This window comes from Tenrec ecaudatus, chromosome 1, assembly GCF_050624435.1.
Source record: "Tenrec ecaudatus isolate mTenEca1 chromosome 1, mTenEca1.hap1, whole genome shotgun sequence".
NCBI lineage: Eukaryota > Metazoa > Chordata > Mammalia > Afrosoricida > Tenrecidae > Tenrec > Tenrec ecaudatus.
This window is the reverse complement of record NC_134530.1, coordinates 213,272,729-213,416,907: the sequence shown is the minus strand read 5'-3', so window position 1 is coordinate 213,416,907 and position 144,179 is coordinate 213,272,729. Positions and strand designations below refer to the sequence as shown.

Below are 144,179 nucleotides of genomic sequence, written 5' to 3'. Positions count from 1 at the left end.
AATCCACTCGCATGCAGTGGGCTTGCTTTATCTTAATAAGGATCGTGTGAGTCTATACATTAAATAAAAACAGTATGCATTTTAATATATGTAAACCATTGAATTGTTGGTGTTGGTACGTGCCACTGAGTTGGTTGTGAACCATAGCAACGTTATGTGCAACTGGGCAAAACACTGCACAGTCCGGTGCCATTCTCACAATTGTTCCTATACTTCAGCCCGTTGCTGCAGCCACTGTGTGAATCCATCTGGTTTAGGGCTTTCCTCTCTTTTTCCACCCTTCCATTTTACCAAACATGATGTCCTTCTCCAGACTCTGGTCTCTCCTGATATGTCCAAATCATGTAAGAAGAAATCTTGCCATGTTTTCTCTAAAGAGCACATGGGTATTATTTCTTCTGAGACAGATCAGTTTGTGCTTTTAGCAGCTCTTGGCAGTTTCAATGTTCTTCTCCAGCACCACCATTCAAATGCCTCTATGCTTCTGTCTTCCTTATTCAGTGTCCAACTTCACATGCACACGATGCAATGGACAATACTCTGACTTGGATCAAGAACACCTCAGTCCACCAAACAACATCCTTGCCCTCCAAAATTATAATGTGGTCCCAACCAGAAGATTACCTAGTGTGATATGTCTTTCAACTTCTGGACTTCTGCTTCCATGAGCATTGGTTGTGGACAAAAGCAAGACAAAACCCTTGACAATTTCAACATTTTCTCCATTTATCATGATGTTACCTACAGTTAGAGTTGTGAGGATTTTCATCTTTCTTTCATTGAATTTAACTCATACTGAGGACCGCAATCCTTGACCTTCATCAGCAAGTGTTTAAACTCTGCCTCACTTTCAGCAAAGCAAGCTTGTGTCATCTGCATACCACAGGTGCTTAATAAGCTTTCTCCAGTCCTAATACCACACTCTTCATCATATGATATTGTATCTCAGACAATTTGTTTAGCATATACATTGTACAAGTCTGGTGAGAGGATACAACCTTGATGCACACCTTTCCATATGTTAAACCACGCAGTTGTCCTATGTTGTGGTCACATAACTGTCTCTTTTTCCACGTGCATGTTGCTCATGAGCACAATGAAGTGTTCTGGAATTCCCATTCTTCTCAAAGGTATCCACAGCTGATTATGGTCCAGAGTTTAATGTCTTTCAATAGTCCATGAAACATAAGTAAACATCTTTCTGGTAGTCTTTGCTTTGAGCCAAGATCCATCTGCCATCAGCAATGGCATCCCTTGTTTCATGTCCTCTTCTCAATCCTGCCTGAAATTCTGACAGTTCCCTGTCAGTGAACAGCTGTAACCAGTGTTGGATGATCTGAAGAAACTTTCATTTATGAGATGTTAGTGGTATCCAGTTTGAACATTGTGTTGTGTCTCCTTTTTTTTAGGAACTGGCAAAAAATAGTATGTCTTTCAGTCAGTTGGCCAAGTAGCTGTCTTCCAATTCCCTTCATAGACAAGCTGGTGCTCCTGAGCTTCTTGAGCTCTCTGAAACATTTCAAGGAGTCTTCCATCGGTTCCATCGGTGCCTTCAGCCTCATTTTTAGATAAAGCATTCAGTGCACTTTGAACTTACTCCTTCAGCACAATTGATTCTGGTCCATATGCTACCCGCTGAAATGGTGGAGTTTTGGCTAGTTCTTTTTGGTAGAGTGACTCTGCATATTCGTTCCATCCTCTCTTGATGTTCCCTCCAGCAGTCAATATTTTGTCTGTGGAAATTTTCAGAATTGCAACTTGAGGCTTGAATTTTTCCTTGAGTTCTTTCAGTGTCTGAGATGCTGAGCGTGCTCTTCCCCTTTGGTTTTCTCATTTTAGGTCCTAGCACATTTTGTTATAATACTTGGCTTTTCCTTCTCTCGCTGCTCTTTGGCATTATCTATTCAATTCCTTGACTTCATCCTTTCCTTTGTTTACTCTAGGATTGAGTGTAGGTTTCAGAGGTTCTTCAGACATCCGCTTTGATCGTTTGCTTTCTTCATGAATGATGGTTTTAATATCCTCCCATAGTTCATCAGATTTTCTGTCATTAATGTTCAAATTATCAATTGTTTTCTTCAGATATTCTCAAAATTCATAGCTCAAAGTCATATTTTTACTCTTGTATATTTCTTTCATTTTTTATCACTTTTATCCTAAACTTACATCTGATCATTTGATGGCCCTTAGTCTTGTTTTAGCTGCTGATATTGAACTTCTCCATTATTTCTTCCCATAAATATTGTCAGTTTGATTTCTATATATTCCGTATGGGGAAGTCCATATATACTGTAGCTTTGTGTATTGTTGAAAATAGGTATTTGCTATGAGCAAGTCATTTGTTTTGCAAAACAGTCAGTGAAGTTTCCACATCAGATCTCACTGGGGCAGTCTCTGGAATTAGTATCAAAGATTCGTGATTCAGTGTCCCAGGGGCCCTTGACACCGTGACTTGTCCCCAGGATTCACTCAGAAGCCTGCTCAAAGTTGTCCGTCTGGTGCATCCCACCAAAGGCACTCCCCACCTCAAGTGTCCCCAAGCATTTCAGTCATTCTTCCCAACTGGAATTCTGTCCTTGTTTTGCAACCAGCAGATATGCATCTTTCCCTCCAGACTTGCTTTCTTCCCTTTCCTCTCTCCAGCGTTGTTCTTCTTGTCAGTGTTCTTCCTCCATCCAACAGAGTTGTCACCTGGACAGGAGGACAGGCTCTCGAGAGGCATCTCCCTTCCTGTCCCCCCTTCCCCTTTACCATCTGATCCTGGCTGACATGAGATGCCCTCTGGCCTAGTGACTTTCAAAATGCCTACCTAAAGCAGATGTGGTATGGTTCATTGACACTGATTAGGCTCTCCACCAGGCTGAGTGCCCTCCCACCCCAGCCAATAAACTGGATGTCCGTCAACCTAAGCTTGTGGCCAGATTGCTGCTTTTTCTTGGAGGAGTGGACTCTATACAGTGTTTGTCCATTTGTACTTGACTAACTTCATTCGGCATAATAGCTATCTTCCAGTTTTTTGGGGGGAGGGGGCATTGTATTCCTTTATGTGTATGCACCAGTGTTTCTCCATCCAATAGTATACGGATGGGAATTTAGGTTGTTTCCAGGTGCTTGCTGTGCTGTGGTGAACATGGGGAGCAAACATCTATTCCTTATCTGCTTCCTTTTTTTTCCCAACAGAGGAACTAATTAGAGCTAGTAGACATCTGTGCATCCCATCATAGCTGCCCTCCATGACCAGAAAATGAAGACCGATGCTCACACTACCAACCAGTTACTTCCCCCCAGGAGTGCTGTCAAACTAGCATCCAAAGCAGCATGCACTCCCTCAGTGGTCGCAGAGCAAAGTTCTAGTTGTACCCATCAACATGTAATCAACAAGTAAGTACAAATTCAAATCATCTTAGAAACAACAGACGTCTTCAAATCAAGGAAAGAAATAGGACAAGGACAGAGAACAAACCACCAAAATAAATAAATAAATCATAAAATCACATTGATGAAGAATAATGCCAGCAAAGTAATTTTTAAAATTATGTATATTTCAAGAAAACAACAAACAAATTAAGGAAAAAAACAGACAACACCATGCATGAATTCAAGAAAACAATACAAGTGGAAAATGACAAAAATAAATAGACAATTGGAGACCATACACAAACAGCAAGTATAAATCCATGAGATTAATATTACAGTTTTTCACGGATCAAAGAGTAGTATTCAATCAATTATACAATCCAATTAATTATATGTTAATTGAGTGAATAAAAATAAAACCTAAATACTAATGTATATGAGGAAATTTTTTTCAATTAAGAAAGCCTAACAATTATGTGGGACCGGATCAAGAGAAACTATTTTCCTATGCTGAAATTCAGAATAGAAAGAGGCCACAAACAAACAAAAACAAAACCCCGCAGAGGGTAATGTTAGACCGTTGCTTTTTGAGAACTTTGCAAGTATCACAAAAGACAAAAAGGTATGCATTCAAGAAGCTCCAAAATTTAAGCTGGAATATCCACTTTAGAAAAATAAAATTCTGTATTTTTTCCTTTGATCTGTAAACAGGCTAATTTATTTTGCTAAATATTTATTAAGAAGGTTTTATAGATATAACATTTTATATGCATACACAACATAGGTAAAACAATACATCATGCCCATTGACTAACAAGACACATGCATTCTCCACGGTGAATGTACACCAGTGTTATGAAATTACAAACCATCTGAGATATTACTTACTGACACGAACGCATCTGGGAGAAGGGGACCAGTCCTGCTCCGTACATGTGATGGCGGTGTGTCCATTCGGGAGACTGTAGCCACGATTACACTGAATATTTACAGACTGACCTTGTAGATAATAACGCGGTGCATAATTAACATATCCATTTTCCACTTCATACAATTGACATCTTCCTAAGGACCACAATCATAATAGTAGTAACAAGTTAAAAGTGAAAATCAGGGCAGAAAGTGTATTGAAATTTATTTCTGCAGTGTTTAAATGAGCACATGTAAGATTCTAAAACTAATGAATTAGAGGACGAAAAGTCAGGTGACTTCAACATATTCTTTAGAAGAAAAATAAATATTCAAAGCTACTTACACTGTTTTTATAACTTAAATATTTACATTTATAACTCAGGAATATTTTTATCAATGTTCTCCTGCATTTCTCAGCGGAGTGTCATGGACACCCACTCACAGAAGAACACAACTATTTGGGTTTTGCTGCGACAACTCTTCTGGAGACTATATTTTGGTGTCAGATTCAATGGCAGTCGCTTCTCAGGGCTTCCCGCTGCGCTTAAAGGAGTCACCAGGTACAAATTTAAGGAAGTTCACTCACTGAGGCATGGGACCTTTGGCGTCCATCCTTCTCTCGTGCAGGTAATGTTATCCCCAGAATTCTGCGAAGGTGTCACAAACCCCGAATTACAGTAGTAGTAGTAATATTTCCCTGTTGCTACTGGAAAGTACGGTCGATATCTCTCTGCCTGATACAGCCAACCATGTTGTATTTCTGGAAAATGACAAGGCTGCCCTTGGAATAAAGAATAAAGAGAGTACAGATAATATTTTATCTTAGTATTTAAATTTTCACAGAACATAGAAGTTATTTAACTAGATACTGGAGAACATCTTTGCTGATGAGGATGAAGCTACATTTAATTGATCTGATGTTGTACACAATTATGTTTTATTCTCTAAAATTAAACCGTGAGATCGAGTGAGCTGGTTTCATTGAGGACACATCTTTCTAATAGTGAACCATTCTGTTAAAGGACTAAGGCTCTATATTTACCATCCAGCTATTTTCTGCTCTTCTTTCTTTTTATCCCCAGCAGAAACCAGAGTACTGTTTGCCGTTTCCCTCCATATCTACTCACATAGTACAGGGTAATGAGAAATTTTAGAGTAGGAATAATTGAAATATAAAAACACACAACGATTTACGATTACGCTAAAATTTTGATTATTTCTAATTTTAATTGAGGATAAGGTGTTTCTTTAATGCTCTATAAAATATTTACTTTTATTAAGTTAATATATTAAGAGTAATTTTGGCTTATGTCAATAAATGCTACTTTCTTTATCAACAGGGTAAGCCTATTTTTCAGATCTTGTGCCATATTTATGGGATAAAGTAAAGATATAATTCTATCACCAGACTAAATTAAATTTCTTTCATTTAATATGATTCTTCTATTTACAGAAAACAATGTTGTTAGTTGACATCATTCACTTATCAAGTAACAAGACCAATTGTGTCAGGAGAGATGCTATCACTTAAAAAAATTACTTTAAACAATAATGCCTGTCACTTCTGTGTAAATGGTCATATGTATTATTTTTCTTTAGGTTGGGGCATGGAACTAATTCTGTCCCATTAATTTTAATCAACTCTTAGATAAACACAAATATAAAATAAAGATAAAGCACACTGGGAATCAACAATGAATTATTGGAATTTAAAATTAAAGGTACATTATTATCATTAGATGCAGTTGAGTCTATTCTGATTCCCGGGACCAAATCCACACAGAGCCAAGCACTGCTTTCCCTGCACCATCTGCACTCGTTTGAGCCCCTCTGTGCAGCCCTGTGCCCGTCCATCTTGGTGCAGGTCTTCTTCTGTTTCGATGACTTGCTGCTTTACCAAGGAACGTCTCCTTCTCCAGGGACCAGTGCCTCCTCTTAAAAGATTTAAAGTATGACAGATGAAGGCTCACCAACCTTGCCTCCAAGGAGCTTTCTGAGTCTACTTCTTCTAAGTCAGCTTTGTTTGCGCTTTTGACAGTCCAAAATATCTGCGATATTTTTCATCAGCACCAAGTTCACATTCATTGCTTGTTCTCTGAGCTTCCATATTTGATGTCATTCGTTCTCAACCTTCCTAATTCCGCGACCCTTTAATATAGTTCCTCATGCTTTGCTGACCTCCAACCATAAAGTTATCTTCATTGCTACTTCATAACTGTGATTTTGCTGCTTTTATGAATGGGGCAACCCTTATGAAAGGGTCATTCGAACCCCCAAAGTGGTCACGACCCACAGGTTGAGAACCACTGTTCCATGTCAAATTTTCACATGCACATGAAACCACTGAAAGTATTATGGTTTTAGTCCTACAAACCTTTCTTCTCAAAAGTGACATCCTTGCTTTTCAACAATAAACAGAATTTGGGATGCAGATTTACTGAGTGACAATAGTCACTAACTTGTACAACTGAGATTTAAACCCTTGTCCTCAGATTTTCAATCCAAGGTTGCTTGTCCACCTCGTTATGATGCTTCCTAGGGTGAATAAATAAAATAGCCAGAAGAAATGCCTTTCCTAAAGTTACAAAATGAATACATGATCAAAAGAAATTTCATTATATCACACGTGTGAGCCCCTAGATAATTATTTCTCATTATTTATTTGGAATTCTGAATACTTGATTTCAGGGTCCCTATGGTATCCAGTAGAGCACCCTGATTTACCGGTGGGTTCTTCTTTGACTTCAAGCCACAAGTTCAGCAGTTCAAAAAAACTGGCTGCTCTCTGGAAGAAAGATGAGACTTTCTATCTCCATGAGGATTTATTAGCTCAGGAACCCCAGGGGCAGGTTTACTCTGTCCTGCAGGGTCTCTATTGTTGGAATCAACTTGATGGCAGGGAGTTTGTTTTGGGGAGGGTATGTTTGGATCTGAGTTTTGTGTCTTTTACAGGATCTGTCCCTGAAGTGAATGTAAAATTCCACATACAGTCTGGCCATCATTGAGATCCACAGAACTAAGAACAGATTTCTACACCTCTCTTCCCTGTAACCAAGTCTCTGAGCTCATTAAAGGCTCTTATTGCAGTGTAGGTTACAACACGGTGCTAACTCAAACTGATCTTTAAGAAAGATTAAAAAGATTATAATTTTATAACGATTGCTAAGAAGTCTAAGTGCAGTTGATTCTGTTCATCTAATCCCACATCATATAATTATCAATGCAGCATTTTCACATTATTGGAGTCATTCTAGCATTTAGAAACTTTCTGAATGGAGAGTCTCTCCTAATTCACATTCACTTTCATGAGTGATTTTTTTTTGTGAATTTCTCCTAAATTTCTAGACTATCTAATGGCACAAATTATTAATGGGATAATTATAGTAACAGAGTCCTGCACCTGATCTTCACGTAACATTTAAAGAAATAACCTGATGGACAAGTCAGTTTCTCTATTTTGTTCCCAAGAATTCTAGAAGGTCCTTTACAGGAGGCCCAATGCAATTTGGTCTGAGTTCACCCATAGAAGGTTGGGCTTCTCTCTCATTACTAAAAATCAAGCATAAAATTATTTAATATTTTCCATATAAATCCTATTCATTTTGAAATAAGTTTGAGTGATAATAACTTTCTTTGCTAGGTACTTAGACATTTGTTCATGTATCTTAGGATTGTGTCTGTTTTAATATTGAAGTAATGGGCCCCATTTTATCACTATTTATGTATTTTGTTTCCTAGAATATCCAGTGCAATGATGGTATATAGTGTACTTCAAGATAGAAACAAAGAAAAAAATTAAGTGTGAAAATCCAGAAATTAAAAACAAAACTTACAAAGGACAGAGAAAGCACCAGTATATTGAGTCACAATCTGCTTTATGTAATAATTACTTAAGATTGTAAAACTTTTTCAACACCTCTTTCAAATCATGGAGCCTAATTTCCCTCTTACTGAATGTGTGCTGGACTTAGTTTCTCACATCTAAGGTCCAGATACAGCTGAAGTTGGAATCACTATTAGTTGGAATCAACTTGATGGCAGTGAGTTTGTTTTGGGGAGAGCATATTTGAGTCTGTTTCTGTCTCTTTTATAATATCTGTATGTCTCTGGTCACTGTTGTTTTTGTTGATTGTTGTTCTTGTCATTATTATTGTTCATGTCAGGTGCTGTGGAGCCTGTTCCAACTCAGTAGGGACCGTATGTGCCAGAGAACAAAACAAATCCCTGCCTGGCACTGGCCCATCCTCCTAATCGTTCTTATGTGTAAACTCACTGTTGCAGCCACTGGTCAACCCCTCTTGTCAAAAGGCTTCCCCTTTTGGCTCCGCCACCACTTTCCCAAGCATGGTTTCCTACTAGTAACGCTTCCAAAGCAGCTGGGAGGAAAGTTGGCTGCAATCCAAGCAGTGTATGGAGGGGTCCACGTGTCCAGAAACTGACGGCTCCTCCTCAAAGCCAGGTGAGTGAGCCTCCTTGGAAGCAGATGCTCCTGCCCAGTCAAGCCATCAGGTGATTGCGGACACATTGCAACCATCTGGTCAGCTTACTGGAGAGAGTCTGGATCAGAAAAACAGCTAGCACTCTTCAGTCCTGACTGATAAAATCAGGAGAAGATGAAGGATTGTGTTTTAAGCCAATGCACTTTGAGGGGAATTTGTTGCACAGCGTTTGATCAGTAGCAAAGTATTAGGTGCTACCGCTCTCCCTCAAGCTTCAGTTCTGATGATGAGAGAGAGAAACGCATGTTCCTGTTCACACATACACATACACTATTTTGAGTGATTAAAAGGTTGTCAGCATTGAAAACATATCCAGGGTTTCAAAAACTTGGAACGCTTACTGTGATAAGCATAGAATTGTAAAGGGGTCCTAATTTACATACACAATCAGGAAAATGTTTGCTTTTTTGTGGTTATGGCTTTTCTGTGCAGTGGCAATTCATTTCACTATTTAAAAATCGATCCGGACATCATTGCAACTTACAACTGCATCTGGGCACAGGTTCCCAGCCGCGGCTCGTGCACAGTGCAGTATTTCCTCTGGTCGTCGGATAAAAGCCAGTTTTACAGCTGTATTTGATTTCATCCTCACTTCTGTGTGTGATCCTCTGAGGTTCGAAGAAACCGTTTGCAATATCAGGAGGATCACATGTGACTTCTGAAGAAAAAACCCATGAAAAGTATTTTAATGTGGGGGTTATTTATCCCAATCCAATAAAGCATGATGTAAAGATGATCACGGTGTAATGTTCTTCCTGTTATTTCTCTCCCACATCCTGACACTACATTTCCTCTCTGCTGTGTCGGTGCCCTCGGGACATGATCCTTCTACTGCTAAACGCGCTCATGATCTTCATGACATTCCATATCTGGCAGTGATCTCAAATACCCCTTCATTATCTTCACGCTCTCTCATGCATCTGTAGTTGTCTCTATAAGTATTTACAAGAATTGTGGTTTTAGTCCACCAGACACATTGTCGTACAACACAACCTTGGCATTTGGATGTAGACATGGCAAATTAATTTTCTGAGATCAATGAAATGAATGTGGAAGTGACATGTCACACAGAAGAGGGAGATGGGAACCATTTCACAGAGGAGGGAGTGATATAAACCATTGTGTGACTTGGCATGCATTCTTCCGCATGGCTGCAGTGAGCAGAGACGCACACAGAAGAATATGTCTCTCAACTGTGTCTAAAATTAACATAACGGATAGTGTCGCCCTCTAAACTACGATGGAAATGAAGCATACAGTGGAAATACTCTGTTATTGAACCACTAGAATTTGGGTGTATGTTTTTCTTAGTGCGATGTTTCTATATTGCAATGAAGCCGTATTAAGAAAAGCAGTCCCTGAATCCTGACCATGAAACAGAATGAAGTGTCCTCTGACCGAGCCCATCTCAATGGAGAAAACCCCTACTCATTCCTCTCCATCGACTCTGCCCAATCTCAGCAATGAAAAAAATGTGGGTCTTTTTTTCTAATTGAATATCATTCCTTTTAAATACTGTGGTACAAAACTTGCATAATTGTTTATCATGATAGTGTGTTTTAATTTTGACTAAACACCCGCATAGAAACAATATTTCCACAAACTCATTAAGATGCCCTTAATTTGCTTTCTTTTTATCCCAAAGGTATTGCTCCAGTGTCACCTTATTATCCCAAGTCACTGAACACACTTGTCATCTTTAACAGTTGAGAAAGTCTGAGATCACTTTTTCCCTTGGTGTCTTAGTTTTAGGCCCATGCCTGTAGTTGGAGAAATCATTCTGAAAGTTTCTTCGGTTAGAATGCATCAGCTCTAGTTTCTTAGAAAGGAAGTTCCACTTTATTTTCTGCTATTAATTTATATTAATTTATTAACATCACCTTAGTTTTAAACATGAGAAGAATCCAGACAACACATTACAGGATAAGACAAAAAAGTAATATGTGTTTAAAAACTAATTTGCTGAGGATTTCTAAAGGAAGCTGTATAGATAGGCACATAGTGGTTAGTTGTTTGCTCATTGAGCTGCCAATAAGATCAGTGGTTCAAACCCATCAGTCATTCTATAGCCTTTAAAATATTGAAAGGTTTGGAAAACCAAGGGTGCAGGAAGTTATTCTCTGTGCTATCAGGTCACTGTGAATTAGGATTTGTTACTTGACAAGACGTTATCTCTCTTGGTATGGGAGACTGTGCAATCTCCATAGAGACAGCTAATTCGGTACTGCAAAGCCAGGACACAGCTCGAGGAGAGTGGGGAGTATAATAGAAAAGTGAAAGACACATCAATGGAGGGTGTGAGGGCTATGGAGAGTTGTGACAATGTACGACTTCATAGTAATTTCATCAATATTTTGAACGTCCAATTTTTTTTTCTTCCTCCAGTTGTGCAGTAACATTTCATAATACCTTTTAATATAGAGAAATCTATAGATAATTTCTGTTAAATATCTCTGGGGTGAGGTTGACTCCAAGCTTCTGTATAAGAAATATTCTAGCTTTTAAGAGTTTCCATGCACAGGAATAGAAGTGTATTTTATTAAAACAAAATTAAAATATTGTCATTTGCATAAGGTAGTTTGAATTCTGATAGACCTTCTCTGTGTTTAAAAACATTTGTATTTATTTTAACAAACTCACCACTAGTCAGTTGATTATGATCCTTATAGAAACCCTATAGCAGAGAGTGGAACTCCTCCTGTGGGAGAAGCTTATGGGAGCAGAGAGGATCCTTTCTCCCTTGCAGAGTGACTGACGGTCTCACAGAGGTGGCCTTATAGTTAGTATTGATACTTAAGGAAAATCCCCAGTTCATGTAATTTTCACTCTTCAATATATCTTTGGATCAAAGAAAATCATGTGAAGTATAACTAGACCTTAACATTTAGCACAACACAAACTATTTTAAATAAAGTCATTGTGCACTTCTTTTATCTCAGGCTAGCCAACACTATATTAAAATATCGTGATTGTGTGTATGTGTGTGTGTGTGTGTGTGTGTGTGTGAAAGAGAGAGAGAGAGAGAGAGAAAGAGAGAGAAGTGTGCTATGCTCCATATGTTTTGTACCATGAAAACTAGCGTTAGTAAAGGAACGTGACTACCATTTTTTAATCAGCACGTGTAATAACCCAGATATAAGTGTAACATTTGGTCAGTCCTAGAGTTCACAGAAATCAGTTGAGCCTATTCAGTTTTATTATCCTTAATTGTTTACATAAAGTCCTTAAGTTTTAGTTGTATGTATTTCATATGTCAGCCTCAGATAATACATTTCGTGTTTTGTTTTCAAATGAAGGCTAGCTTCTCAACTCCAGATCGTTATTTTTCTCAGGAATCTGAAACTGCTGTTTATTCTTTTCCTCTCTGAAGTTGTTATCCATGCTCCCTCATACAGCCAAGAAAGATCCTCAAATTTTAAACTATCCATGCCAACCTTCTGATGTCTTATGCCCATTCATCGCTTCATGCACCAAATCATAAAAGAAAAAATAATACTGAAATCTCCATTTTTTTCTGCCCATTCTCCAAGCTATTGCTTTCTCAGATGCACCACTTTCTTCACACAGGCACCATTCTGACAAGAATCACAAGTGTTGTTCTCTTTCTCTTTAAATTCGCTGTTGTTGCCACTTTATCAATCCAGCTTGTCAAAGGCCTTCCTCTTTTTCGCTGCTCCACCACTTTACCAAGGGTGAGTTCCTTCTACTGAGACTGGTGGCTTCCTATTAAAGCCAGGTGAGTGAGCCACCTTGGAAGCAGATGCTCCTGCACAGTCAAGCCGTCAGGTGATTGCGGACACATTGCAACCATCTGGTCAGCTTACTGGAGAGAGTCTGGATCAGAAAAACAGCTAGCCCTCTTCAATCCTGACTGATAAAGATCAGGAGATGATAAAGGTTTGTTGTTTTAAGCCAATCCATTTTGAGGGGAATTTGTTGCACAGTATTTGATCAGTAGCAAAGTATTAGGTGTTGCTGCTATCCCTCATGCTTCAATTCAGATGTTGGGAGAGAGAAATACATATTCCTGTTCACATAGACACATACACACAATTTTGAGTGATTGACCAATTTAGAGCATATTGCTATGTTGACTACACACCTGCATAGAAAACAGTATTTCCACAAATTCCTTCAAATAGCCTTAATTTACTTTCCTTTTTGTCCCATGGTATTGTCCCAGAGTCATCTTACTTTCCTCAAGCCATTAATTCATCTCCCATCATTAACAGTTAACAAAGCTCAAGGACATTTTTCCTTCAGTCTTTGTAGATTTATTCCTGAGGTTACTGGGGAAGTGATTCACACAATTTCATTAGGTAGGCAGCATCATATCTAGTTTCTTAGATATAGTGTACCACTTTATTTTCTATCCACTGATTCTAATTTATTAACGTATCATCTTAGTTTTAAATATGAGAGGAATTCCATCCCACAAATTATAGATAAGAGATAAGACAAAAATGTAAGAAATATTTTTAAGTGAATTAGCTATTAATGGACTTCTTAGGGAAGGTAGGGAGTCGCTGCTAGCTTACAACTTGAGCTGCCAATCATATGGTCCGTGGTTCAAGCCTACCAATCGTTCTGCAGCCTTTAAGAGATTGAAAGGTTTTGAAACCCAAAGGGGAATTTTTCTCTGATTATTGTCCAGAAGGGAATTAAAACTTAAAGTGCAAATTTCTGAAAGCCTTGTGGCTAACTGAATGGGAGAGATCCATATTTGTGCCCATTGCAGTGAAAGCTGACTCCACAGAATGCAGAGACTACGGAACATTACCATTGATATCACAGACAAGTAAAATCTTGCTGAAGGTAATTGAACAGTGGTTGTAGTAGAACACCGACAGGTTGCTGACAGAAATTCAAAGGTAATCCTGAAGAAACCACGGCATGGCATATGCCATGACTGATGGCAGATGGATATTGGCTGAAATCAGACTATCAGAAAGATGTTTACTACTGTTACATTGACTGCACAAAGCATTTGACTGGGTGGACCACAGCAAATGATGAAAATATTGAGAAGAATAGGAATTCCAGAATACTTCCTTGGGCTCACGTGGAAACAGTCCTTGCACCAAAAGGCAAATGTTTGATGAAAACAAGGCAATATTTGTGGTTGAGAGTCAGGAAAGTCATGCATCAGGCCTGTATCACTATAATTAATCAATCTTCATGCTGAAAAAACAACTCAAAAAGTTGGATCAAATAAACAAAATGCTGCACTATTATTGAAGGGAGGCTTATTAGCCACCATTGCCATATGATGGCACCGTCTTCCTTATTGAAAGCAAGGAAGATTAGAAACATGTTCTCATGAAGATCATGGGTGCAGGCTTCAATGTAAAGAAAACAAAAACTCTCACATCTGCAGCAGCAGCATCATGACGAACAGAGAGAATATTGAAGTTGCCAAATATTTCATTTTGCTTGGTTTCACAATCAATGCTCTTGGAAACAGTAGGCAAGAAATCAATGTATTGCATTGGGCAAATCTGGTTTACAAGACTCCTTAAATTTGTTACAGAGCACATATGTTGTTTTCAAAAGAATAAGGTGCACCTGTTTCAATCCATGATATTTTCAGTAACCTCATATGCATGTGAAAATATGACAATGATTAAGGAAGAAATGAGAAAAAGTAATGTATTTGAATATTTAACTTGATGTTGACCAGTAATATATTGGAAGTATTATGGGCTGTCAGAAAAACAATTCAGTCTTGGAAGAAGTACATCTAGAGTACCCCTTAGAAATGCGGACGGTGAGATGTACCATGAACATTGGACGTGTTATCAGGAGACTCTTCTGGCTGGAAAGGACAACATGCATGGTAAATAGATGGTCTTGGACAAAAGGAGATGATTGTAAATAGGCACACTAGTTGTCACAAGGGATTCAAACATAACAAGAATTAAGAGGATGGCACAGGACCAACCTCTGTTGTGCTCTGTTTTGCATAGACTCACTTAAGTCAGAACCAATGAATTATAGCTCACAACAATAGCAAACTGGAAAGGAAGAAGCAAAATTAGGATCAGATCCTATACATGGAAAATCCCAGGACCTAACCAAGAAAATCCTGGAATTAATTAAAAAGTTAGGCAGAGTTGCAAGACAGAAGATCAACAATCAAAGCCCAGCTTTGTTCCTTTACACCAGAAAGCAAATCCTGAGATGAAGATTTAAAAAAATATTTCCATAAAAATTGCCAAAAAGCAAACCTGCGTGAGAATGAAACTAACCAGAGATACGGAAGATTTCTGTAAAGAAAACTACAAAGATGCCTCCATATATGGAGAAATGTAGAATGCCCGTGGATCGGAAAACTCGATAGTATGAAAATATCAGTGCTGCTCAACAATATGTAGCGACAGTGCCGTCCCATCCACTGCACCAAGCAGCCCTGGTGGCACAGGGTTGCATGTTGGGCTGCTGGAACAACGTCTTCGGTTTGAAGGGTTTCTGCAGAGTGCAGTTGGGGTGGGGTGTGGGGTGAAAGTGAGCAGATGCCAAGGGCGCAGGAAGAAAAAGAAGGTTTTGGAGCTGATTGAGGCTGCAATTGTACAGTACTGCTCGATGTGATTGAATGAAAAAAAAATGATGTGATGTCTGTATTAACGCCCAATAAAATGTTTTTTTGGGGGAAAAAAGTTTGTGAATGACCATCTAACATGCAGCTGTTAGTCTTTCCTGACCAGAGTAAAAGCAGTTAAGTAAAATGATGAACTTACATTAATGATTAATTCAAAGGACTAAAGAACCAAATGAAACTCAGCTTCCATCACCTGAGACGAGAATTTGATAGTGGATTGTTACCACTACTTCTCACACTAAGAAAAATTGCAATAGACGATCCTAGACAGAGTGGGAGAAAATTCAGGAATAAACTCAAAGACCATGCTTACTGGTGTACCAGAACCTCGGGAAGTCCCCGGAGGCTATGGCACTTGGCTGTTCTCCAGCAGGATCTGAATTGACCTCAATGGCTATACTTTCAATGAAACAATTTTCAGAATTATAAGGAGAACTACTATTCCAAGGTCACACACTTTCCTTAGAACAGTCCGAATAGAAGAGCAGAAGGGCAGCATCTGTCCTGGGAGAGAGCTCAGCTGGTAGGAGGTGATAGGAATGAAAATGTAATCAAAGCAAGGAAGTGAGAAGGGGGCTGTCACATCATGGGCACTGCAATCCATGTCACACACACACAATATGAATGAACTATTCTACTGAAAAACACTCTGCTTCGTTAACTCTCACTCAAGTCACAACTAACGCTTTCTTTATATCAATGAAGCCCATAAGGAGACCATGTCATTGCATCTTTTAGAGCAGTGGTGTGGAGGTAGGTTAAGTGGGATGTGGGGCAAGGTGACTCTCTCCTGTGTTTTAATCATCTCTGTCCTTACAGTAAGACTGGGATAATGGTCTTGAGAGCACACTGTCAAAATCATCGAGTACACCCCAGACCCGTGACTTTTAGTTTGTGTGGTTTATATCTCATTAAACTGAATTGAAGAATGACTTGTGAATAATTAGAGTTTAATATTAATTGCTTAGAGTTTTGTAATATGAATTACTTCCTAGAGGACCATATTCCGTGCAGCCTCCTTGATAAATGAAATGAAAATGCCAAAAAATGGCAAATTAATAAGAACATTCTAAAATTTCATATAATAGGAAGTCAAATAATACAATTGTTACACTGGAACAACAGAAAAAATAGTTTAAAAAGCTGCTCTGAAGAAATATAAATTCATGAAGTAAAAGCATACTCCTAAAATCTTAAGCAGGCTACATACAGATGATGCTAATCCACGCTGAAATCATCAAATCATTTAAATTTAAGTACATAATAAGCATGTGAAATATAAGAAACATAATTCGCAACAGTCCAACAACAAAAAATACTTTTCTTTACTGGGATTAATTGGAATGATGATTCAGAAAACTGCATTGGTCAGAAGAGGGGGTACCCCCCAAATGGAATTTTTTGTTCAAATCTAGGTATGTAAGTCTTTTTTGCAAAACACCCCATCACCTTCAATGTACTCTTCGTTACACTTGTCAAATCTGCTATTCCATTCTTAGAATCATTTTTCAAACTCATCTCTTTGGATGGCTGACAGCACCTCCCTCACTGTTTGCTTCACCCCTTACTTCGGGTCGATTTTTCCTGGCCAGTCAGCATTAGCAACATACATTTCTCAGTGGCCCTTCTCATTCTGAAATCTTCCATTAAAATCTTTGACCTGATCTCCAAGGTAGTCCAGCTATAACTTCCCCATCTCTTCAATGGTCTGTCCTCGGTCCTTGAGCACAAGTGCATGGATCTTGTTGACATTTTCAGTCATTTGGGAATTTGACGGATGTCCAGAAGATGTTTGTCATCATAGACATTTCACCTTATTTTGAAAGGAGAAAACCACTCTTACACTGAGTTTTTCCCATAGTGCTGATCTTATAACCCGAATTCAACATCACAACAGTTTCTGCAGCATTTTTCCCAACAAGGAAACAAAATTTCACAGCCGCATGCTGTTCTCTTAAATCAGCCAGCAAAAACGAGGTTTGAGCGATGATACTGCTTTAACAAAAAAAATTCACTGTGACCATAGAGAACCTTCCTGGGTGATGCCACTGGGTGCATTAACTCTTAGTGAGTAGCCTGATGCTCCCCTAGTATGAAAAATGCATACTACGACAGCTTGCTCAACCCAGCGCTATTCTGGTTTTTTGAGAGCATGCGCAGTATGCCAGCTCTACTTTCTTAGATATAGTGTTCCACTATAATTTCAGCTATTAATTTATACCAATTTATTAATATATGATTTTAGTATTAAAAAAGAGAATGATGCAGACCCACAAATTATAAGATAAGAAAAAGGTAAGATATAATTGAAAAAGTATTAGATATTTAGGGACTTCTGAGTGAAGTGTATATGGAACCTGGTGGCTAGTTGATTAGGCATTGAGCTGTCACTCATAAGGTCAGAAGTTCACACATGCCAGACCCTCTGAAGCCTTTAAAAGATTAAAGGAGTGGAATCCCAAAGGAGCAGTGTTTCTCAATTCTATAGGTTCACTAGGAGTTAGAACTATTTATATGGCAACAGGTTTTTTGTTGTTGTTGTATAGGATGCTAAACAATATATGATGACACAGCCTGAGAAAAGTGGAAAAAAACAAAGAAAATTGAAAAGGAACTTATATTGAAGATGCAAGGGCATAAGAGGGTCACAAATATAAGGCTTGATTTTCATTCATATTTTAACAATTTTTCTTCTTTAAATGATGCAGTGAGCATTTCAGAGCACATTTTAATATTGAGAAGCCAATGGGTAACTAATTTTATTTGTTTCAGTGGTGATGGTGACTCCAAGCTTCTTTATGAGAAAAATTGTAATTTATTCTTTTAAGAGTTTCTATGCACATACAGAGATGATGGTGCATCTTATAACAGGCTGGAACATTTTAATTTGAATAAAGGTGCTTGAACTCTGACAGACCCATTTTGAGTTTCGGAACATTTGAAGTCTATTTACTGCACCGAATGCACAACTAGTCTGTCACTATGACTGACAGTGTCCCTAATGGCATAGTGGAGCATATCCTATGGGTGTTTGAAGCTGTAAATCCTTGTGGGAGCAGAAAGTCTATCCTTTTGAGTCTCATTGTGTAGAGCGGCTCGTGGACGGGGTCAGAGGGGCTCGTGGTGAGCAAACACATAACCCGCTCTGCCAGTAGGGCCCCTTCTTTATTGCACAGTCGCTCTTGTCTATGGCTCCATGAGGAGATAACAACTCAGACCTGCTGCTATTCACTTCCTCGTAAAGTGAAGCGATGCTTGGGGAAATTCCAGGATGATGTGCTTGCAGTATTCAAATAAAGCTTTCGATCAAAGGGTTAAAGTAGAACTTGACCTAAATATTTAAGATAGCACAAAATTATTTTTTTTAATCATTGTGCATCCCTTTTATCTCACATTCGATAACAGTCCATGTAGAACCCTGACTTTTGGGGCTCAGTAGATTAAAGAGTGATGTATGGTATATGTTCTGTATCTCAAAAAATACATCTGATAGGTGGAAGCTGGTGCCATTTTTTGGAATTAGCAGGTCAAATATACCCACAAACAAATCTAACATCTGAGGCTCCAAATTGTGTGTTGGCCATTTTAATAGCTAGGGAATTCTCACAATCAAGATGAAACAGTCAACAACCTAAATATACACAAGACCTAAAGTAAATGTCAGCTATATAACTTCCATCCATGGAAGGGTCAATAGCATAACTATCATTGGTATAATAAATCTGGAGATGTACTAAATTTTACTATAAACCGATGTTAACTTTTAGAAGAAAGTTCATAAGCGAATTTAAAAAAATACACATAGTCCTTCCATATTTCTTTGCCCTCAAAGCAAAACAGTGGTCTGAGTGGCTTAAAGAAAAAGGAGGAAAGTGAAACTGAAATGGACTTGGAGTCTTGTGACAAACAGGTTCGCTTCAAACAATAACAATGCACCAAAAATAACCCCCTACATATTATCTATATTAAAGGAATATTTGCATGCCTCAAAATAAAACTGCATACTACTCATCAAAATATAAAATGGACCCAAAGTCAGGGAATAAATTAAGACAATAATGAACAAAAATATTAATGTAAAATTTTGTGGGAAAATGTCTAGATTTACTTATATTTACAGAAATTATATGGTATACTTGCAATGGATCAATGATTAGAACTGTATTCCTTTATGTCAGAGGCTAGAGAAATCAGAGTAACAACTTTTATGCAATCAATAATTGAAAGTAAAAATATGGTTACTGATGCAGAGAGACTGAGTTTTCATATTTTTTAAGAAAAAAATTGATTGTAATATCGTAAAAATCACTTCCAAATGGATTAAATCTATAAACAGGAAAGTGGAAAAGTTAAAACTTTTAAAATAAAATATGCAAAAATCTTTGTGTCCTTGATGAACAGCAATATGCCTTAACTAAGACACTTAAATCTTAAACTTAGTGCCATTGAGTCGGTTCCAGCATATAGTGACCCTACAGCACTTACTACCACCGAGTCATCACTGACTCACAGCAACACCCTGTGGATTTTCGAGTCTTTCTTCTGCTGAGTGTTGGTGGTTTTGAACTAGTAACCGTGAGGATCACAGTTCAACCACAATAGCACAAGGTCTCAATCAAGATCCTACAGGGTAGAGTAGAACAGCCCTAGTGGGTTTGAAGAGACTCAAACTGTTTATGGGAGCAGAAAGCCTTTTCTCTTCTCCCTCAAAGCAGCTGGTGGTTTCGAACTGGGGTCCTAGAGTTAGCAGCAAAATACATAACCCACAACACCACCAGTCTCCTGCTACATATCACAGACCGCATTAAACAGGTTGATTAGCATGACATGGAATACAATTTAAATAAGGAAAAATGGAAGCCATAGAAGTCTAACAATCACTTGTAATGTAACAGAAAAAATGTAGTATTCTCAATAATTTCAAGAAATACATTAAAACCCCTCAAAAGTAAACCAAGAAAACTACTGATGCAAGTCCTAAATTAGATACAGTATTTGCCAATAAACATGAGTATTTTATTGACTCAGTTGATGATAAGCTAAATGCATATTAACACTTTAATGCTGTAATATTTTATAACCAATTTGTAAATATAAAATGTAATACCAATCATTTGCGCACAGTTAGAGCAGCAAGTCCCTAAGAAACAGTTCTGAATCAATCACTTTCACTGGAACACAGCAAACATCAAAACCCACTCCAAGTCATATATTTTTAAACAACACAGACATAGCAGAAATATATTTTTTAATTAACTTGAGAGAAATAATTTAGTGATTTCAATGTCAATTTAAATGTAACTCACTTTCATAAACATGTAATATACTCAAAATAACTGTATTTTTTCTAAAATCTTATGTAGACTCATTTAGTGTGCTAAATATCAACCCCCATACACACTTGGATAGAACATCGAAAAGTGTCCAATGGCAAAACAATGCATTTTGTCAGGTTACATATGTGCCAGTCTTATCAAATTACAAACCTTCTGAGATCTCACTGAGATGAAGGCATCTTGGAGAGGGGGCCCAGCCTTGCTCTGTACATGTAATGGCAGTTTCTCCACTCTGGAGACCAAAACCGGGATTGCACTGAATAGTTACAGACTCACGCTCTATGTAATACTTTTGTGACTTATTAAAATATCCATTTTCCACTTGATACAAATCACATTTTCCTAAGGAAAACAATCATAATAAATTAAAAACACAAATTTAGTAAACATATTGATATAAAAATTACATTTGCAATATTTACATTCCAATGTGTCCTAGTAGACAATGAATAATGGACAGACGGTAATGTAACCATAAGATGCGTATTAATAATATAAATTCAATGTCCCCTTTCTTAAGGTTTTATAATCTAAATATGTACAAGTATAGTTTAGAGATATTTTTGCACACTTCCAATCTTTATTTCTCTTGTAACTTTTATAAAGAGTTAATCAGAAGAGAACAAATGTATTTTGGTCGTTTTACTAAAACCACACTTTTGAAAGCCCCACAGTACAATCATAATCACTTTTGTTATTTCTATCTCCACTTATTGAAAAAGACATACATTTATAATTTTAAAACTTTACTTACTGAGGCATGGGACTTCTGGTGTCCAACCTTTGCTTGTGCACATTATGTAATCCCCAGAAGAGTATGAAGGAGTCACAGAACTCGAGTCACAGTAGTAGAAGAAATATTTTCCTATTGAGGCTGGAAAATATGATCTATACCTAGCCTCATTATATAGAAATCCATGTTTTATTTCTGGAAAATCACAAGACTTCACTTGAAATGAAAAAATACAATAGTGTATAAATATTTTATCTCAGTAAATTATCAAATACAACAAAAATTTTCATTGATCAAGTATTTTGTCTGATTACTGTAATCACACCCATCGATTGCATTAGGATTCCAGAGCAACACAAGTCTTAGGAGTTAGAACATAGAAGCCCTGAGGAAGTCTTTGCTAAAGAGAATGAAATTACATTTTCTGCATCCTATGGAGTATCAATTCATACACAGGCTCTCTGAGAAGAAAACTGCAGAGATTCCTTTAAAGGGCTCTCCTTGACTACACATATTCCCACCTGTGTTAATTAAGTTATTACCCTTTTGCTAATTTTACCACTCAGCTCTGGGTCTTAGAGTATTTCTTCCCCACCTACCCTAAATCAGAGTATTGACTTTCCTTTCCTAATATAGCAGATGAAGAGAGAGACCTGTTTATTTAATGAGGAAAATTAGACAAGGGGTATTTCTTGATACTCAAATAGGATTGTTGGAAAATTTTAACTTTTTGTTCCTAATTGTCATTCTATAAGTAGTGTTTCCTTAATGTTCTAGAAATTACTTATTTAAAAGGAGGCACAAATAATCATATTTCATTGCATTATTGTTACTGTTCTAAAGATAATTTAGTAAATGTAACTCTACACTTCATTTGTTACATGAAATTTAATTCTCCCAATACCAAATAAGGAGATATAATATTTTTAAAAAACAATCAATCCTCAGTCTGGATCATCTTGCTCTTTCCTCATTTACTGACCTGCTTTCTTTTCCTTTGCTCAGATAATTTTAAAAGTAGTTTCATCACATGTGTTGTGCGATAAAAGTTTCATTATATTCATTTCCCAAATGTCTATTGATCAGAAGTTCTTGAATGACACCTTCTCCAAGTAAAAAATTTAGATTTATATTCAATTCACTCTGGAGTAATACATTTCTACATTTTTAATAGTATCCCATGATGCAGATTAAAATTCTCATGTTAGTGTTATTTTCAGAAATCTCCTAGTTTCTATTTTCTCTACCACCTTTTACAGTTATGTATTTTTCCTATTACCCTTTCATTTTTCATCACGATATGTTAAGACATATGTCATTGCTGGCATTGTTTAAGTCTTTCTATTTTAAGAAACGTCTGCTTAAAAAAAACAGTGAAATTGTTGATTAAATTATAGAGCAGAGATGTGATCTCCAGTGATCAGAACAAGCATGAGTGTCTACGTCCTTATCTGGATTAATAGGATGTGAATGGATAAAACTTCAGACTGCAATTTCAATTCAAAGGGTATAAAGAGGACTCATGTTTTAAAGTATTGCTATTATTATCACAGGCTTGCGTCCAACATAATTCCCTGTCATTTGGGTGCACTTCAGTCTTCTGCTGTTTTGTTTTTCACAGGTTTCCTTGAAGTGAATGCAGTATTTCGCTCTTGCTGATTGGCACCACTGATTTATGGTTGCTTGTTCCTTGTTGTGACATTGGAAGTGATCTCACTGGTATTTAAAGTAATACCAAGGTCACTCAAGGTGAACAGGTTCCAGCAGAGCTTCCCATCTCAGAACAGACAATGAAGAAGGACTAGGCTGTCCACCTCTGAGGAATTCACTCTTAAACACCTTATGAATAGCACAGCACCTTCAAGTAGAGTAGTGGAAGATGAGCCTCTCATGTTGGAGTCTTTCAAAATGACTGAGGAAGAACGCTCAAATGAAGCTGACCATAATTATTGGTGATTGGAATGCAAAATTTGAGAAGGAGGAAGGAGCCTTTAGAAATGGAATCTTGGAAAATATGGCATTGATGGTATTTGTGAGATAGAAATTGCATGACAGAGTTTTGAAAAATTTCTTCATTGCGAATACTTTTATCGAACCACACAATGGGGACTATGCTTGTGGCTTTCTCCAGGTGGAATGCACAGAAATAAAGTTGATTATGTCTGTGGCTGCAATCACGGAAAAGCTCAATGTGAGTGGGAAAGAAAGAAAAGGGTCAGAGCTGACAGGGGAGCAGACCATCAATGCTTCATATGGAAGTTCAGGGTTAAGTTAAACATAATTGAAACAAACCCACGAGAGCAAAAATATTGCACAGAGTATAAGCCACACAATTTTGGGCTGTATTTTCAAGAACAGATTTGAATACTTATGACAGAAGACCTGATGAGCTGCAGGTGGACATCAGGAACATCATTCATGAAGAATGCTCTAGGTCATTAAAAAGCAGGAGAAAAAAGATCTAGTGGATATCAGAAGAAACTCTGTAACCTGCACTTAAACAGCAAATATCAATAGGAGAAATGAAGTGAAAGAACTTAGTAGAACATTTTGAAGAGCAGATATAGAAAACACGTTGAAGTATTATAATGAAGTGTGCAAAGGCCTAGATTTAGAAAACAAAAGAAGTATAAGACATTCAGTGTATTTTAACTGAAGGAATTGAAGAACATATTCAAACTTCAAGTTGCAGCACTGAAAGATTCAATGAACAAAATATGAAAGGATTCCGAAAGCATCAACTGAAAAATGGAAGAAATAAGAGAATTAAGTACCCAAAGAACTGATTCACATTCAGCCATTTCAAGAGGTAGCTTATGATCAAGACCCAGAGGTCCTGAAGGAAGAAGTTCAAGCTGCACCAAAGACATCAGTGAGGAACAAAGCTCCAGGAATTGATGGGTTACCAATAGAAATGTTTCAACAAAATGATCAAGCATTAGAAGCTCTCACTCACCTATTCCAAGATATTTGGAAGACATTTTCCTGGCCAACCAAATGTAAATTCCATATTTTTACCCATTCAAAGTGCAAGTTATAGAATAACATAATTAATTTCACATGTAGGTAAGATTTTGTTGAAGATCATTCAACACTGCTTACAACATTACATTGACAGGGAGCTGCCAGAGGTTCATGCTAGGTTCATTAGAGGTCATGGAACTTGGGATATCATTGCTAAAGTCAAGAGAATCTTGGCTGGCAGAAGAGAATATTGGAATAGTTTACATTGGTGGTTTATTGACTATGTAAATTCATTAAGTAGTGTGCATCATAACCAACCTTGGATAGCATTGAAAACAAGAGAAGTCACAAAACTCCATCATGCTCATGCAGAATCTCTACCAAGAGGCAATTCTTCCAATACAAGGGTTACAGGGAGGAAAAAAGCCAGTCTAGGTGCCATATAGCTCCGATAAAACATATAACTTTCCTCTAGTTCTTGAATGCTAACCCCACCCCCACTATCATGCTCCCAATTCCACTTTACAAACCTGGTTAGACGAGAGCACGTACAAGGGTATAGATAAGAGCTGGAAGCATAGGGAATCCAGGAAAGAGAAATCCCTCAGGAATAATATTGTGAGTAGCATTAAAAGGAGGACATGGGGAAAGTGAGGGGGAAAGCGAACTTGATCACAATGATATACATATAACCCTCTCTCAGGGGAACAGATAACAGAAAAGTGGGTGAAGGGAGACATCGGGCAGTGTAAGACATGAAATACCAATAATAATTTATAAAATTTCAAGGGTTCATGAGGGGGGATGGGGGCAGAGGGAGAGGAAAAATGATAATCGGATACCAAGTGTTCAGAAAGAAATGTTTTTAAAATGATGATAGCAACAAATGTACAAATGTGCTTGACACAATGGATGGCTGGATGGATGGATGGATTGTGTTAATAGTTGTAGAAGGCCACAATGAAATGTTTTTTAAAAAAGAAAATAGAATAAGGGAATCATGCACGGTTACAATTATGAGAAATATTCATCAAGCCATGGAGTTTCACTTATGCACGCTCTATTATGAGCGACTAATGTGAAGAGCTAGAGTGCGTAAGGAAGAGCATGGCATCAGGATTAAAGTAATGCTCATTAGCAACCTTTAACATGCAGATGGTTCCATCTTGCTAGCTGAAAGCAAGAAAATTTGAAGCACTTAGTAATGAACGTCCAAGACTATAACCTTTCATATGGTTTACCACTCAATGTCACGAAAATAAAAGCCCTCACAATGTGCAAAATCCTGGTAAATGTAGAAAGATTGAAGTTTTCATGGATTTCACCTCGCTTGGAGCTCCCATCAGCCCTGAAGAAAATGTCACTCAAGAAGTCAAGTGATGTGTGCTGTTGAACTAATTTATTGCACAAGAATTCATTAAAGTGTTAAATGATGAAGAATGTCACTTGGCGGACCAAGGGAGACCTAATCTAAGCCATGGCATTTTCAATAGTATCAAAAACATGTGAAAGTTTGACAAAATTTGAGATAGGCAAGATAAGAAATTATGCGTTTGAATCATGGTGTTTGGAAGAATAGTGAAATTATCAGGGAGTTTTGGAAGAATGATAAAATCTGTCTTGCGAGAAGTACAGCTGTTATGCACCATAGAAGCTTGGACGATGAAACTTCATCTTGTGTACATTGGATATGCTATCCAGGTACACCAGTCCCAAGAAAAGGACATAACTCTTGGCAGAGTAGAAGGTCAGCCAACAAGAGGAAGAATCTAAAGAAGATGAGTTGGCACCGTGGCTTCTATGATGAGCTCAAAGTAGTAATTGTGAGGGATGCTCACAGGACTGAGTAGTGTTTCAGTCTCTGTGACTCAGGGCCCCTTCAATGGCACATGGCAGCCCAACAACCAATCTGTGCAAGTGCAGTGGATTGCTTACACCAAAGCCCAGGATCTGATAGCTCTCACTGCTAAATTCCATCTTCTTAGAGACAATGAAGTGGAGAGCAATATTTGAAAATGTGGAACCTGCCTATTTAGATTCTCTTTCGTGATCCTTGGTGTATTTCCGCTAGTGAATTCATTCTGCAGTTTCCTAAACAAACGCATTTGTAACAAAAATGAGTAACAGAGCAGGGATAAAACAAGGTCCTGAACCCAATTTTCACATAACATTTTTAAAAACCTAAAATGTAATCTTATAATCAAATTTTTATTGGTTTCACAAGGATTTCCTAAGCTACATTATTGAAATCAGATAAAATTTGTCCTCACTTGATCTATAATTGACTGAAATAAATTATAATTATTCTACATTTTCCTTTAAATTCTTTTGCATGTAGAAAATTGCTTCATAGCTTTCATTCTTGGGGGCTTTGCTTTGGAAAATTTGGTGATCAGGTCTGTTTTAATTGAGTTAATTGGCCTTTTTAATTTTATTTTTTCCCATCATATAACCAGTGTAATTCTAGTACATTTTTACAATGTACTCGGAGGTAAAGAGGAAAAACAAACAAGATATTAGAGGAATAAAATCCTTGAAAATTGTAAAGGAAGCATCCGCAAAAAAAAGAATCCTACATTGGGTATCAGTTAACTATTTGTAAAGGATTTTTCAAATGCCACAATTTTTCAACACCTCTATCATCCAGTTGGTGCAAATTTCCTTCAAACTTGAGTGTGTACATGGTTCTGTGTCTCACGTCTAATAGACATGCATGGCAGAGTGACAGTGTGCCATAAGAAACAACATGGCTTCCTCTGCTCTTTCTCAGGTTCTTATTAGGAGGACAGTCACTGCCATGCAAGCAATTAATGGAGGAGCGCAAGAGGCAAGGCATGATGTTTCTTCCAGAAAGCCACGTGAGTGAGCCACCTGGGAAGCAAACCCTCCAACCCAGTCAGGCCATTAGAAGACTGCAGCCCCGTTCAACACGCTACAGGGTCTGCATCAGCAGCACCAGCAAAGCCATCCTCAATTGCTTGATACAGGGCAATTTTGAGATCATGAAAATGAATTGCTTAGAGCCAATACTTCTAAAGAAAACTGTTGTACAGCAATGGATAACTAATAACTTAGGCTTCAGAACAATTAATATAGTAGAAAATATATTCCTATACACATATGTGTAGAATGTATGTTACATTGAAATATCTGCTTCTTGAATGCTCTTTGAGATCTAGGAACAAGCAGGTTTGTGGGAGGAACATTTAGGCTAAAGACGGGATGGGCTAAGGTTGCCCAATTACTAGGAACAGGCGCCTGGCTGCAGTGGAAAAAGCAATTCTTTAGCACAATTTTCCCATCTCATATGTCTGTAGTACCATTTTCAATTTTCCCCAAGCTTCTCAATAATAAGCTGCTGTGATCCTCTTGTGTCTTAAAGAAAATGTTATCCTTTGGGAATTTCCCAAACCAATTTCTGGAATCTTTAAAGCTGGCTTCTCTGTCTTGAGTGTGGCCCCCCCTCTTTAAAAAACCTTAATAAAAATAAGAAGAGTGGATTATTGATAGTTTATTGGTATAAATGCACTAATTGCAGAGACCTGTTTCCACATGCTTTCTTTGGAAGAAACCCATGAATGTATGAGCTGGAGCCTTAAAGCCACACTTTGTATTTCCCTCATATTATTTCTATGTAATCTACTGGACATAGAAATTATACAGTATGAAAGAATTTACTATATGAATCCATGACACCGTCATCATAATGAAGACAATGAAATTTGCATTACAAAATTTAAAAGTCCCCTGAACTTTTCCAAGTCAGAATCTAGCTTTTCATGTGCTATGGTTTCTACTTAAGATTTAAAGAACATACTCACATACCTCAAGAAAAGGAATTCACTGACTTCACATTGGAACACAAATAACAAATAATACGTAACAAAATGTATATTTTAACCTTTGAGATAAATGTCTTTTTTAACTATGAGATAAATTTCCCCTAAATATATATTTCATCACTAACTTGCAATTTGGAATATTCATAGCCACTGAACAATTCAAGTACACATACATGAAAGGGGATATATATAAAGTGAATTTAATACGGAAGCTGAGTATTTGAACTTACCTTGCTCCTCTGCCCAAGACACCCACAAGGTAAGAATGACAATGGTTGGAAACAGCATCTTAGAAGTTCTTAATGATCCATAAATATACATATTACAGTAGTGCTGGTTTGGCTTTGAAAGCAGCCTTATTAGCTGTGATCAAGGATGGCCCTAAATTAAAGTGAACTGCAATTCAACTAAACACATTGAGGTCACTAAGTAAATGTTAATGTTCAATCAGTTTTGCAGATTTTCTGAGTAATTTTTAACTAGGCTTTCACAACTATATCTGCAATTGAATTAGCTCCAAAGATCATATAAAATACAAATTTTAGTAAACTATCTCTTGATAATCGGACTGTGCTTAAGGCAGTAGAATAATATGTGACTGGCCCTTACAATCCAAGGCTTATTCCTGTTGCTTTCCTCGGACCTGCATTTCCTTTGACCCACCGCATCTCTTAGAAGGACACTGAAAATCAACCAGGGTATTTGCACGCAGCTGACCAACCTTTGTACATGAGGTTAGGGAAGCAAACTGATGGTTTTTAGCTGACAGTTGACCCCACTAGCTAGTGCCAGGCTTCCAGCACATTCTTAATATTTAAATAATACGTAATTAACATGCCTTGAGGAACCTTTTCATAAGGCACAATATATCCTGACACATGCAAGGCCTTCCCTCTGTTGAGGAACTACCGTACAAGCCTCACTCCCCTTTAACTCGACTGCCCTCTCACTCGACAGGGACAGAGCTGGGGCTTCTGCCTGCCTGCTGCGGGAATGAGGAAAAGACCGTCTGCAAAAAGGTCTGAACCCAACACTCTGAGAACTGGCTTGTAAAACTCCTTAACCTTGAAGCAAGGTCTTGGTGCAAGATTGTACTCGGAGGTCATGCTGACGCATGCTGAGAAATCCTAGTGCAGGACTGTGCTCAGAGACAAACCTGAGACATTTTGAGACCTACTGACACAGAGCAGCAGGTCTGAATGATACTGAAATGATACATGCGACCCCAGGATGGCCTGAGTAATTAATTAGAAAGTTGCTCAACCATCTGCAGAGTGAGAACCCTCTCCAATAAAACCCAGAATTTTTCCTCTGGCTAATGCTACCTACCACTCACTTCAAGAAGGAGCCCTCTTTTCCTCCAGAGTGGAGTGCATCTTATCTACACTTAAAGTGGTTCTTTCTCACCCGATAGAGGTACTCACTTCATTCTTTTTGAAGTGACTCTAGTCATCAATTCATGTGGCTTAACTCTTTGCTGCTGTGTGTATGTGTGTGAGTCTAGCTTATCTCTGGACACTCACAAATCACACACATTTGGACTTTGCTAGTTCTCTGATGGATGACAGCCCTGGACCTGAACTTCACATCACTGACTAATTAATTGATTTCATTTTTCATATGCAGGAACATATGTAATATTCTATTTCTCATGTTGTTATTGCTACATGTCTTTGGGTTGGTTTCAACTCATAGTAACCCTGTGTACAACAACATGAAGCACCCTGGTCCTGCTCCATTCCCACAATTGTTCTTATGTTTGGATCCATTGTGGAAGCCATTGTGTCAATTCACCTCATTGGAGGTCTTCTGTTTCATCTACCCTCTGCTTCACCAAGGGTGATGTTCTTCTCCCAGGACTGGTTCTTCCTTATGTCATATGCAAGGATGTAGATATAAGTCTACCTTCCTCTCTTCGAAGGAGACATTTGGCTATCTTTTTTCCCAAGGCAGATGTGTTCACTTTTTTCTCCAGTCTGTGGTATAGTTAATATTTTTTGCCAAGATATTAATTCAAGTATGTCAATTCTCTTTGATCTTCCTTATGCATTATCTAACTTCCATATGCATGTGGGTTAAGTCAAAATGCTTTAGCTCAGGTCAGTCACACCATAGTAATGAAAGTGACATCATTGATCTTTACATTTTAAAGAGATTTGAGAAATGCAACACACCGTTTGACTTCTCAACTGCTACTTCCAAGGGAATTGTAGATATATTTTCATATAAATATCTTTTCCCATGAATAATTGCTTTTGAATTATAGTTACAATTATATATATAATATTATTATAAAGGTGAAGGAAGGAATACAGTAATAAAAGTCAATTATAATTAAAAATTATTTATAAGCCAACTGATTTATTTATCTTAGCTATAATAAAATTAAAGAATTGATAAAGTTTGTATATAACCTACTTTAATACTAATAACATGTACATATTCAATATTAAATAAAAAACCCATCCGCTTGAATTATAAAAGGCAAGCAGAAACAAATTTGTGAATAAATTTAAAACCCTGTAAAATCCATTTTTCTTAGATTTTTCACTAAATGGACACCCAAGTCTTTGTGGGTGACATGGCCATTAGCATTTAAGCATGAATGAGTATTCTTTTTTTTATTTTTGAGGAGGTATGAACTTAGAGTTGTTAATCTGTTTGGAAAAAATGCGTGGCAATTGTGAATAAAATTACAGGAAAAAAGGAAGCCCCACTAAGGAACATTCTTCCCTTCTGCACTCAACCTCTTCTGAAATCATTTTTGACTACATTGACAATTGTAAACAACAGCGATGCAGTAGAAAGCAAGTGTGATCAAGCTATAACCATTTAAAATGAAGTCACTCCAATGTGGAGTGGAAAGAGTTTGTTTTTCAAGGCCAACTGACAAAAAATGAAATCCATTGTCATCAAGACAAATCTGACTCATAACAATCTAACAATATAGGCTTACAATGCTGTCACACTTTATGGGAGCAGAAAGCCTCATCTTTCTCAAATGTGAAAGTTGATGGACCTACAGAGCCTAGCACATTTTTCTTGAAACCTAGACTGAGATATGTCTTAGAATGCCATGTCTTAGGAATTAACTCAAAAGTATACACTTGGAGTAAGATAGACTCAAAATAGGCCCTCCTTAGCAAAGGCTAAAACCAGGACTTCACACGATAATAGTCAATATTATTCAGAGTATTCCCAGAGTCTGTGAAAACTTGTTAGATTTCTTGAACACTGTTGGCACGCACATGATGATAGATGCGTTAATTAATAGGGTAAAAGAACCCAGAAATATATGACATATATAAACCACTAGTTTCAATTTTGGATCAGCACTGGGTTCAGATGGTAAATAAGACTACTTAATCTTGGCTTTCTTCTCACAAAAAATAAGTCATCTGAAGTTGGTTGATAGTAATAAATGTGATGCTAAAAAGATAAAACACAAAAACCAATGAGTGGAAATATTCAGTTGTGGCTTCAGGGCCAATATTCGTGAAAATGCACTCAAAGACCACTGCTATAAAATGCAAAAGTGGACATAAGTAACAATTAAAAAGTCATGTCTATCAAAAGGCATTATAAAAACAAATTAAGCCAACCTGGAGGAGAAAACAAGAGGACCAATGGTTCAGGGGAACATGTGAAAGGGGAAGATGGGGGTAAGGAAGTACTATTAAAAACTCAGGACAAGACAGCAACAAGTGATCCAAAATCTGTGGCAAGAAGGGTGTAAGGAGCCAGGTAGGGCTTGATCAAGGGCAATGTAACCAAGAGGAATTATTGAAACCCAAATGAGGGCTGATAGTGGGACAAGAGGAAAGTAAGCGGAAATAGAGGAAAGAATAGGAGACAACGGCATTTATAGAGGTCCAAATACAGGCATGTAAATATATTTATATATGCTGATGGGGAAGTAGATCTATGTGCATATATTTATAGGTTTGGTATTAAGGTAGCAGATGAACAAGTACTTCCTCAATGCAAAAACACTTTTTTCTAGTAAACTGGCATTCCATGATGCACACCTTCCCAACAAGATTGCTGAATACAAATGTGTGCATAAGCAAATGTGGTGAAGAAAGCTGATGGTGCTCAGCTATCAAAAGTTATAGTTTCTGGGGTTTAAAAGACTTGAAGGTAAACGAGGGGCCATCTATCTCAGAAGTAACAAAATCCACATGGAAGAAGAACACCAGTGTGTGAAATAAGGCATCGAAGGGATCAGATATCATACATCAAAGATCAAAAAATCATATCATTGTGAATGAGGAGGAGTGAGGAGTGGGAACCCAATGCCCATCTGCAGGCAACAGGACATCCCCTGACAGAAGGGTCCTGGGAAGGAGACAGGCCAGTCAGGATACAGTGTAGCAAACGATGAAACACACAACTTTCCCCTAGTTCTCTAATGTTTCCTACCCCTCCCCCCAGTATCATGATCCCAATTCTTACTTACAAATCTGGCTGAAACAGGAGGGTGTACACTGATACAGATAGGAACTAGAAAAACAGGGAATCCAGGACTGATGATCCCTTCATGACCAGTGGTGAGAATGGTGATAATGGGAGGGTGGAGGGAATGTGGGGTAGAAAGGGGGAACCAATGACAAGAACCTTCACATAACCTCCTCCCTGGAGGATAAACAGCAGAGAATTGGGTGAGGGGAGATGCTGTACAGTGTAAGATATGACAAAATAATAATGATTTATAAATTATCAAGTGTTCATGAGGAAGAGGATGGGAGGGAGGGGGAAAATGATGAGCTGATACCAAGAGCTCAAGTGGTAAGCAAATGTTTTGAGAATGATGAGAGCAAAAATGTAAAAATATGCTTGACCGAATGGACTTCTGTATGGATTGTGATAAAAGGTGTATGGGCCCACAATCAGAAGATTTTTAAAATTAATTAATTAACCCATATAGGGAAGGATATTTCTAATAGAGCAGACAGAAGATTTATATGTATCATGCATAAATAGTTCAAGCAAAATGTCACAGCACCTATCTCACATACCTAAATACACAAATGTGCTCAACATCATTACAAAGCAGTGACACACAACATAGATACCCAATTAAACTATATACTCACAAAATGAATACTATTGAAAAGTCCGGCATTTAACTTTGGATGCAGATGAAAGTTAACGCTGGAGGAGGATTGAATGGTCCAATCGCTTTGAAATATGGGTTGGCAACTGGGTCATTCCTAGTTAAATTGTTCAGGGAAATGCGCGTGTGACCACCAAGAATTCAGCACTAGATTGTTCCCAGCATCTCTCTGCATGATGCTGCCAATTAAGGAAGTAGATGAATAAAATTATCTAGAGGAATACAATGCAATACTACCCCAACCACAGCCACGAAGTCAATTCTGAAGCATAGAAACTCTATATAGGGTTAAGTCTGTCTATGTTTACAAGGATCTATCAGCAGCAATCAACCTCTGTGTATCCCACAGAGAATGATGGATCTGACACTGCCGACCTCGTTACTGGAGTCCAGTGGTTAAAGCAAGTCTCCATACTCCTCATGAACAGAACAAACTATTGCTCAATACTGTTCCAACAGGCTGACAAAGTCTGGAAGCACTCACTCCTCTATTCCAGGAAATTTGGAAAACAGCTACTTGGTGAAGTGACAGGAAGGGATCCATATTTGTTCACACTTCAAAGAAAGGTGACCCAAAGGAATTCTCCAACTACACAGCAACATCACTGATCTCACATTCCAGCAAAACGTGGCTGAAGCCCTCCAACAGCGGTTGCAGCAGTACATTGTCAGGGGTGTGCCAGCGTTTCCGTTGGAATGAGAAGAGCATGAGCAACAAGGGAAAGCAGGGCCGGAGCCAACTGTGTCGTGGCTGAAATCAGGGAGCACCAGAAACGCATTTACTGTTTTACTCACAGGCCAAGGATTTGACTATGCGGATGTTAACTAAGGATAACTTGAGAAGAATGGGAATTCCAGAACATGTCTTGGTCTCGTTTGGAACTTGTACATGTATCAATAAAATGTAAAAAAAATTAGAAAATGATGAGGGAACGGAATGTACAGATGTGCTTTATACAATTGATGTATGTATATGTATGGATTGTGATAAGAGTTGTATGATCCCCTAATAAAATGTTGGGTTTTTTTAAAGGGGGCAGTTGTGGAATCAGGACAAGGCATGCTGGGCAGTTTGAAATCAGGCAAGGTGCAGGTCATAATTGTGTCTCTTCACCATATTTATTCAGCCGGGGTGCTGACAAAATCATCCCAAACCTGGATTATCTGAAGAAGACAGTTTCTCTAGGATTGAAGGAAACTTTAACAACCTTCCATATGCATATAGCATACCTTACTTGCTGAAATCAATGTGGACTTGAAGCTCTTGCTGATGAAGTCAAGATTTGCAGTTTTTAATCCTCATCAAGATATGGTGAAAAGAAAGCCACAATTTCATACCTGGACAAATAGGCAACATCATTATAAATGGAGAAATGTTTGAAGATGTCAAGGATTTTGTCTTGTTTGAATCCACAATGATTGCTCATGGAAGCAGCAGTAAAGATATCACAAAACAATTTTCATTAGATAAATTTTCTGCACGAGATTCTTCTGGAGTATTGCAAAGCAAAGGTTTGACTTTGACAACTAAGGATACCAAATACATGGTATTTGCTCCTTGGAGGTAAGGAGGGCAAGAATTCATCATACATATTTGGACATACTATAAGAAGAGCTGGTTCCCTGGAGAAGGACACAATGTTTGGTAACGTGGAGGGGCAGCAAGGGAGAGGAAGGCCCCAAGGAGAAGTGTGCACACTGTGACTGCAACAATGGGCTCCAGCATGAGGCCTACTGTGAGGATGCTGCAGGACGGGCAGAATTTCACTCTGTGATGCTTAAAGTCCTGTGCGACAGACCTGACTCAATGGCACCTAACAACAATGACATTGCCAAATTCAAAAGCCTGGATTGATCATCTCAATGCTTGGTTGAGATGATGCCCAGGTATCTGAAGGAATAGCATCTGTGGTTTTAAAGGCTTGTCTTCTAACAAGCAGCCGTCTAAGGGAGGTCTCCACTAAGTCCTCATGGAAGAAGCACATCAGCCTGTGGACTCCAAGGAGTGTAACTAATATAATCTAAATCTAAAGGAAAGAATGCTATTAGAGCTTAACTTGTAAACCGCCAGTTTCCAGAAGTGAAGGGGTGACAGTTGAAGTCTAAACCCACTTCCACGGTCCACACATGGATTAAGCCTCTGCTGAATTCCCTCTAATCATAGCTGAAGTGTGTGAATAACCCTGTTAGGAGACTGAGAACCTTGTAAAGTCTAATATAGCAGATGTAGTAAAGTTGACCTCTCTTTTGACACATTTTAAAGCTGTTTCAGTTTTAAAAAATGGGAAGGGGAAATCACATGGATTCAGCCTCTGGTGATTTCCCTCTGACCGTGGACCAGAATACCAAAAGCCTTGATATTATGCAGAATGCATTGGCAAGTGGATATTTGCTGGTTAGGTTAAAACAGGTTAATACTTCATATAATTTGATCTCCATTTGATCCATTTACAATTTGTTCCAGCTTTTCCTGTTTTCCTTTCTTTTTGATCGAGGGTTTTTTTGTTTTACTTTGTTAGTGTTAGTTTTAAAAAAACTCTTTATCACAGACTTCAGGGAAGATGAAACACTGTAGAATCACCAGTCTTGTGCTCCCATCGTGAGAACACAAAAATCAAGAGGTTAGGGGAACAACCTTGGAAAATCAAGTGCTACACCTAGAATCCCAGTGTCCTCGGTTTGTGGTTCACAACCCTCCTTCCAAGTTAGTGCTTCTAGAGCTCGCTGTGAAGCTATATCTTCACCACACCTGCTCCCAAACTCTCCCTGTCCCTTCTTAAGACCAGAGGGAATGTGTCTGCTACCAACACCCCCTGCACACACACATTTTCACTCTAGTGCCACGACCTACCCACATGGTGTATTGTCCCCAGACAGACTGCTTCCCAAGTGCAGGTCACGGTGCCACACTCCACAGAGCCCTAGGAGCTCACCTCTGCAATTCAGCCTCAGCACAGCCATTCAAAGCCTAACTTTACCCCTCCCTCTCCTGGACCAGAAGGATGGCATCTGCCACCCTTCACCGCTTCACCCTAGTTCTGTGACTCACCATGAAGGTACAAGATTCTAAATAGACTCTCTCTCAAGAGCAGGACGTATCCCCACACCCCACATAGATCCCTGAGACCACGCTGTGGTGTTTACCTCTGTTTGCTCATTCAGGGCTTTAACACTCCCCTAATAACGTAAGAGGAACAGCATCTCTCACACTCCTCCCGACAACCTGCCACCTTGCTATAATAGCCCCACACAGACTGTCTCCTAAGTCAGTTACAGTCCCACATCTCACAGAGAACACGGAGAGCTGCCAGCTGCTTCCCTCCCACAAGCAACAAAGCAACACAAGCTCAGATCTAAGCAAACTCTGACATTTGACCACAATGGGGCTGATTGGTCCCCCTGATGGTAGAAGGCAGGAGTCAGCACTGAATCAGCAGGGAGAGGGTGGATGTGGTTATGATATAGAACTAGGTTTCCAGAGTAATCACGGCAACCTGTTTCGTGTGGAATTATGGCCTTGACTACTTAGCCATGGTGTCCCTAGGAATGAAATAGATGGGAAAACTACTAAATATTTATGTGATTTATACAGGGGAAGAATGGTAGATCAGGTGAACAGCAGAACAGACAGTCAAGATCGCTCAACAAATTCCCAGACCTGAGCCAGTTTACAGATCCACAGCCCCTTGAATGAAGGGAGAGTTCGGGTCCCAATGAAGGAGGACTCTGGTACATCATCAAAGGTCTATACTGTTAGTCTTTCTTCTAGCCTTCCCCAAAGAGACCAGTGGCCTTTCACAAGAGTGACTGTTTATTGGGGGAAAGGAAATAATCATACTTGTTGGGGATTACTGGTCACTGGCTCGGAACTGACAGTAGTTCCATGAGACCCAATGTGTTTTGAAGGACCACCAGCAGTCAGAGTGGGGGTTTATGGAGTTCAAGTTATCAATTGAGTTTTAGCTCAGGTATGCCTCATTGTGGGTCCAGTGGGCCCCCGGACCCATCCTGTGGTTATTTCCCCAGTTCCAGAATGCATCATTGGAATAGACATACTTAATAACTGGCAGAACCCACATATTACTCCCTGAAATGTGGAATCAGGGCTATCATTGTGGGAAAGGCCAAGTGGACACCATTAGAACTGTCATTACCTAGGAAAATAGTAAACCAAAAGCAGTATCGCATTCCTGGAGGGATTGCAGAGATCAGTGCCACCATCAAAGACTTGAAAGATGCAGGGTGGTGATTCCTACTACATCCCATTTAGTTCACCTACTTGGCCTGTAAAGAAGACAGAGGGATCCTGGAGAATGACAGTGAATTATCATAAACTTAACCAGGTGGTGACTCCAATTACAACTGCCATTCCAGATGTGATTTCATTGCTTGAGCAAATGAATACTTCTCCTGGTACTTAGTATGCAGCTATTGTTCTGGCTTATGCCTTCTCAATATCAGTCTCAAAAGAACACCAGAAGCAGTTTGCCTCCACCTGGCAGGGGTAACAATATACTTCCGCAACTCTCCCCCAGAGGTACATGAACTCTTCTGTCCTGTGCCATAATTTAGTCTTAAGGGACCTTGATCACCAGTCTATTCCACAAAATGTCACTCTGGTCCATTATTTTGATGACATTATGCTGATTGGACCCACTAAGGAGGATGTGTCAAAGGCCCTAGATTCATTGGTACAATATCTGCGTACAAGTGGCTGGTAAATTAACCCAACATAGATTCAGGTACCCTCCACCTCAGTAAAATCTCTAGGAGTTCAGTGGTGTTACGAATGATGAGCTCTTCCTACTAAAGGGGGATAAGCTATTGTGCATTTAACACCCCTAACAACTAAAAAAGAGGCACAATGCCTATTGGGCCTCTTCAGATTTTTGAGGCAATATATCCCTCACTTGGGTTTTCTACTTTGACCTATTTATCAAGTGACACAAAAAGCCTACAATTTTGAGTTGGGCCCAGAACAAGAAAAAGCTCTTCAACAGGTCCAGGCTGCTGTGCAAGCTGCTTTGCCAATGGGACTATATGATCCAGCGGACCCAATGATGCCAAAGCTGTCAGTTGTAGATAAAGATGCAGTGTGGAGTCTTTGGCAGACCCCTATTGGTGAATCACAGCATAGACTACTATTCCCTCTTTGAAAAACAGCTGTTGGCCCGTAACTCGTTCTTGGTGGAGACTGAACGCCTCACTATGGGCCACCAAGTCACCATGAAGCCTGAACTACCTATCATGTAGTGGGTATTGAATGACACACGGAATTATAAAGTTGGACATGCGCAGCAACACTCCATTGTTAAATGCAAGTGGTATATATGAGAATGGGCCAAAGCAAGATTTGAAGGGACAAGTAAGTTGCAGAAGAAGTGGCCCAAATGACCACAATCTCCACTCCTGTCACATCACATTCTTTCTCCCAGTCTGCACCTATGGCCTCCAGGGAAGTTCCTTACCATACTTTAACAGAAGACCAAAAAAGTCATGCTTGGTTTACGGATGGCTCTGCACGATATGCAGGTGTCACCCGTAAGTGGACAGCAGCAGCACTACTGCCCCTTTCTGGGACCTCCCTACAGGACAGTGGTGAAGGGAAATCTTCACAATGGGCAGAATTCTTAGCAGTGCACTGGCCGTTCAGTTTGCATATAAGGAAAAATGGCCAAATGTGAGACTATATACTGATTCATGGGCTGAGGCTAATGGTTTGGTTGGATGGTAAGGGAATTGGAAGGACCATGATTGGAAAATTGGTGGCAAGGAGATGTGGGTAAGAGGTATGTGGATAGACCTCTCTGAATGGGCCAAGAAAGTAAAGGTAATTGTATCTCACACGAACGCTCACCAAATGACATGCACTGTGGAGACTGGTCCTCCTCTTTCCTGTGCCACTCCTGTTATCGCCCAATGGGCACAGGAACAAAGTGGACATGGTGGCAGGGATGGAGATTATGCATGGGCACAGTAACATGGACTTCCACTCACCATGGTTGACTTGCCCATACCTACTGCTGAGTGCCCTGCTTTCCAGCAGCAGAAACCAACATTAAGTCCAAGATATGGGACCATTCCTGGGGAGTTCAACCAGCAACCTGGCGGCAGGTTGATTACATAGGACCACTTCCATCATGGAGGGGACAGCGTTTGGTTCTTACTGGAAAAGAGGGCTACTCTGGATATGGATTTGCCTTCCCTGCACAAGATGCTTCTGCCAAAACTACTATTCGTGGACTTACAGACTGCCTCATTGACCAGTATGGCATCCCATATAGCATTGCTTCAGATCAAGGAACTCACTTCACAGCAAATGCAGTGAGGCAATGTGCCCATTCCTATGGAATCCACTGGTCGTATCATGTTCCTCATCATCCTGAAGTTGCCGGCTTTATAGAACAATGGAATGGGCTCCTAAAGACACAATTATAATGCCAACTAGGTGGCAACAACTTGTGCTGGTGAAATGTTTTTGGGGAAGCTGTATAAGCTCTAAACCAGCGGCCAATATATGGTGCTATGTCTACAATACCCAGAATTCATGAGTCTAGGAGCCAAGGGGTGGAAGCTGGAGTGGCATCCACTCACTGTTACTCCTAGTGATCCCCTTGCAGCATTTTTTATTCTTGTCCCAGCAACCCTGTGTTCCTCAGGCATGGAGGTCCTGGTCCCAAAGGAACTCTCTCTCTCACTGGGAAACAGCACGGATTCCACTGAACTGGCAGCTGAGGATGCCTCCTGGCCACTTAGGGCTTCTCATGCCTTTTGATCAACAGGTCAGGAAGGGTGTCACTGTGCTAAGATGTGTGATTGATCCTGATTGCCAAGGATAAAGTGGACTGGTGTTACAAAATGAAGGTTAATAAGAATATGCCTGGAAACCTGGAGAAACATTGGCCGACTCTTTGTGCTACCATGCCCTGTGATTAAAGTAAGTGGTAAATTACAGCAACCCAATCCTGACAGGACTTATAATGACCCAGACCCCTCAGGAATGAAGGTCTGGGTCACCCCACCAGGCAAAAAACCACCACCAGCTGAGGTGCTTGCTGAGGATAAAGGTAATACAGAATGGATAGTACAAGAAGGTAGTTCTCCCTATCAATTACAACCACGTGATCAATTGCAAAAGCTAGGTTTCTAATTGTCAATGTATTTTCTATTATATGTGCTTATTGCATATCTTTCCTTTGTTTAAGTATGATATATCAGATACAATTGCACTCAGTATGTTTTCATTTAAATGTATGATAGATGATTGATGATAGATATAAGTGTGATTTCATCAATGTCTGGACATTATATAAGTATATATGGCTAAAGAATTGTGTACAGGTGCCAGGTTGTCAAGGAGTGGATTGAGATGGTTTATTGTGCCAGCCTGACTGATAAACACATGTGGCATTAATTGAAGGGTGGAGAGATAAATGGTTAGATGAGCCTCGCCTTTCTTATCCCTCATTCCTTGATCATCAGATGAGTGTTTGGCTGCCTTGCTTGTTCTATGCCTCAATTTGCAAGCTACACTATCTGTGGGACGCCTATCCTGTGAACAGTGTAATTTGAGGTCCCCTTAAGACTTGCCTTGCCAGAGAATTGGAATGTACATCTCTGGAGCTGGGAACTGACATTTGGTGACCTGGATGACTATTGTTGACTTGTCTTGCAGTTTGCTGCCTGTTCTGGGGTAGCCTAGCTCTCTCTCTCTACAGAGGACTACCTGGTGGCCCTCAGACTTGAAGGACTGCCAGTGTCTCACAACTCTCTCATGGAGTGAGTTGCACTGAGCCATTTGTACTGCTTTATAATTTATCTGTTCTTTTCTTGTATTATATGTCTATCTGTCTGTAATTTAACAGTTCATTTCTTGTGTTATATAACTATATATAACTATATATATATATAATTATCAGCAATATGGTTCTATCTCTCTAGAAACCCTGTCTAACACAATATGAAAAACCAATAGCCAACTTGGTAGTCAATGGAGAAAAGACTAACACAATCCCTCTGAAAAAAGGGGGTGAGACAAGGAGGTCCCTTAACCCCACTCTGATTTAACATCACACTTGAAGTTTTAGCTAACAGCATAGGCAAAGAAAAGACACCAAAGGTATTCGTCTGGGGTAGGAAGAGGTGAAACTATCATTATTTGCAGATGATAAGATTTTATATATGGAAAATCATAAATGCTCCACAAGGGGAGTGCTGGAGGAAATAAAGGAGTTTCTCAGAGTAGCAGGATACAAGATTAACAAAGAGAAGCCCATCAGACTGCTATATACATCAGTTAAGTCCACACAAGAGGAGATCAAAAAGGTGGTGCCCTTCACAGTAGTCAAGCACAAATTGAAATATCTAGGGACATACCTGACTAAAAGAACAAAAAAATTGCTATGAGGAAAACTTTGAAAACTATTACAAGAAACCAAGAGTACCCTCAGCAACTGGAAGAATATCCCATGTTCATGGATTAGATGACTCAATATAGTAAAGATGTCAGTTCAGTCCAAAGCACTATATAAGTTTAATGCAATTTCAATACAATTACCCTGATCTTTCTTCAAAAAACCAGATAAACTGATTACCAACTTCATATGGGGAAGGAAAAAGCCAAGAATTAGCAGAGAACTCCTCAAGAAGAAGGACAGAGTGGGAAGGCTTACTTTACCTGACTTTGTCATATAGTATACAGCCACAGTTTTCAAAAACAATGACAGATACTCAGACCAATGGAAAAGAACGGAAAACCAGAATTAAATCATCAGTATACAAACAACCAATTTGTGATGAGGGCCCCCAAACTATCCAATGGGAAACAGATGTCCTCTTCAACAAGCGGTGCTGGAAAAAATGGATATCTACCTGCAGAAAAATTAAGCAAGACCCTTATCTCACTCCATGCACAGGGATAAACTTAAAGTGGATCACAGACCTTAAAGGAAAACCCCAAACTATCAGGGCCATAAATGATGGAATTGTGACCCACTTGAGAACTTTGGCACAGGGAATACATAGGCTATCAGAAATAGGGAACGACACAAACAGAGAGGAGGCACACATTGACTAGTGGGAAATACTGAAGGTAAAACACCTGTGTACATAGAAAAAATTCACCAAAAGTGTAATAAGAGTGTGCACGGACTGGGAAAACACCTTCAGCAGTGACATAGCAGATAAAGGCCTTATTACTAAAAGCTACAATACTCTGTTAGCTTCCAAAAAGGAAAAGCCATATTGCCCACTGAGCAGGTTGGCAAAGGACCTGAACAGAACTTTCACAGGAGTAGGAATCAGAATGGCCAACAAACCTGAGAAAATGTTCCTCATCTTTAGCCATAAGAGAAATGCCAATTAAAACAATTAGATACCACCTAACACCCTCAAAGATAGCCCAATTCAAAAAATCAGAAAGCAACAAGTGTTGGAGGGGCTGTGGGGAGACAGGAACTCTCATCCACTGCTGTTGGACTTGTAGGGATGTACAGCCACTATGGAAATTTCTCTGGAGATGTCAAAAACAGGTGGCGATTGAGCTACCATAGGACCCAGCAATCCCCCTACTGGGCATATACCCAGAAGAGGCAAGAAACAAACCACGGCCAGACATGTGGGCATCAGTGTTCATTGCGGCACAGTTTACAATTGCAAGGAAATGCAAACAACCCAAATTTCCATCAATGACAAGTGAATTAAAAAACCGTGTTGTATACATACAATGGAGTATGTATAGCATCGCTATAAAGCAGTGATGAATTAGCACATCGCTGCATGGGAAGAACTGGAGGCACTCATGCTAAACGAAGTAAACCAAGCACAAAGGACAAGTACAACATGAGTCCACTGAGGAAAGCTTAAAAAAAAAAAAAGCTTAAGGGGCCCACCAAGCCGTGACATGGGAGAGACGGAGTCGGGGGAAAGGTCGTGGTGTTAACAAACCCAGGGACAAGGGAACAACAAGTGATCCAAATTGGTGGTGAGGAGGGTGTAGGAAGTCTGGTATGGTGTGATCAAGGATAATGTAATCAAGAGAAATTACTGAAACCCAAATGAAGATTGAGCATGATAGTGGGACAAGACAAAAGTCAAAGGAAAGAGAAGCAAGAGCTAAGAGGCAAAGGTCATTTAAAGAGGTCTAAATAAAGATATATACATATGTAAATACATTTATATATGATGATTGGGAAATAGATCTATGTGCATATATTTATAGGTTTCATATTAAGGTAGCAGATTGACATTAGGCTTCCACCCAGGTACTCCCTCAATGCAAGAATACTTTGATCTATTAAAGTGGCTTTCTATGATTCTCACCTTCCTGACACATTTGCTGAAGACAAATGTGAATAAACAAATATGGTGAATAGAGCTGATGGTGCCCATTATCAAAAGATATAGCATCTGGGGTCTTAAAGGTTTGAAGGTAAACAAGCAGCCATCTTGCTCAGAAGAAACAAAGCCCACATGGTGGAAGCACACCAGTATGTGTGGTTACAAGGTGTTGAAAAGAACAAGTATCAGACATCATCAGAACAAAAAAATCATATCATTGTGAATGAGGTGGGGAGTGCAGAGTGGCGACTCAAAGCCCATTCGAAGGCCACTGGACATCCCCTTACAGAAGGTTCTGGGGAAGGAGATGAGCCAGTCAGGGTGTGATATAGAAATGATAAAACATACAACTTTACTCTAGATCCTGAATGCTTCCTACCCAAGCCTCTCTATCATGATCTCATTTCTACCTCACAAATCTAGATAGACCAGAGTGGTACACTGGTACAGCTAAGAACTGGAAACACAGGGAATCCAGGAAAGATGATCCCTTCAGGACCAGTGGTGAGAGTTGCAATACTGGGAGGGGGAAGGTAGGGTGGAATGGAAAGGGGGAACTGATTACAAGGATCTACATATAGCATCCTCCCTGAAGGATGGAAAACAGAAAAGTGTGTGGAGGGAAATGTGGGACAGTGGAAGATATGACAAAATAATATTTTATAAATGATTAGGGTTCATGAGGGAGGGGGCAGTGGAGAGGGAGTGAAAAATGAGTTGATGCCAGGGGCTTATGTGGAAAGCAAAACTTTTGAGACTGATGAGGGGAATGAATGTACAAATGTGGTTTACACAATTGATGCATGTATGGATAGTGATAAGACTTGTATGAGCTCCTAATAAAAATTATTGGAAATAAATCTCTGTTCCTCCCCATGAAATTCTGTGTTTTTAGGGGGGCCCCCATGTATGCATTAAAATCTATTAATAATAAATAACCAGGATTGTAGGGAATACCCATTAAATGTTTCAGAAAGCTGGGGAATACTGGAAGCCCTCACTTGCCTATGCGAGGAAATTTGGAAGAGAACCATCTGGCCAATTCACTGGGAGACATCCATATTTTTCTTCTTCCAAACAAATGTGATACAACAGAATGCGCAGACTATAGAACCATATCATTGATAGTGCACACCGGTAAAATTATGCTTAAGATCATCCAACTGCAGTTTCAGCAGGACATTGGTAGGGTTCTGTTTGCAGTTCAGGAGGGATTCCGAAACAGATATGGAACAAGGGATATATTTCCTGATATCAGGCGGATCTTCATTCAAAACGAGAACAACAGAAAGATGTTTACTTGTGTTTTGTTGACTGACCAAGGCATTTCACTGTGTGACCCATATAAACTGGGGTTAAGCTTGGAAAGAATGGGAACTCCAGAACACTTCGTTGTGCTCATGAGGAACTTGTGCAGGGATCAAGAGGCAATTGTGTGAAAAGAAAAAGGGAATGATGCCAGGTTCTAAATCAAGAAAGATGTGGCAGGGTTGAATCTTCTCACCGTATTTGTTCAATTTATATGTAGAGCAAATCATCCCTGGAGCTGGATTATCAACAAGGTGGGCATCAGTTGTGAAGGCAGGGTTATTAGCAACCATCAACACACAGATGGCATAACCGTGCTTGCTGAAAATGAGAAGGAATCAAAGCACTTGCTGATGTAGATCAAGGATTAGAGCCTCCAGGATGGATTACAACTCCATGTAAGAAAGATTCAATTCCTCACAACTGGACCAATAGGTAACATCATGATAAGTGGAGGGAAGTTTGAAGTTGTTAAGGGTTTTGTCTTGCTTGGATCTAGAATAAATACTCAAAGCAGCAGAGCTCAAGAGATCAAAAGATGTATTACTCTATGCAAATGTGATGCACGAGATCCCATGATCCATTTAGAGTAATGAAATAAATAGGTTCCTTTGAGGACTAAGGTGCATGTGATAAAAGCTATACTACTTTTGGTTGTAGCATATGCATGTGAACGTTGGACATTGAATCAGGAAGACTGTAGCAGCATCGATGCATTTGAACCGTGGTACCAGAAAAGCGTGCTGGAAGTACCAGGGACTGCTAAAAAGACACACCAATATGTAAGGCCAGAGTATTCCTTAGAGAAAAGGATGGCGATACATAGCTCTAGATATTCTGGACATATTGTCAGGCGGAGCCAGTCCCTCAAGAAAGACATTACGTTTGGTCAAGTAAAGGGGTAGCGAACAGAGGAAGGTCTTCAAGTAGAAAGACTAACCCAGCGGCTGCATCCATGGGCTCAGGCACAGGGACCACTGTGAGGTTGTGAGGATGATGCAGGACTATGTGATGTTTCCTTCAGTGTCGCTGTGGGTCAGACTTTCTCAAAGGCACCTAACCCTGACAACATGTGATATGAAACGCTTTAACAACTTGTACTTAATTACACTCTAGCTACTTATTCTGCTGCTTTGTTTGTGTTTTGAAACTAATACAAACACAATCTCAGTTTCATTTTACAATTTAGCTTGTATTTCTAAGTGGAATCAATAATTTTATTTTTTTGAGCAGGTTTCATTCTCTGGTTGTCAGGGCCAAATTCAAACTTACCTTCAGTTATCAGTTTGAATTCATAATTGCCTCTGCCATCCACATGTAGATAGCACTCATGATGTTTCCAAAGAGACATCTGAGGCAACATATTCAAGAGGGTGATGCCAACCCTCTGACAATGACTATAAATGTAGCTGTCCACATCTGAGCTAGTTACATGATCTGGTATCAATTTGGGACTTGAGAGGACTAAAAGTAAAGGGGTGGAGGTCTAGTCTGTCAGGCAGGTCATAACCAATGAGGCCTCTTTTTGAGCATGGCCTTCTTAGAATTCTGGGATATCTGGTATTTCCTGCTTGGAGGCAGGAAACAGACTCTCTCTCAGCTCGCTCCCTGGGAGACAATGCAGCTGACAAGACACACTGAGCTACTCTAGAGCACTGAGCTGGAAAAGCCAGCTACCCTGATGCAACCAGACCTCTGGAGCCAGAGAAACAATGCAATGACCCCTGCCAGTGCTGAGATGCTTACAACACCACTGGATCCAAAGACTTTCTACACTGGCCTGTGATCCTTCTGCATTCTGGGTCAATGCGTGTGTTTCGTGAGTCGGAAGAAGACTTTATAGATTGGTATCAGATGTATGGGCTCATATCGGACTTGTGGGCTTGGTATGTACTGAGTTGGGGTGCGTTCTAAATGTACAATTGCTCTTTATATAAAACTCTCTCTTATACAAATATGAGATTCTATGGATTTGTTTCTCTAGTTCACCTGGACTAACAGCATACAAACTAGATTTGCTTGTACATTCATCCAAAACAAACGGGCTTATGATATAAGAATCTTGCCATCACCTATTTTTGTTTTTCTCCACCCCTGATCATGAATACTGTTCCAGCTTCCTCCACCTACCAGGATATGGCCCATTTGGATGTTTTACAAATAGTCCTTCAGTACCAGCTCAAAGATACACTTCCTTTACTGATCCTTTCTTCCATCTCTATGTGTCACTTAGACCCAAAGTCTTCCAGGTATCATATACTCTCTTTGAGAAGGATAAAATTTCATACTTCTCTCATATTTAGTTAAATGTCCTCAAAAGGAGGCTATAGTTCACCAGAATACAGAATAGTGAACAGCCATTAAGGCCACAAATTAGAATGTTGGCTCTAGATTGAACTTCAAAATTAAGACATTTTGCTAAAGAAATATGATCAAGCTTGATAATGTTATCTGCCTTAAAGATTTCTCCAAAATAAATTTTCAAGGGTATGAATAGGAGCCTTCAATACTTATTTTCTGCTTACAGAGCATGCTACATACATATTTTCCACGATTTAAATCCTTTAGGACTTGCACTCATTTTGTAATCTGCATAGAAAAATCAGCCAATGTGATCATTTCAAAAGCAACCAAAACTATTCACCTTAGAGCTCAAGACATTCATGAGAGCATTATTGCACTTTGATAGTCATGCTCTGGCAGTCCTAAATGGGTGTCCTGAGATGTGAAGGATATGCCCGGTGAGGAACAGATAGTTGGCAACCAGATAATCAGTTATAGTGGCAAAGCATTTGGCAATTTTGTTATCAAGAAAGCCCATGAGGAACCAGAACAAAATGAAATTATGCAGGGGCAGAAGACTCAGTGTATTGTCTGCTTATTTTCTTTTATTCTCAATGTAAAAGCATATTTCATCATTGTTTGTCAGGAGCCAGGAATTAATGTATCTATATTCTACTTCATACTTTTGTTTAGGTGTTGTCATCTTATCCATAGGTCTTCTAAATTGTGTTAGAAACAGCCCAGAGATAGCCATGTATAGTCATAATTGGTTGGCTCTGTGCTCCAATCATCATTGTCAATTTGACATATAAAACTATGTATAAAAATGGCCTACTAGGATTTGAATACAGATCAATTACACTGTTATACAACTTTTCTACATCTTGTGTGAGCAGCTGCTCTGGATTATCCATTGTGTTTTCCAGGTTTCATATTTTATAATATGTGAAAGCATGGAGATATTCCTCACATAAGTGCCAGTGAATCTTACTTGGAAGCACCGTTTGAGCTCATGAAACTCAAGAAATTGGGAAGACAGGTACCTGGCAACGAACTATATCCATTCCAAATAAGGCTGACAAAAAAGAATGTAAACTTTTTCTATGAATCTTATTAATATTACATGCAATTAACATTTATTTTATTGAAATTAATTGAAAACTGGTTGCAGAGATACTAGGAGAGCTAAGAGAAATTCAAGTGATGTGTGGCAGTTGCACAATCTACTGTCAACTTGTGCAAAGGGGTGTAGTCTAGCCTGTCAATCAAGTCATAGCCAATCATGCCTCTGTGTGGCCATGTCTTCCCCCCTGGAGGCAGGGCACATACTTTCCCTGTGGCACATTCCTGTTGATAAGCCACATTGCACTACAGTGAAGGAGACAGGGCCCTGGACCTGGAGGAGCCATGTGGAGAACCAAGCCAGTCCTGAGATGCTTCCACCATCATTGGATCCACATGATTTCCACCCAGGTCCCTGTGATATTCCTGTATTTGGCATCATTGCATGGCTGTGTGTCTGAATAGGAATTCATAGACTGGTATCAGATATATTGGCTAATATCGGATTTATGAACTTGATCTGAATTGGGGCTGGGAGCTTTTCTGAATATACAATTACTAGTTGATAGAAAGATCTTTCTTAAAGAAATATAAGCGTCTGTGATAGATAAGATTTATTGAGCCAATCTGGCAGATAAACATATATGGGCATACTTGAAGCGGGAGGAAGATTAATGACTCAGCAAGCCTCACCTCTCTGGTCTCTTCCTCTCTGATGGTCGGACCAGTGTGCAGCTCCCTTAGCTAGTTCTCTGTCTCAGCTGGCAAGGCTCACTTCCTGCCAGACATCCCTGAGGAGAAGCCACATGGACCTACCCTGATGCAACCCTAGTTACTGGAGGTGAAGTGGGACCCCTGCCAACACTGACATGCTTACACCCTCACTGATTGGCTTTACTCCTGCATTCAATGTAATTGTGTGTATTTTGTGAGTTTGTACATTGGTGTCACACATATGGGCTAATGTCAGACTTATGGGCCTGGACTGGACTATGTTGGGATACTTAAATGTACAGTTACCCTTTATATAAAACTGTTATACCATGTGAGTGTTTATGAATTTTGTTTCTCTGGTCTACCTAGACTACTACAGTGTCTCTGGATTTGTTTCTCTACTCAATCCAGACTAACACAGGATGTCATGATTGATGTCAGATTAATCTTGGCTGAAATCAGAGAATAACAGAAATATATTTACTTATGTTACATTGATTATTACTATGCACAGACATTTGACTCTGTGGACCATTAAAAACTAGGAAGGACATAGAGAGTAATGGGAATTCCAGAGCACTTCACTGTGTTCATTCAGAATCTGCTCTTTGACCAAAGGCAGAGGTTTGAAAAGAACCAGAAAATAATTTATGGTTTAAAATTACCAACGATGAGCATCCCGGCTATAGTCTTTTACTATATACTTATTTGATCTTTATGATGAGGAAACAATTTGAGAAGACGAACTATAGGAAGAAGAATACATCATCGGGATTAGCGGAAGGCTTATTAACAAACATGATATAATTTTCAACATGCAGATGACATATTTGCTTGATTAAAGTGAGGAGGTTTTCAAGCACTTGCTAAGGAAAATAAAGACTTCAGTCTTTGGTATGGGTCACAACTCAGTGGAAAAAAACAAGTACCAATAGACAACATTAAGATAAATATAGAAAAGTTTAAAGTTTTGAAAAATTGAAATTTTGAAGTATCTAAAAATATAAAAGATTGAAGTTTTTAATGTGTATACAGAGGCAACAGATCAAAGTGATGGCATTTTGTTGACTTCTGAATGACCTGTATCCTTCCCGATGCCCTTGTCGGAAATCCCCACTGGTGATTGATTTTAGAATGTATTCTTTGCTCCTGTGATCAGAACAGTGTAATTAATAACATTGTTCCTTTTGATATTGTAATAAGAATATTATTATTCTCATTTTATTAACTAGGATGGTATAATCAATCCTGTACTCTATAAAGCTCACTAAATCAAAAGAATATTAATTTTACTTTCTATTTTTGTCATATGCTTGCTTCAATACACAATGAATGAGTTTTGCCTTTAAAAACTCACTGAGATGTTCACTCTGGACTGCTTTTGATTCTCCCAGTCCAGTTATAACCAAATAAAAGGCTCTTCTACATTTCCAGACATTATAGTGGCTGTCATTTAATGGAGCCCCCATCAATGTAATCAACACTCACACACAGCAATTAAGAAAGGAAATGGCAGGGAGATGGAAGAAGATGGTGTCTAGTTGGGTTAACCTGCCTAGAGCTCCTGCTCCCAGACTAGAACATGGGGAGGTCGGTTGAAAGAGACTGGGAGGCAGAGTCTGCAAATCAGAATCAGGATTCTAAGGTATGTCCTGAACCCCACATTTAAAAAAATTTCCACTCACAATGTGAACCAGGAATGCACTAAATCGCACTCCGTTCAGTGTGCTGGGCTCCTGGGCCCTGGCTAAGCAGCTATCAGCGCCCTTGTTGGGCGGTGAGTAGGGAATTCCTCAGGCGTATGCCCCAAAGGGGATGAAATCCCAGACAGGAAAGTTAGCACTGGGCCCCACAGCAGAGCTCCCTGCACTGTGAACTGTCTTCTCTCATAGCCCGGGGACCGGCTCAGTGGATCGTCATAGATTTGGAGCAATTGAAAAGCTGTTGGGAAATTTACCAGAGTCAGGTCCCTGGGTGACAGAAATAGCAGATAGCCCTAGTCCAGCGGGCCAATTCAGTTCCAGTTGGCCAAGAAGAAGATAACCTCTCTGATAAGCTGGGTCTCCCAGTCTGGGGGTCAATGTGACAGCCCCCAAATGGGCCGCCCATAATCCAATATAAAAAAGAGAGAATAACATTTTCTCAGTAAAAATTACAAATCCTAGGCTCACTGCGTAACTCTAAGACAAGTGGTAGAAAGAGTCCTTCAACATACATTAATATAACAATGGAGCCCATGCTAAGGAAGGCCAGAAATTAGAGATCCCAGAGCCTGTGAACCTAAAAACGACCCCTTGGAGCAGGCCTCGCTTTCAGAATAACTTAGTTCAATTCCTGCTTGCCAGGAGACAAGGAAACCAACCAAACAAAAAACAAGAACTCTCAGGTATTAGGGCATCAGTGGTCCTGAAACACACTAGTAGGACAAGCCCAGTGGCAGTGGGCTACTGTCCAATCTGTGATCCTCCAAACATCTGGGGAAGTCTTACATGTCCTGGGGAACTCACCCCTCCCCTGCTGCATACAGCACAAGGGAGATCTAGCCGTGAATCCCAGTGCTCATCACTGTTGCAGAAACCGCTGCCTGTCTCGGCTGTGATCTTGCCTTTGAGGGTAATTCTGCCCAGCATCTGTGGGACCCTACCCCAAGCATACCACCCTGCTACCTTGAGGCAGGGTTGGGACTCCTGCATCCCCACAGTCAGGTGATCAAGCCTCAGTTATCTCCTTGCTTACTGCTCTTATTCTCCTCTCTTTATTCTCTCTCCCTGGTATCTTTCCCACTGCAATCAGTCTCAAGGAGTCGGAATGTTTTTGTTTTTATTTAACATTTTCTTTCTTTGTTCTTCTTTTTCTCTATTTCCTGTTCACTACCTCTCTTTCCTTTCAAATGCCACCACTGACTTCTGGGCTTCTACTCTGCTCGAGGCCCAACTCAACCAAAAGAGCAGGGGAACTCCAGCCTGCCCTCTGGGATCACTGTGCACCACACAAGGCAGCTATGACAGCCCTAGGCAATGCTACACAGTGCTGAGGAAACCTCAGTCTGCCCTCTATGGTGATCTTGCCAACTAGGACAAATCCACGGAGCACTGAAAGAGCACATGACCTTCCACCTTGGGGCAGGCTTTAAATCCCTGCAGCTCCATGTTCAGGTGATCAGGGATCAGTTCTTTGCTCTTTATTCTTTTCTTCTCTCTTCCATAAGTAAAGATACACAAGACCTTTTCTTAAACCACAGATTAATAGAAATTAAAATTTTTTTATTGATAAGCTAAATACTAATCCGGGTTATGAGAAACACGCTCCTCCATCCTTTCACACCAAGAGCTACTTTGCAGATTGGTGTTTTGTATTTCTTCCATTTTCTTTATTATGCTATAATTTGTGGATATGAGTTCTTATCGTTTTAAAAATCAGTTTGATAGTTTAAATAATTATTATAACTCCAAATATTAAAATGTAGACTGTTCCATACCTAAGAAAACAAAGCTGATTCAGTCTATCCAGTGATATATTCTGGTTCCCCGTGACAAATACACTCAGAATCAGGCCTACAATCCAACACACTAAGGAAAAAGTTTAGTTCTGCCCTTTTATTTCAAATTAAATTTGATATTAAGATGTTTCCTATTTTTTGGAAATGAAGAGGAATTTTCGACAAGAACTTTATTAATTTATGCTATTTGAAATATATAAATATAAACATTGCATTTCAGAATCATGTTGCTCAATAGTCACTAATTTCTTCATTAGAGAAAAAAATAATGCAAACATTGTGATTGTTGCTACTGCTGTTAGAAGATTTTGAGTTGTTTGCAACTCATAAACACAGAGCGATCATAATCAAAGCAGAAGGAAGGAAACATGACCACTTTGCCCCGTACAGGGCAATAGAAAAAATAACGTTTGTCATTGTCTCTGAACCACTGTCGTAGCCACTCTGTCAGCCCAGTCCTTGTGAGGCTCCCTCTTCTTCACCGACCTTCTACTTTTCCAAGCTGATTTCCTTTTCCCAGGACAGTTTTCTCCCAACAACATGTCCAAAGTACACTAGCTAAAGTCCTGTCTGTCCATGAGAATTCTAGGCTAGATTTTTTCCAGGGTTTGCTTATTCTTCTGGCAATCCATGGAACTTCCGCTATTGTTTTCCAAGGCATGAATTTAAATGCATCAATTCTCCTGCAGGCTTCCTTAATCATTGTGTATCTTTCACAAACTTATGAGCCAATTGAAAATGCCACGCATTAGGTCACAGATGCCTGATTCCTCCAAGGACATCGTGCTCTTGCACACTTTAAAGAGGCCTTCAGCAGCAGAGTTGTTTAATGCAATGTCTTCCCCCGACCCTTTTTGACTGATGATTCCAGGAGTGTTGGTTGTGACTCCAAGCAAGAGGCGATCAGTGACAACTTCAATCTTTTCTCCATTTAACACGGGGCTTACAGTTGTGAGGATTTTTGACTCTTTGAGCTGTAATCCCACTGAAGGCTGAAATCCTTGATGTTAAGCTCGTGCTTCGAGGGCTCTTGTCTTTCAGCAAGGAAGAGCGTGTCACCTGCTTCTCACACGTTAATAGCTTTCTTGCAATCCTGGTGTTGGGCTCTTCTTCACATAGGGCAGAGTTTTATATTTTTTGTTCAGAATGCGGATTCATATCATGGAATATCAATCTTGTTAAACCCTTTCCTGATTATAAAGCAGGCATTTTTTCCCTTGGTCTCCTAGAACCACGCCTTTTGGGGTTTTTATAAGGGTTCCACAGGAGCACAAAGAAGTGTTCAGGAATTATGATCCTTCCCAACACTATCCATTGTTTGTTATAAAGCACACAGTCGAATGCCTTTGCATAGTCCATGAGACACAGGTAAGCATCTTTCTAGTCTTCTCTGCTTTCCTCCAAGACCCAGCTTGCATTAGCAGGGAAGTCCCAGTGGTCTTAATCCCACCTGAATCCATCTGAAATCTCTGGCAACTCTTTGTGGATGTACAGCTACAGTCACTTTTGAATAATTTTCCATAAAATCTTAATTGCATGTGACACGAATGGTATTGATGGACAAATCCTGCTTTCTATTAGGTAGTCTTTCTCTGAAACAGGCACAAACATGGGTGTGTTCCAGTAGGTTGGCCTTGCACATGGCTTGGCATTAAGTGGGAAAGCTTCCATCAGCGTGTTGAAACAGATCAGTTGGTATTCTGTCGACTCCTGGGCCATTATCTGTGCTAATGACTTCCATCCAGCATCAACTTCCCCCGCCGCTGTCATTGTTTCCTGATCTTTTGTGAATTCTCGAAAGGCTTGGATGTTGACACATGCATTTAGATACAGAAAGTTTTATTAGGCCCAAAGATAATTTCAAAGTCCTGAAAACCATCAACAGTACCTTTTGTTAGCCTTCTTGTTTTAAAATATGAATGTTTGTTTCAAATATAGGTTAAAAATAAAGTAATTGAGACTACTAACACAAATACTCTTATGTGCTGTCTCCAATTCAAATGCCATCTTGTTCTGATGTGTTGTAAAGTCAGTGTGGATTCAGAGTGGTCTCAGGTGAGAGAGTCGACCTGCCCAACAGAATTCTCTTGGCTGTAATCTTTCTGGAGGCATTCAGTCAGGGCTTCCTCCCATGTAGCCTTTGGATGTGTTCGAACTCCCAACCATTTCAATTAGTGGCTTAGCCAGGACTCATTAACTGACCTACATTCCCTGGAACATATTATCAACTTTTCTGCCCATCTTGGTTTTAGAAGCATTGATCAAATCTCGTAGTACTGTGTACATGTATTTGTATGTGGGTGCTTAGATGAAATTGGACTTTCCTCAGAGTGTATGTCAATGTTACGATCGCTGTAAACTCAAATCAATTTTAATCTCTCCTGACAATTGGTTTGAATAATCAGTCGGGTGAGATATGTTATAGGAGACCACATATTTGAATTTTCCTGGCATATGTACCTATAGGGAGCTAAATGGCTTAATAGTGAGGACAGAAAAATAATTGGATATATTTTGTGACCATCAAAATTCTTTCCACGTAATATTTCTTTGAAGATGGAGACAACTAAAGCTCTTATTTTGTCTGACTAGGAGTCTCAGAAAGCCTCTGGCATTATGTTGAAAACCTTTCACTGTTGGGAAAGTGATGGAACACAGCTGGCACTGGACTGAGTGCCTATAACCTTTGACCAAGGATGTTTTATAAACAGAACACATTGCTTGTGGTTTGGCAACATTTAATAAGGTATGTGAGAAAGTCAAATATCTGTCTCTGATATTATAATTGTATGATTCTCTATACAACAAATTCTAATTTATGAGTAAAATTTACATAAGAGTTGAAAAACTTGAGAAATTACATTACCATATATAAAATTCAGGAAATGTATACAATTTGATTATAAGAATATACTTCAGTCACAGCTTTAGCCACAGCGGGGATAATCTATTTTCCCTTCACGACAAGTTGCTCGAAAACTGGCTCTTGGTGTCAATTCCCTGTAACCCCTTTTACATTTAAATTCAACAGTATCACGTGTTTCAGAATAAATTTTCTTATTTTGTGTCCATTTTAACTGTATATTATGTCTTTCCATGTCGCTTTCTGATACTATGCACGCATCTGAAAGTAGAACAAACAAATATAAAAACTCTTAGCCAGCAAAAAATATATTTTGTAGACTTTTAGGCTTACAAACAGTGGTGAATAATGATGTGGGCATGCTTTCCAAAAATCTTTCCTCTCTGTCAGGAATTATCTTGTGTGTTTTGATATGGTGACAATAATAAACCTAAATATCAACTCATTGCAGTTAAACAAATTCTGAATTGTTGAGTGGGATCTAACCCCATGTGTGTGTGTGCCTGGAACAAACTGCATTAATAGAGTTTCTTGTTTATAATTTTAATAGGAAGAGATTGCCAGGCTTTCTTCTGTAGTACAGCTCGCGGCCTCAAACTGCCTACCTTCAAGTTGGAAGATGACTGTAAAGCATTTGTGCTACCCAGGGGCCCGAAAATTGTTCGACGATGCAAAAATGGTGCATCATACTTAATAAGGAGTAACTTGAACATATATCAGGGAATCACAAGGTCATTTATTTTAATAAGTGGTTTGCGTTAAAGGAATATTTGTACCTTTTGATTCAGTAAGAATTTCTAAATCTTCATGTGTTTACATATTAACATTGAAAATCCCTAGAAAGCAATTCAATTCTGTGTGGCATGATGATAATTGGTTCTATGGCAAAAATTTTTGCTTTATTAATATGTAGAAGTGAGCTATTCAACACAAGGGTGTTTGCTAGTTTGTGATGTTATATCATGTCTAGCAAAACATAATGATTATTATTCTAACTTTTCCTGAATCAAAGGAAACACTGAGGTACTCACCTAAACATTTTGGTGGTTGTGACCACTGTCCATTCACACATGTGATTTTATGGTTGCCCTGAATTATATAGAGGGCTTGGCACTGGTACTGCACTGATGATCCTGGAGCATATTCTTTGTCTGGGAATGAAGTTGTGTCTCCATTTTCAATAGCAGGAGGAGGTCCACATTTTCCTTTAGGATCTAATATATGTATGCACACACACACACATATATATATACATATATATAGATTTATATATATACACACAGAGACACACACAACATAAATGTACTATATGACATAATGAGAAATTAACTCACCTTGCTGATTTACCTGTGGAAAATAAAAATTCAGCATAATGTGTTATATAAAGTTTTCTGTGACTACTGAGAAAAGAATTCTGTCATGGAAGAAACAAATCATATAAATTGAAGGCTACTCTAAAACACATAAAACATTGATAAATATATCTGTTTTGCACTATCAATGTTATCTTCATGAAAAATTAATGACTAAGATGATGAGTGTTTTTCTGTCTAATAAAATATACTGTCTATTGGATCACACATTTAAAAAAATGTGATTTCAAAGAAAACATCAACTCCTTGAACATGTTCAGGGATTAAAACGCATTTTAACTTTACAGAAAACACACTGCTTTTAAGTTGATTTTCAAAATCTTTTATCTTTGGTTCACACAGGGTGGTGTGCTTCTTCATGAGAACTTAGCTGACACTTCCCTTAGATCAGTGGTTCTCAACTCGTGGGTCGTGACCCCTTTGGTAGTCAAACTACCCTTTCACAAGGGTCACCCAATTCATAAAAGTAACAAAATTACAGTTATGAAGTAGGAATAAAAAGAATTTTACAGTTGGGGTTCACCCCAACATGAGGAACTATATTAAAGGGTCGTGGCATTAGAGATGTTGAGAACCACTGTCTTAGACAGTTGCTTGCTTGGGACAAGCTTTTAAGACCCCGCATGCTATTCGTCATGATAACCAAACACCACGCAGCTTCTTCACTACCTTTTGCTGTGGCACCCGTGCATTCAGCGATTTCACTGTGGCTATGAGGATTTGGCAGGGCCAAGCTATAACAACTAAGTTGTCATATATTAGGGCTGTCCTCAGGTGATAGTACCGTATCTATCCTTACAGCTGTTGTTTCTCTAAGTGCCTGGTTTTATTTCTGGTACAGATTTGTCATTTTATTGAATTAAATCCTAAATGATTCACTAAGGTTTAGAGCCATACTAAGCTAGGAATATTATTTTAGTCGATAATGATATTATCTTATTGATCAGAGAAGTTCACACGTGTGTAGTATTTATCAGGCTCAATTGCCTGAGCAGTCAGTTTGTATATCTCCAAGATGTAGGTTACTGGTTGCTAGTTTGTATGGTATGGGAATGGAAGCTAAACTAATACTTTTGTTAAGCCTCAATTGTGGGATTAGAGGTATATTTTAGCCTAAACCTCGTCACAAAGAGGTAGAAAGAACATGAAATAAACATATATATACAGGTCCTAGGTGGCCATCCACTGAGTGCATCAAGTAGATTTTGATCGTACAACCCTGCAGGCCAGGGCATGAGTGCCTGCGTCGGATTCTGAGACTGTAACTCTGTATGGGAAAAGAAAGTCTCATCTTTTTCTCTCTAACAGGATGGTGGTTTCAAAGAGCTAACTGTGTTGTTTTCAGTGCAATGTGCAAGTTACCATGGCACCGAGGATATACACCTCCTGAACCTGAGGACCTCTCCAGAACAGGTTTGCACACTGAGCCCTATTGGCATAAGTCCTGATGAACCATGGGTTGACATGACGGATATCTTTGGAGGGAAAAGCAAAAGTACATTGAGAAGAAAGATTAAAGTTGTGGTCATAAGAGACTCTGAAACTTGCTCATAATAACGGAGTAGTTAAGGCAAATGGAAAAATGATAAAATCAGATGCTTGACAAAAAAATTCAAATGTATCTCAAAAGGACTATGTAAAATATGATAATTTTATAGGTCTGAAAAGACATTGAGTTGGAAAAACAAAAAGGAATAAAATATTCACATTGTATAAACTGAAAGAACTAAATAAAAAGTCAAGCATCAAGTTGCAAATATTTAAAGATTCTGAATAAAATACTGAATCAAATGTGTAGGGAAAAAACACTCAGAAATATTGTACCAAAAATAACTGGTAGATATCCCCCATTTTAAGATGCATAATATGAGCAAGAATTAACAGTACTGAAGTAAGAATTCCAAGCTCTACTGAAAGCATTAGCCAAAAACAACTTTATAAGGATCGATGGCACACACGTTGAAATGTTTCAACACGTTAATGAAACACTGGAAGCACATACTCATTCATGTACGCTAGGAAATTTGGAAGACAGCTACTTGGTCAGCTGTTTGGAAGATTTATATCTGTACCCATTCCAAAGAAGGCGACCAAACAGAATGTTGAAATCATGGAACAATATCATTAATATCACATGGTGGTAAAATTTACTGATGATCATGCAACAAAGGTTGTCAGAAGTAAAAGCCAGATTCCAAAGTAGATGTGGGACAAAGGATAAGCTTGTTGTTGTCAGATGGCTCTTTGCTCAACGCAGCGAATACCAGAAAGATGTTCACTTGTGTTTTCTTGGCTATGCAAAGACATTTAACTTTGTGGATCATAATAAACTATGGATAGCCTGGAGAAGAAGTAGAATACCAAAGCATATCTTTGTCCATTGATCAAGAATGTGAATGGAACTCGGGAACACTGGATGGTTATAAATCAGGAAAGGCCTGCATCTTGATTGTATCGTCTCCCCAAATTTATTCAATCTCTAAGCTCAGCCAAACATGCCAGAGATGAAGAAGAATTTGACATCACATTTAGCGGAAGGCATATTAACAACCTGTGAAATGCAGATGACACACAATCTTGCTGGCTGTAACTGAGCAGTTGAAGTACTTTCAGATAGAGTTCAAGAATTGCTGCCTTCAGTAGGGATTACAGCTCAATATAAAGAAAACAAACTCTCCACAACTGGATTAATAGTAACATCAAGATAAGGGGGAATGACTGAAGTTGTCAAGATCTGCTCTTGGTTGGGTCCACAATTAATGCTCATGGAAGGAGGTGAAAATAGCTCAAATGGGCTGTTTGTATTGTGTGAAATGTTACACAAGCCCGCTTTAAAGTGTTCATAAGCAAAAGTGTTTCTTTGAGGACTAAGATGCTCCTTGCTCAAGCCACGGAGTTTCCAACTGTCTTGTATAAGCAAGTGGTTTGGTTTTAAGAGTTTTCATATCCATATAAAAGTTGGACTTTGAATAAGAAGAATCAATGCCTTTGCATGATGGTGCTGGAGAAGAATATTGAAAGTGGCCTGGAGGCCAAAAGGGCAAGCAGGTCTGTTTTGGGGAAGTGCGGCCAGAATTTTCCTTGAAGCCTAGGATGGCAAGACTTCCTCTCGCATATTTTGCATAGCCTGGGGCAGCTATCCAAAGCTCTTGTGAAATGCAATGAGGAGAGACTAGATCCTTGACAAGGACATCATGCTCGGTAAGGAGTCAGCAAAAAGAAAACCTTCAAGAAGGTTGATTGAAGCAGTGCCTGTAATAATGGAGTCCACAATAACAGCAAACATGAGAATCGTGCAGGACAGGGCAGTGTATTGTTCTATTGCACACAGAGTCACTCTGCACAGCAACATTCAACCTTTCCCAAGAATAACTTAACGTCCTGGACAGAGTATATGAAAGCAAAGGACCCTCTGGAATACAGAGATGTGTTGATTTTGAGATTCAAATCATAATATAAAACCAAAGAAACCCCACTGACATCAATTGTATTCTGACTCATAAAGACTTCAAATTCGGGGCCTGGGGCTGTACATCTTTACAGAAGCAGATAGCCCCAGTTTTCTCTGACTCACTCTTGGATATGAACCATTTAACTGGAGTCTAGAAGCTCAACGCTTACCTGACAGCACCCCCAAAGGACCACATGGCAGTGAGTTCTTTGGCTTTTCTTTGTATCTCCAGTTTAGAGAATATTGAAATGTTGAATTGAGGTCCTGTTCATACTAAATATTTTTGATGCAAACATTCCTTCTTTAACCAAAGTCTCTGGGAAGGAGCACTCTTGAAATAGAAACTTGGTCATGGCTCAAGCCCACTAAGTGTTCCATCAAAGGACAATGACACCGTTGATGTGTGCACACATTTATAGTCCCGGAAATTTGACAGGGGTTCCTATGACTTGAAGACAATTTAATGGCAGTGGGCTTGGTGAAGCATGAATTAATTGGTCCAAACCTAGAAGATCGCCATAGGAAGTTAAAACACATTTCCTTTTCTTCTCCCACGATTATCAGACCCCCCAAAGAATTTACACATCCAATCTCAAGTGGGGTAACAAGGCACCAATCCTTTTTCATTGGTGTCAGTAACACCAGGTGGGTAGCCTAGGTACTACCGCATTGTAGCTGTATAGGTCTTTTAAAATATCAGATTTAAATAATATTCATTTTGGGGGGAAATATAGTATCCAAAATCCTGGATACATTTGAAAATCATTCCTAGTATCAAGATTTGGGAAAATCTCAAAAGTGAAAACACAACCAACAGATCACCAATACTCAGATGACACAGACGTTGAAATTAGTTGACAACTTTTAAAATTTAAGGGGGAAGATGAACCTAAAAAATTAGAGCATGGTTAAATTTTAATTCATTGAAATTCATAAAATTGATACAAGGTCACAGGCCAGCAAATCTAACAGCTGATGATAAAATAATGTGTATTTTCTAATAAAAATTTAATATAAACAAATAAAGATATCAGAGCTTTAGGTTCTGTGGGAAGAAAAAAGATTTGGAGTTCCATAAAAAGGGGAGTGTGATGTTGAAAAAACGAATATAAATGTGATAGATACGATTTTTCCAATTAGCCCTAAAGCAAACAATTATATACTAGCTCAATGAACTACAGTCATATGAAACCCAGACAAATTTACATAACGCTCTCATAGAAAAGTAATGAAAAATAAAGGAAGAGAAAGAAACCTTGGAAGCAGCTAGAAAGAAAGGATGCAGAAGACTATCTGTTCCGTAAAAGATTTACAGTCTTTGCAAACCCTCTATAAGGTTGCAGTGAGTCAGAATGAAGTGACTGGCAGTGGGGAATGAGACACAAGGATTCAAATGAAAGTGGACTTGTCATCTGCAATCCATGGAGATCAGAGTGCAGTGAACAAACATTTTTCAAATTCAGAAAAAATAAATAAATGTCGACCACAAATGAGTATACAACGAACACCATCCTCCAGACCAGTGGAGGGGCACAGCCATTCTCAGAGGCCAAGTAAAGGAACTTGTCTCCAGCAAACCCATATTCTGTAAATAGTAAAATTAATTTCACAACATAACCCAGAGAGAATTGAAAATGAAAGAAAGGTAGAAAACAATGGGGGAATTAAAAACCATACGGGTAATTATGGTAGACAAATATTTAAGAAATAATATATTTTACCCTTGCACTTAGGTGGTTCCGTCCAGGTTCCATTCATGCACATCACTTCTACCTCTCCATAGAGTTTATAATGTTTGTCACATTCATAACGCACTTTCTCTTCCGGTGGATACTTCATCATCGGTTTTGAGATCATCTTACCATTTTCAACATTGGGAGGATGCCCACAGGAAACATCTAGTAAGAGAGAGAGAGAGAGAGAGAGAGAGAGAGAGAAGACTGTCCATTTTCAGTAGGAAATCAATAAACAAGATTCCAAATATATTTCAAAAGAAGTTTAAAATCAGTAGACAATTTATAATGATGTTTGCTAATGTTACAAAATGTACATGGAAGATTTAGGAAAATTAAATATAAATGCTGCAACATATAAAGTTTCAAAGCCTTAAATATATTCTCTATTTTTATTATAACACAGTGGTTTTTCTTTCACCTTGTAGCCTGTGAAAATGAGATTGGTCCTGAAAATTTATAGAATTACTAAAACAAATATTTACTATGAACCCAATATGAATTTAGAAAGTGTCAAATTTGCAAAAATTTAACTATGCAATGTGAGGTATTTATTTTAAATTATTTTGCTTATTATTAATGTTTTAACTCCTTAGAAACTTATTAGAATTAAGCATTTCTTTAAATTATATGTCAAAAGTTAAGAGCACACTTTAAAGTACATCACAGTATAATAAAGACTTTAATTAAGTGAAATAATTCAAATGGGAGGTGCAAAATAATGATGAGGAAAAGATAAAGAAACCGATTCCATTTGGAACCCATGGTTATAAGCTATTATGGCTTCACGTCCACCTGAAACTCTCCAAACAATTATGCACTCAGATCATTACATTGTTAATCGTTTTCAAATATCAAATTCTTTAAAGCAGTGGTTGTCAACCTTCCTAATTACGTGACACTTTAACACAGTTCCTCATGTTGTGGTGACCCTCCACAATAAAATTATTTTTGTTGCTTCTTCATAACTGTAATTTTGCTACAGTTATGAATTGGGTGACACCTGTGAAAGGGTCGTTCGACCTCCAAAAGGATCAAGACCCACAGTTGAGAACCGCTGCTTTAAAGAGTTCCAGGTCAATGCAAAAGCAAGAGTAGGTAAGACTTGATTCCCAAATGAAGTGTACTTGCAGCAGTCTGCAACCCTACCAGTTATTTCATGTGTCTAACATTGCTCTCCCCTCCTATCTGCCAACCACTTGGCTGATGTATTGTTTCTTTGTTTATCCTGAAATAATTTTCAATCGTACCTTTGTGTAGAAACATGTCACGAATTGCTGGCTACATGACAGGGAGTGTATACAAACCTGTATCAAGTAAAGCTCTGGGTCCCTGGACTGTGTTTTGCAGGGACCCTAACTCCTCAACTGCATCTACCCTTTCCTCTCATCTAGGTTTGCCCATGGCAGATCGTGCCCCCTCGAAGCTGTTCGATTTGCAGCATAAGAGCTGCACTGATTTGTCTTACAGTCTATAAGATTTACCAAATTTATATCAGGGTCCCTTATCCAAGTTTTTTTATTTAATAGGTCTAGGGTGGACCCTTAGATCTATTTGTCTTAGCAACTTTCCAGAAAACATTGATGCTGCTACATCAGTGGCCACTCTGTTAGAACCACTGGGCTAAGAGGCTAACTGTTGTCTATGTGTTGCACACCCCTTAAACTATGCCCATTTGTTCAAAGTGCCCAAAAAAGAGGGTTTTATTGTCTAATGTATCATCTTTTAGTAAATTTAAGGTTTAACCAAAGTACCTTTACATGTAGGAGTTCCTATCCATTTACTCTTGATACACTTTATGATATTTGACCCATCTAATTGGAAATTCTTTTCACATTCGTATTCGACTTGTTCTCCTGACTTATATGACTCCTTTACAGTGCTTTTGAGTACAGCATGAGGAAATGTGGGTACTTCAAAGCAATCTGTAACTGAAAGAAATGGAATAAGGAATTCAGCAAATCTTTAAAATCTATAATATTCAATATATATCATCTAAAATAACTAGCATTAGATTATACCATTAATCAATGTACAGTCTTTTTCTTTCAACTTGACAAAATAAATTCTATAGTGTCTTGATGTAATTACATTCCATTGTTGTACATGCATCAAAGCCATAGGTTGGGATGTTCATAGTGGAGACTCCCTGATACGTGTAGACACAATGATTGGGGGTCATTTTTCTTTTTACATTCAAATTTATTCTTGCCCTGTTGTAGTCACTTGTATCCTGTATTCATGTCTATGTTTTTCCTTTCTGCTTCTGTTAAAATGTAACTTATGGGAAATTAAAATAGTTTAGGAAATTGTATGTTTATAAGGAGATCATGGAAAAGCTGACAGCAGAGTGGGGAATGATTAGATAGACGAGGACGGGTCCCTTGCACATCAGAAGCAGAGTTAAGAAGTCTAAAAATAAAGACTTGGTTTCCAGAGAGCATAGAGAGGATGATTTTAAAAGGTCATAATTTGTCTCATGTTGCCAAGCGTTTCTTATTCCTAAGGTTAAAATTGTCCACCAGAATACAGAACAATTTCCCACAGGCAAATTGCTACATTCTAAAATTACTGCATATGTGCTTAGATGTACCACCTCTGCTTTGAATAAAATATATTTTTTCATTCATGGAAGAAAATTAAATTTATACTTTTGCAATCTGGTGGGGTAGGCCAGTTTCCTCCAAAGCATTTTATAGATTCAGGTCCATTAATCCCAAAGCCATCAGAACAGATGTAGGTAACTTCTTCCCCATGTTGGTAGCTGTCTAACTCAGGAGACAGAGAACTGTGAGGTCTCCCCGGTGGAGGACCACAAGGCAGTCCTGAAATAGCAAGAAAGGATGCATTCATTTTTCACTTCTGAAATTTAATTTTGTATATCATGTGTTCTATTTAATCATTTTATGTGTTTGAAAAGATATTAAAACACAGGAGTTAACTATTACATCATGAAGTACATAAAGAAAAAATAAATTAAAACACAGGAGTTAACTATTACATTATGAAGTACATACACACCACTCTGTGGTCTTTCAGAACAGGCCTAAAAGCTTGAGCTGGAATATTGGTGCACTTATGCACAATATAGTTAATGCTTCTCTGCCAGACATGAATGATTAAAGGAAATAAAGGAAACATGAACGATCTTTCAAAATAGACCATTAGGTTACAATAAATCAGAAGGAACATTGGAGGGAAAACATTTTTTTTTAAGAGAAACCACTGGTTGACAAATCAAACTCTAAAACTTCTCTAGACAAAGTGGCTGGAGTACACGAAGTTACATGTTTCAAGAAAAAATAAATGCCAGGGTTTAAAGTGATTCTATATTGAGATTAAATATGTTTATCTTGCATATGCAATAGGTCCTTTCCTAGTAAGGTATATGAAGAATTGTATTAATAAGTCTAAATTAAATTCCTTATGCCTTTGATCAGGATTGATTATTTATGATAAATTACTCCCAAAGCAGAATTTGACTTGTCCTGTGCCCTCACCTACACACTGCGGTGGAGAACTCCATTTTCCCATGTGGCATGTGATTCCCTTTTCTTCAGAGAGCTTGAAACCTTCTTCACAGCTATAACTTAACGTCGTGCCATGTGAGTACCTGGATTCAGGGGTTTCTGTCCTTTCTTCTGAAGAGCTAGATGAGTTAATTTTTCCATGTTCAATAGGAGAAGGTGGATTACATGGGGTTTTTTCTATATGAATAACAGAGATCAAAACAATAGAGTACAAATATAAAGTCTAAAATGAAGAATCAAATAAAATCTTTTTGAAATTTTAAGATAATTTATATTATGATTATTATTTTAAAAACTAAGAAATATCTGGACCTTGTGACATTCTAAATCATCACTATGTCTATGCTACTCTCATCTCATTAAATGTCCTTCTTTACTGGCCCTTTTATCAAGCAAAATAAATGATAACAAAAGCATTATGTGATATATTAAAAAACAATAATGTCTTCTTATTGCATTTACATCATATCTAAATGAATTAATGATTATTAATTTTGGCCCATCAGTGTTCTCTGCTTTGTTAAGTAAAGTGCAGTAGACATACAGAAAACTCTTCATGTTCTTCAATTATGCAAAGCACAGTAGACTGTTTATCCCACTTTGAAAGAATCTATGAAAACAAGTTAAGAACTACTAACCAACACAGCGTGGAATAGACTGCCAATTTCCATCTTTGCACACGATTTCATCTCCCTCCAGGATTAAGTAATTTTCTTGACAAGCAATAGATACTGTCTCTCCATTCTGATAATTCACTGTCGTTGTCATAGTTTGAGCATTGGGAATGAGAGGAGGAGGTGGGCATACCTGTGGTTTTTCTTCTAAAAATATTGAAATTGGATTATTTGATTAAAAAGTCATAATTTGAATAGAATGATAATTTTAACACTTAGAATATGAAATATGAGTGTATCATAAATAAGCACACAATAATTTTATGCTCTTTGCTAGTATGTGTATTATTTTGTGGCCTATTAACACTTTGAGATGATCACTTTTGGTTTATATTTGTATCGTTTTGCCTTTAGGTTCTTCCTTTTATCCTTTCTGTGACAGATGATCAGGCAGTCACATGTACAGATTTTGGATGAGTATAATAAAGTGTTCTGGAATTCCTTTTTCTTGGATGCTGTCCATACTCTGTTTACTTCACAAACAATGACTACCTTCCCATGGCCAATGGGACTCAAGCAACATCTTTCTGGGTTTTCTCTGTTTCCATGCAACACCCACCGGATATCAGAAAAGATACCCCTTATCCAGATTGTTTTCTGAATCTGGCTTGCAGCTCCGACAGCTCCCTATCAGCCTATCACTACAACAATGTTGAATGCTCGTCATCAACATTTTATCTCCATGTGATATTTTTAAACACTGTCTGCATTCTGTGGGGTCGCCTTTCTTAGGAGTGGCCATAAACATGGGTCTCTTCCAGTCCACTGCTCAAGTAGCTGCTTTCCACACAGTTGAGCTTAACAACCCAATGCCCAAGTGTTGCATCTGTTTCTTTAAGCAGTGAATTTGGTATTTAGTCAATTATGGGATTCTTGTTTTTTTTCTTAAGGAATCAAGTAATGATAACATGCAGTGAAGGCATGGGTTTGTCTGCATTCTCTTCTCAAAGCTTAATAGTTCCATCTTTTGTTTCTAAACCATCATCTAATATTGCTCTCTGATCAGAGTGGCCGGTAGGGATTGGTCTCTTTCAATATTAAAAAGCAGTTGTCTTAAAAATATGTGTAGAAAATACTTTGAAATGAAAAGCAATTGAGTATACTTGTTCTGGTTTGTTCTGTACTCTTTATTGTGCGTATCTTCTGGTGTAGTAGTTATGCACTGGGCTGCTAACTGCAAAGCCTGCAGTTCAAAACCAGCACCCACTGCGTGGGAGCCTGATGCGGCTTTACTCCATGGCAGAGTTGGTCTCCTGAAATCATGTTATTTGTTTTCCTCTTTTTCGGTATATGATACCCAGGATTGGAAATCCTATAAGGTCATCAAGTAGAAAAAGGTTTTATGGAGTTGTGGGGAGGGGGAAACAAAGGTGGGGGTGTGATGTGAAAGGGAGATGATGTTGAGGTTTTGAGGAAAAACAAGAATGTTTGGATACTTATTGTGGTAGCAATTGTGAAATTTTCCCTGACATGATTGAACTATGAAATAATATGATATATGTATTAACTCCCAATTATAAATAAAATTTTAAAATATGCAGCTTCACAATTTACTGTGAAGCTACGGTGATCAGTATAATTTGTGCATAAGAAGATATGAGGAAATAAGTTAACTGAAATAAGTCCAGAATTAAACCATTACTATTTTATTCAATTTATTTTCTTTTCAAAATTTTTCCCACAACTGACTAATCATACAAAAAAGAACATCCATCTCTACTTAGCAATTTCCTTAAAGAGTAGTACAAGACAGTATGCATAAATGCAAATGCCAAAACTGTAAAAATTCTTCGCCAAAATACAGGGTAACTTGTGCACTTGACTGCATATAAATATTGTTTCCTTAAAACAAACAAGCATAAACAGTTGAACTTTAGATAGAAGGTTTGCATTAGGATTGGTGTGAAACCACTATCTGTATATGCCGGATACCACACAAAAATGAATTTTTTTCCCAAAGCTTTGAATTCAAATTTTTTACAAACCAAGTTTATTACCTTCAAAGTACTCTCCATTAAACTTAATAATCCTAACCAACTGAGCTCTTTTCCCTTTTTGAAGAGGCCCCCCTTGTATGTGAGACTTAGAAATCCAGGAAAAAGTGTTGCGGACAGAGGGACAAGGGTTCCTGAATCTGGAGAAGAGAATCACAGATAAGCAAGGGGGTAAGATGGACTAATGCTTCCGTGCCGTTGGTGAAACACAGGAGCCTCAGGAGTACAACAGCAATGAGCGAACTTAGTGACCAGGTAGTAATGTAAAGCTTCCAGTTCTGTTGCATTTGTTTCATAGTCAACGAATGAACACCATGTGGTTATTACTTAGAAACGGGCTCTGATTAGTTTCTCAATTATCCTGCAAATTGAAACTCATTTGTTACAATATATGAATCAATAACTACTTTCATGTTATAAAGGTTGCAATTGCGTAAGTTAAGAGGAAAGAAAATCCACTTTTTAAAACATGATACCCAAGACCTTACCTGCACAAGTTACCTTGGGATCCCACACTCCATTTATGCATACTGATTTTTTGGATTTGCCTTTACATCTGTAACTTAAGGTTTCATTATGACTGAAGTCAGCCTGACTTGATGGGGTGTATTCCAATTTACGTTGGCGTGGGATGCTACACTTCTGGAGTTGTTCTGTTTCTGTAGAAACAAAATTTTTCCATGAAAAAACTGATTAAGAGGAAATAAGCAAGTATTATGTACTACAGCTATAGAAAAGTAAATGATCCATTCAGTCAAGCTAGTTATTCCTCATCATACTACATGAAGTGAGTTTTTATATATAAATGTAGTTCCTCATCCATCTTTAGAAATGTCTGAGCAAATATTTATCATCATTACATGTTTCAGCTAGGGAATTGTAAGGGACTGAAAAGTTCACTTTTTTGGACAGTGTATATATTGAACAATGCTGACATAAACTTTATTGTCCCGGTTCTTTTATCCATGTCTTTGTCGTTCCTAGGTATCCGAGTGCCTCAGTGGCTGAGCATGGGGCTGTGATCCTTGGGGTCGGCAGTTACAGACAAGCAGCCTGGCAGTAGGAGAAGGAGGGGCCTTTCTATAGTTCTACCCTCTCCTATGGGGTGGAGGTAAAATGCCATCAACTTGTTTACAGTGAGTTTTTTCCTGTTTTTTTTTTCTTTTTTGTAGTTCCCACCAAATGAGCAGGTGGAACCATGCAGCTATGGGGTGTGAAGCACTAACAGAGGGAATTAGTGAGTGTAAGACTGAGGAATCTTAGAAGCAGAAGGATAGCATTTCCAGAGCCTCAATGAAGGAGTTACAGAGCAGTACCTTTGCAATCACTGCCTAATGGGGTAGAGGCCACAGAGGTCATGTTAAGAACAGAGTGACCACAGTAGAGGAGTAAAGTGCCATTGAGACCATGGGTCGGGGGGACAGAGCAGTGGGAGGCAGGCTTCCTGGCCTGCCCAGGTCTATGCTTTATGGAAACTGGCCTTGTTCTGGTGGGGAGTTGGAATCGCCTTATCCACTGTATGACAAAAGGAGGTCACATGTAGCCCACACACTGATTTAGCAACTCGCCTGCAAGCTGATGCAGTCTCACTGCAATGTGAACAGAGAGGCACATATTTTTTCATAGTTTTCAAAATGCATTACCTTATTTTTCAATTACAAGCTTATATCATCAAAAAATGATTCCTAGGATGAAAGAAGTAGGCAGTTTAAAAGAAAATCTTTTCAGAAATGTAGAATATTGAAAAGTTAAGATGTACAGAATTTGAATATTTGAACAACTATTTTCGAGATGACTAGGAAAACAGAGATAGGCAAGTGGACTAAGAAATCACTAAGTGATGTAATAAAATATTAGGATTTGAGGGAGTTCTTCTATATTGTAGACAATTGTGTAATCCAATTGTAATTTAATGCCATTTTAATTCATCTTTCCCACCCAAATGTTTAATATATATACCTGTAGGTGTAGATATAGCTTTATATTTTAATAATTCTATGATTATGGCACTCTTTTTTGCATTTGATAAGATACCAATGTTAGTATTTGATAGCATATGTTATTAACGGTTAGAAAAAGCAGAGTTAGTAGAGACTAACCAGTAAAAAGAAAAGTTAAAAACTGGGCACAGACAGGTGGTGGTTTTGTAGTGCAACAAATGTGGGCCCAGCAGAGAAGACAAAGACGATGCTGGATCAGGAAGAATGGGCGGTGGCTTTAGTCGGAAAGTGTTTAGTAAAAATGTAACCATGAATCAGCCATGAAAAGAGCCTGATGGAAAATATATTAGGGACTTCAGTGAATGTCCACCCAGTCTGTGAAAGGAATGACCCATCACATGGTCGGAAGAGTTAGTACTGGAGACCCCCTTAGTACAAGGCGCTCTTGAGGGGGAGAAACTTCAGAGGTATCTGCAGTTAAGAGGAGCTCTTATAATTGATATGTGATTCTTAATAAACAAATCTGGAGGAGTGAAGATTCCAGACAGGAAAGAGGGTTCAAAGTCGACGCTGAGCAGGGACAACTGGTAGAGGAGGACTACAAAGGAGCCTTGGTGGCACAGCAGCTAAGCGCTGGGCTGCTAATGAAAGGGTTTTCCTCAAACCCGCAGCTGCTAGCCACTCCACGCAGAGAGAGGCAGTAACCTGGTTCTGCAAAGACGATCACCTCAGTGCCGTTTCCTCTCAAAGCAATCCACGCTTGGTGTTGTGTTTTTCTGGATGCTATGACAGCTGAAGGCCATTACACTAAGTGAACCTGTGTTGAGAAACATGCAGGACAGGACGGTAGCTCTGCGCTCAGAGGGAGTCGTCATTGAAGCTAAGTTTCAGTGTAGGTTGGAATGAAAAGCTGACCATTCTCATGCCTGATAGATACTATCTTGGGTGACTCTCCATGTGAATGGAGGCAAAATCATCTATGGACAAATCAAAGAGGACACATGAGGAGTTAGATCTGGAAGAACTGGCCCTGGCAGTAGTAAGAAAGCACTTAGAGAAAAGGTAATGTGAGCAATGCAGCAGTGAGCAAAGCAGGTGTGCGTTTCTGCTCGCCTGGAACCTGATCCTCAGCTCTGCATTGGACGGGAATTACCGGTCATTAACTTCTAGAAATCTGAGGATGACATAACCGTATGTATCTAGAAAACTCTGAATGGAAGAATCAAGTAAAGTTTTTATAAAACCCCGTTAATGGAAATATGAATCAGGGCCCTCATCCCCCCAGTGGTCTTGGCAGGTCAGGATGAATGACTTGCACAAAGAAACTCAGGGGGCACTTTGCTTCCTGGCATGCGTCCTCACTGAGTCATGCGTCTGCAGTCGTATTGTGACTGAGCGGGCCTGTGGCCGCCCACACTGCTGCGCATTCCCTGCCTTCTGCTGCTTTTGAAAGAGACTGAGAAATGCACGCTGTCAGACCTGTGAGAGAGGCAAGAGGAGTAAAATGGGTATTTTCTCAACTTGAGGTTTATTTTCCAGCAACTGATGGAATGAGATCAATGATAACAATACTGACAGTTATGCAAAATACTTCCATCTTAATTATTCCTTTGGCTGTTATTTTATATCATATGCCAGTTTATATGTAATTCTAGTTTCATGCTTAGAAAAAATTACCAAATTGTGCGGTATAAGAATAGTAACATATTGTTGCAAGTTTATATATTTTGCCCGGGAGATATGTCCTGTAGATTGTGATATAAGGATGAAATACTTTGATTTTTATAACATAAGACCTAGTATTTTTCAGCTGAGTCTGCCCATATAGGTTTACAGTAACTCTTTTAAACAATAATAAATAACAATTTGAAAAATATGTTCTTACCAATGCACTGAGGAAGCTGAGTCCACTTTCCACTGACACATGTGATTGCCTCATCTCCAATCATTGTAAATGATTCTGAGCAGTTGAATTTCACTGAATATCCATGGTGATAGGGAGGGACAGAGGGCAAGTCATAGCCATGCTCAAGTGTCGGTATGTTTTCACATGTGCGCTGCTCCTCTATAAAATGTGGCAAAATAACTTTAATTTAAAGCAGTATTTGTCTTATATGAATATCTATATAAACTTGGATATTCACATTTATAAGTTCATGTAGTATGTACATTACCAACACAAATAGGCAGAGTTGTCCAATCTCCGTCAACACATTGAATTTTCTTAGACCCCTTCATCGAGGATCGAGATGTGCAACCATATTCCACCACTTCACCATGCTCATATTCTTCTTTCTCTCTCTCCTTAACTTCCCCGTTGGGGAGGGGAGGCGGAGGGCCACAAGATTTTACTTCTCCTACAGTACAGATATTGTTGAAACAATGTTGAAATAGCTCATGTTACGATAAAAAGTTAAGCAAAGTGGAGAATATTTGCTTTACTACTTAGCTTACTGCTACATTCTCAGACAATGAAAAGGAAGAGTCTTTACCCCAACAGTATTTATTAATTGTTTCTTCTAAGGAAAGAAAAGTCCAGGTGGTTCAGAGGCTTAGTTCTGAGAACTTAAAGAAATGTCAGCAATTCTAACCCTCCGCTGCTCTGACATAGAATGACAGGCAATCTGCCTCCATACAGATCACAGCCTTAGAAAGCCTAAAGAAGAGTTCCCCTCTGCCTTGCAGGGCTGCTATGCGTCCGCAGCATCTGCTGGTGCTCAGCATTGCCATTGGGCTGAATGCCACTCATTGTGCCAGAAGTAGGAGGTTTTGTTGTTGCTGTTGTTTGCTTTTTTATACTGAAGTAGTTGGATATCGGTACAGTTAAGGCTTTAAATTAAATTATTATGAGCAATAAGCTGGATAGTTAGAGATGTGTACATATCAGCAAATACAGTTATATAAATTAGTCATATGCATACTGCATGGGAACTCTTTTTAATTTTTTTTTTAAATACAGTCATTTTTCAACCATTTGTAGATAACATGTTTTCTCTTTGATTAAGCTACGCGTGTGACTGGATGAACTTTAAGCTCTCTGAGTGTTGTTTATGCAGGAGTAATGGAAATGTAATTAACGACCATCAGTAGAATTCTTTCAGCATCACTGGCAGTCGAGCAGCACAGGTAAAGGAAAAGAGCCAAATAACCCCCCTCTCAGCTTCCGTAAACGCATCTCTGGGCACGCCAGCACACACTTCAAGGAACAACTGCACAGGGATCTCTCTGAGCTGTTTCCCACCCAACTCACAGCCTTCTGCTGTACAGTATCTCTGGTTAAGCTGCTAGATTAGGGATTATTTCAAAGGACACAAAATACCAAAAACAGAAAAGAGGTGATAACATCCAAATTTTAATCATTTTTGTATCAATGATAAGATAGTCACCTTTACATGTTGGTGGTTGAGGGGACCATCCAAAGTGATAACACTGAATAGAATCTGGTCCAATTATTCTGAATTTCTGTCTGCAGGTGAACTTCAGGACATCTCCAAATTTATACTTGTCTTTCTTAGGTGACGCTTCTAAGGATCGTGGTATATTAGGAACAATGCATTCTCTTTCTAAAAAATACAATGAGATATATTAATGAGGCCATACGATATTCCATTACCAATTAAGCTTCATTTATGTCATGAATTAATGAAACACTGCATGTAAACAGATGCAGAGGAGCATTATATAAACTCCTTTCTTTGAAAAAAAAAATCACTTCACTTTTGGAAACCCTAAAAATTAACATTGAACTCAGTGAGATAGTATGGTATTGAACAGAAATATATGTGTCCTGAAAATATAGATGTAAAGGCAAACTGCTCGGTTAGATCTCCTTTTATAACTAGCATTTAAAATAGTTAAAGTTTTTTTTAGTCTTAAACAATAGAATTACTTTCTCAAATTAAGGAAGGAATGTTAGTTTTGAATTGAACATTTAATATAAATTTGTAATTTTGTATAACCTAATTAAACCATTTCTGCCAAATCAATTCTGACAGATAGCAACTCCATAAACACAGTAGATTTTCCCCCTTGGATTTCATTAATCCGCCCCTGCCTCTTACTATCTTACTACTGCGAAACAGCTGGTGGTGTTTGAAGAGCTATCTCTAGTTCATGCCCAAGTTCTTAATCACTGCACGACTGGAGCTCCTTTTGATCTGACTGGAAATCATGTGCATGCAAGTAAGAGATGTTTAAGGTATATTTTCTGGCAAGGAACACTAAAAATCCAAATATATACATATCTACAAATTAAGAAAAAATACTCATCAATTAACATTTACACTACAATTTATGATAACATCTTCTGGAAAGTGATTTTAAGAATACTTTGAATGGTCCTAAGCTGTATAATACATAAGTGTTTTTGTCCCAAATTCAAAATACATCCAAGATGATAGTTATATATATATATATATATATATATATATCAATTTTAAATGCTAAATATACATTTTAACAATGTTGTAAAACATATTTTGAGTTTGGAGAGCAGAAGGAATACGCACAGGGCAAAATCCGGACTAGAAGGTGGATGTGGGCAGCTTTTCCTGCTCCATCCACATAAGACAGCCCTTCTTGCCCTTGAGAGTGTACAGGTGCATTGTCGTGAAGGAGCCGAATGCCCAGCAATGCAGTCTGTAATGGCCTCAAACATCTCCCCGTAAATCCTCATGATTGTCCTATGTCCTGGGACACATCACTCAGTGCACACTGCCAACTCCCCAGAACACATGTCTTTACCTTCAGCGCAGACATCTCTGTATTGAAAGCCAAGAGGTCCTCTCCAAAGCTATTGGTTTGATTAGACTTGTTAAGGAGTGATCCTAACGACCTTCAGAGAAGTGTATGCCTGAGAGAGCTTGCTAGCAACCATCCGCTGATCACAGAGATGTGTCCAAACATAACCCATTTGAACTAAACCTGTATCTGTATGACCTGTAACCTAGTAACACTAATTTATGATTTCTTCTTACATAACCAAATTTCTGGTTTATAGACCAACACTTGATGGTCATAGGTAGTTCAATCATAATGTATCTAAGATAAAAGTTTTGGCATTGCTCCCAAACTTGGCCTGTCCTGGCAATGCCTTTTTAATAAATGGCTGCAATACACTGCATTGGTTTAAAAAAATAGTTGTTCTCAATCTGATCATCTAAATAACACAAAGTGATGGACTGGGACAAAATTTTACCAATGAAGTCACTTATTCCATTAAGTGACTTGTGCTCTACCAAGTGGGCTTGGTCAGCTCATGGTCCATTGGAAAGACCATGCCTTGAAATGAATGAGTTTATTATATAAAGACCAGTCCAAGGGATCTCAGTACAACCTAAAAGAGTCTCAAGTGGAGCACGCTCTTTGGACATGGAGTTCCTGAGCAGACAACACCCCCTACACCAAGAAACAAGTTGTAACCCGAAAGAAAATGTCCAAGGTTTATAAAGAGTAGCCAACACAGCAAAACCGAGCAGCAGAGAAAGAACAGAAGCATTTTGAGCAGCAGAACTGTGAGCGCTGCCATGACCTTGCCAGCCTAGGCACAGAGAACTGAGTGCTATCAGTTATGATTATTTCTGAAAGAGGAGGGTTCCATCCAGGCATGGAGTTGAAAGAAGTAGAATTCTTTACATGCAGGACAGGGGCCTGCATGTGCCCCTGGCTAGAGCGCCCTAAGCCTCCTCCAAGTGGGTCCTCGGCAGCCTGGAGGGAGCCAGTGGAGAGGCAGCAAGAGTGACAAGGACAGACCCACAGGAGAACCTGGGCAGAGGGTTCCCTGAGGACAAGGGAGGCCCAGGGCACAGCAGAAGACTTGGGAAACATGCGGGCTCCCAGCAGAAGCAGAAGTGCAGCCAGAGGTAACAGGAGCATGTGCACAGTACCTGACTTTGACCACAATAGGCCTGCCCAGCAATGCACGAATAGACGTTGGTAATTGGAGGAAAGCCAACAATTCCCCTTCAGAGTCTGTTCGTATTGCTTGCTATTTGCTTGCTCTAAATAATAATAATGATTTTCACTTTGCCAACACTGTGTCAGTATCTCATGTGCCCAACTCATTGACACATGAGGGCAGCACCCATGGTAATTGCATGCACCTCATTCTTAGCCATTTTATCGCGGCCAATAGTAAGACCTGCAGCCTTTCTGCATGTGCAAGAAGACTGACAAGCAGGCATAAATGGCTGCCATTTACCAACGTGTCTCTGAAAACCAAAACAGAATGTGTGAGACGCTTGATCCAACACACAGTCACTCTGTGTTTCCTTTCCACTGCCCGATATGTCCAAATCCCACTCTCAGCTCCGCATATCTTAGTTCCTCATCTTACTTGAGTCCCACCATCTCTCAGTATAAGGGGCTCCTTGCTGCCTGTCACGACTACCACACACAGACAAAGAAAACAAACCCTTCCAAATGCAAGTCTATTTGCATCACTGTCTTTTTTAAACCCCTTCTCTGTCTTTTCATCAGTAATGAAATAGTCCAATGTTCTATGTCCTGAAATGTTATGGATCATCTTGCTTTTGACTCCTCTCCCGATTTAGCTAATAAAATCCTACACACCTGGAGCAGATTCCTCTCATGCTCAGATTTTTAATTTTATTTTTATGTTAGAGCATTGTCCAAACTATTTCCTTGGCTTAGAAAAATGTATAGCTATTCATTTTAAAGAAGAAAGCAAAAAGCAAGCACTCAAATAAATCATTGAAGGGATTATGATTAACCAGAATTTGATAATGAGTGTCAGCTTCAAATAATTTGCAATGTGGAAGTAGGATTTGTTAAAAATACATTTCAATGAGAAAGATCTAATTTCTGCTGCCTGTAGAAAACATTTATTATGTACTCTTTTAAACACAGAGTACTATTTTTGGTCTTAAAACACTATTTCTTCCCAGTTTACATAAAAGCAGAAGGAGACATTTTGATTTAAATGATCATTCCTGAACAATGTTCCTTGATCCTTAAAATTCCCCCCTCAATAGAAACGCATACAGATAGATTATATTATCTGAATATAATGAAGAGAGACAAAAAAAACCTAACAGGTACAGAACTCACCATAGCAGTTGGGTGTGTGCGACCAGCCATGCTCACCACATACTATAGAGCCTGTGGTGCTTCCAGCTGTGTTTTCATAGCCATCGCTGCATTCATAGTCTAGCTGGTCATGAAGTTTGAACCACGTGCCATTACGTTTGGGTCTGGCATTCTCAAATACCGGCATATCACAAGATTCTATTGCGTGGTAAAATTGGCGATTTCATTTCACGTTATTTAATGGGCAAAACAACTGAGTAAATATTTTCTCAGAAACAACATATCCTACCTAATTATGTATCTTGTATGGTCCCCTGAGAAAAATAAATAATTGATTGCTTAAAATCATGATTACATTAGAAGTGCATGTTTATGATTTCAGCATTCACTGCTTCACTTAAATCATTTGAAAATAACATTATTATAAGTACCTTTTTCTCAATTCCATTTGTTCTTGTGAGAATGTCCCATGCAGGTAAAATCAAACGTCAATGGAGTTTAATTCTTTTTTACGAAACCATAGTAACATTTTTTAAATTAAAAATATCAATCTTATGATCATTTGAGTTATACATGCTAGAGTAAATTGATAAATGGAATATGAAGATGCCGTATGATATTTTCACTCTCATAAAGGAGTCTTATAATATATATTAATCACAATGTAGGATAAACAAGTTGCTATGAGGTTAACTTTTGTCTTTCCCTTCCCCAAATCCATAATAAAACCACTCCCCAAAAAATTTTAATTAAAAATAATTGCCCACTCATGCAGATATACTTCTGAAACACTGCCAGTCACTGTGCAGGGGCGAGAGGATATATGTCACTTCAATGAGCCCAGTACTCTGACCTGTGGTCACTAAGTCCTTCCCACTCTCCCCACACTCCACAGGCTTCAAAGGCTCTGTAAATCTCTAAGGGAGCAGACAGACTCAGCTTCTCCCCTAGAGAGGTGGGTTGGGTCACAGCTCTTTGGGTTAGCGGTTTTACACTGAGCCAAATCTCCTCCCAGAGTTTCAACTCCATCGTAGAGAACCTTTATAAGTATCTAGCCATTGCAGTAGACACAATTTTGATCATGATGAAACTTAATACTGTAAGAATGCTCCTCCCTTACATTACTCAACAAATAATGAAGATTTTTCAAAAGGGCCATACAGACTTTCGTAGGTTGGCATCCACTTAAATTAATTGCTTGCATTATAAAGGCCACATTATTCTGGGATTCTGTACCATGAATGTTCCCTTTATATTTAAAAACATAATGTCTATGGCTAGGAAAAAGGACTCCTTTATAGAACACTAGTCACCTAAACACAGGCATCAAGGAAACAATTTAATGGAAACCAACCAACCAACCTGTGTTTACGGGTTCAAAAAAAAGAGACATATTTACTCCTGAATAGACATAAAACTCACTAACTAGCTTCCAAATCTGAGGATTGTTTGGAATTGGGAAACACTTGAAAAAAAATTTTAAAAAAAAACTTGAGCTTCAAAGATGGAATGATCTTTTATCCTAAAAGTAATCTTGTAAAAGAGTCTAACATGCTTAATTATAAAGATACATATATACACGATTACATATATGATTTTATATTAAATACATTTTACAAATGTTATCTATAAATCTGCCTTATATATAATTTTTACATTATACGTGGTTTTTATATTTTATATGTATGCTGTGTATTTTCTATAGGGTTGTTACCTTATTAATATAATTTCTATGTGTTACATATAATTTTGACATTGTATACGATTTCTAAATGTACATTATTCCTATGTTTCGAACTTCCATATAATATTATAATATATAACATATAATTTTCATATCATGTATATGATATTGCTGATCATTTCTATATTATTTATAATTTCTGTATATCTCTTTAGTTCATCATTATAAGTGGAACTATGTCAGCCACACCCTCTTCCTACCACTCCCTAAAATCAGAGCATTAAGGTGAGGAAATACTTGGAATCTATCATAAAAAATAAACTTAGTAAATTCCTTACTAATGCATGTCGGTTGAATTGACCATCCACTTTCCAAGCACGTAATGAATCCCGATGCTTTACCATCTGCTGTCACATATCCTGGTTTACACGAATATTGTGCGCGTTTATTGACAGGATATGTAAACTCAGATTCAGAAAGAAATCCATTCTCAATGTTTATGTCTGATCTTGAACATGTTTCTAAAGGAAACAAAGGACAACCAAGTGATGAGCATATGTCCAATAACATTTTTTATTCAGAGTCAAATAATAAGACAATAGAATAAAATACGTCATTAATAAATGAAACTCTGAAATAATTCCAATTACCCAAGATATTTGAGTGAGAAAAGATGCTGCTTCATAAGCTATCACAATAAAAAGCTTTACTAAATAATTTTGAGAAAAGGGAGATTGAAAACAAGCATGAAAAAGGCACCATGGTAGGTATAGCGCTAGCATGTTGTAGGTTTCCAGATTCATAGACAACTCAATTTCAAATCCTTTCTTAGGAGGAATTATGGGCGTTGGATCACAGATTGATAGTTGCCATAGCGTCAACTCTGGCAGAACAAAATGTTGCCAGTCCTTCATCATTTTCATGATCAGCAGAATCAAGGCTTTGCTTGTAGCTTCATACCAGTCTTCTCCCAAAACTCTCCCTCACCTCACTGGACCTCTTATCACCGTGATGTCTTCCAGTACTGAATGACCGATCCCTCTTGAACTTGTGTCCAAAGCAAGTGATTCAGACAATGTTTTGCTGTGATCATATGGGTTGCAGCTAACTTTTGATAATGCGTGTCCAGGTCATTATCCTCGTCCGTCTTAGTCGGGAAGAACTGCTAAAACCTGTCCACACGGGGTGACCCTGCTGGTAGTTCATATATTGGTGCCAGAGTTTATAGTAATGAGTAAACGTCCATAGTTAGTGATATTCGGGAAGGACTTTGTCACACTAAACACCTGTATCAGAAAAGAAAAGGTTTTCCACATCAATGACTTCAGAATCATTAGAAAAACTACAATAAATTAAACTCAAATGAACCAAAAGCAAAAACATCAGAGCAAAAACTGACCAAGAGAAAATCATTGGGAAAATGAATAAACTGAGTATTAGGTGAGGAGAACAGCACAACTCCCAGACAAGTTTCGGATTATTGGTAAATCACGATGGCGTCTTTCTAGAGATAGAGCGTTCTTACTTCCTTTGATAAGCCGTTTGGACATAAGATATTAAGTTTTTATAAGATTGTGAATTCAATTGATAAAATCCAGTTGATCCACAGTATTTTTTAACACACTAGGATAAAAAACAAATTTAATTATGAGTTTCAACAATGAGATCAATTGCTTGACTACATTAAGGAAATTAAAAAGCATAATAAGGGGATGTCAGCAATTATGAGCAATGCCAATAAAATATACAAATAAATAACCAATAAACTAAAACACTTAAGAAATTGTTAAATTTCTTGGCAGCCCCAACCAACTAAACTCAATCAAGGTAGACTAGATAACATGGGGATGCTTAATTTTAATAGATAAATTTGACTCAGACTTAAAAATCAAAATATTCCCAAAAAGAAAATTCCAAGAACGGATTAATAGAGTCACTGGTGAAGTCTAGTCAATATTTAACGAGGAAAAGATCATAGTTCTACATAGACATGTTCACAGAATTGAAGTGCGTATAAAATATCTGACTTTTCACTTTCCCCTCCCTTGATAATTTATAAATTATTATTATTTTGTCATGTCTTACACTGTCTGATATCTCTCTTCATCCACTTTTCTGTTGTACGTCTCACAGGGAGGAGGTTATATGTACAACCTTTTCATCATTTCCCCATTGTACCCCACCTTCCATCCACCCTACTGGCATCACAACTCTCAGCACTGGTCCTGAGCAGTTCATCTCTCCTGGATTCCCTGTGTTTCCAGTTCCCATCTCAACCAGTGTACATTCTGTGGCTTAGCTGGATTTTTAAGGTAGATTTGGGATTATGATAGTGGGGCGGGGGGAGCATATAGGAACTAGAGGAAAATTGTATGTTTCCTCATTGCTACACTGCACCCAAATTGCCTCATCTCCTCCATGTGACCCTTCCATAAGGGCATGTCCAGTTGCCTACAGATGGGCTTTAGGTTCCCACTCATTGACAGTGATACGATTTTTTGTTCTTTGATACATGATACCTGATACCTTGAACCCCTTATAGCCACATAGGCTGGTGTGCTTCTTAAGGAGCTGATACAAAGGGCTGAAGTAGAAAGCAAATGTTTTGAGAATAATGATGGCAACAAATGTACAAATATGTTGGACACAATGGATATGTTTAAAGATTGTCATGAGTTGTATGACCCCCAAAAAATGATTTAAAAAAAAAAGAAAAAATCTGACTTCTCATTCTTAGACTTTGCATTACACTATAATGCAAACCACACTAGAACCTTACAAATTCTTTAAAAAATGCTGTAGATCAGGCGAATGTTAATGATTGAATCCAAAGTCCTCTAAAAGGTAATATGCTATGATTAAATGCTTTATCAAATGACACAAGAATGTTTCATGATTAGAAACATGCCAATATATTTCTCCATAAGGACAAGGGAATAGAGAACAACAGACACCTCCATGGAGAAGGGAAGCCAGTGTTTGCCTTCGTATAGGAAACAACACATCGCTGTTTATTCCCACCACTTCTGTTCAGCACGTACAGCTGGCCAGCGCGTCTGTACTTTCAGAGGGGCTGCAGTGAATCCCAGATCTTTGGGACTGCACGGTGCTGCAAAGCCCAGTGCTGCAGCGCTCTGGAAACCTACAGAATGATGAGCAGGTACCAGAGCCTGTGCTGAGCTGCTCAGCACTCTTCATGTGCTCCAGCTGCTCCACAGCATGAACCTGCCTTCCTAGTGCCTGGTTTTGTTCCTTGCAGGAAACAGGCTGCTGGTGGCCAGGTCCCAACAGCAGGGTGACCATGAGAAGAGGCAGAGTTAATGCTAGCAGCCCTCTGATCTCTGAGCCTGTCAGCAGGGAGAGTTGGGAAGGGCCTTTGGTCCAGGGTTCATATGTGATGAAAAGAGCACACCTTGTTCCATAGCCTATTTGGCTTCTAACTCAAACTAGGACTTTCTGCGTGTCCACCACCCCAGCCCACCGGACAGGGCACAAGCTTAAGTGATTTGAATAACATTAAGAGAATGTGGGTAAAGGGCTTACTTTCCTCCATCTCTTCTTCCCCTTTAATAAAATTAAATATGATATTTAAAATATGGATAATCTGTGATCATATTGGAAAGGTAAGCATCTTGGGATGCCCATTTAATAGAAAAAAGTACCCTTGCATTAAGGGAGTACGTGAGTGGAGGCCCATACGCAAATATGATGAAGAAAGCTGATGGTGCCCGGTTATCAAAAGATATTGTGCCTGGGGTCTTAAAGGCTTGAAGGTAAACAAGTGGCCACCTAGCTCGGAAGCAACAAAGCCCACATAGAAGAAGCACACCAGCTTGCATCCTCATGAGGTGCTGAATGGATCAGTTATCAGGCACCAAAGAACAAAAAAAATCATATCATTGTGTGCTCACCTCCCTGATATGATCACTGAAGACAATGTGTGCATAAGCAAATATGGTGAAGAAATCTGATGGTGCCTGGGTATAAAGAGATAGCATCTAGGGTCGTCAAGGCTTGAATGTGAACAAGCAGCCATCTAGATCAGAAGCAACAAAGCCCACATGGATGAAGCACTCCAGTGTGTGAGATCACAAGATGTCGAAGCTATCAGGCATCATCAGAACAAAAATCATAGCATTGTGAATGAGGAAGAGTGTGGAGTGGACACCCAAAGCCCCCTGTAGGCCATTGGATATCCCTTTATAGAAGAGTCGTCGGGAAGAGACAAGCTAGTTAGGGTACAGTGTAGCAACGATGAAACATACAAATTTCCTCTAGTTCCTAAATGCTTCCTCTCTGCCCCGCCCTACTATCATAATCCAAATTCTACTTTACAAATCTGGCTAGACTAGAGGATGTACACTGGTGTAGATGGGAATTGAAAACACAGGAAATCCAGGACAGATGATCCCTTCAGGATAAGTGGTGTGAGTGATGATACGGGGAGGATAGAGGGGGGCTGGGCTGGAAAGGGGGAACCGATTACAAGGATCTACACATACCCTCCTCCCTGTAGGGTGGACAACAGAAAAGTTGGTGAAGGGAGATGTTGGACAGTGCAAGATATGACAAAATAATAATTTATAAATTAGCCAGAGTTCATGAGAGAGAGGGGAGTGGGGCGGGGAGGGGAAAAGGTGAGGAACTGATGCCAGGGGCTTAAGTGGAGAGCAACCATATTGAGAATAATGAGGACAATGAATGTTCAAATATATTTTACACAAATGATGTATGTATAGATTGTGGTAAGAGTTGTATGAGCTCCTAATAAAATGATTTTTTAAAATATGTATATTCATGTAAAGGAGATCAGAATTACTGGTCAGATAGACCCCTTAGATCTAGAACTAAACATATCTCTGCATAGGAATAATCAACCGTTTAGGATCAAAAGGGCACCATTTACACAAGGACACAGTTCAGAGAGTTAAGGAAGAAGGGTTATGGAACATGGGGTGGAAATGGAATACGCAATGGCACATTGGAAGGACTTTGAATGGATGATTTGATTCAGAATGTGTTTCAATGATTAATTGTATGGCCGTGATCTGCTCTGTAAATTTTCATGTAATTGGCAATGAGGAGTGAAGTTAAATATATAAATATACTTATAATGATAGATGCTAAAAGGTGCCATGTATCATAAAAGAGCCTCCAATAGCTTTGGAAAGAAAGAAGTAAAGTTGGAAGCTAGCACTACCTAGGATGGCTGTGAGTAGGAACCGACTCAAGGCACCGAGATTGGATTTTGAATAATGTCAAGACATTGAAGCTTCAGTAGTCAACCCAGTGCAGGCCTGGTTTCAACAGGGAAAAGAACATCCGAACAGAATCATATGTCCCCAATTAGACCTCAAACATATCTGACAAAGCACTCATATCCGGGATATATTATGAACTCTCACTTTTTCAATAATAATTTTTCAAAAAGCGGAATAAAATATTTGACAAGTTTTCAGCAATGAAGACACATGGCTGGTAAATACGGTCAGAAAAAAGTGTTCAGCAGCACTAGGCAGTGGGGATAGGGATACTATGTCATATATGTTAGAATAGCCACACAGGAATGGAAAACTAATACAAAATAAGATGGAAACATCACTATATGAAGCTATGGGCCATCCATTAGGGGGAAGGCAGGTGTGAATAACAAAGGACCCCCTGCATACGTTTTTGTCATGAGTAAGCTGTTACACATAATACTATTCTCATGCCTCACGTTGTGTTGGACATGACAGAAATGCGCACCAAGATATTAAAAGTTTCCTATAAGTGATTTAACAAATACCTCGGTATCATAATGATATTTTGACTATAACTAAGTATATTAGAATCAGGTGCATGAATATTTACAATTTCATTGACTACTAGTCCGCTATAGCAACTAGTCCGCTATAGCAACTAAGAAATATTGAAGAATCTTGGAGAGTAGCTGTAGACGCAAAAGAACGGAGAGAAAGCGTGCTTCCAGAAGCAACAAGCTGAAGGAAAGACTTTGAGCTGAAAGAGGAGAGTTTTCTCATGGACCTTCAGAAGGTCCTTTTGTGAAGGTTTCACTTAGCTAAAAAGCAGTTCTTCTTAACATTGACTTCATACTGCTTATGCAGAACTCTGAATTTCTAAGCCATATCTATAACATTTCTATGCAGACATTGACAATAAATTTATATGTGTATGTATATATATATACATGTGTAAGTGTATGTATATATGTGTGTGTATACATATACCATATTGAACGGAGGGGCAAGTGCAGAGTGGAGACCCAAGGCCCAAGTGTCGGCCAATGGAGATCCCCTCATAGAGGGGTTTAGGAGAGGAGACGGGTCAGTCAGGGTGCAAGGTAGTACCGATGAAGAACACAGCTTTCCCCCAGATCCTGGATGCTCCCTCCCCGCAACTACCATGATCCGAATTCTACCTTGCATAACTGAATAGGGCAGAGGTTGTACACTGGTGCATACGGAGGCTGGAGGCACAGGGAATCCAGGGTGGATGATACCTTCAGGACCAGGGGTGTGAGGGGCGATGCTGGGAGAGTGGAGGGTGAGTGGGTTGGAAAGGGAGAACTGATTGCAAGGATCCACATGTGACCTCCTCCCTGGGAGATGGACAGCAGAGAAGGGGGGGAAGGGAGACTCCGGATAGGGCAAGATATGACAAAATAACAATGTATGGATTACCGGGGGCACATGAGGGAGTGGGGAGCAGGGAGGGAAGAGAAAAAAAAAGAGGACCTGATGCAAAGGGCTTAAGTGGAGAGCAAATGCTTTAAGAATGATTGGGGCAGGGAATGTGCAGATGTGCTTTATACAGTTGATGTATGTATATGTATGGATTGTGATAAGAGTTGTATGAGCCCCTAATAAAATGTAAAAAAAGAAAAGAGGAGAAAAAAAAGAAAATGATTAGGGAAAAGAATGTACAGATGTGCTTTATACAATTGATGTATGTATATTATGGATTGAGATAAGAGTTGTATGAGGCCCTAATAAAATGTTTTAAAAAAATTTCAACTCAAGGAACGACATGTGGTCAAGAATAGAAGAACTGGGTTCCACCAGATACCCCACTTCCTTCCAAGGTGCCTCTCAAAACACACTTATTCGCTGTTTTGTGCCATTGCTGACTCACAGTGACCCAGTAGGACCAAGGGAGGACGTCCCCTTTACATTTCCTAGACCATACCTGCTTACAGGTGTAGAAAGCCCTGTTGTTTGCCTGCAGAGCAGCTGGTGGTTTCCCTGCAGACTTATGGGCTCACAGCCCAGCGAATAATGATTATGAACCCCGGGTTCTTCTTAGTTGCCCTCGGCTGGATAAATCATTCAAAGTTTAGGCAATAGCTGGGCAACAAGGTGAGGCAGAGGAGACCCAGAGACTTCGTTTGGTTGAAAACGGGATGACCTGTCCTCTCCCCTTTCCCTTCTCAGAAAGCCAAGGTAGGTGTTGTTTCCTGAATGTATTACTGCGTGCCCCGAATCTAGGCACTATAGTCTTGCTATTCTGTAATTTTGATGATATTATTAATCTACTAATTTTGTTGTTCCCGCTTCTGTCATACTTGCCTGCTTAAGTGAAAGGACCTTGACAGCTGAGCCAACTAGGAGGTGGAATTTGCCTTTGAAAGCTTGCTCATAACTGTTTTCAGTGCTGCAAATCAGGAGAGTGCTTTAGCTTGCTGCAGGGCAGCTAGCCGAATAAAGAGTCCTCTTCATTTCCAAGAAAATATAGTGGCCATTGCTTATTTGAACCCACAACATAGGGACTCAGAAGTACTATCAAGTGGAAAATCACCCAGTAAAACACAGCCCAGCAGTAAAACTCTTAGTCATAACATTGGTCATAGAGACTAGGAGCATCTCCACACAAGAGAAACTCTAAGAAATTTTTTTGTTTTATTTTAATTTTTTTAACCGAGCTACAAAATCAAAAAACACAAAACATGATTAGGTTATTTGATTTGTGAAGAGACTGCTTACTACACTAGGGAATGTTTTAAATCACTACTAAACAATCTAGCAGCATAAAATGAAGTGGTTCTATCCAACTCTGAGAATATCTTTGCACCTCCAGTCAAAGAGATTGGAGGCAGTCCACTGCAGGCACGTAGACTGAATTAGCTCCTTCCACACACTTACATGAAGATGATCATTGTTGTTTCCTAGAATGTATATGATTTATCGTGAATTTCATAGTACGTAACTCAAGTTTTTAACAGAGAATAATTGGAATTTGAATCTCCTGGTCAGGGTTCACATTTTACTTCTAATGCAATGCAGCCATAGGATAAGCACCATCCGGTACAGCGCACTGAATGTACATTCTGTATTCCTCACAATGCAGCAGAGTCCTTTGAGGTGATCCTGGTTGAGGGGTGGTGATAAAAGACTGAAGGCTCATTTGCATGACTAAAGGAATGTATGAAAATCGCTAATATGCATGGGGATGAAAGCAGATCATCTGTGGATAGACTGGTGAAGAATGGTGAGACTAGGGCAGATATAACACAGGAACTGAGCTTCACACTTCTTTCTGATTTCCCAGGAAGGATCAATTGTCAATGTAAACCACATTACAGTAACAACCCTAAGAAATACTGATGGAAATACTGAAAGATTATTTCTTCTTCTCATCAGTCTAACCTGAAATTCACGTCTCCCGTCTTCCTTGCGGGGTGGATAATACATTGACATATGTTTGATTTTATCCAGTTTCCTCGCATCTTTGAACAGGCACAAAGTGGAAACCACTGCACAGACTGGGATCAGTGGATCGCCATAATTGTGGAATCCACCGCTGGTGGTTCCATCTTTGCTCATGTTAAGTGAAAAATAAGGGAATGTTTGTATTCAGAAGAGAAGCAAAGTCAATAATGCTAATATTGCATTGGTAGCTTGTGAGCAGCCGAGAGAACAAGATTAGAATCATCTACATTTTATCATTGTTAATATCCATATTGATTAAGGTATTTTTTTGCAGAAATCCCCTTGTATGAAGTTGCAGGTGCAGCTCAGGTTCTGGAGACTACAAAACATTCACAACAGGCTCATGTGTACTCTATTGATTCTAATAAGATCTCGTTTGTTTGAGTAAACCCCTACTGGGGGTAAGTTGAGGGGAACCGTTGCCTCCGAAGGACCTTCTTCAACAACAGATCCCCTGACAACTGTCGATCTCCAACCTACATGGTTATGCATTGAACATCTCGGACATAAAGTGTTTTTGAATGTCTGATTTGTCATATGATCTAGAATTACAATGTCTTCACAAGTGGGAGTGCTAAAATCTACATTGAAAATAAGGTTCTGATGATACACAGTCACCCGTACTGCTTTACATAACTACTCGATGCTATCAAACAGCATTGAAGTCGCTGTTGCAGAAACCATATCATGCTGCTGTTAGGTGCCATCGAGTCCCTTCCAACACAGGGCAGCCTGAGGTTCACCAGAAAAACACCACCTAGTCCTGCACCAGCGTCACAATAGTTCCCATGTTTGAACCCGTCTATGCTGCCATTGTGTCGATTCATCCCATGAAAGGTCTGCCCTTATTTGCTGCCCCTCAACTTTACCAACAATGATATTCTTCCCCAGGAGCTCGTCACTGCTGACAACATGTCCAAAGTGCCTGAGACCCACTCTTGTCGTCCTTGCCTCTAAGGAGCATTCGGGCAGTGGTGGTTGTGAGTGTGTGTGTGTGTGTGTGTGTGTGTGTGTGTCCTGCACACTGTGCTTTTAAGAGTTGTACACTCTATGATATATAGGCTAAGGCCATTTGGTGTTACTGTGGGGCAGGCATGGATGTGTTCCTAATCTATGCCTGAGTCTGGAAGTTGGAAACCACAAACCACTGTGCAGAAAAGAGTAATTAGAGTCTGGAAACCCTTACAGAATTCACTCACATGCAGTGGGTTTGCTTTATCTTAATAAGTATTGTGTGAGTCTATACATTAAGTAAAAACAGTATGCATTTTAATATATTTAAACCATTGAATTGTTGGTGTTGGTACGTGTCACTGAGTTGGTTGTGAACCATAGCAACGTTATGCACAACTAGGCAAAACACTGCACAGTCCGGTGCCATTCTCACAATTGTTCCTATATTTCAGCCCGTTGCTGCAGCCACTGTGTGAATCCATCTGGTTTAGGGCTTTCCTCTCTTTTTCCACCCTTCCATTTTACCAAACATGATGTCCTTCTCCAGACTCTGGTCTCTCCTGATATGTCCAAATCATGTAAGAAGAAATCTTGCCATGTTTTCTCTAAGGAGCACATGGGTATTATTTCTTCTGAGACAGATCAGTTTGTGCTTTTAGCAGCTCTTGGCAGTTTCAATGTTCTTCTCCAGCACCACCATTCAAATGCCTCTATGCTTCTGTCTTCCTTATTCAGTGTCCAACTTCACATGCACACGATGCAATGGACAATACTCTGACTTGGATCAAGAACACCTCAGTCCACCAAACAACATCCTTGCCCTCCAAAATTATAATGTGGTCCCAACCAGAAGATTACCTAGTGTGATATGTCTTTCAACTTCTGGACTTCTGCTTCCATGAGCATTGGTTGTGGACAAAAGCAAGACAAAACCCTTGACAATTTCAACATTTTCTCCATTTATCATGATGTTACCTACAGTTGGAGTTGTGAGGATTTTCATCTTTCTTTCATTGAATTTAACTCATACTGAGGACCGCAATCCTTGACCTTCATCAGCAAGTGTTTAAACTCTGCCTTACTTTCAGCAAAGCAAGCTTGTTGTCATCTGCATACCACAGGTGCTTAATATGCTTTCTTCAGTCCTAATACCACACTCTATATCATATGATATTGTATCTCAGACAATTTGTTTAGCATATAAATTGTACAAGTCTGGTGAGAGGATACAACCTTGATGCACACCTTTCCATATGTTAAACCACGCAGTTGTCCTATGTTGTGGTCACATAACTGTCTCTTGTTCCACGTGCATGTTGCTCATGAGCACAATGAAGTGTTCTGGAATTCCCATTCTTCTCAAAGGTATCCACAGCTGATTATGGTCCAGAGTTTAATGTCTTTCAATAGTCCATGAAACATAAGTAAACATCTTTCTGGTAGTCTTTGCCTTGAGCCAAGATCCATCTGCAATCAGCAATGGCATCCCTTGTTTCATGTCCTCTTCTCAATCCTGCCTGAAATTCTGACAGTTCCCTGTCAGTGAACAGCTGTAACCAGTGTTGGATGATCTGAAGAAACTTTCATTTATGAGATGTTAGTGGTATCCAGTTTGAACATTGTGTTGTGTCTCCTTTTTTTTAGGAACTGGCAAAAAATAGTATGTCTTTCAGTCAGTTGGCCAAGTAGCTGTCTTCCAATTCCCTTCATAGACAAGCTGGTGCTCCTGAGCTTCTTGAGCTCTCTGAAACATTTCAAGGAGTCTTCCATCGGTTCCATCGGTGCCTTCAGCCTCATTTTTAGATAAAGCATTCAGTGCACTTTGAACTTACTCCTTCAGCACAATTGATTCTGGTCCATATGCTACCCGCTGAAATGGTGGAGTTTTGGCTAGTTCTTTTTGGTAGAGTGACTCTGCATATTCGTTCCATCCTCTCTTGATGTACCCTCCAGCAGTCAATATTTTGTCTGTGGAAATTTTCAGAATTGCAACTTGAGGCTTGAATTTTTCCTTGAGTTCTTTCAGTGTCTGAGATGCTGAGCGTGCTCTTCCCCTTTGGTTTTCTCATTTTAGGTCCTAGCACATTTTGTTATAATACTTGGCTTTTCCCTCTCTCGCTGCTCATTGGCATTATCTATTCAATTCCTTGACTACATCCTTTCCTTTGTTTACACTAGGATTGAGTGTAGGTTTCAGAGATTCTTCAGACACCCGCTTTGATCGTTTGCTTTCTTCATGAATGATGGTTTTAATATCCTCCCATAGGTCATCAGATTTTCTGTCATTAGTGTTCAAATCATCAATTGTTTTCTTCAGATATTCTCAAAATTCATACCTCAAGGTCATATTTTTACTCTTGTACATTTCTTTCATTTTTTTTCACTTTTATCCTAAACTTACATCTGATCATTTGATGGCCCTTAGTCTTGTTTTAGCTGCTGATATTGAACTTCTCCATTATTTCTTCCCATAAATATTGTCAGTTTGATTTCTATATATTCCGTATGGGGAAGTCCATATATACTGTAGCTTTGTGTATTGTTGAAAATAGTTATTTGCTATGAGCAAGTCATTTGTTTTGCAAAACAGCCAGTGAAGTTTCCACATCAGATCTCACTGGGGCAGTCTCTGGAATTAGTATCAAAGATTCGTGATTAAGTGTCCCAGGGGCCCTTGACACCGTGACTTGTCCCCAGGATTCACTCAGAAGCCTGTTCAAAGTTGTCCATCTGGTGCATCCCACCAAAGGCACTCCCCACTTCAAGTGTCCCCAAGCATTTCAGTCATTTTTCCCAACTGGAATTCTGTCCTTGTTTTGCAACCAGCAGATATGCATCTTTCCCTCCAGACTTGCTTTCTTCCCTTTCCTCTCTCCAGCGTTGTTCTTCTTGTCAGTATTCTTCCTCCATCCAACAGAGTTGTCACCTGGACAGGAGGACAGGCTCTCGAGAGGCATCTCCCTTCCTGTCCCCCCTTCCCCTTTACCATCTGATCCTGGCTGACATGAGGTGTCCTCTGGTCTAGTGACTTTCAAAATGCCTACCTAGAGCAGATGTGGTATGGTTCATTGACACTGATTAGGCTCTCCACCAGGCTGAGTGCCCTCCCACCCCAGCCAATAAACTGGATGTCCGTCAACCTAAGCTTGTGGCCAGATTGCTGCTTTTTCTTGGAGGAGTGGACTCTATACAGTGTTTGTCCATTTGTACTTGACTAACTTCATTCGGCATAATAGCTATCTTCCAGTTTTTTGGGGGGAGGGAGCATTGTATTCCTTTATGTGTATGCACCAGGGTTCTCCATCCAATAGTATACGGATGGGAATTTAGGTTGTTTCCAGGTGCTTGCTTGCTGTGGTGAACATGGAGAGCAAACATCTATTCCTTATCTGCTTCCTTTTTTTTCCCAACAGAGGAACTAATTAGAGCTAGTAGACATCTGCACATCCCATCATAGCTGCCCTCCATGACCAGAAAATGAAGACCGATGCTCACACTACCAACCAGTTACTTCCCCCCAGGAGTGCTGTCAAACTAGCATCCAAAGCAGCATGCACTCCCTCAGTTGTCGCAGAGCAAAGTTCTAGTTGTACCCATCAACATGTAATCAACAAGTAAGTACAAATTCAAATCATCTTAGAAACAACAGACGTCTTCAAATCAAGGAAAGAAATAGGACAAGGACAGAGAGCAAACCACCAAAATAAATAAATAAATCATAAAATCACATTGATGAAGAATAATGCCAGCAAAGTAATTTTTAAAAGTTATGTATATTTCAAGAAAACAACAAAGAAATTAAGGAAAAAAAACAGACAACACCATGCATGAATTCAAGAAAACAATACAAGTGGAAAATGACAAAAATAAATAGACAATTGGAGACCATACACAAACAGCAAATATAAATCCATGAGATTAATATTACAATTTTTCACGGATCAAAGAGTAGTATTCAATCAATTATACAATCCAATTAATTATATGTTAATTGAGTGAATAAAAATAAATCCTAAATACTAATGTATATGAGGAAATTTTTTTTAATTAAGAAAGCCTAACAATTATGTGGGACCGGATCAAGAGAAACTATTTTCCTATGCTGAAATTCAGAATAGAAGAGGCCACAAAAAAACAAAAACAAAACCCCGCAGAGGGTAATGTTGAACCGTTGCTTTTTGAAAACTTCTCAAGTATCACCAAAGACAAAAAGGTATGCATTCAAGAAGCTCCAAAATTTAAGCTGGAATATCCACGTAAGAAAAATAAAATTCTGTGTTTTTCCTTTGATCTGTAAACAGGCTAATTTATTTTGCTAAATATTTATTAAAAAGCTTTTATAAATATAAAATTTTATATGCATACACAACATAGGTAAAACAATACATCATGCCCATTGACTAACAAGACACATGCATTCTCCACGGTGAATGTAGACCAGTGTTATGAAATTACAAACCATCTGAGATATTACTTACTGACACGAACGCATCTGGGAGAAGGGGACCAGTCCTGCTCCGTACATGTGATGGCGGTGTGTCCATTCGGGAGACTGTAGCCACGATTACACTGAATATTTACAGACTGACCTTGTAGATAATAACGCGGTGCATAATTAACATATCCATTTTCCACTTCATACAATTGACATCTTCCTAAGGACCACAATCATAATAGTAGTAATAAGTTAAAAGTGAAAACCAGGTCAGAAAGTGTATTGAAATTTATTTCTGCAGTGTTTAAATGAGCACATGTAAGATTCTAAAACTAATGAATTAGAGGACGAAAAGTCAGGTGACTTCAACATATTCTTTAGAAGAAAAATAAATATTCAAAGCTACTTACACTGTTTTTATAATTTAAATATTTACATTTATAACTTAGGAATATTTTTATCAATGTTCTCCTGTGTTTCTCAGCAGAGTGTCATGGACACCCACTCACAGAAGAACACAACTATTTGGGTTTTGCTGTGACCACTCTTCTGAAGGCTCTATATTTTGGCGTAAGATTCAATGGCAGTTGCTTCTCAGGGCTTTTCACTGCTCTTGAAGGAGTCACCAGGTACAAATTTAAGGAAGTTCACTCACTGAGGCATGGGACCTTTGGCGTCCATCCTTCTCTCGTGCAGGTAATGTAATCCCCAGAATACTGCGAAGGTGTCACAAACCCCGAATTACAGTAGTAGTAGTAATATTTCCCTGTTGCTACTGGAAAGTACGGTCGATATCTCTCTGCCTGATACAGCCAACCATGTTGTATTTCTGGAAAATGACAAGGCTGCCCTTGGAATAAAAAATAAAGAGAGTACAGATAATATTTTATCTTAGTATTTAAATTTTCACAGAACATAGAAGTTATTTAACTAGATACTGGAGAACATCTTTGCTGATGAGGATGAAGCTACATTTAATTGATCTGATGTTGTACACAATTATGTTTTATTCTCTGAAATTAAACCGTGAGATCGAGTGAGCTGGTTTCATTGAGGACACATCTTTCTAATAGTGAACCATTCTGTTAAAGGACTAAGGCTCTATATTTACCATCCAGCTATTTTCTGCTCTTCTTTCTTTTTATCCCCAGCAGAAACCAGAGTACTGTTTGCTGTTTCCCTCCATATCTACTCACATAGTACAGGGTAATGAGAAATTTTAGAGTAGGAATAATTGAAATATAAAAACACACGATTTAAGATTAAGCTAAAATTTTGATTATTTCTAATTTTAATTGAGGATAAGGTGTTTCTTTAATGTTCTATAAAATATTTACTTTTATTAAGTTAATATATTAAGAGTAATTTTGGCTTATGTCAATAAATGCTACTTTCTTTATCAACAGGGTAAGCCTATTTTTCAGATCTTGTGCCATATTTATGGGATAAAGTAAAGATATAATTCTATCACCAGACTAAATTAAATTTCTTTCATTTAATATGATTCTTCTATTTACAGAAAACAATGTTGTTAGTTGACATCATTCACTTATCAAGTAACAAGACCAATTGTGTCAGGAGAGATGCTATCACTTAAAAAAATTACTTTAAACAATAATGCCTGTCACTTCTGTGTAAATGGTCATATGTATTATTTTTCTTTAGGTTGGGGCATGGAACTAATTCTGTCCCATTAATTTTAATCAACTCTTAGATAAACACAAATATAAAATAAAGATAAAGCACACTGGGAATCAACAATGAATTATTGGAATTTAAAACTAAAGGTACATTATTATCATTAGATGCAGTTGTGTCTATTCTGATTTCCGGGACCAAATCCACACAGAGCCAAGCACTGCTTTCCCTGCACCATCTGCACTCGTTTGAGCCCCTCTGTGCAGCCCTGTGCCCGTCCATCTTGGTGCAGGTCTTCTTCTGTTTCGATGACTTGCTGCTTTAACAAGGAACGTCTCCTTCTCCAGGGACCAGTGCCTCCTCTTAAAAGATTTAAAGTATGACAGATGAAGGCTCACCAACCTTGCCTCCAAGGAGCTTTCTGAGTCTACTTCTTCTAAGTCAGCTTTGTTTGCGCTTTTGACAGTCCAAAATATCTGCGATATTTTTCATCAGCACCAAGTTCACATTCATTGCTTGTTCTCTGAGCTTCCATATTTGATGTCATTCGTTCTCAACCTTCCTAATTCCGCGACCCTTTAATATAGTTCCTCATGCTTTGCTGACCTCCAACCATAAAGTTATCTTCATTGCTACTTCATAACTGTGATTTTGCTGCTTTTATGAATGGGGCAACCCTTATGAAAGGGTCATTCTAACCCCCAAAGTGGTCACGACCCACAGGTTGAGAACCACTGTTCCATGTCAAATTTTCACATGCACATGAAACCACTGAAAGTATTATGGTTTTAGTCCTACAAACCTTTCTTCTCAAAAGTGACATCCTTGCTTTTCAACAATAAACAGAATTTGGGATGCAGATTTACTGAGTGACAATAGTCATTAACTTGTACAACTGAGATTTAAACCCTTGTCCTCAGATTTTCAATCCAAGGTTGCTTGTCCACCTCGTTATGATGCTTCCTAGGGTGAATAAATAAAATAGCCAGAAGAAATGCCTTTCCTAAAGTTACAAAATGAATACATGATCAAAAGAAATTTCATTATATCACACGTGTGAGCCCCTAGATAATTATTTCTCATTATTTATTTGGAATTCTGAATACTTGATTTCAGGGTCCCTATGGTATCCAGTAGAGCACCCTGATTTACCGGTGGGTTCTTCTTTGACTTCAAGCCACAAGTTCAGCAGTTCAAAACCACTGGCTGCTCTCTGGAAGAAAGATGAGACTTTCTATCTCCATGAGGATTTATTAGCTCAGGAACCCCAGGGGCAGGTTTACTCTGTCCTGCAGGGTCTCTATTGTTGGAATCAACTTGATGGCAGGGAGTTTGTTTTGGGGAGGGTATGTTTGGATCTGAGTTTTGTGTCTTTTACAGGATCTGTCCCTGAAGTGAATGTAAAATTCCACATACAGTCTGACCATCATTGAGATCCACAGAACTAAGAACAGATTTCTACACCTCTCTTCCCTGTAACAAAGTCTCTGAGCTCATTAAAGGCTCTTATTGCAGTGTAGGTTACAACACAGTGCTAACTCAAACTGATCTTTAAGAAAGATTAAAAAGATTATAATTTTATAACGATTGCTAAGAAGTCTAAGTGCAGTTGATTCTGTTCATCTAATCCCACATCATATAATTATCAATGCAGCATTTTCACATTGTTGGAGTCATTCTAGCATTTAGAAACTTTCTGAATGGAGAGTCTCTCCTAATTCACATTCACTTTCATGAGTGATTTTTTTGTGAATTTCTCCTAAATTTCTAGACTATCTAATGGCACAAATTATTAATGGGATAATTATAGTAACAGAGTCCTGCACCTGATCTTCACGTAACATTTAAAGAAATAACCTGATGGACAAGTCAGTTTCTCTATTATGTTCCCAAGAATTCTAGAAGGTCCTTTACAGGAGGCCCAATGCAATTTGGTCTGAGTTCACCCATAGAAGGTTGGGCTTCACTCTCAATACTAAAAATCAAGCATAAAATTATTTAATATTTTCCATATAAATCCTATTCATTTTGAAATAAGTTTCAGAGTGATAATAACTTTCTTTGCTAGGTACTTAGACATTTGTTCATGTATCTTAGGATTGTGTCTGTTTTAATATTGAAGTAATGGGCCCCATTTTATCACTATTTATGTATTTTGTTTCCTAGAATATCCAGTGCAATGATGGTATATAGTGTACTGCAAGATAGAAACAAAGAAAAAAATTAAGTGTGAAAATCCAGAAATTAAAAACAAAACTTACAAAGGCCAGAGAAAGCACCAGTATATTGAGTCACAATCTGCTTTATGCAATAATTACTTAAGATTGTAAAACTTTTTCAACACCTCTTTCAAATCATGGAGCCTAATTTCCCTCTTACTGAATGTGTGCTGGACTTAGTTTCTCACATCTAAGGTCCAGATACAGCTGAAGTTGGAATCACTATTAGTTGGAATCAACTTGATGGCAGTGAGTTTGTTTTGGGGAGAGCATATTTGAGTCTGTTTCTGTCTCTTTTATAATATCTGTATGTCTCTGGTCACTGTTGTTTTTGTTGATTGTTGTTCTTGTCATTATTATTGTTCTTGTCAGGTGCTGTGGAGCCTGTTCCAACTCAGTAGGGACCGTATGTACCAGAGAACAAAACAAATCCCTGACTGGAACTGGCCCATCCTCCTAATCGTTCTTATGTGTAAACTCACTGTTGCAGCCACTGGTCAACCCCTCTTGTCAAAAGGCTTCCCCTTTTGGCTCCGCCACCACTTTCCCAAGCATGGTTTCCTACTAGTAACGCTTCCAAAGCAGCTGGGAGGAAAGTTGGCTGCAATCCAAGCAGTGTATGGAGGGGTCCACGTGTCCAGAAACTGACGGCTCCTCCTCAAAGCCAGGTGAGTGAGCCTCATTGGAAGCAGATGCTCCAGCCCAGTCAAGCCGTCAGGTGATTGCGGACACATTGCAACCATCTGGTCAGCTTACTGGAGAGAGTCTGGATCAGAAAAACAACTAGCCCTCTTCAATCCTGACTGAAAAAATCAGGAGGTAATGAAGGTTTGTTGTTTTAAACCAATCCATTTTGAGGGGAATTTGTTGCACAGTATTTGATCAGTAGCAAAATATTAGGTGTTACTTTTATCCCTCAAGCTTCAATTATGATATTGGGGAAGTGAAACACATATTCCTATTCACACATACACATACACTATTTTGAGTGATTAAATGGTTGTCAGCATTGAAAACATATCCAGGCTTCCAAAAACTTGGAACGCTTACTGTGATAAGCATAGAATTGTAAAGGGGTCCTAATTTACATACACAATCAGCAAAATGTTTGCTTTTATTGTGGTTATGGCTTTTCTGTGCAGTGGCAATTCATTTCACTATTTTAAAATCGATCCGGACATCATTGCAACTTACAACTGCATCTGGGCACAGGTTCCCAGCCGCGGCTAGTGCACAGTGCAGTATTTCCTCTGGTCGTCGGATAAAAGCCAGTTTTACAGCTGTATTTGATTTCATCCTCACTTCTGTGTGTGATCCTCTGAGGTTCAAAGAAACCATTTGCAATAGCAGGAGGATTACATATGACTTCTGAAAAAAACAACAACAGGGTGCCGTACATGAAAAACATTTTAAAATCAAAGTTATTTATCCTAAGTCCAATAAACACATCATCTAAAATGAGCACAGCCTAGTGTTCTTCCTGCTACATCTCTCCTACATCCCGCCACAATATTTATTATGTGCTGTAACTGTTCCCTTGGGATACGACCATTCTAGTTCTACAAAGTCTTCAAACTCTCCATACCATTCCGTCTCTGCCAATGATCTCTATATCCCTTTAAATACTCCCCTCATTCCCGTCACTCTCTTTAGTGAAGTTTTACTAGTCACAGTAAGTATTTACAAGAAGTCTGGGTTCAGTCCCTCCAGATATATGGTTGTATTCTGCAACCTTGACCTTTTGATGCAGACATGGGAAGTCACAGATGTCCCTAAGGAGGAAGCCTTAGGAACCGTGGTGTGACTTTGTATGGATCCTTCCCCGTGGCTCCAAGGATTAGGCATGCACACCGAGAGATATTCTAGCAAGTATGCATTAAATTATCATCAGGAATAGAGTTGCCTTCTAAACTATATTGGACATTAAACATGAACAGAAAATACTCTGATTTATTAGACTACTGAGTTTTAAAGATATGTTTTTGTTAGTGTAATTTTCTATAGCTATATTCTAATTAAATTGTGCTGAGTATAAGCAGACTCTGTTTTTCTAAACATTAATTATATTTAACTATCCTCTAACCTAGTCTATCTCAATTGAAAAAGCCACTATTTATTCCTCTACATCAAGTGCCAAATTTCAACAATGAAAAAAATTTCAAAGTTTTTCAAATTAATCATCTCTCCTTTTAAGTATTGCAGTACAAAAGTGTCATGATTGTTTAGATTGATGCCATGTTGTAATTTTGACTAAAAACCTGCATAGAAACTCAGTATTTCCATGAACTCATGCAAATGCCCCTAATTTACTTTTTTGTTGGTCCCAAATGTATTGTCCCAGAGTCACCTATTTCTTAAAGCCACTTCACTCATCTCTCACCATTAGCGTTAAGAAAGCCCAAGAACATCATTTTCCTTTGTGTCTTTATTTTCAGGTCTCTTCCTGGAGTTATTTGGGGAGCATATTCAGAAAATTTCATTGGATAGATTGCATTAACTCTAGTTTCTTAGATGTGGGGTTCCATTTTATTTCTATTGTTTTTCTAATGTATTAATTTATTATCTTAGTTTTAAATATGAGAAGAATTCAAACATACAAATTACAGGATAGGATAAAAAGATAAGAAATATTTGTAGATGAATTAGGTATTAAGGCACTTCTAAGGCAAGCTCTATATGTAGACCCATGGTAGCTAGTTCGTTAGATGTTGAGCTGCCAATCATAAGGTCAGTGGTTCAAACCCATCAGTCATTATGAAGCCCTAAAAACACTTAAATGTTTGGAAACCGAAAGAGGAAATTATTCTCTGTGCTATAAGTTCACTGTGTTTAGCAACAGGTTCTTCTGTGTGCTATGGGAGGCTGTGTGTTCTGGACCGAGGTTGCTAGTTGGCTATTGCAAAACCAGAAAACAGTTTAAGAAGAGTGGGAAATATTTTTTAAAAAATTCAAAAACACATATTTGAAAGCTGTTAGGGCTATTGAGAATTTTGAAAATGTAAGACGTCGTAATAATTTTCATCAGTATTTTGAAAATCTAAGTTTACTTCTTCAAATTGTACAGTAAACATTTCATAATATATTTTAATATAGAGAATTTAATGGATAATTTCTGTTGAATATCTCAGGGGTGAGATGGACTCCAAGCTTCTTTATAAGAAGAATTCTAGCTTTTAAGAGCTTCAGTGCACAGTAAAGGAAGTTGTGTTTTATTATAAGATTGAAATATTTTAATTTGAGTAAAGCAGTTTAAACTCTGACAAACCCTTATGTGTTTCAGCACATTTTAATTTATTGAAATAAACTCACTGCCAATCAGTAAATTAAATCTCATAGAAAACAAATAGGATGGAGTGGGACTTTTCCTGTGGGTTTCTAAGGCTGAACATCATTATGGGACAAAAAGTCTCATCTCTATCTTTCAGAGCGGTCAATGGTCTCAAATAGGTGGCCTTATGGTTAGCAGTGATACTTGAGAAAAACTCCCTAGGTCATGTAGTTTGCACTGTGCACTATAGGTTTGGATCAAAGGTTGTCATGTGAAGTATAACTTGACCAAAATATTTTGTACAATGTAAACTAATTTAAATAAAGCCATTGTGTTCTTCTATCTCAGGCTGGCCAACACTACATTGAAAGATCCTGGTTAATTTGTTTTATGGGTGAGCAGAGTAAAGAGTGGAAATCGTGTATGTGTTGTATCTCAAAAACTAGAGCTAGCAAAGGAAAATGAGCACCCTTTTTACAGCAGGTAGATATACCCAGACACAAGTGTCATATTCGAAGAACCAAAATGTATGTTGGCCAGTGAATTAGGCCTTTTGTTCGCAGAAATCAGTAGAGACTATTAATTGGGATTTGTCTTACATATTTACAAAAAGCCTTTTGATTTTTAATTGTATCTATTTCATTCGTAAGCCTTAGACATTAAGCTTTTTTGTGTGTTTGATTTGTTTTCAAATTAAGGATAGTTTCTCAACTCCAGGCTTTTATTTTCCCCAGGGATGTTAAGCTGCTGTTTATTCCTTCCTGCTCTTCGCTTGTCAGCTACTCCCCCTCTCAGGGACATGCAAGATTATCAAATTTTAAACTAGTTCTCTCAACCTTCTTATGTCTTATGCTTATCCATCCTTTCAACAAAATTTCATTTTTGCAATCTCCACTCTCTCTCTTCCTATTCTTCAACCCAATTCTATCTGATTCTTAACACGTCTGTCATAGGGGTGCCCTTCTGAAAAATTTTTAATTTTTTTAAATTTAAGTATTTGTTGTGTTCTAAACACTATATTTGTTGGTATAAAATTTGGACATTTTCATTGTTTTGTATAACTGGTCAGATAGATTCTCTGTAATATTTGATCCTATTGATCACTTATTTCTGAAATTTCTCAAATACTCATATTATTATGTTCTCTTGCTCCTCCTCATTCTTAAGTATTAATTTAATTTAATTTTATAATTCTTCCAGCTCTTCTTTCTCTATTCTACTTGTTTTCCAAGGCTCAGTCCATTTCACCTTTTGATAGGATGAAGGTAAAAAATCTAAACTCTTCAGTGTAAATTGTGCTGAAGAAGAAAATGAAAAGTCTTAAAACTGGACAAATAAGCTAGCATCTCAATAAATAGTGAAGAAATTACAATTGTCAATAATTTCAATCTTGTTCAGTCAAAAAGCAATTACTATAAGAGCAGTAATCAAGCAAACAAATGACATTACATTTGGCACACCTATTGCAAAAAGCCCCTTGAAAGTTTTTGGTTTTTTTTTTTTAATCAAGATGGCACTTTCAGGCGGGTGTGCCTGGCTCAAGCCATAGTATATATTTTTAATTAATAAATCTTTTTATTTGGGCTCATACAGCTCTTATCACAATCCGTACCTACATCAATTGAGCAAAGCACCCTTATACATTCGTTGCACTCGTCATTCTCTAGTCTCGAACGCATGGTAGTATTGACAATACAAATGGAAGATTAAAGGGAAATGTGTGTGTTCAAATGCCATGGTGAAGAATGTTGAACACACCAAGAATAAACACATCCATCCTGACTGAAGTAGAGTCACGTGCCCTTAGAAAGTGAGGATAGTGAAACTTCCTCCCACTGACTTTGGCCGCATCATCAAATTTGCCCAGGTACCAGACAATAATTCCATGGTTTTTAAGTTAGAGTGCGAGTAGAGAAGAGAAAAACATAAATAAGATGAACTGAACCAGTGACTGTAGCAATTGGCTCAAACCTGGCAACGAGGTCAGGATGGGCCCCGGCGGGCATGCTCCCTTCTGTTATATACATAGTTGTCATGAGTTGAAACCTACTCAGTGAAACTGTCATCCCCTCCTACATTTCCTTTTACTCTCCATCTTACTACCATAATGGCATTCCTTTTATTTAAAATTTTATTGACATATAATTAATGCACCATAAAAGCCAATGGCTTAAATATATTAAATAGAGTTGTACAATCATCACCAGAATCCATTTCAAACATTTTATTTATTCTTGTGTCATTATTATTATTAGCTTCCCGATTCCTCTTGAGCCTCCCTGCCATAACCCTCAACTCAAGAAAACAAAAACAAATCCAAACAACCAAAAACCTCACTATCATCAAGTTGATGCCACTCATAGTGATCTGACATGGCAGAATGGACTGTCGCTGCAGTAGAAAAGAAGCCCCTGTCTTTCTCCCCCAGAGAATCTGGGGTTTTCAACCTGCTGACCTTGCCTAAACATATGCACCAGGGCTCCCCATAATCTTAAAGAACTAGTAATCTATTTACTGTCTCTATCCTGGATTTCATATAAGGAAAATCATACAAAACAACAACAACAAAAGCTACGATACAGTAAAGCTTAAACTAAAAGAAAGCAGAAGGTAATAGAAACTAGAACAAATTAAAAATAGTTAAAAAGAAAAACAAATGATAACCTGCTAAATTTGAACCTAAATATATCAGTGGGAGAGAGACTGGGCTTTCTACTCCCATAAGCAAGTCTCAAGAAGCCCACAGGGGGTCACTATTAACCAACATTGACTCGATGGCAGCGCATTTGGTTTGGACAGCTTCAGTAATGCACTTTTCAATGTACTCTGTCTGTGGGCAAGATTATTTACACCCACAGCAAAGGAATGATGGAATACTGGTTTATGCTTCGGGCTGCTAACCACAAGGTAAGCTACTGGAAACCATCAACCACTCTGTGAGAAATATGAGGCTTTCTACTACCATAGAGTTACCCCCTTATTCTTTCCTTGTGACCCTTCTGTGAGGGAGTGTTCAATGGTCTACTGATGGGTTTTCGGTCTCCACTCGGACCCCCATCATTTGCATTGATCTATTTGTTTGTTTGGGGTCTTCTGTTGCCTGATACCTGATCCTGTTGACACTTCATGATCCCACAGGCTGCTGTGCTTCACCCAAGAATGAGATAGCCTGGGTGCAGCATAACACCAACAGAACACACAACATTCCTCTAGTTATTTAATGCTTCCACCCCACTATCATGACCCCAGTTCACCCTTTCAGATCTGGCTACACTGGAGCATGTACACGGGTACAGATAAGACCTCTCGACACACAGAATCCAGGAGAGAGAAACATCTCAGGGGCAGTAATGGGAGTAGCAATACCATGAGGGTAGGGGGAAGTGGGGACAAGGAGAAATGAGGAACTGACTACAGTGATTGACATATTAATGCCCCATCCCTGGGGGAGGAACTACAGAAATGTAGGCAAAGGGAGACCACAGATGGTGTAAAATATGAATATAATCATAACTTGTCATTTATCAGGGTCCCGTGAGGATGGGAGGGTGGGCGAGAGAGGGAATTGAAAGGAGCAGATTCCAAGGGCTCAAACAGAAAGAAAATGTTTTTAAAATGATGATGGCAACATATGTACAAATGTGTTTAATAAAATTGATGCATTGATTGTTATAAGAGCTCCCAATAAAACTATTTATTAATAAATAGTAATAATTTTAAAAGGAGTTACAGCCTCAGACACACACAAAGGCTGTTCTCTGCTACGGGATCGTGTGAGTGGGAACTGACTCAATGGCAGTGGATTTGGAGTGGAGTAGACTATAGGGCCCACATAGAATAAGCTGCCACCATGTCCTTCTGTTTCTCTTCTGATTCCAGGTTGGATAACACTGATGTTTGTTTCACTAACGATGGCTACCTTCAAAAAAGGCATACTCATTCTTTTCATAGATGCTTCCAAATATCTCGACTAGTATTTTCATGTGATAGCTTTTTCTTCTTTCTCGTCTTCTTACAGTGTGATTTTTTTTAACTTCAACTATCTATATTCATATGCTTTTGTTTGACTACGATAATTTAAAGCATCCTTTTAAAAACACATCATGCTTCTTACAACACAATATTCCATATATACATTTTTAAAGCACATAGAACAGTTGAGATTAACCTTTTGGCTGAACCTACTACCCTTAAGAAGTCCACCTGAGTTAGATTACTTTTGTAAGCACCTACATCATTGCTGATTCATATTATCCTTTTAGTTAATTAAAATGTCCTTTTACATCTTCATCTCCCAGGTAGACATCCACCCTCCTCTGATTCTTCCAATTATTTGATTTTTCCATCTGGTATTAATATAATTTGCTCTTTTAGCAGAAAGGGATATTCAAAGAAGACAGCAATTGTTTAGGAATAGATTATGTCTGGGAAGTAGGAAGGCTGCTCTAGGTCTGCCTGGAAATATGCTTCATGACAATGAACTAGCTACCTAATGAAGTATTAAAAGTTTCTGGCCTTGTTTATTTCTATTTTCAAAATGAGAGACTCGTATCAATTTATTTCAAAGTAGATCTCTCCAAGAAAAAAATCTGTTCTCTATTTTTCTTAGAGGACATCTTTATTCTAACAATACTGACTCCTATAAACTTAATATTACATGTGAGAGAAAATTAATTGTTCATTATAAAAAGATACAAGAATTAGAAATATTTGATAAAATTATTTAACACAAGGGGTAGAGCGAGTCTATACCATTACCTCTGCATCCCGGAGTTGGACTCCACCCGAATTTGGTGCACACAGCATCCCCTCTTTCACTGTACTCAAAGCCCTTGTTGCATTTATATTGAAATCTCTCATTCTCTTTATACATTTTGTCTGGCGATAGAGAATACCCATTTGTGATTTCTTGTATTTTGCAGGAAATTTCTAATTAGAAGAGAGCAAATGACATAATGTTAATTATAAATTTAAGGATAAGACCAAGATAAAATGATATAAGAACACAACTTTTTTATTGCATTATCCAGCCAAGGGAACCAAATAAAAATTCCATTTTGACTTGAATGTTTTCTGCCCAATTTATCAATTATTCTTATCATTCAGTTTTGATGGCACTAATATATTTTGCTATTTTATTTGGTGAGTGGATAAGTTGATCATTTTTAAATAAATGGTGACAGGTAACATTCTTCAAATATACACATAAAGTAAATTAAATAAATATTCACTGTGATAAGTATTTTCACTAAGCGAACAACAAAAGCTGCACATTTTTAGTTACCAGTGGACTGAACGCTTTATCAATAAAATTGATTCAGTTCCTTGTCATTACATTTCTGAGAAGTAGTTGACATTTTTCTTTCATGACGTCCTCATCCATCCAGTTTTATTGTCCTACCATCATATTTGACACTACCTCCCTTCAAACAAATCTTCCTGTCATTACTGCGATCATACCTAACTCCTTCAGCCTCTAGTACTTCCAAACCATTTTCTAAATGTATATTTAATAATATTTCCTCCAGCCACTCCATTGCTTAATACCTAAATCAGCTTGAATAAGAAGCAAATTCTTCAGTGTATTATATAAAGCACCGCAGAACCTTACACTGGCTTATCTCCAATCCATCCTTAACTTCTGTCTAATTTCATCGTACACTAGGGTCTCCATGAACAACAAGTAGGCATCAGTGAATGCCATGCTCCTTGAAGTCTCACTACATTTGAGGTGAGGAAACTACTTGGAATCTGTCATAAAAAATAAACTTAGTAAATTCCTTACTAATGCATGTCGGTTGAATTGACCATCCACTTTCCAAGCACGTAATGAATCCCGATGCTTTACCATCTGCTGTCACATATCCTGGTTTACACGAATATTGTGCGCGTTTATTGACAGGATATGTAAACTCAGATTCAGAAAGAAATCCATTCTCAATGTTTATGTCTGATCTTGAACATGTTTCTAAAGGAAACAAAGGACAACCAAGTGATAAGCATATGTCCAATAAACATTTTTTATTCAGTCAAATAATAAGACAATAGAATAAAATGTCATTTATACATGAAACTCTGAAATAATTACAATGATCCAAGATATTTGAATGAGGAAAGATGCTGTTTCATAAGCTATCACAACAAAAAGCTTTACTAAATAATTTTGAGAAAAGGCAGATTGAAAACAAGCATGAAAAAGGCACCATGGTAGGTATAGCTCTAACATGTTGTAGGCTTCCAGATTCATAGACAACTCAATTTCCAATCCATTCTTAGGAAGAATTATGGGCATTGGATCACAGATTGATAGTTGCCATAGCGTCAACTCTGGTAGAAAGAAATGTTGCCAGTCCTTCATCATTTTCATCATCAGCAGAAAGGCAAGGCCTTGCTTGTAGCTTCATACCAGTCTTCTCCCAAAACTCGCCCTCACCTCACTGGACCTCTTATCACCGTGATGTCTTCCGGTACTGAATGGCTGATCCCTCTTGAACTTGCATCCAAAGCAAGTGATTCAGACAATGTTTTGCTATGACCATATGGGTTGCAGCTAACTTTCAATAATGCGTGTCCAGGCCATTCTTCCTCGTCCGTCTTAGTCGGGAAGAACTGCTAAAACCTGTCCACACGGGGTGACCCTGCTGGTAGTTCATATATTGGTGCCAGAGTTTATAGTAATGAGTAAACGTCCATAGTTAGTGATATTCGGGAAGGACTTTGTCACACTAAACACCTGTACCAGAAAAGAAAAGGTTTTCCACATCAATGACTTCAGAATCATTAGAAAAACTACAATAAATTAAACTCAAATGAACCGAAAGCAAAAACATCAGAGCAAAAACTGACCAAGAGAAGATAATTGGGACAATGAATAAAGAGAGTATTAGGTGAAGGTAACAGCACATCTCCCAGACAAGTTTCGGATTATTGGTAAATCACGATGGCGTCTTTCTAGAGATAGTGTTTTTATTTCCGTTGATTAGCCATTTGGTCATAATATATTAAGTTTTTATAAGATTGTGAATTCAATTGATAAAATCTAATTGATCCACAGGATTTTTTAAACACACTAGGATAAAAGACAAAATTAATTATGAGTTTCAACAATGAGATCAATTATTTGACTGCATTAAAGATATTAAAAGCATATTAAGGGGATGTCAGCAATTATGAGCAATGCCAATAAAATATACAAATAAATAACCAATAAACTAAAACACTTAGGAGAATTGTTAAATTTCTTGGCAGACCCAACCAACTAAACTCAATCAAGGTAGACTAGATAATATGGGGATGTCTAACTTTAATAGATAAATTTGACTCAGACTTAAAAATCAAAATATTCCCAAAAAGAAAATTCCAAGAACAGACTAATAGAGTTACTGGTGAAGTCTAGTCAATATTTAAAGAGGAAAAGATCATAGTTCTACACAGACGTGTTCACAGAATTGGAGTACGTATAAAATATCTGAGTTTTCATTTTTCCCCTCACTTGATAATTGATAAATTATTATTATTTTGTCATGTCTTACACTGTCTGACATCTCCGTTCACCCACTTTTCTGTTGTATATTTTCCAGGAAAGGGGTTATATGTACAACCTTTTAATCATTTCCCAGTTGTACCCCACATTCCATTCACCCTCCTGTATCACAACTCTCAGCACTGGTCCTAAGGAGTTCATCTGTCCTGGATTCCCTGTGTTTCCGGTTACCATCATAACGAGTGTACATTCTGTGGTCTAGATGGATTTTTAAGGTATATTTTGGATTATGATAGTGGGGCAGGGGGGGCATTTAGGAACTAGAGGAAAATTGTATGTTTCCTCATTGCTACACTGCACCCTAATTGCCTAATCTCCTCCACGTAACCCTTCCATAAGGGGATGTCCAGTTGCCTACAGATGGGTTTTAGGTTCCCACTCCACATTCCCCCTCATTTACAGTGATAAGATATTTTGTTCTTTGATACATGATACCTGATACCTTGAACCCCTCATAGTCACATGGGCTGGTGTGCTTCTTAAGGAGCTGATAGCAAGGGCTGAAGTAGAAAGCAAATGTTTTGAGAATAATGATGGCAACAAATGTACAAATATGCTGGACACAATGGATATGTTTAAAGATTGTCATGAGTTGTACGAGCTCCCCAAAAAATGATTAAAAAAAAGAAAAAAAATCTGACTTCTCATTCTTAGACTTTGCATTACACTATAATGCAAACCACACTAGAACCTTACAAATTCTTTAAAAAATGCTGTAGATCAGGCGAATGTTAATGATTGAATCCAAAGTCCTCTAAAAGGTAATATGCTATGATTAAATTATCAAAAGACACAAGAATGTTTCATGATTAGAAACATGCCGATGTATTTCTCCACAAGGACAAGGGAATAGAGAACAACAGACACCTCCATGGAGAAGGGAAGCCAGTGTTTGCCTTCGTATAGGAAACAACACACCGCTGTTTATTCCCACAACTTCTGTTCAGCACATACAGCTGGCCAGCGCGTCTGTACTGTCAGAGGGGCTGCAGTGAATCCCAGATCTTTGGGGCTGCACGGTGCTGCAAAGCCCAGTGAGTGCTACAGCGCTCTGGAAACCTACAGAATGATGAGCAGGTACCAGAGGCTGTGCTGAGCGGCTCAGCACTCTTCATGTGCTCCAGCTGCTCCACAGCCTGAACCCGCCTTCCAAGTGCCTGGTTTTGTTCTTTGCAGGACACAGGCTGCTGGTGGCCAGGCCCCAACAGCAGGGTGACTATGCAAAGAGGCAGAGCCAGTGCTAGCAGCCCTCTGATCTCTGAGCCTGTCAGCAGGGAGAGTTGGGAAGGGCCTTTGGTACAGGATTCATATGTGATGAAAAGAGCACACCTTGTTCCATAGCCTATTTGGCTTCTAGCTCAAACTAGGACTTTCTGCGTGTCCACCACCCCAGTTCACCGGACAGGGCACAAGCTTAAGGGATTTGAACAACATTAAGGAGAATGAGAGTAAAGGGCTTACTTTCCTCCATCCCTTCTTCTCTTTTAATAAAGTTAAATATGATATTGAAAATATGGATATTCAGCGATTGTGTTGGGAAAGTAAGCATCATGGGATGCCTGTTTAATAGAAAAAAAAGTGTCCTTGTAATTAGGGAGTACTTGAGTGGAGGCCCATAAGCAAATATGTTGAAGAAAGCTTATGGTGCCTGGCTATCAAAAGATAGAGTGCCTGGGGTCTTAAAGGCTTGAAGGTAAACAAGTGGCCACCTAGCTCAGAACCAACAAAGCACACATGGAAGAAGCATACAAGCTTGCATTATCCCGAGGTGCTGAAGGGATAAGTTATCAGGCAACAAAAAACAAAAAATCATATCACTTTGTGCTCTCCTCACTGATATGATCGCTGAAGCCAATGGGTGCATAAGCAAATATGATGAAGAAAGCTGATTGTGCCCGGCTATCAAAAGATGTAGTATCTAGGGTCTTCAAGGCTTGAAGGTAAACAAGCAGCCATCTAGATCAGAAGCAACAAAGCCCACATGGATGAAGCACACCAGTCTGTGAGACCACCAGATGTCGAAAGTATCAGGTATCAGGCATCATAAGAACAAAATATCATATCATTGTGAATGAGGGGCAGTGTGGAGTGGAGACCCAAAGCCCACCTGTAGGTCATTGGACATCCCTTTACAGAAGGGTCGTGGGGAAGAGACTAGCTAGTCAGGGTGTAGTGTAGCAACAATGAAACCCAACTTTCCTCTAGTTCGTAAATGCTTCCTCTCTGCCCCTCCCCCCACTATCATAATCCCATTTCTACTTTACAAATGTGGTTAGACTAGAGGATGTACACTGGTGTAGATAGAAATTGAAAACAGGAAATCCAGGGCGGATGATCCCTTCAGGACCAGTGGTGTGAGTGATGATACTGAGAGGGTAGAGTTGGGCAGGGTTGGGAAGGGGGAAACTATTACAAGGATCTACATATAACCTCCTCCCTGGGAGGTGGACAACAGAACATTGGGTGAAGGGAGATGTTGGACAGTGCAAGATATGACAAAATAATAATTTATAAGTTATCAAGAGATCACGAGGGAGAGGGGAGTGGGGACGGAGGGGAAAAAGTGAGGAACTGATGCCAGGGGCTTACGTAGGGAGCAACTGTTTTGAGAATGATGAGGACAATGAATGTTCAAATGTGTTTTACACAATTGATGTATGTATGGATTGTGATAAGAGTTGTATGAGCTCCTAATAAAATGATTTTTTAAATATGGATATTCATATAAAGGAGATGAGGCTTACTGGTCAGATAGACCCTTTAGCTCTAAAACTAAACATAGCTCTGCATAGGAATAATCAACCGTTTAGAATCAAAAGGACACCATTTACACAAGGACACAGTTCAGAGAGTTAAGGAACATAGGGTGGAAATGGAACATGGGTTAGAAATTGAATACACAATGGCACATTGGAAGGACTTTGAATGGATGATTTGATTCAGAATGTGTTTGATTGTTTAATTGTATGGCTCTGATCTGCTCTGTAAATTCTCATGTAATTGGCAATGAGGAGTGAAGTTAAGTATATAACTATACCTATAATGATAGATGTTAAAAGGTGCCATGTATCATAAAAGAGCCTCCAATAGCTTTGGAAAGAAAGAAGTAAAGTTCGAAGCCAGCACTACCTAGGATGGCTGTGAGTAGGAACCGACTCAAGGCACCGAGATTGGATTTTGAATAATGTCAAGACATTGAAAAGCTTCAGTAGTCAACCCAGTGCAGGCCTGGTTTCAACAGGGAAAAGAACATCCGAACAGAATCCCATGTCCCCAATTAGACCACAAACACATATCTGACAAAGCGCTCATATCCGGAATATATTATGAACTCTCAATTTTTCAATAATCAATAATTTTTCAAAAATTAACAAAAAGTGGAATAAAATATTTGACAAGCTTTCAGCATTGAAGACACATGACTGGTAAATAAGGTCCGAAAAAAGTATTCAACAGCACTAGGGAGTGGGGACAGGGATACTATGTCATATATGTTAGAATAGCCACACAGGAATGGAAAACTAATACAAAATAAGATGGAAACATCACTATATGAAGCTATGGGCCATCCATTAGGGGGAAGGCAGGTGTGAATAACAAAGGGCCCCCTGCATACGTTTTTGTCATGAGTAAGCTGTTACACATAATACTATTCTCATGCCTCACGTTGTGTTGGACATGACAGAAATGCGCACCAAGATATTAAAAGTTTCCTATAAGTGATTTAACAAATACCTCGGTATCATAATGATATTTTGACTATAACTAAGTATATTAGAATCAGGTGCATGAATATTTACAATTTCATTGACTACTAGTCCGCTATAGCAACTAAGAAATATTGAAGAATCTTGGAGAGTAGCTGTAGATGCAAAAGAACGGAGAGAAAGCGTGCTTCCAGAAGCAACAAGCTGAAGGAAAGACTTTGAGCTGAAAGAGGAGAGTTTTCTCATGGACCTTCAGAAGGTCCTTTTGTGAAGGTTTCACTTAGCTAAAAAGCAGTTCTTCTTAACATTGACTTCATACTGCTTATGCAGAACTCTGAATTTCTAAGCCATTTCTATAACATTTCTAAGCAGACATTGACATAGAATGAATTTCAACTCAAGGAACGACATGTGGCCAAGAGTAGAAGAGCTGGGTTCCACCAGGTACCCCACTTCCTTCCAAGGTGCCGCTCAAAACACACTTATTCGCTGCTTTGAGCCATTGCTGACTCACAGTGACCCAGTAGGTCCAAGGCAGGACATCCCCGTATACGTTTCCTGGACCATACCTGCTTACAGGTGTAGAAGGCCCTGTCTTTCTCCTGTGGAGCAGCTGGTGGTTTCCCTGCGGACTTATGAGTTCACAGACCAGCAAATAACAATTATGAACCCGGATTCTTCTAAGTTGTCCCCACCTGGATAAATCATTCAAAGTTTAGGTAATAGCTGGACAACAAGGTGAGGCACGCGAGCCCCAGAGACTCCATTTGGTTGACAAATGGATGACCTGTCCTCTCTGCTCTCCCTTCTTAGAAAGCCAAGCTGGATATTGTTTCCTGAATGTATTACTGTGTACCCCAAATCTAGGCACTATAATTAGACTTGGTATTATTTAATTTTGATGATATTATTAATCTACTAATTTTGTTGTTCCTGCTTCTGTCACACTTGCCTGATTAACTGAAAGGACCTTGACAGCCGAGCCAACCAGGAGGTGGAATTTGCCGTTAAAAGCTTTCACATAACTGTTTTCAGTGCTGCAGATCAGGAGAGTGCTTTAGCTTGCTGCAGGGCAGCTAGCCGAATAAAGAGTCCTCTTCATTTCCAAGAAGATATAGAGGCTACTGCTTATTTCAACCCACAACATAGGGACTCAGAAGTAGTATCAAGTGGCTAATTCACCCAGTAAAATACAGCCCAGCAGTTAAAATCTTGGTCATAACATTGGTCATAGAGACTAGGAGCATTCTCCACACAAGAGTAACTCTAAGAAGTTTTTTTTTGTTTTATTTCAAATTTTTTAACCGAGCTACAAAATCAAAAAGTACAAAACATGATTGGGGTATTTGGCTTGTGAAGAGACTGCTTACTACACTATGGAATGTTTTAAACCACTACTGAACAATCTAGCAGCATAAAATTAAGTGGTTCTATCCGACTCTGAGAATATCTATGCACCTCCAGTCAAAGAGATTGGAGGCAGTCCATTACAGGCATGTAGATTGCATTAGCTCCTTCCTCACATTCCATGAAGATGATCATTGTCGTTGCCTAGAATGTATATGATTTATCTTGAATTTCATAGTACGTAACTCAAGTTTCTAACAGAGAATAATTGGAATTTGAATCTCCTGATCAGGGGTCACATTTTACTTCTAATGCAATGCAGCCATAGGATAAGCACCATCCGATACAGCGCACTGAATGTACATTCTGTATTCCTCATAATGCAGCAGTCATTTGAGGTGATCCTGGTTGAGGGGTGGTGATAAAAGACTGAAGGCTCATTTGCATGACTAAAGGAATGTATGAAAATCGCTAATATGCATGGGGATGAAAGCAGATCATCTGTGGATAGACTGTTGAAGAATGGTGAGACTAGGGCAGATATAACACAGGAACTGAGCTTCACACTTCTTTCTGATTTCCCAGGAAGGATCAATTGTCAATGTAAACCACATTACAGTAACAACCCTAAGAAATGCTGATTGAATTACTGAAAGATTATTTCTTCTTCTCATCAGTCTAACCTGAAATTCACGTCTCCCGTCTTCCTTGCGGTGTGGATAATACATTTACATATGTTTGATTTTATCCAGTTCTTCCTCGCATCTTTGAACAGGCACAAAGTGGAAACCACTGTGCAGACTGGGATCAGTGGATCGCCATAATTGTGGAATCCACCGCTGGTGGTTCCATCTTTGCTCAAGTTAAGTGAAAAATAAGGGAATGTTTGTATTCAGAAGAGAAGCAAAGTCAATAATGCTAATATTGCATTGGTAGCTTGTGAGCAGCCGAGAGAACAAGATTATAATCATCTACATTTTATCATTGTTAATATCCATATTGATTAAGGTATTTTTTTGCAGAAATCCCCTTGTATGAAGTTGCAGGTGCAGCTGAGGTCTGGAGACTACAAAAGCATGTACAACAGGCTCATGTGTACTCTATTGATTCTAATAAGATCTCGTTTGTTTGAGTAAACCCCTATTGGGGGTAAGTTGAGGGGAACCGTTGCCTCCGAAGGACCTTCTTCAACAACAGATCCCCTGACAACTGTCGATCTCCAACCTACATGGTTATGCATTGAACATCTCGGACATAAAGTGTTTTTGAATGTCTGATTTTTCATATGATCTAGAATTACAATGTCTTCACAAGTGGGAGTGCTAAAATCTACATTGAAAATAAGGTTCTGATGATACACAGGCACCCGTACTGCTTTACATAACTACTCGATGCTATCAAACAACATTGAAGTCGCTGTAGCAGAAACCATATCATGCTGCTGTTAGGTGCCATTGAGTCCCTTCCAACTCAGGGCAGCCCGAGGTTCACCAGAAAAACACCACCTAGTCCTGAACCAGCCTCACAATAGTTCCCACGTTTGAACCCGTCTATGCAGCCATTGTGTCGATTCATCCCATGAAAGGTCTGCCCCTTATTTGCTGCCCCTCAACTTTACCAGCAATGATGTTCTTCCCCAGGAGCTCGTCACTGCTGGCAACATGTCCAAAGTGCCTGAGACCAACTCTTGTCATCCTTGCCTCTAAGGAGCATTCGGGCAGTGGTGGTTGTGAGTGTGTGTGTTTCCTGCACCCTGTGCTTTTAAGAGTTGTACACTCTACCATATGTAGGCTAAGGCCCTTTGGTGTTACTGTGGGGCAGGCATGGATGTGTTCCTAATCTATGCCTGAGTCTGGAAGTTCTAAACCACCAGCCACTGTGCAGAAAAAAGTAATTAGAGTCTGGAGACCCTTACAGAATCCACTCACATGCAGTGGGCTTGCTTTATCTTAATAAGGATCGTGTGAGTCTATACATTAAATAAAAACAGTATGCATTTTAATATATGTAAACCATTGAATTGTTGGTGTTGGTACGTGCCACTGAGTTGGTTGTGAACCATAGCAACGTTATGTGCAACTGGGCAAAACACTGCACAGTCCGGTGCCATTCTCACAATTGTTCCTATACTTCAGCCCGTTGCTGCAGCCACTGTGTGAATCCATCTGGTTTAGGGCTTTACTCTCTTTTTCCACCCTTCCATTTTACCAAACATGATGTCCTTCTCCAGACTCTGGTCTCTCCTGATATGTCCAAATCATGTAAGAAGAAATCTTGCCATGTTTTCTCTAAAGAGCACATGGGTATTATTTCTTCTGAGACAGATCAGTTTGTGCTTTTAGCAGCTCTTGGCAGTTTCAATGTTCTTCTCCAGCACCACCATTCAAATGCCTCTATGCTTCTGTCTTCCTTATTCAGTGTCCAACTTCACATGCACACGATGCAATGGACAATACTCTGACTTGGATCAAGAACACCTCAGTCCACCAAACAACATCCTTGCCCTCCAAAATTATAATGTGGTCCCAACCAGAAGATTACCTAGTGTGATATGTCTTTCAACTTCTGGACTTCTGCTTCCATGAGCATTGGTTGTGGACAAAAGCAAGACAAAACCCTTGACAATTTCAACATTTTCTCCATTTATCATGATGTTACCTACAGTTGGAGTTGTGAGGATTTACATCTTTTTTCATTGAATTTAACTCATACTGAGGACCGCAATCCTTGACCTTCATCAGCAAGTGTTTAAACTCTGCCTCACTTTCAGCAAAGCAAGCTTGTGTCATCTGCATACCACAGGTGCTTAATAAGCTTTCTCCAGTCCTAATACCACACTCTTCATCATATGATATTGTATCTCAGAAAATTTGTTTAGCATATACATTGTACAAGTCTGGTGAGAGGATACAACCTTGATGCACACCTTTCCATATGTTAAACCACGCAGTTGTCCTATGTTGTGGTCACATAACTGTCTCTTTTTCCACGTGCATGTTGCTCATGAGCACAATGAAGTGTTCTGGAATTCCCATTCTTCTCAAAGGTATCCACAGCTGATTATGGTCCAGAGTTTAATGTCTTTCAATAGTCCATGAAACATAAGTAAACATCTTTCTGGTAGTCTTTGCTTTGAGCCAAGATCCATCTGCCATCAGCAATGGCATCCCTTGTTTCATGTCCTCTTCTCAATCCTGCCTGAAATTCTGACAGTTCCCTGTCAGTGAACAGCTGTAACCAGTGTTGGATGATCTGAAGAAACTTTCATTTATGAGATGTTAGTGGTATCCAGTTTGAACATTGTGTTGTGTCTCCTTTTTTTTAGGAACTGGCAAAAAATAGTATGTCTTTCAGTCAGTTGGCCAAGTAGCTGTCTTCCAATTCCCTTCATAGACAAGCTGGTGCTCCTGAGCTTCTTGAGCTCTCTGAAACATTTCAAGGAGTCTTCCATCGGTTCCATCGGTGCCTTCAGCCTCATTTTTAGATAAAGCATTCAGTGCACTTTGAACTTACTCCTTCAGCACAATTGATTCTGGTCCATATGCTACCCGCTGAAATGGTGGAGTTTTGGCTAGTTCTTTTTGGTAGAGTGACTCTGCATATTCGTTCCATCCTCTCTTGATGTACCCTCCAGCAGTCAATATTTTGTCTGTGGAAATTTTCAGAATTGCAACTTGAGGCTTGAATTTTTCCTTGAGTTCTTTCAGTGTCTGAGATGCTGAGCGTGCTCTTCCCCTTTGGTTTTCTCATTTTAGGTCCTAGCACATTTTGTTATAATACTTGGCTTTTCCTTCTCTCGCTGCTCTTTGGCATTATCTATTCAATTCCTTGACTTCATCCTTTCCTTTGTTTACTCTAGGATTGAGTGTAGGTTTCAGAGGTTCTTCAGACATCCGCTTTGATCGTTTGCTTTCTTCATGAATGATGGTTTTAATATCCTCCCATAGTTCATCAGATTTTCTGTCATTAATGTTCAAATTATCAATTGTTTTCTTCAGATATTCTCAAAATTCATAGCTCAAAGTCATATTTTTACTCTTGTATATTTCTTTCATTTTTTATCACTTTTATCCTAAACTTACATCTGATCATTTGATGGCCCTTAGTCTTGTTTTAGCTGCTGATATTGAACTTCTCCATTATTTCTTCCCATAAATATTGTCAGTTTGATTTCTATATATTCCGTATGGGGAAGTCCATATATATTGTAGCTTTGTGTATTGTTGAAAATAAGTATTTGCTATGAGCAAGTCATTTGTTTTGCAAAACAGCCAGTGAAGTTTCCACATCAGATCTCACTGGGGCAGTCTCTGGAATTAGTATCAAAGATTCGTGATTCAGTGTCCCAGGGGCCCTTGACACCGTGACTTGTCCCCAGGATTCACTCAGAAGCCTGCTCAAAGTTGTCCGTCTGGTGCATCCCACCAAAGGCACTCCCCACCTCAAGTGTCCCCAAGCATTTCAGTCATTCTTCCCAACTGGAATTCTGTCCTTGTTTTGCAACCAGCAGATATGCATCTTTCCCTCAAGACTTGCTTTCTTCCCTTTCCTCTCTCCAGCGTTGTTCTTCTTGTCAGTGTTCTTCCTCCATCCAACAGAGTTGTCACCTGGACAGGAGGACAGGCTCTCGAGAGGCATCTCCCTTCCTGTCCCCCCTTCCCCTTTACCATCTGATCCTGGCTGACATGAGATGCCCTCTGGCCTAGTTACTTTCAAAATGCCTACCTAAAGCAGATGTGGTATGGTTCATTGACACTGATTAGGCTCTCCACCAGGCTGAGTGCCCTCCCACCCCAGCCAATAAACTGGATGTCCGTCAACCTAAGCTTGTGGCCAGATTGCTGCTTTTTCTTGGAGGAGTGGACTCTATACAGTGTTTGTCCATTTGTACTTGACTAACTTCATTCGGCATAATAGCTATCTTCCAGGTTTTGGGGGGGAGGGGGCATTGTATTACTTTATGTGTATGCACCAGGGTTTCTCCATCCAATAGTATACGGATGGGAATTTAGGTTGTTTCCAGGTGCTTGCTGTGCTGTGGTGAACATGGGGAGCAAACATCTATTCCTTATCTGCTTCCTTTTTTTTCCCAACAGAGGAACTAATTAGAGCTAGTAGACATCTGTGCATCCCATCATAGCTGCCCTCCATGACCAGAAAATGAAGACCGATGCTCACACTTCCAACCAGTTACTTCCCCTCAGGAGTGCTGTCAAACTAGCATCCAAAGCAGCATGCACTCCCTCAGTGGTCGCAGAGCAAAGTTCTAGTTGTACCCATCAACATGTAATCAACAAGTAAGTACAAATTCAAATCATCTTAGAAACAACAGACGTCTTCAAATCAAGGAAAGAAATAGGACAAGGACAGAGAACAAACCACCAAAATAAATAAATAAATCATAAAATCACATTGATGAAGAATAATGCCAGCAAAGTAATTTTTAAAATTATGTATATTTCAAGAAAACAACAAACAAATTAAGGAAAAAAACAGACAACACCATGCATGAATTCAAGAAAACAATACAAGTGGAAAATGACAAAAATAAATAGACAATTGGAGACCATACACAAACAGCAAGTATAAATCCATGAGATTAATATTACAGTTTTTCACGGATCAAATAGTAGTATTCAATCAATTATACAATCCAATTAATTATATGTTAATTGAGTGAATAAAAATAAAACCTAAATACTAATGTATATGAGGAAATTTTTTTCAATTAAGAAAGCCTAACAATTATGTGGGACCGGATCAAGAGAAACTATTTTCCTATGCTGAAATTCAGAATAGAAAGAGGCCACAAACAAACAAAAACAAAACCCCGCAGAGGGTAATGTTAGACCGTTGCTTTTTGAGAACTTTGCAAGTATCACAAAAGACAAAAAGGTATGCATTCAAGAAGCTCCAAAATTTAAGCTGGAATATCCACTTTAGAAAAATAAAATTCTGTATTTTTTCCTTTGATCTGTAAACAGGCTAATTTATTTTGCTAAATATTTATTAAGAAGGTTTTATAGATATAACATTTTATATGCATACACAACATAGGTAAAACAATACATCATGCCCATTGACTAACAAGACACATGCATTCTCCACGGTGAATGTACACCAGTGTTATGAAATTACAAACCATCTGAGATATTACTTACTGACACGAACGCATCTGGGAGAAGGGGACCAGTCCTGCTCCGTACATGTGATGGCGGTGTGTCCATTCGGGAGACTGTAGCCACGATTACACTGAATATTTACAGACTGACCTTGTAGATAATAACGCGGTGCATAATTAACATATCCATTTTCCACTTCATACAATTGACATCTTCCTAAGGACCACAATCATAATAGTAGTAACAAGTTAAAAGTGAAAATCAGGGCAGAAAGTGTATTGAAATTTATTTCTGCAGTGTTTAAATGAGCACATGTAAGATTCTAAAACTAATGAATTAGAGGACGAAAAGTCAGGTGACTTCAACATATTCTTTAGAAGAAAAATAAATATTCAAAGCTACTTACACTGTTTTTATAACTTAAATATTTACATTTATAACTCAGGAATATTTTTATCAATGTTCTCCTGCATTTCTCAGCGGAGTGTCATGGACACCCACTCACAGAAGAACACAACTATTTGGGTTTTGCTGCGACAACTCTTCTGAAGACTATATTTTGGTGTCAGATTCAATGGCAGTCGCTTCTCAGGGCTTCCCGCTGCGCTTAAAGGAGTCACCAGGTACAAATTTAAGGAAGTTCACTCACTGAGGCATGGGACCTTTGGCGTCCATCCTTCTCTCGTGCAGGTAATGTTATCCCCAGAATTCTGCGAAGGTGTCACAAACCCCGAATTACAGTAGTAGTAGTAATATTTCCCTGTTGCTACTGGAAAGTACGGTCGATATCTCTCTGCCTGATACAGCCAACCATGTTGTATTTCTGGAAAATGACAAGGCTGCCCTTGGAATAAAGAATAAAGAGAGTACAGATAATATTTTATCTTAGTATTTAAATTTTCACAGAACATAGAAGTTATTTAACTAGATACTGGAGAACATCTTTGCTGATGAGGATGAAGCTACATTTAATTGATCTGATGTTGTACACAATTATGTTTTATTCTCTAAAATTAAACCGTGAGATCGAGTGAGCTGGTTTCATTGAGGACACATCTTTCTAATAGTGAACCATTCTGTTAAAGGACTAAGGCTCTATATTTACCATCCAGCTATTTTCTGCTCTTCTTTCTTTTTATCCCCAGCAGAAACCAGAGTACTGTTTGCCGTTTCCCTCCATATCTACTCACATAGAACAGGGTAATGAGAAATTTTTGAGTAGGAATAATTGAAATATAAAAACACACAACGATTTAAGATTAAGCTAAAATTTTGATTATTTCTAATTTTAATTGAGGATAAGGTGTTTCTTTAATGTTCTATAAAATATTTACTTTTATTAAGTTAATATATTAAGAGTAATTTTGGCTTATGTCAATAAATGCTACTTTCTTTATCAACAGGGTAAGCCTATTTTTCAGATCTTGAGCCATATTTATGGGATAAAGTAAAGATATAATTCTATCACCAGACTAAATTAAATTTCTTTCATTTAATATGATTCTTCTATTTACAGAAAACAATGTTGTTAGTTGACATCATTCACTTATCAAGTAACAAGACCAATTGTGTCAGGAGAGATGCTATCACTTAAAAAAATTACTTTAAACAATAATGCCTGTCACTTCTGTGTAAATGGTCATATGTATTATTTTTCTTTAGGTTGGGGCATGGAACTAATTCTGTCCCATTAATTTTAATCAACTCTTAGATAAACACAAATATAAAATAAAGATAAAGCACACTGGGAATCAACAATGAATTATTGGAATTTAAAACTAAAGGTACATTATTATCATTAGATGCAGTTGTGTCTATTCTGATTTCCGGGACCAAATCCACACAGAGCCAAGCACTGCTTTCCCTGCACCATCTGCACTCGTTTGAGCCCCTCTGTGCAGCCCTGTGCCCGTCCATCTTGGTGCAGGTCTTCTTCTGTTTCGATGACTTGCTGCTTTAACAAGGAACGTCTCCTTCTCCAGGGACCAGTGCCTCCTCTTAAAAGATTTAAAGTATGACAGATGAAGGCTCACCAACCTTGCCTCCAAGGAGCTTTCTGAGTCTACTTCTTCTAAGTCAGCTTTGTTTGCGCTTTTGACAGTCCAAAATATCTGCGATATTTTTCATCAGCACCAAGTTCACATTCATTGCTTGTTCTCTGAGCTTCCATATTTGATGTCATTCGTTCTCAACCTTCCTAATTCCGCGACCCTTTAATATAGTTCCTCATGCTTTGCTGACCTCCAACCATAAAGTTATCTTCATTGCTACTTCATAACTGTGATTTTGCTGCTTTTATGAATGGGGCAACCCTTATGAAAGGGTCATTCTAACCCCCAAAGTGGTCACGACCCACAGGTTGAGAACCACTGTTCCATGTCAAATTTTCACATGCACATGAAACCACTGAAAGTATTATGGTTTTAGTCCTACAAACCTTTCTTCTCAAAAGTGACATCCTTGCTTTTCAACAATAAACAGAATTTGGGATGCAGATTTACTGAGTGACAATAGTCATTAACTTGTACAACTGAGATTTAAACCCTTGTCCTCAGATTTTCAATCCAAGGTTGCTTGTCCACCTCGTTATGATGCTTCCTAGGGTGAATAAATAAAATAGCCAGAAGAAATGCCTTTCCTAAAGTTACAAAATGAATACATGATCAAAAGAAATTTCATTATATCACACGTGTGAGCCCCTAGATAATTATTTCTCATTATTTATTTGGAATTCTGAATACTTGATTTCAGGGTCCCTATGGTATCCAGTAGAGCACCCTGATTTACCGGTGGGTTCTTCTTTGACTTCAAGCCACAAGTTCAGCAGTTCAAAACCACTGGCTGCTCTCTGGAAGAAAGATGAGACTTTCTATCTCCATGAGGATTTATTAGCTCAGGAACCCCAGGGGCAGGTTTACTCTGTCCTGCAGGGTCTCTATTGTTGGAATCAACTTGATGGCAGGGAGTTTGTTTTGGGGAGGGTATGTTTGGATCTGAGTTTTGTGTCTTTTACAGGATCTGTCCCTGAAGTGAATGTAAAATTCCACATACAGTCTGACCATCATTGAGATCCACAGAACTAAGAACAGATTTCTACACCTCTCTTCCCTGTAACAAAGTCTCTGAGCTCATTAAAGGCTCTTATTGCAGTGTAGGTTACAACACAGTGCTAACTCAAACTGATCTTTAAGAAAGATTAAAAAGATTATAATTTTATAACGATTGCTAAGAAGTCTAAGTGCAGTTGATTCTGTTCATCTAATCCCACATCATATAATTATCAATGCAGCATTTTCACATTGTTGGAGTCATTCTAGCATTTAGAAACTTTCTGAATGGAGAGTCTCTCCTAATTCACATTCACTTTCATGAGTGATTTTTTTGTGAATTTCTCCTAAATTTCTAGACTATCTAATGGCACAAATTATTAATGGGATAATTATAGTAACAGAGTCCTGCACCTGATCTTCACGTAACATTTAAAGAAATAACCTGATGGACAAGTCAGTTTCTCTATTATGTTCCCAAGAATTCTAGAAGGTCCTTTACAGGAGGCCCAATGCAATTTGGTCTGAGTTCACCCATAGAAGGTTGGGCTTCACTCTCAATACTAAAAATCAAGCATAAAATTATTTAATATTTTCCATATAAATCCTATTCATTTTGAAATAAGTTTCAGAGTGATAATAACTTTCTTTGCTAGGTACTTAGACATTTGTTCATGTATCTTAGGATTGTGTCTGTTTTAATATTGAAGTAATGGGCCCCATTTTATCACTATTTATGTATTTTGTTTCCTAGAATATCCAGTGCAATGATGGTATATAGTGTACTGCAAGATAGAAACAAAGAAAAAAATTAAGTGTGAAAATCCAGAAATTAAAAACAAAACTTACAAAGGCCAGAGAAAGCACCAGTATATTGAGTCACAATCTGCTTTATGCAATAATTACTTAAGATTGTAAAACTTTTTCAACACCTCTTTCAAATCATGGAGCCTAATTTCCCTCTTACTGAATGTGTGCTGGACTTAGTTTCTCACATCTAAGGTCCAGATACAGCTGAAGTTGGAATCACTATTAGTTGGAATCAACTTGATGGCAGTGAGTTTGTTTTGGGGAGAGCATATTTGAGTCTGTTTCTGTCTCTTTTATAATATCTGTATGTCTCTGGTCACTGTTGTTTTTGTTGATTGTTGTTCTTGTCATTATTATTGTTCATGTCAGGTGCTGTGGAGCCTGTTCCAACTCAGTAGGGACCGTATGTGCCAGAGAACAAAACAAATCCCTGCCTGGCACTGGCCCATCCTCCTAATCGTTCTTATGTGTAAACTCACTGTTGCAGCCACTGGTCAACCCCTCTTGTCAAAAGGCTTCCCCTTTTGGCTCCGCCACCACTTTCCCAAGCATGGTTTCCTACTAGTAACGCTTCCAAAGCAGCTGGGAGGAAAGTTGGCTGCAATCCAAGCAGTGTATGGAGGGGTCCACGTGTCCAGAAACTGACGGCTCCTCCTCAAAGCCAGGTGAGTGAGCCTCCTTGGAAGCAGATGCTCCTGCCCAGTCAAGCCATCAGGTGATTGCGGACACATTGCAACCATCTGGTCAGCTTACTGGAGAGAGTCTGGATCAGAAAAACAGCTAGCACTCTTCAGTCCTGACTGATAAAATCAGGAGAAGATGAAGGATTGTGTTTTAAGCCAATGCACTTTGAGGGGAATTTGTTGCACAGCGTTTGATCAGTAGCAAAGTATTAGGTGCTACCGCTCTCCCTCAAGCTTCAGTTCTGATGATGGGAGAGAGAAACGCATGTTCCTGTTCACACATACACATACACTATTTTGAGTGATTAAAAGGTTGTCAGCATTGAAAACATATCCAGGGTTTCAAAAACTTGGAACGCTTACTGTGATAAGCATAGAATTGTAAAGGGGTCCTAATTTACATACACAATCAGGAAAATGTTTGCTTTTTTGTGGTTATGGCTTTTCTGTGCAGTGGCAATTCATTTCACTATTTAAAAATCGATCCGGACATCATTGCAACTTACAACTGCATCTGGGCACAGGTTCCCAGCCGCGGCTCGTGCACAGTGCAGTATTTCCTCTGGTCGTCGGATAAAAGCCAGTTTTACAGCTGTATTTGATTTCATCCTCACTTCTGTGTGTGATCCTCTGAGGTTCGAAGAAACCGTTTGCAATATCAGGAGGATCACATGTGACTTCTGAAGAAAAAACCCATGAAAAGTATTTTAATGTGGGGGTTATTTATCCCAATCCAATAAAGCATGATGTAAAGATGATCACGGTGTAATGTTCTTCCTGTTATTTCTCTCCCACATCCTGACACTACATTTCCTCTCTGCTGTGTCGGTGCCCTCGGGACATGATCCTTCTACTGCTAAACGCGCTCATGATCTTCATGACATTCCATATCTGGCAGTGATCTCAAATACCCCTTCATTATCTTCACGCTCTCTCGTGCATCTGTAGTTGTCTCTATAAGTATTTACAAGAATTGTGGTTTTAGTCCACCAGACACATTGTCGTACAACACAACCTTGGCATTTGGATGTAGACATGGCAAATTAATTTTCTGAGATCAATGAAATGAATGTGGAAGTGACATGTTACACAGAGGAGGGAGATGGGAACCATTTCACAGAGGAGGGAGTGATATAAACCATTGTGTGACTTGGCATGCATTCTTCCGCATGGCTGCAGTGAGCAGAGACGCACACAGAAGAATATGTCTCTCAACTGTGTCTAAAATTAACATAACGGATAGTGTCGCCCTCTAAACTACGATGGAAATGAAGCATACAGTGGAAATACTCTGTTATTGAACCACTAGAATTTGGGTGTATGTTTTTCTTAGTGCGATGTTTCTATATTGCAATGAAGCCGTATTAAGAAAAGCAGTCCCTGAATCCTGACCATGAAACAGAATGAAGTGTCCTCTGACCGAGCCCATCTCAATGGAGAAAACCCCTACTCATTCCTCTCCATCGACTCTGCCCAATCTCAGCAATGAAAAAAATGTGGGTCTTTTTTTCTAATTGAATATCATTCCTTTTAAATACTGTGGTACAAAACTTGCATAATTGTTTATCATGATAGTGTGTTTTAATTTTGACTAAACACCCGCATAGAAACAATATTTCCACAAACTCATTAAGATGCCCTTAATTTGCTTTCTTTTTATCCCAAAGGTATTGCTCCAGTGTCACCTTATTATCCCAAGTCACTGAACACACTTGTCATCTTTAACAGTTGAGAAAGTCTGAGATCACTTTTTCCCTTGGTGTCTTAGTTTTAGGCCCATGCCTATAGTTGGAGAAATCATTCTGAAAGTTTCTTCGGTTAGAATGCATCAGCTCTAGTTTCTTAGAAAGGAAGTTCCACTTTATTTTCTGCTATTAATTTATATTAATTTATTAACATCACCTTAGTTTTAAACATGAGAAGAATCCAGACAACACATTACAGGATAAGACAAAAAAGTAATATGTGTTTAAAAACTAATTTGCTGAGGATTTCTAAAGGAAGCTGTATAGATAGGCACATAGTGGTTAGTTGTTTGCTCATTGAGCTGCCAATAAGATCAGTGGTTCAAACCCATCAGTCATTCTATAGCCTTTAAAATATTGAAAGGTTTGGAAAACCAAGGGTGCAGGAAGTTATTCTCTGTGCTATCAGGTCACTGTGAATTAGGATTTGTTACTTGACAAGACGTTATCTCTCTTGGTATGGGAGACTGTGCAATCTCCATAGAGACAGCTAATTCGGTACTGCAAAGCCAGGACACAGCTCGAGGAGAGTGGGGAGTATAATAGAAAAGTGAAAGACACATCAATGGAGGGTGTGAGGGCTATGGAGAGTTGTGACAATGTACGACTTCATAGTAATTTCATCAATATTTTGAACGTCCAAATTTTTTTTCTTCCTCCAGTTGTGCAGTAAACATTTCATAATACCTTTTAATATAGAGAAATCTATAGATAATTTCTGTTAAATATCTCTGGGGTGAGGTTGACTCCAAGCTTCTGTATAAGAAATATTCTAGCTTTTAAGAGTTTCCATGCACAGGAATAGAAGTGTATTTTATTAAAACAAAATTAAAATATTGTCATTTGCATAAGGTAGTTTGAATTCTGATAGACCTTCTCTGTGTTTAAAAACATTTGTATTTATTTTAACAAACTCACCACTAGTCAGGTGATTATGAACCTTGTAGAAACCCTATAGTGGAGAGTGGAACTCCTCCTGTGGGAGAAGCTTATGGGAGCAGAGAGGATCCTTTCTCCCTTGCAGAGTGACTGACGGTCTCACAGAGGTGGCCTTATAGTTAGTATTGATACTTAAGGAAAATCCCCAGTTCATGTAATTTTCACTCTTCAATATATCTTTGGATCAAAGAAAATCATGTGAAGTATAACTAGACCTTAACATTTAGCACAACACAAACTATTTTAAATAAAGTCATTGTGCACTTCTTTTATCTCAGGCTAGCCAACACTATATTAAAATATCGTGATTGTGTGTATGTGTGTGTGTGTGTGTGTAAGAAAGAGAGAGAGAGAGAGAAGTGTGCTATGCTCCATATGTTTTGTACCACGAAAACTAGCGTTAGTAAAGGAATGTGACTACCATTTTTTAATCAGCACGTGTAATAACCCAGATATAAGTGTAACATTTGGTCAGTCCTAGAGTTCACAGAAATCAGTTGAGACTATTCAGTTTTATTATCCTTAATTGTTTACATAAAGTCCTTAAGTTTTAGTTGTATGTATTTCATATGTCAGCCTCAGATAATACATTTCGTGTTTTGTTTTCAAATGAAGGCTAGCTTCTCAACTCCAGATCGTTATTTTTCTCAGGAATCTGAAACTGCTGTTTATTCTTTTCCTCTCTGAAGTTGTTATCCATGCTCCCTCATACAGCCAAGAAAGATCCTCAAATTTTAAACTATCCATGCCAACCTTCTGATGTCTTATGCCCATTCATCGCTTCATGCACCAAATCATAAAAGAAAAAATAATACTGAAATCTCCATTTTTTCCTGCCCATTCTCCAACCTATTGCTTTCTCAGATGGACCACTTTCTTCACACAGGCACCATTCTGACAAAAATCACAAGTGTTGTTCTCGTTCTCTTTAAATCCGCTGTTGTTGCCACTTTATCAATCCAGCTTGTCAAAGGCCTTCCTCTTTTTCGCTGCTCCACCACTTTACCAAGGGTGAGTTCCTTCTACTGAGACTGGTGGCTCCTATTAAAGCCAGGTGAGTGAGCCACCTTGGAAGCAGATGCTCCTGCACAGTCAAGCCGTCAGGTGATTGCAGACACCTTGTAACCAGCTGGTCAGCTTACTGGAGAGAGTCTGGATCAGAAAAACAGCTAGCCCTCTTCAATCCTGACTGATAAAGATCAGGAGATGATAAAGGTTTGTTGTTTTAAGCCAATCCATTTTGAGGGGAATTTGTTGCACAGTATTTGATCAGTAGCAAAGTATTAGGTGTTGCTGCTATCCCTCATGCTTCAATTCAGATGTTGGGAGAGAGAAATACATATTCCTGTTCACATAGACACATACACACAATTTTGAGTGATTGACCAATTTAGAGCATGTTGCTATGTTGACTACACACCTGCATAGAAAACAGTATTTCCACAAATTCCTTCAAATATCCTTAATTTACTTTCCTTTTTGTCCCATGGTATTGTCCCAGAGTCATCTTACCTTCCTCAAGCCATTAATTCATCTCCCATCATTAACAGTTAACAAAGCTCAAGGACAATTTTTCCTTCAGTCTTTGTAGATTTATTCCTGAGGTTACTGGGGAAGTGATTCACACAATTTCATTAGGTAGGCAGCATCATATCTAGTTTCTTAGATATAGTGTACCACTTTATTTTCTATCCACTGATTCTAATTTATTAACGTATCATCTTAGTTTTAAATATGAGAGGAATTCCATCCCACAAATTATAGATAAGAGATAAGACAAAAATGTAAGAAATATTTTTAAGTGAATTAGCTATTAATGGACTTCTTAGGGAAGGTAGGGAGTCGCTGCTAGCTTACAACTTGAGCTGCCAATCATATGGTCCGTGGTTCAAGCCTACCAATCGTTCTGCAGCCTTTAAGAGATTGAAAGGTTTTGAAACCCAAAGGGGAATTTTTCTCTGATTATTGTCCAGAAGGGAATTAAAACTTAAAGTGCAAATTTCTGAAAGCCTTGTGGCTAACTGAATGGGAGAGATCCATATTTGTGCCCATTGCAGTGAAAGCTGACTCCACAGAATGCAGAGACTACGGAACATTACCATTGATATCACAGACAAGTAAAATCTTGCTGAAGGTAATTGAACAGTGGTTGTAGTAGAACACCGACAGGTTGCTGACAGAAATTCAAAGGTAATCCTGAAGAAACCACGGCATGGCATATGCCATGACTGATGGCAGATGGATATTGGCTGAAATCAGACTATCAGAAAGATGTTTACTACTGTTACATTGACTGCACAAAGCATTTGACTGGGTGGACCACAGCAAATGATGAAAATATTGAGAAGAATAGGAATTCCAGAATACTTCCTTGGGCTCACGTGGAAACAGTCCTTGCACCAAAAGGCAAATGTTTGATGAAAACAAGGCAATATTTGTGGTTGAGAGTCAGGAAAGTCATGCATCAGGCCTGTATCACTATAATTAATCAATCTTCATGCTGAAAAAACAACTCAAAAAGTTGGATCAAATAAACAAAATGCTGCACTATTATTGAAGGGAGCCTTATTAGCCACCATTGCCATATGATGGCACCGTCTTCCTTATTGAAAGCAAGGAAGATTAGAAACATGTTCTCATGAAGATCATGGGTGCAGGCTTCAATGTAAAGAAAACAAAAACTCTCACATCTGCAGCAGCAGCATCATGACGAACAGAGAGAATATTGAAGTTGCCAAATATTTCATTTTGCTTGGTTTCACAATCAATGCTCTTGGAAACAGTAGGCAAGAAATCAATGTATTGCATTGGGCAAATCTGGTTTACAAGACTCCTTAAATTTGTTACAGAGCACATATGTTGTTTTCAAAAGAATAAGGTGCACCTGTTTCAATCCATGATATTTTCAGTAACCTCATATGCATGTGAAAATATGACAATGATTAAGGAAGAAATGAGAAAAAGTAATGTATTTGAATATTTAACTTGATGTTGACCAGTAATATATTGGAAGTATTATGGGCTGTCAGAAAAACAATTCAGTCTTGGAAGAAGTACATCTAGAGTACCCCTTAGAAATGCGGACGGTGAGATGTACCATGAACATTGGACGTGTTATCAGGAGACTCTTCTGGCTGGAAAGGACAACATGCATGGTAAATAGATGGTCTTGGACAAAAGGAGATGATTGTAAATAGGCACACTAGTTGTCACAAGGGATTCAAACATAACAAGAATTAAGAGGATGGCACAGGACCAACCTCTGTTGTGCTCTGTTTTGCATAGACTCACTTAAGTCAGAACCAATGAATTATAGCTCACAACAATAGCAAACTGGAAAGGAAGAAGCAAAATTAGGATCAGATCCTATACATGGAAAATCCCAGGACCTAACCAAGAAAATCCTGGAATTAATTAAAAAGTTAGGCAGAGTTGCAAGACAGAAGATCAACAATCAAAGCCCAGCTTTGTTCCTTTACACCAGAAAGCAAATCCTGAGATGAAGATTTTAAAAAATATTTCCATAAAAATTGCCAAAAAGCAAACCTGCTTGAGAATGAAACTAACCAGAGATACGGAAGATTTGTGTAAAGAAAACTACAAAGATGCCTCCATATATGGAGAAATGTAGAATGCCCGTGGATCGGAAAACTCGATAGTATGAAAATATCAGTGCTGCTCAACAATATGTAGCGACAGTGCCGTCCCATCCACTGCACCAAGCAGCCCTGGTGGCGCACGGTTGCATGTTGGGCTGCTAGCACAACGTCATCTGTTTGAAGGGTTTCTGCAGAGTGCAGTTGGGGTGGGGTGTGGGGTGAAAGTGAGCAGATGCCAAGGGCGCAGGAAGAAAAAGAAGGTTTTGGAGCTGATTGAGGCTGCAATTGTACAGTACTGCTCGATGTGATTGAATGAAAAAAAAATGATGTGATGTCTGTATTAACTCCCAATAAAATGTTTTTTGGGGGGAAAAAAGTTTGTGAATGACCATCTAACATGCAGCTGTTAGTCTTTCCTGACCAGAGTAAAAGCAGTGAAGTAAAATGATGAACTTACATTAATGATTAATTCAAAGGACTAAAGAACCAAATGAAACTCAGCTTCCATCACCTGAGACGAGAATTTGATAGTGGATTGTTACCACTACTTCTCACACTAAGAAAAATTGCAATAGACGATCCTAGACAGAGTGGGAGAAAATTCAGGAATAAACTCAAAGACCATGCTTACTGGTGTACCAGAACCTCGGGAAGTCCCCGGAGGCTATGGCACTTGGCTGTTCTCCAGCAGGATCTGAATTGACCTCAATGGCTATACTTTCAATGAAACAATTTTCAGAATTATAAGAACTACTATTCCAAGGTCACACACTTTCCTTAGAACAGTCCGAATAGAAGAGCAGAAGGGCAGCATCTGTCCTGGGAGAGAGCTCAGCTGGTAGGAGGGGATAGGAATGAAAATGTAATCAAAGCAAGGAAGTGAGAAGGGGGCTGTCACATCATGGGCACTGCAATCCATGTCACACACACACAATATGAATGAACTATTCTACTGAAAAACACTCTGCTTCGTTAACTCTCACTCAAGTCACAACTAACGCTTTCTTTATATCAATGAAGCCCATAAGGAGACCATGTCATTGCATCTTTTAGAGCAGTGGTGTGGAGGTAGGTTAAGTGGGATGTGGGGCAAGGTGACTCTCTCCTGTGTTTTAATCATCTCTGTCCTTACAGTAAGACTGGGATAATGGTCTTGAGAGCACACTGTCAAAATCATCGAGTACACCCCAGACCCGTGACTTTTAGTTTGTGTGGTTTATATCTCATTAAACTGAATTGAAGAATGACTTGTGAATAATTAGAGTTTAATATTAATTGCTTAGAGTTTTGTAATATGAATTACTTCCTAGAGGACCATATTCCGTGCAGCCTCCTTGATAAATGAAATGAAAATGCCAAAAAATGGCAAATTAATAAGAACATTCTAAAATTTCATATAATAGGAAGTCAAATAATACAATTGTTACACTGGAACAACAGAAAAAATAGTTTAAAAAGCTGCTCTGAAGAAATATAAATTCATGAAGTGAAAGCATACTCCTAAAATCTTAAGCAGGGAACATACACATGATGCTAATCCACGTTGAAATCATCAAATCATTTAAATTTAAGTACATAATAAGCATGTGAAATATAAGAAACATAATTCGCAACAGTCCAACAACAAAAAATACTTTTCTTTACTGGGATTAATTGGAATGATGATTCAGAAAACTGCATTGGTCAGAAGAGGGGGTACCCCGCAAATGGAATTTTTTGTTCAAATCTAGGTATGTAAGTCTTTTTGCAAAACACCCCATCACCTTCAATGTACTCTTCGTTACACTTGTCAAATCTGCTATTCCATTCTTAGAATCATTTTTCAAACTCATCTCTTTGGATGGCTGACAGCACCTCCCTCACTGTTTGCTTCACCCCTTACTTCGGGTCGATTTTTCCTGGCCAGTCAGCATTAGCAACATACATTTCTCAGTGGCCCTTCTCATTCTGAAATCTTCCATTAAAATCTTTGACCTGATCTCCAAGGTAGTCCAGCTATAACTTCCCCATCTCTTCAATGGTCTGTCCTCGGTCCTTGAGCACAAGTGCATGGATCTTGTTGACATTTTCAGTCATTTGGGAATTTGACGGATGTCCAGAAGATGTTTGTCATCATAGACATTTCACCTTATTTTGAAAGGAGAAAACCACTCTTACACTGAGTTTTTCCCATAGTGCTGATCTTATAACCCGAATTCAACATCACAACAGTTTCTGCATCATTTTTCCCAACAAGGAAACAAAATTTCACAGCTGCATGCTGTTCTCTTAAATCAGCCAGCAAAAACGAGGTTTGAGCGATGATACTGCTTTAACAAAAAAAATTCACTGTGACCATAGAGAACCTTCCTGGGTGATGCCACTGGGTGCATTAACTCTTAGTGAGTAGCCTGATGCTCCCCTAGTATGAAAAATGCATACTACGACAGCTTGCTCAACCCAGCGCTATTCTGGTTTTTTGAGAGCATGCGCAGTATGCCAGCTCTACTTTCTTAGATATAGTGTTCCACTATAATTTCAGCTATTAATTTATACCAATTTATTAATATATGATTTTAGTATTAAAAAAGAGAATGATGCAGACCCACAAATTATAAGATAAGAAAAAGGTAAGATATAATTGAAAAAGTATTAGATATTTAGGGACTTCTGAGTGAAGTGTATATGGAACCTGGTGGCTAGTTGATTAGGCATTGAGCTGTCACTCATAAGGTCAGAAGTTCACACATGCCAGACCCTCTGAAGCCTTTAAAAAATTAAAGGTGTGGAATCCCAAAGGAGCAGTGTTTCTCAATTCTATAGGTTCACTAGGAGTTAGAACTATTTATATGGCAACAGGTTTTTTGTTGTTGTTGTATAGGATGCTAAACAATATATGATGACACAGCCTGAGAAAAGTGGAAAAAAACAAAGAAAATTGAAAAGGAACTTATATTGAAGATGCAAGGGCATAAGAGGGTCACAAATATAAGGCTTGATTTTCATTCATATTTTAACAATTTTTCTTCTTTAAATGATGCAGTGAGCATTTCAGAGCACATTTTAATATTGAGAAGCCAATGGGTAACTCATTTTATTTGTTTCAGTGGTGATGGTGACTCCAAGCTTCTTTATGAGAAAAATTGTAATTTATTCTTTTAAGAGTTTCTATGCACATACAGAGATGATGGTGCATCTTATAACAGGCTGGAACATTTTAATTTGAATAAAGGTGCTTGAACTCTGACAGACCCATTTTGAGTTTCGGAACATTCGAAGTCTATTTACTGCACCGAATGCACAACTAGTCTGTCACTATGACTGACAGTGTCCCTAATGGCATAGTGGAGCATATCCTATGGGTGTTTGAAGCTGTAAATCCTTGTGGGAGCAGAAAGTCTATCCTTTTGAGTCTCATTGTGTAGAGCGGCTCGTGGACGGGGTCAGAGGGGCTCGTGGTGAGCAAACACATAACCCGCTCTGCCAGCAGGGCCCCTTCTTTATTGCACAGTCGCTCTTGTCTATGGCTCCATGAGGAGATAACAACTCAGACCTGCTGCTATTCACTTCCTCATAAAGTGAAGCGATGCTTGGGGAAATTCCAGGATGATGTGCTTGCAGTATTCAAATAAAGCTTTCGATCAAAGGGTTAAAGTAGAACTTGACCTAAATATTTAAGATAGCACAAAATTATTTTTTTTAATCATTGTGCATCCCTTTTATCTCACATTCGATAACACTCCATGTAGAACCCTGACTTTTGGGGCTCAGTAGATTAAAGAGTGATGTATGGTATATGTTCTGTATCTCAAAAAATACATCTGATAGGTGGAAGCTGGTGCCATTTTTTGGAATTAGCAGGTCAAATATACCCACAAACAAATCTAACGTCTGAGGCTCCAAATTGTGTGTTGGCCATTTTAATAGCTAGGGAATTCTGCTACATATCACAGACCGCATTAAACAGGTTGATTAGCATGACATGGAATACAATTTAAATAAGGAAAAATGGAAGCCATAGAAGTCTAACAATCACTTGTAATGTAACAGAAAAAATGTAGTATTCTCAATAATTTCAAGAAATACATTAAAACCCCTCAAAAGTAAACCAAGAAAACTACTGATGCAAGTCCTAAATTAGATACAGTATTTGCCAATAAACATGAGTATTTTATTGACTCAGTTGATGATAAGCTAAATGCATATTAACACTTTAATGCTGTAATATTTTATAACCAATTTGTAAATATAAAATGTAATACCAATCATTTGCGCACAGTTAGAGCAGCAAGTCCCTAAGAAACAGTTCTGAATCAATCACTTTCACTGGAACACAGCAAACGTCAAAACTCACTCCAAGTCATATATTTTTAAACAACACAGACATAGCAGAAATATATTTTTAAATTAACTTGAGAGAAATAATTTAGTGATTTCAATGTCAATTTAAATGTAACTCACTTTCATAAACATGTAATATACTCAAAATAACTGTATTTTTTCTAAAATCTTATGTAGACTCATTTAGTGTGCTAAATATCAACCCCCATACACACTTGGATAGAACATCGAAAAGTGTCCAATGGCAAAACAATGCATTTTGTCAGGTTACATATGTGCCAGTCTTATCAAATTACAAACCTTCTGAGATCTCACTGAGATGAAGGCATCTTGGAGAGGGGGCCCAGCCTTGCTCTGTACATGTAATGGCAGTTTCTCCACTCTGGAGACCAAAACCGGGATTGCACTGAATAGTTACAGATTCACGCTCTATATAATACTTTTGTGACTTATTAAAATATCCATTTTCCACTTGATACAAATCACATTTTCCTAAGGAAAACAATCATAATAAATTAAAAACACAAATTTAGTAAACATATTGATATAAAAACTACATTTGCAATATTTACATTCCAATGTGTCCTAGTAGACAATGAATAATGGACAGACGGTAATGTAACCATAAGATGTGTATTAATAATATAAATTCAATGTCTCCTTTCTTAAGGTTTTATAATCTAAATATGTACAAGTATAGTTTAGAGATATTTTTGCACACTTCCAATCTTTATTTCTCTTGTAACTTTTATAAAGAGTTAATCAGAAGAGAACAAATGTATTTTGGTTGTTTTACTAAAACCACTCTTTCGAAAGCCCCACAGTACAATCATAATCACTTTGGTCATTTCTATCTCCACTTATTGAAAAAGACATACATTTATAATTTTAAAACTTTACTTACTGAGGCATGGGACTTCTGGTGTCCAGCCTTTGCTTGTGCACATTATGTAATCCCCAGAAGAGTATGAAGGAGTCACAGAACTCGAGTCACAGTAGTAGAAGAAATATTTTCCTATTGAGGCTGGAAAATATGATCTATACCTAGCCTCATTATATAGAAATCCATGTTTTATTTCTGGAAAATCACAAGACTTCACTTGAAATGAAAAAATACAATAGTGTATAAATATTTTATCTCAGTAAACTATCAAATACAACAAAAATTTTCATTGATCAAGTATTTTGTCTGATTACTGTAATCACACCCATCGATTGCATTAGGATTCCAGAGCAACACAAGTCTTAGGAGTTAGAACATAGAAGCCCTGAGGAAGTCTTTGCTAAAGAGAATGAAATTACATTTTCTGCATCCTATGGAGTATCAATTCATACACAGGCTCTCCGAGAAGAAAACTGCAGAGATTCCTTTAAAGGGCTCTCCTTGACTACACATATTCCCACCTGTGTTAACTAAGTTATTACCCTTTTGCTAATTTTACCACTCAGCTCTGGGTCTTAGAGTATTTCTTCCCCACCTACCCTAAATCAGAGTATTGACTTTCCTTTCCTAATATAGCAGATGAAGAGAGAGACCTGTTTATTTAATGAGGAAAATTAGACAAGGGGTATTTCTTGATACTCAAATAGGATTGTTGGAAAATTTTAACTTTTTGTTCCTAATTGTCATTCTATAAGTAGTGTTTCCTTAATGTTCTAGAAATTACTTATTTAAAAGGAGGCACAAATAATCATATTTCATTGCATTATTGTTACTGTTCTAAAGATAATTTAGTAAATGTAACTCTACACTTCATTTGTTACATGAAGTTTAATTCTCCCAATACCAAATAAGGAGATATAATATTTTTAAAAAACAATCAATCCTCAGTCTGGATCATCTTGCTCTTTCCTCATTTACTGACCTGCTTTCTTTTCCTTTGCTCAGATAATTTTAAAAGTAGTTTCATCACATGTGTTGTGCGATAAAAGTTTCATTATATTCATTTCCCAAATGTCTATTGATCAGAAGTTCTTGAATGACACCTTCTCCAAGTAAAAAATTTAGATTTATATTCAATTCACTCTGGAGTAATACATTTCTACATTTTTAATAGTATCCCATGATGCAGATTAAAATTCTCATGTTAGTGTTATTTTCAGAAATCTCCTAGTTTCTATTTTCTCTACCACCTTTTAAAGTTATGTATTTTTCCTATTACCCTTTCATTTTTCATCACGATATGTTAAGACATATGTCATTGCTGGCGTTGTTTAAGTCTTTCTATTTTAAGAAACGTCTGCTTAAAAAAACAGTGAAATTGTTGATTAAATTATAGAGCAGAGATGTGATCTCCAGTGGTCAGAACAAGCATGAGTGTCTACGTCCTTATCTGGATTAATAGGATGTGAATGGATAAAACTTCAGACTGCAATTTCAATTCAAAGGGTATAAAGAGGACTCATGTTTTAAAGTATTGCTATTATTATCACAGGCTTGCGTCCAACATAATTCCCTGTCATTTGGGTGCACTTCAGTCTTCTGCTGTTTTGTTTTCCACAGGTTTCCTTGAAGTGAATGCAGTATTTCGCTCTTGCTGATTGGCACCACTGATTTATGGTTCCTTGTTCCTTGTTGTGACATTGGAAGTGATCTCACTGGTATTTAAAGTAATACCAAGGTCACTCAAGGTGAACAGGTTCCAGCAGAGCTTCCCATCTCAGAACAGACAATGAAGAAGGACTAGGCTGTCCACCTCTGAGGAATTCACTCTTAAACACCTTATGAATAGCACAGCACCTTCAAGTAGAGTAGTGGAAGATGAGCCTCTCATGTTGGAGTCTTTCAAAATGACTGAGGAAGAACACTCAAATGAAGCTGACCATAATTATTGGTGATTGGAATGCAAAATTTGAGAAAGAGGAAGGAGCCTTTAGAAATGGAATCTTGGAAAATATGGCATTGAGGGTATTTGTGAGATAGAAATTGCATGACAGAGTTTTGAAAAATTTCTTCATTGCGAATACTTTTATCGAACCACACAATGGGGACTATGCTTGTGGCTTTCTCCAGGTGGAATGCACAGAAATAAAGTTGACTATGTCTGTGGCTGCAATCACGGAAAAGCTCAATGTGAGTGGGAAAAAAAGAAAAGGGTCAGAGCTGACAGGGGAGCAGACCATCAATGCTTCATATGGAAGTTCAGGGTTAAGTTAAACATAATTGAAACAAACCCACGAGAGCAAAAATATTGCACAGAGTATAAGCCACACAATTTTGGGCAGTATTTTCAAGAACAGATTTGAACACTTATGACAGAAGACCTGATGAGCTGCAGGTGGACATCAAGAACATCATTCATGAAGAATGCTCTAGGTCATTAAAAAGCAGGAGAAAAAAGATCTAGTGGATATCAGAAGAAACTCTGTAACCTGCACTTAAACAGCAAATATCAATGGGAGAAATGAAGTGAAAGAACTTAGTAGAACATTTTGAAGAGCAGATATAGAAAACACGTTGAAGTATTATAATGAAGTGTGCAAAGACCTAGATTTAGAAAACAAAAGAAGTATAAGACATTCAGTGTATTTTAACTGAAGGAATTGAAGAACATATTCAAACTTCAAGTTGCAGCACTGAAAGATTCAATGAACAAAATATGAAAGGATTCCGAAAGCATCAACTGAAAAATGGAAGAAATAAGAGAATTAAGTACCCAAAGAACTGATTCACATTCAGCCATTTCAAGAGGTAGCTTATGATCAAGACCCAGTGGTCCTGAAGGAAGAAGTTCAAGCTGCACCAAAGACATCAGTGAGGAACAAAGCTCCAGGAATTGATGGGTTACCAATAGAAATGTTTCAACAAAATGATCAAGCATTAGAAGCTCTCACTCACCTATTCCAAGATATTTGGAAGACATTTTCCTGGCCAACCAAATGTAAATTCCATATTTTTACCCATTTAAAGTGCAAGTTATAGAATAACATAATTAATTTCACATGTAGGTAAGATTTTGTTGAAGATCATTCAACACTGCTTACAACATTACATTGACAGGGAGCTGCCAGAGGTTCATGCTAGGTTCATTAGAGGTCATAGAACTTGGGATATCATTGCTAAAGTCAAGAGAATCTTGGCTGGCAGAAGAGAATATTGGAATAGTTTACATTGGTGGTTTATTGACTGTGTAAATTCATTAAGTAGTGTGCATCATAACCAACCTTGGATAGCATTGAAAACAAGAGAAGTCCCAAAACTTCATCATGCTCATGCAGAATCTCTACCAAGAGGCAATTCTTCCAATAGAAGGGTTACAGGGAGGAAAAAAGCCAGTCTAGGTGCCATATAGCTCCGATAAAACATATAACTTTCCTCTAGTTCTTGAATGCTAACCCCGCCCCCACTATCATGCTCCCAATTCCACTTTACAAACCTGGTTAGACGAGAGCACGTACAAGGGTACAGATAAGAGCTGGAAGCATAGGGAATCCAGGAGAGAGAAATCCCTCAGGAATAATATTGTGAGTAGCATTAAAAGGAGGACATGGGGAAAGTGAGGGGGAAAGCGAACTTGATCACAATGATATACATATAACCCTCTCTCAGGGGAACAGATAACAGAAAAGTGGGTGAAGGGAGACATCGGGCAGTGTAAGACATGAAATACCAATAATAATTTATAAAATTTCAAGGGTTCATGAGGGGGGATGGGGGCAGAGGGAGAGGAAAAATGATAATTTGATACCAAGTGTTCAGAAAGAAATGTTTTAAAAATGATGATAGCAACAAATGTACAAATGTGCTTGACACAATGGATGGATGGATGGATGGATTGTGTTAATAGTTGTAGAAGGCCACAATGAAATGTTTTTTAAAAAAGAAAATAGAATAAGGGAATCATGCACGGTTATAATTATGAGAAATATTCATCAAGCCATGGAGTTTCACTTATGCACGCTCTATTATGAGCGACTAATGTGAAGAGCTAGAGTGCGTAAGGAAGAGCATGGCATCAGGATTAAAGTAATGCTCATTAGCAACCTTTATCATGCAGATGGTTCCATCTTGCTAGCTGAAAGCAAGAAAATTTGAAGCACTTAGTAATGAACGTCCAAGACTATAACCTTTCATATGGTTTACCACTCAATGTCACGAAAATAAAAGCCCTCACAATGTGCAAAATCCTGGTAAATGTAGAAAGATTGAAGTTTTCATAGATTTCACCTCGCTTGGAGCTCCCATCAGCCCTGAAGAAAATGTCACTCAAGAAGTCAAGTGATGTGTGCTGTTGAACTAATTTATTGCACAAGAATTCATTAAAGTGTTAAATGATGAAGAATGTCACTTGGCGGACCAAGGTAGACCTAATCTAAGCCATGGCATTTTCAATAGTATCAAAAACATGTGAAAGTTTGACAAAATTTGAGATAGGCAAGATAAGAAATTATGCGTTTGAATCATGGTGTTTGGAAGAATAGTGAAATTATCAGGGAGTTTTGGAAGAATGATAAAATCTGTCTTGCGAGAAGTACAGCTGTTATGCACCATAGAAGCTTGGACTATGAAACTTCATCTTGTGTACATTGGATATGCTATCCAGGTACACCAGTCCCAAGAAAAGGACATAACTCTTGGCAGAGTAGAAGGTCAGCCAACAAGAGGAAGAATCTAAAGAAGATGAGTTGGCACCGTGGCTTCTATGATGAGCTCAAAGTAGTAATTGTGAGGGATGCTCACAGGACTGAGTAGTGTTTCAGTCTCTGTGACTCAGGGCCCCTTCAATGGCACATGGCAGCCCAACAACCAATCTGTGCAAGTGCAGTGGATTGCTTACACCAAAGCCCAGGATCTGATAGCTCTCACTGCTAAATTCCATCTTCTTAGAGACAATGAAGTGGAGAGCAATATTTGAAAATGTGGAACCTGCCTACTTAGATTCTCTTTCGTGATCCTTGGTGTATTTCCGCTAGTGAATTCATTCTGCAGTTTCCTAAACAAACGCATTTGTAACAAAAATGAGTAACAGAGCAGGGATAAAACAAGGTCCTGAACCCAATTTTCACATAACATTTTTAAAAACCTAAAATGTGATCTTATAATCAAATTTTTATTGGGTTCACAAGGATTTCCTAAGCTACATTATTGAAATCAGGTAAAATTTGTCCTGACTTGATCTATAATTGACTGAAATAAATTATAATTATTCTACATTTTCCTTTAAATTCTTTTGCATGTAGAAAATTACTTCATAGCTTTCATTCTTGGGGGCTTTGCTTTGGAAAATTTGGTGATCAGGTCTGTTTTAATTGAGTTAATTGGCCTTTTTAACTTTATTTTTTCCCATCATATAACCAGTGTAATTCTAGTACATTTTTACAATGTACTCGGAGGTAAAGAGGAAAAACAAACAAGATATTAGAGGAATAAAATCCTTGAAAATTGTAAAGGAAGCATCCGCAAAAAAAAGAATCCTACATTGGGTATCAGTTAACTATTTGTAAAGGATTTTTCAAATGCCACAATTTTTCAACACCTCTATCATCCAGTTGGTGCAAACAAATTTCCTTCAAACTTGAGTGTGTACATGGTTCTGTGTCTCACGTCTAATAGACATGCATGGCAGAGTGACAGTGTGCCATAAGAGACAACATGGCTTCCTCTGCTCTTTCTCAGGTTCTTATTAGGAGGACAGTCACTGCCATGCAAGCAATTAATGGAGGAGCGCAAGAGGCAAGGCATGATGTTTCTTCCAGAAAGCCACGTGAGTGAGCCACCTGGGAAGCAAACCCTCCAACCCAGTCAGGCCATTAGAAGACTGCAGCCCCGTTCAACACGCTACAGGGTCTGCATCAGCAGCACCAGCAAAGCCATCCTCAATTGCTTGATACAGGGCAATTTTGAGATCATGAAAATGAATTGCTTAGAGACAATACTTCTAAAGAAAATTGTTGTACAGCAATGGATAACTAGTAACTTAGGCTTTAGAACAATTAATATAGTATAAAATATATTCCTATACACATATGTGTAGAATGTTATCCTTTGGGAATTTCCCAAACCAATTTCTGGAATCTTTAAAGCTGACTTCTCTGTCTTGAGTGTGCCCCCCCCCTTCTAAAAACCTTAATAAAAATAAGAAGAGTGCATTATTGATAGTTTATTGGTATAAATGCACTAATTGCAGAGACCTGTTTCCACATGCTTTCTTTGGAAGAAACCCATGAATGTATGAGCTGGAGCCTTAAAGCCACACTTTGTATTTCCCTCATATTATTTCTATGTAATCTACTGGACATAGAAATTATACAGCATGAAAGAATTTACTATATGAATCCATGACACCGTCATCATAATGAAGACAATGAAATTTGCATTACAAAATTTAAAAGTCCCCTGACCTTTTCCAAGTCAGAATCTAGCTTTTCATGTGCTATGGTTTCTACTTAAGATTTAAAGAACATACTCACATACCTCAAGAAGAGGAATTCACTGACTTCACATTGGAACACAAATAACAAATAATATGTAACAAAATGTATATTTTAACCTTTGAGATAAATGTCTTTTTTAACTATGAGATAAATTTCCCCTAAATATATATTTCATCACTAACTTGCAATTTGGAATATTCATAGCCACTGAACAATTCAAGTACACATACATGAAAGGGGATATATATAAAGTGAATTTAATACGGAAGCTGAGTATTTGAACTTACCTTGCTCCTCTGCCCAAGACACCCACAAGGTAAGAATGACAATGGTTGGAAACAGCATCTTAGAAGTTCTTAATGATCCATAAATATACATATTACAGTAGTGCTGGTTTGGCTTTGAAAGCAGTGTTATTAGCTGTGATCAAGGATGGCCCTAAATTAAAGTGAACTGCAATTCAACTAAACACATTGAGGTCACTAAGTAAATGTTAATGTTCAATCAGTTTTGCAGATTTTCTGAGTAATTTTTAACTAGGCTTTCACAACCATATCTGCAATTGAATTAGCTCCAAAGATCATATAAAATACAAATTTTAGTAAACTATCTCTTGATAATCGGACTGTGCTTAAGGCAGTAGAATAATATGTGACTGGCCCTTACAATCCAAGGCTTATTCCTGTTGCTTTCCTCGGTCCTGCATTTCCTTTGACCCACTGCATCTCTTAGAAGGACACTGAAAATCAACCAGGGTATTTGCACGCAGCTGACCAACCTTTGTACATGAGGTTAGGGAAGCAAACTGATGGTTTTTAGCTGACAGTTGACCCCACTAGCTAGTGCCAGGCTTCCAGCACATTCTTAATATTTAAATAATACGTAATTAACATGCCTTGAGGAACCTTTTCATAAGGCACAATATATCCTGACACATGCAAGGCCTTCCCTCTGCTGAGGAACTACCGTACAAGCCTCACTCCCCTTTAACTCGACTGCCCTCTCACTCGACAGGGACAGAGCTGGGCTTCGGCCTGCCTGCTGCGGGAATGAGGAAAAGACCCTCTGCAAAAAGGTCTGAACCCAACACTCTGAGAACTGGCTTGTGAAACTCCTTACCCTTGAAGCAAGGTCTTGGAGAAAAGCCTACTGTAAGATTGTACTCTGGTGTCATGCTGACGCATGCTGAGAAATCCTAGTGCAGGACTGTGCTCAGAGACAAACCTGAGACATTTTGAGACCTACTGACCCAGAGCAGCAGGTGTGAATGATACTGAAATGATACATGCGACCCCAGGATGGCCTGAGTAATTAATTAGAAAGTTGCTCAACCATCTGCAGAGTGAGAACCCTATCCAATAAAACCCAGAATTTTTCCTCTGGCTAATGCTACCTACCACTCACTTCAAGAAGGAGCCCTCTTTTCCTCCAGAGTGGAGTGCATCTTATCTACACTTAAAGTGGTTCTTTCTCACCCGATAGAGGTACTCACTTCATTCTTTTTGAAGTGACTCTAGTCATCAATTCATGTGGCTTAACTCTTTGCTGCTGTGTGTATGTGTGTGAGTCTAGCTTATCTCTGGACAATCACAAATCACACACATTTGGACTTTGCTAGTTCTCTGATGGATGACAGCCCTGGACCTGAACTTCACATCACTGACTAATTAATTGATTTCATTTTTCATATGCAGGAACATATGTAATATTCTATTTCTCATGTTGTTATTGCTACATGTCTTTGGGTTGGTTTCAACTCATAGTAACCCTGTGTACAACAACATGAAGCACCCTGGTCCTGCTCCATTCCCACAATTGTTCTTATGTTTGGATCCATTGTGGAAGCCATTGTGTCAATTCACCTCATTGGAGGTCTTCTGTTTCATCTACCCTCTGCTTCACCAAGGGTGATGTTCTTCTCCCAGGACTGGTTCTTCCTTGTGTCATATGCAAGGATGTAGGTATAAGTCTACCTTCCTCGCTTCGAAGGAGACATTTGGCTATCTTTTTTCCCAAGGCAGATGTGTTCACTTTTTTCTCCAGTCTGTGGTATAGTTAATATTTTTTGCCAAGATATTAATTCAAGTATGTCAATTCTCTTTGATCTTCCTTATGCATTATCTAACTTCCATATGCATGTGGGTTAAGTCAAAATGCTTTAGCTCAGGTCAGTCACACCATAGTAATGAAAGTGACATCATTGATCTTTACATTTTAAAGAGATTTGAGAAATGCAACACACCGTTTGACTTCTCAACTGCTACTTCCAAGGGAATTGTAGATATAGTTTCATATAAATATCTTTTCCCATGAATAATTGCTTTTGAATTATAGTTACAATTATATATATAATATTATTATAAAGGTGAAGGAAGGAATACAGTAATAAAAGTCAATTATAATTAAAAATTATTTATAAACCAACTGATTTATTTATCTTAGCTATAATAAAATTTAAGAATTGATAAAGTTTGTATATAACCTACTTTAATACTAATAACATGTACATATTCAATATTAAATAAAAAACCCATCCGCTTGAATTATAAAAGGCAAGCAGAAACAAATTTGTGAATAAATTTAAAACCCTGTAAAATCCATTTTTCTTAGATTTTTCACTAAATGGACACCCAAGTCTTTGTGGGTGACATGGCCATTAGCATTTAAGCATGAATGAGTATTCTTTTTTTTATTTTTGAGGAGGTATGAACTTAGAGTTGTTAATCTGTTTGGAAAAAATGCGTGGCAATTGTGAATAAAATTACAGGAAAAAAGGAAGCCCCACTAAGGAACATTCTTCCCTTCTGCACTCAACCTCTTCTGAAATCATTTTTGACTACATTGACAATTGTAAACAACAGCGATGCAGTA

The 144,179-nt window shown here is 38.6% G+C and overlaps 1 protein-coding gene and 1 pseudogene across 1 annotated transcript; both read right to left on the bottom strand.

Annotated features, from left to right (window-relative positions):
• Nucleotides 1-44,813: 44,813 nt before the first annotated feature.
• Nucleotides 44,814-52,211, bottom strand: LOC142439431 (ATP-binding cassette sub-family D member 3-like; annotated as a pseudogene).
• A 3,277-nt stretch (nt 52,212-55,488) lies between these two features.
• LOC142439425 (complement factor H-like) lies at nt 55,489-141,653 on the bottom strand. Its single transcript, XM_075541774.1, has 22 exons — nt 141,596-141,653; nt 134,839-135,033; nt 134,235-134,426; nt 118,831-119,007; nt 105,858-106,040; nt 104,831-105,001; nt 97,999-98,172; nt 93,603-93,797; nt 92,991-93,167; nt 79,189-79,371; nt 77,188-77,364; nt 73,506-73,682; nt 72,294-72,476; nt 72,005-72,184; nt 68,668-68,838; nt 66,150-66,332; nt 65,482-65,688; nt 64,633-64,806; nt 63,736-63,912; nt 61,970-62,146; nt 56,456-56,638; nt 55,489-55,685 (listed from the first exon to the last, which is right to left on the bottom strand). Exons 1-22 carry the CDS (start codon nt 141,651-141,653, stop codon nt 55,489-55,491), a joined length of 3,891 nt encoding a protein of 1,296 aa, XP_075397889.1.
• Nucleotides 141,654-144,179: the final 2,526 nt, after the last annotated feature.

Coding starts and splice junctions, on each gene's coding strand:
- LOC142439425 (XM_075541774.1), bottom strand. CDS start 141,653: ATGCTGTTTCCAACCATTGTCATTCTTACCTTGTGGGTGTCTTGGGCA. Junction 66,333..68,667: donor TCCCAAGGTAACTTGTGCAG/GTAAGGTCTTGG, acceptor CAATATTTTTAG/AAGAAAAACCACAGGTATGC. Junction 64,807..65,481: donor TTCTCCACCGCAGTGTGTAG/GTGAGGGCACAG, acceptor TTGCTATTTCAG/GACTGCCTTGTGGTCCTCCA.